Below are 144179 nucleotides of genomic sequence, written 5' to 3' on the forward strand. Positions count from 1 at the left end.
TGATCTCCACCTATGTGCTGTATCCTCTTTACCTCACACTAAACTGAAACAAATACAACATCACAATTTGTGAACTTAAATTACATCATATCCTTTATAACATTATTAACTCTCATCTGTCTCCCTCTCTCTTTCTCACTGTCCCACCATAACATTCTTTTGCTACATTGGGTGGTAGGTACTTTATAAAGTTGCCAAGGTAGAGACTACATCCTTATTCTGTTTCTAAAAAGTGACTGAAAGGGAATTTGTATGTAAAGTTTGAGTGTTCTATGAATATTAAGGAAAAATATTCAAAACTGTGAACCAGATTTTCAGAGTCAGTGCATCTTCAAGTAATCCCTTCTATCTAAAACCCACCTGGTCTTAAATGGAAAAACTTATACCGAATATTCTTGTCCTCTTTTGCACAAAAGGCCTAATAATTTGAGGTTCTGAGAACCCCACAGGGGTGCTAATTATTATTATTGGCATGAGGAATTTTATAAAAATTTGGGTGGAGTCAGCTCAATCAGGCAACTGGTGATAGTCCTCTAGAGCTTCTCTGCAATGGACAAAGAGTACTTTTAAATCTGAAATTACATTTTGTTCTGTTATATTTGAAACCAACGAGGGTACACATATACATAAATTTTGCTACCAAAATCAATCTTTCAAAAAACAAACTAATATCCATTAAGTCTGAATAGCTAGAAGTTGAAGCTCAGCAGTCAAATTAAGAATAAGGTACAATTTTTAACAACATAGGCAATTAATCATTAGAACAACTTAATATGAGATATAATGGATTTACTTGAAATCAACACAGAATGTCTTTTTAAAAGATGTGTTCCTGTTTAACCACACACTACTGGGCTTGCTACAATGGTGATTCTGTAGGCTATATTATGCAGGAAGTTCGATTTAATTTATCATAGTGGTCCAATCTTAAAATCTTTGAACAACAAAAACAAATTCTATATTTTTTACCATTTTCACAGAAAAAGGAAATTAATGAAACTCATTCAATGCCTCAAAAATTGCCTGTTTATCCAAATTCATCATCTTGATATTAGAGATAGACACTTTTATACTAGCTCTGTGTTAGACCTGGGCCACCGTCCCTGTAATATTCCCCCCTCCTCTGCCAACCTTCCAGCAGCTGTCTTGATCTGAAGTATGATCTTGCCCAAATTACACCTAATTTTTGAAAGCATTTTAAACTTCCCTTCCTACCCAAGTCACAGACCGTTATTATGGGTTTAGATTCTATTATTGCATAACGAAAGGAATTATTGAATATATATATATATATATATATATATAGGCAACAGCCCAGAGCTAAAGGTGCTGTGGCAACAGCAATGGAATGGAGGACTTTGTCATATCTCTATGTCCCATACCACATGTGATGCGTCGTATGGTCAGGAAGGTTAAAGTTAAAATATAAACTGAGAACTTCCTGATTATGGAATACTGAAAATTCCCAATTATACTATTTTAGAACTATTTCTGACTCTGCCCTCTTTTTTAATTTAAATGAATAATATAATAGAAGAATTATAATGTAATGTTAGTGAATAGTTTCATTCCCCTTGTGCTTCTTGCAGTGCCTTTATTATAGTTGATATATCTCATTAATGATGGTCACAGCTGAATCCATTAGGATTCAGTATATAGAACTGTTTATCTTTGTTGTTGTTGTTGTTGCACCTTATTGAATGAAACAGGAACTATTTTGTACCTTTGAATTCAAGCCATCTTATCAGGCACATTTCCTAAAGCAGTATCAGAGCTCAATGGACTACAATCTGGCAATCACAATTCAGAATGTTTTTTGCATTTATTCATTTGTTTTAAACTGTTGTAATGGATTAGTGTTTGCACATCCAATCTAAAATATGTGTACTCCCTGCAGCTTTGCAATTTCGTGGAGCAGACTCATACTATCATCCATGAAGTTTACTGTGTGCGCCTCACAGGCAAGAGTTGAAAAATTGAGATGTCTGCTCTGCAGTAACAGTTAGATCAATGTCCTATTTTGGAGAAGCAGGACTTTGCCACAGCATATTTGGCTAAAATTTTGCTCCTCTTTATCTTATAATGTGCATTCTGGAAGAATGTACACGAATTAGGAGTCAAGAAGCTCTATGTTTTAATTCCTCTTTGCCATTGACTTGCTCTGGGGCCTTACCTAGGTCATGTTACTTTTCTGTCTCAATTTCCTTATCTGTACTTTGCAGGAGTGTGCTGAGTAATATTTCTACATGATGCTGTACAGATATGAAGTTATATATACTATGCACCAATTGGCTTGTATCCACTTTCTAGCAGCTGAAAGAAAGCATAAAAAATGGCTTCGCCTGTTTGTTAGAATTCAGGCACTATCCATGCCAGAGCTTACGTTAGCACAATTTACCTTACTCAAGGGTGTGGCTTTTCCAAGCCACTGACTAACTCAAGGTACACCCAGGTGAGTCGTGATGTATACCAGTCTTAAGCCTGACAAGAATTTTTTTTTCTATACGGATAAAAACATCTGCAAGTGAAAGGTGCATGGTACTACTGAAGAGGTGCTGGTGGAAGCAAGGAAGTGGTTTAGCTCTCTAGGTATCTGCTCTGTAAAATCTTTTCTTTTTCTTTCTCTGTTGCCTGTGGATCTTTTGACTAGTTTTGTATAAAAGCTTTAGATGATTAAAGACGATATATACCAATGGAAACAGAGAAGTAGGTGTGTTAGTCTGTACTCCAATGAAACAAAACAGCAGAAATATAGCACTTTAAAGACTAACAATGATTTATTTGGTGATGAGCTTTTGTGGGACAGTCCCACTTCATCAGATCAATCTCATTTCCAGTACAGACTGACATTTATAAGTAGAGAGGACCAAAAAAAAAAAATTACAATAAAAACTGACAAATCAAGTACATACCTAGGGAGCGAAATCTCTCTCATAGAACTGGAAGAGACCATGAGAGGTCATTTGAGTCCCATCCCCTACACTCACAGCAGGACCTGTCACCAGCCCTGACAGATTTGTTTTAAATCTATTTGCCCCAGATCCCAAAATGGTCCCCTCAAGGACTGACCTCACAACCCTGACTTTAGCAGGCCATTGCTCAGTATGTGTGCAATAGTGTGGCAGTATTCCACTGATTTTAGCTCTGCTGGTGATGGAAGGCTTTGGGCCTAATGTGTCTCTGAGGCTCACAGATGGGTCAAGTTGCTACTTGTAAGCTGGCTGAACCCGAACAGTAGCCTAAGTTTTTCAATCCCCAATGGATAATATGGGAGTCAGAGATCAGCCCTGTAGAAAGGGCTGCCCGCTCCCAGCCCCATGCTACAGCTGCAGAGTCTGCTCAAGCAAGCAGCCCTCGTTCTGCCTCCCCCCATGCCACATTGCTTGCTCAGGGCACTTGCGGGGTTAGGCACGCCCCTCCTGTCCCCCCCAGCCGCATGGGTAGGAGGATGCTCCCCGTTTGGGGCTGAGGCCCATGACCTCTGGAGCACCGGTCGAGGCAGCGGGACGTGGGGAGCCACCGCCCCCAAGCCTCGCTCGCGGCCACAGAGCTGGATGTGTTCAGGCTCCGGAAATGATGAAAAAAGAAGCGGGGAGGGGACGAAAAAGTCCCCGCTTTGGTGCGCGCTGGCTGGAGAGGGCGAGAGCCCGCGCAACGGCGGGGCGGGGTGCCAGGTGCTGCAGCTGCAGGAGCCCGGGGCCGCGCGGGAGGGAGGCGGCGGCGGCGGCGGCGGCAGCGGCAGGCGCAGCTGGAGAGAGGAGGCGGAGAGGCGGCCGCACGGGCAGGGGAGATGCCGCTGCTGCGTGGGGAGTCTCAGTAAGTTTTCCGCGCCGGGCGAGGGGCGGCTCCCTGCCGCAGGACGCGAGCGTGCGGGGGCCGAGCAGCCCAGGCCGGGCGGTGGTTTGGCTGGGGGAGGGTGCAGCGCCCCCCGAGCCCTGGGGACCCTCGCCCCAGCTCAGGAGCCCCGAGGCTCTGGGCGCGCCTGCTCTGCAGCGGCAAAGTTGTAGTGGCTTCTGCCAGTCCGGCCGGCCCCTCCCCAAGCCCTGGCCCCGGGGCGCTCCTAAGGCCTCTCGTTTGTTTGTTCCCGCAGGGCGGCGTGTTAGGCCGGTCGGGGTGGGAGCTCCTAGGACGAGGGGAGAGAGCTGGCAGATGTCCCGAGCGAGAGAGCCTCTTCCTCCGGGGCCTGAAGGGCCGGCGCCTGCCTCCCCCACCGAGCGCAGCCTTCTGAACTCCTTCCTTCGAGGTGAGTTGCGAAAGTTTCTCGCCAGTTGCTGCGCCTCTTAGTGCACTTGTGTGTGTTTGGCCCTGGTCTTTGGTGTTCCCCTCGCCTTGTTACTGTAAATGTGTCTCTGTGCAGCGAGCCGGGGAGAAAGAGTAGGTGGGTCTCACCAGGCAAGTTCCCTCTTACTGAAACAGCGTGTTCGGAGAGACACATGCTACACCACGTTAAACGCGCCCTTCCTTCCTTCCTTTCCTTCCCAGCTTGGTGTTTGTAAGCACTTCTCTGCAGTGCCTCTCAGATTCCCAACGTGTCCCCCCAGCAGGCTGAGGAAGGCAGCAGGTCTGTGACCATGACTTGTTCAGGTTGGGGGTCACTTGGTTTTCCTGTTTGGGCTACGCTGACATACTGCTGATAAACCCACTTGGCGCTTTATTAACTCATTTTTAACCCAGGGATGTCTATACTTTGTTTTCACGTTCACAGGACCCTGTCATAATAAAATGTGATTTTATTTTTTGTTTGTCACCCAAAGGAGTTGATTCCTTGAAACTTCAAGCTAATTTACATGAATGTTATCTTCTGAAGATAACATATAGGATGCGGTCATTTACTGTACATACTTAAGGTCTGTGGTAATCAGGCTTTATCTTTTTCATTTACAGCTGCCAATTTTGATTTGAAAATTCTGATAGTGATATAAAGTAAATCTCTGAGGAATAGAAAGGAAGAAGCTAATTTAAAATTGCTTCTGTTCCCAGCTACGTATAAAGTTACAGAGCATGGTAACACAGTGGTACAACTGTATGATACAGCCACATTCTCTTCTTAGGTAACATCTTTAAATCAATAGCTACATGAAATCAAAGTTCAAAACTCAGTTGAGAAATCAGAAAGTATCCGTAGCTAAATAAAAATGTTCTGGCTCAGAGAAATGTTAAATTGGCTTATACTGATTATATTGTTTTCTTGTCCTAGAGATGACTCATAACTTCTAAACAGCAAAAGTTTAAAAAAAATTACAGATCAGCCACACAGAACAGAACTGTTAGAGTCATGTTTTTCTTTACATGTAGGCCATATATAGAAATCACTGAGGTTTGGTCATTGAAATAATTGATTTAGGAAAATGACTGTTTCTGGGATATGTGGTTTTGAATTAGGTTTTTGTATTTTAATATGAAATAAAATCATTTAGCTTCCAAAATATTAAGCTTTTTATTTCATGACCTCGGACACAATGGCACTGGTTTGGCCTTGGGAAAACTGTGTAAGAATAAATCTGAAGGACATCTGTTATATGTAGCTGTCATTTTATAGGATTAGGTGATCATATTCTGAAGAGCTAACAGATCACAAGTGTAAGTACTTTCATTTAAATTTGTTCACTAGTTGGGGCTTGTCACACTGTCTGAAGTGGTTGACAACTGTAAGTGCAAGCCTCAGGCCACACACCTGTAACTGATTTTATGTTCTGTAATCAGATTTTACCAACCCAGTAACAAAGGTGAACTCCTGAAGCATTATACCAGTGTAACCAAGTAAAGTCAGTCCCTTTGGGCACTCCATTCTGTCTTGCTACCTAGGCAAGCTGGATTTAGTGATAAATGGTCACTTATCCAAATATCACAAAATATTCAAGTTGTTCCCAGCCTCAAAACCCATAGTCCCATCACTTCTCACAACTCAATTTGTGCCTTAGACCTCACATCAAAGATAAACAGTCCTACAGTAAACTAATACAGCCTATGTTAACAACAAAAAGAAATAAGAGTTCTTTAGAGGTTTTAAAGCAAGCAAACATATACACATAAATGAAGCCATGATTCTAAAAAATGAAAGGGCTATAGCAATCTATCAATTCAAAATCTCTTTCAGGGTTGTGGGAGTGGCTTGCAAAGGCGCGGCATCCTCAGTCCGCTATGGCCTGGGTCAGGGCATCAAGATTCACTGCAACCCGGTCCCAGGCCTGCTGCACCATGCTGAGCCACTCCCGCAGTATGCCGATAAGGTCCCGCAGGGCTGCGGTGTGTGCGATGTTCCCTGCCTCCTCCTCCTCACCCTGCTGGCACTGGTGGATAGCCCAGCAGTAGCCCTGCAAAGTTCTTGCTTGAGGTCCGGGCTGCACACCCTCGCCCTCGGTGGTAGGGCTGGTCTGGCTGCTGGCTGCAGAAGCTGTGGAGACAGAAGGGGAGAGGGGAATGGGTCATTTAGTCCCAGATGTAGGACCATGTTTCCCCACCCATCCTGGGGGCCCTGCGATGCCCATGTCCTGGGGTTCCCTGCGGCCCCCGGTCCTTCTACGGTCAGCTGGCCCATGGTGCTGTCCCAGCTACATGGTGCTGAATGCTGTTCATCGGCATCTTGGGGTCTGGGGAGCGTAGCCATCTGGGGTCCACATGCACTGGGGCTGGTGGCCGTGTGCGAGGCCTGTGGCCACCCTGGGGAGGACCTGGCGCACCCTTTCTGGTGCTGATGGCATGGACGCCACCTACCTGTGGGTCCCTCCAGGAAGTTAGGCGAGGCATGGGAGGATGGGGCCTGGCTGTCTGATGATGAGCCCTCATCATCGCTGGTGGGGTCAAGTTGCCATGCTGTCCATGGGCACCTGGTGCTGGCTGCCTGTCCCGGGTGCTCCTCGCCCCCTGTCGCTGTCTTCAGCTCGGTGTCAGCCACGGCTGTGTCCAGCACGATGACCGGGGGTCTGGCCTCCTTCAGCTGCAGGAGGAGCTCCTTATAGTAGGGGCAGCTTGTGGGATCTGCCCCGACTGCCCAGCCGCATTCTGGGCCTTACAATACCCCTGCCAGATTTCTTTTACTTTTGACTGGACCTGGTCCGTGGTGTGGGTGGGGTTGCCCTGGCCGGTCAGGCCCTTTGACAGTTGCTCAAATGCTATGGCGTTGCAGCACTGGACCCCGGTGTAGTGGAGGACCTCCTCATCCTCCCATAGGAAGAGGAGGTCCTGGAGCTTGGTCTCCAACTCGGAGGGGGCCCAGTGCTTTGGGGCCTGGCTGACCTCCTGGGAGGACTCCCTGCTGTCCTTGGGAGGCTCTCGGGGTGGGAGGGGTTCTGGGTGGCTGGCCATGGGACCAGGGAGGGTGAAGGGGCTGGATGGGGCTTTAAAGGAGCCAGTGAGCTGGAGAGGCAGTGTGGGCTCCCTGCTGCCTGCACACTCTCAGCTTCCTGTCTGAGGCTTATGGGAGCCTGAGTCTTTAAACACAGCTGGACTTTGGAGCCATAGAGCTCTGCTTATGGTGACAGTAGCACCACCGCCTGCCTGCTACTCACCGCCATGGAGGACTCCCTCTTTCAGAATAGCCATCTGCAGAGCGTCTACATTTGCTCTCTTTCAAAATAATCTTTCAATGTGGTCCACTCTTCCCACTGTGGGAACGGAAGACCAACTTAAACGGACTCCCCCATTCTTTCGATATTCCTTTTGAAAGATCACGGTGTGTGTGTGTAGATGCTCTGCTGATTATTTCGAAAGAAAACTGTCTTCTGACCTCAATTTCAAATGTACTTATTTGTGTAGACACGGCCTCAGTGAGCTAGTCTGGTTTTCAGTTATGAATTAGTTCTCAGCTTATGACTCAGCCCTGTCAAGAGCTGGCAGTGGGTTTGTCAGTGGTACAGCCCCTACAAACTCTTAAACACATGCTCAGTTTTAAGCATGTAAATAATTCCTTTGATATCATTTACCACATTAAAATGTGATGCATTTTTGTTTCAGCTGAACCTAAGCTTGAGGAGTATTTTTGAATGTTTATTACTTTCTTTTAGCCTAAATCTGTTTTGGAGGGGAGGGGAAAAGGATAAAGGTAAGAATATATCATTGCTACTCATTATTCTGGCACTTTGATCAGTTTTGCAGTATATGGTTACAAAGCCAGCAGAGTCTAGGAACTGCAGAACTGAAGGCTTAGGAAAAAATATTTAGGATTTGATTCTTTCACCCTTTATGTGTTAATCTCCTGTTGCTTACTAATTTATTACTCCAATGTTTGGGTGAAAGAACTGAGTTCGTAGTTTTCAATGAGAGGCTTTCAGCATGTGCTCCACGGACCCCTGCCCGTTGACAAACTATGACTAAATTTCCAGCAGTGCCTGCACCTCCATTCAAAATTTTTACTGGTCTGCAAATTAAAAAAAAAAAAAAAAGGTTGAAAAGCAGTGTTTTAGTTTAATAAAATTGTTTTTGTTTTGCCTTTTATAGACGTGATCCCAGTAGAGTATGTGCTATAATAAATAATTAAAACTGAAGGAAAGAAGAGATCACTGGCAGTGAAAGTATACCTCATAAATTCAATTAAAAATGCTTAGTTCTGTGATGTCTGAAGGTACGTTGTATATAACCTAAGGAAAACAAAGTTCACCTAACCTTCAGTTACGACTCTTGTGAAATATTTACAGCATTTGTTTTAAATAAGGGAAGTTGCACATTTTAGAATAAAACATTATTTAAGAAGAAATACCTCTAACACGCTTTTTGCTTTGTTAGGAAACTGACAGAGGAATGAATGGAAGAGAAATACTATTTTTTTTCAAATAATTCTAAAAATATTAACAAATCAATTTTCATGAATTGTATTTTGAGAGGCAAGACTTGTGGAGAAATAGCAACGAAGATGTTCCATATTCTATTTGGAATTTCATTGTGGCCTGTCCCTGCGAGGTGTTGCTGCTAAGCACCTGTGATTCCACTGACTTCACTGGAGTGTGTTCTTAAAATTTTTTTTTTAGTGTATTCAAAGGCCAGAATGTTTTGGGGTAGTTCAAGGGCTTGTGGAAGTAACTGGACTTATTAATTACACAGTTGTTGCTATCGTTTTCTGGAAATCTTCATTTTAAATTAGGACTCCATAAATTTGTAGTGAAGAATGTCTTAACTGACTCTGCCTGGGAATACTGACCAGTTTTTGTCAATTAGATATAACTGGCTTCTTGTGTGCAACAGAAATGTTAAGTGCACTTCAGTCAGACTACAATACAACCTTCTAAAGACTTTTCAGTATTTGTCCAACTGTTTGCAAAGATTCAGTTCTTGAGGACATCTGTTTCTTCTGTTCAGTAATGCTACAATTTGTGGCAAGGAAAACAGAGTCTCCAGTGGTGTGCTCCTTGTTTAACTACTTATACTTTCAGTTCCACTGTCTGATAGCTAGCTGAAGCCTAGTGCGACCTTCCTCTTAAAATAAAACCTTTTCTAGGGAAGAAATAGCTGAGGTTTAAAAGTCTGAAAAATGCCACTACTATGCGAAGTAGAAGGAAATAGCTTCAACAGCTAGCAAGGGACACCCATGGAGATTGTGGGGAAAGAGAGATGATGGCAGAAAACATAAAGTGCATATCAAGTTGTTTTTTTTTTACCCACGTGCTTACCATTGTGGCACACAAGTATCTCTCCAATCTTTCTTTTTAGATCCTTTTAAAACTGGTAACTATTTGTCTAAGTAAGGTGATTGAAATTTGACTCTTCATGTTGCTGGGCTACCATAGGTAGAAAATGAATTAGCCGAGTTGTCACATTTGAAATGGAACCATTTTAATGCTCAGTTTTGAATTCTGAGAGCTTTTTCTTCTTGGCGGTCACTCTGTGATGAATAGGACATCTTCATGACACCCTTCTATTTGTGAGATCTTTAATGGCTGCTCAGCCCAATTCTGGAGCCACAGATTTTATGACAGAAGAGGCAAGTGTTAGTAGTTGTTGGAGGGGCATGAAGCAGTTTTTGATTCTCTGTCCTCTGCCTCTCCTCATCAGCACAGCCGCAGCACTGCTCAAATTGTGCCATCCCCTCATGGATTATCTTTCTCCACTATGGACGGTCTTTAGTAAGGTTCTCCCAAGTGTTGACACCGATGCTGTACTTTTTCATGTGTGCCTTCTGCATGTCCTTATATTGTTTCTGCTGGCTTCCAGTGTTCCTCTGTCCTTCCATCAACTCAGAAAACAAAATCTGTTTTGAGAAGCACTGATCAGACATCCAAACCACGTGGCCAGTCCAACGAAGTTATTGAGTGATAATGGCTTCAATGCTGGTCATGTTTGCTTCTCCCAGGATGCTTGTTGTTTGTGCGCCTATCCTGCCAAGTGAAGTTTAGGATTCTCCTGAGGCTGCGTTGATGCTATTTTTTGAGTGCTGTCAAATGACGCTGGTACGTTGACCATCTTTCACATGTGTACAGTATCATTGGAATAACCACTGCACAGTATGCAAGGAGCTTTGTCTTGGGATAGGTGTCCTGGTTCTCGAAAACCCTTTGTCTCAGGCAAGCCAAAGCACAGTTTGCACAGTTCAGACAGTGCTGGATTTCTGCATCAATGTTCACTTTAGCAGAAAGATAATTTCCAAGGTATGGGAAGAGCTCCACTTCTTCCTGCAGTTCTCCATTGACTTCAATAGAAGGTACATGAGACTGTTCTGTTGGTGAGGGTTGGTGGAGCACTTTCTTCTTTTTGATGTTCAATGTGAGGCCAAGATTCAGTCTCCTGATACTGAAAAGCTTCCCGTTCATTCTTTTGACAGTCTTCACACCATCTGAGAGCTTGTATCAATGAGGTGAAGGGTCTTGGTGATGAAGATGCAGAACAGTGATGGGGCAATGAAGCAACCTTGTCTTATGTATCAATGAGGTGCTGGGGAGAGTCCAAAGGGCTGGTACTCAAGGGTAAAAAGTCAAGCGAAGATATGCAACTCCAGGTACGAGAATAGTGTAGCTGGAGTTGACATACCTTAGTTCAACTTTCTGCACTGTCCCCACAGTGGGGAGTTGACAGGAGAAGCTCTCTTTGATTTTCCTTACTCACAACTGCAAGGAGTATTGGAGTTGAGGAGAGAGCGCCCTCAATATTTATTTAGCGTGTCTTTAACAGATGTGCTAAATCCAACTCCAGAAGATTAACCTCCAGAGTGTCACTCTTCCTGTAAGTATAGATGTGCACTAAGAGTACACGTTTGAAATACGTTTTAAAGGGGCGTGTCCATTTCCTCCTCCTCCAAGAGGGATTAGAGCTGCTTGTGTGGAGCATTTTACTGTTTGGACAAGCTCCTGTTAGTTGTAGTGCCAGCGGTATCAGGACCTCTCATCTCCTGTTCTCCCTGGCTCCTTGTCCATCCCCAATACTAGTGTTCTGCATTAAGTAACTAAGAGTGTGAAGGGCTCCCATGCCCCCATGTGTTCATGCTGGAACAATCATAATTTGTTATTTATGCAAATGTTTTCAAACTTGTGTTCATAAAACTAACACCTAAAACTGCATTAATGCACCTGAATAAGAAACCTGACTCAGCATTTCTGAGCACGAGTATCTGCCATTGAAGTAAAATGGCAAAACTGTTAGCACTGAGCTGGTGCTGTTTACCCCGTATACTGATGAATAAACTTTTTATATTAAATCACATGTATTTAAATAAACTATGCAATACTAAGAATTTGATCCTGCACAGAACTCTTCTGGAGTATCATCTAAGAGTATTGAGCAGACTTTCACCTTGACCTGTTATTAATGGAAAATAATCTAGAATAACAATTAGTGAACATTGCCTAAGTGTTTGTAAAATAGAAAACAAGCATCAACAAGTATAGAAAAAAGAAGAATAATTGCACTTTGGAGAGTAACAGATATCTAAAGATTTAGAGTATTGAAACTAACTCAAACATTGGTTGAAAACAATAGAAGAAATAAACAAATTCTGAAACTATCATTCAGCATCTTCCTCTTTGTAAAATATACTTCCATCCAAATGTAAAATATGAGATTAATTTAGTGTATGAAGAAAGTAGAATTAATGTTCAGTGCCTCAGGAAAACACTAAAGTGCATCAACTTCAAGCATGGGTTCAAAGTCCCACTGACTTTGCAAGCTTTAGTTCTTATGTGAATTGGGATGCTTTCCTGAATCCTAGGGCTGTAAGAGAACATTGCATCTGGGTTGGACTTGGACTTGGTTAAGTAAACGTGCTGCAGTGAGACTCAGAAATTCTTAACGTTACAGCCAGCTACTCCAATTACCTTAATAGTCACACTTTAATACCAGTTTCTGAGTATTATGAGTAATGGGTTTTGTTTTTTTTTCCAGCTATTGGGCAGTTTCAGTATTTTTTTTCAAACTTGTTTAGAATTTACTTTCTGTGTTTCCAAATATAAAGTTATCTGAGGTATTATTTTTGTGAAATTGATTTACTTCATAGCCGTCAGTGCTGATTCTAAAATGGAACCAAATGAAAAGCAGAAACTGTCATAAATGTCTGCCTTTTCCTGTAAGCCTACTTCTGCTTTCAGTTTTCATATGCATAGTTCCAGTGAAATGATTCATGTGCACAGGGCTGTGATTCATCTGTAAAACTCTTCAGATGGTACCATGCTGGGATGGGTTTAAGAGGACAGGATTAAAATTGAGGATGATCTGAACAAACTGGAAAAACGGTCGGAAGTAAATAGGATGAAATTCAAGATGGACAAATTCCAAGTACTTCGATTTGGAAAGAATACTCAATTGCACACGTACAAAGTGACGGATGACTGCCTAGAAAGGCGTACTGTAGAAGGGGACCTAGAGGTCATAGTGGATCGATCACAAGCCAAATATGTGTGAAATTTATGACACAGTTGCAAAAAACTAAACATCATTCTTAGATGTGTTAGCCATCGGGTTGTAAACAAGACATGAAAAGTAATTCTTCTGCTTTACTCTATGCTGATTTAGGCCTCAACTGGAGTATTATGTCCAGTTCTGGGCTCCACATTTCAGGAAAGCTTCAGACAAATTGGAAGAAGTCTGGAGAAGAGCAGCAATTATTCAAGGTCTAGAAAACATGACCTATGAGTGAAAATTGTGGTTTCTTAATCTTGAAAAGAGAAGACTGAGAAACATTTTTCAAGTATGTAAGTAGTGTTACAAAGAAGAGGGAGAAAAATTGTTCTCCTTGTCTTTTGTGGATAGGACAAGAATCTTACATTGCTGCAAGGGTGGTTTAGGTTGGAAAATTTGAGAAAATTCCTGTCGGGAAGAAATTGCCTAGAGAAGTTGTGGAATCCTCCATCACTGGATTTTTAAGAGCTAGTTAGAAAAAAACATTTGTCGGGAATGTCTAGATAATACTAGGTCCTGCTGTGAGTACGGGGGTCTGCACCAGATGACCTCTCAAAGTCGCTTCTAGTCCTATGATTCTATCAGGGCCTTAGATTGCATGAATTAGATACCTAACTGCCTATTTTGTTGCCTACATTCAGGGATTCTACTGGGAAGCAGGTCAGCTGAAATTGAGGTGCTACAATCCATAAGTACCTTTGTGGATTGAGCCCAGAGCTGTTTGGGGTAGAGTCTTTCCATTTTGTTTTGTTTGGTGGGTTTTTAAAGCAGCACTTCTTAGCCAAAGAAGGACTTGATCCTGAATTAGCACTCTAATACAAATAACTAATGGTAAAGTAATATCCAGGGTAATGATATGATGCTTTTATAGTATCATCTGGAAAAAAACTTACAATGTTTTGAAGAGAGACTTGGTTTCTGGATGAATGCATTTTAATGATTAACAAACAAAATATCTAGGATGTTAGAGTTTGGAAATATGCTGAATTGAATAAATTGTTATTTATTTATGCAGTGTTAAACATTTCTTCTTGAGATTTTAACACCTTAATGTAGAGCATAGTGATTTTTTCCATATCAAACTGCTGTGAATACAATGTCTTGTCCTACTGGCTGTCAGTTTTGAAGGTTAATTGCATACAGGCTGAAAAATGTAAAGGAGAAGAGGGAGGCTAGCATACAGAGAGAGAAATCTCAAGCTCAAACTTGTTTCAAGCAGAAACATGTTATAAATTACTATGGAAAACCTGTGAAAAAGGAATGCACCTGTTTACAACCTGATCTTGCCATTGCTACTCATATCAGGTTTAGTTCTTGTTGGTAATACTTTCTGAGCAGGCGTGATGCATCAACAAATGTTCAAGTATGTGCTTGGATTGTTAGTAATAGCCATTGTAAGGCTTTAGTTTATTGGCCTCACTTTCATGCTTCATTCATAACAAATCACAAAAATAAAGTAAAACAACAAAATACCTACAAATGCACTTTTTTAACTTTGATGAATGTTTGTCTTCATGTGTGCTTGGATAGTGACCAGCTCTTTGTATCAGCACTTCTGTAATCAAGGTAACAATACAGTAAACCCTCAATATAATGGACTAATGTGGGGAGGGGTGTTTGTTAAACCCAAAAGTCCAAATAATTGGAAGGTTTACTGCCCAACTCCCCCACCAGTCCCTCACTCCACCCCACCCCAAAAAAATGCCCGTGACTCATGCTGTGGGGAGCTGGAACTTCTGCCGCCGGCAGGGCCCTGCTTGTGGTTGGGGGGGTCTGCTGACATGGCCGGAGACTCCATCAGGGCTTGGAGGAGTTGCCTCCACCACCGGATCCACCACATGCTCATCCCACCAGGCGTGGGACACATACATGAGTGCCATCTGCCTGTGTATGTACCCCACACCTGGTGGGAGGAGTATGTGGCAGCTCCAGCAGTGGCTCCTCCAGGCCGTACTGGCTGGAAGCAAAGGCTCCTCCAACCACATCAGTGATAAGTCACCTAACATACATTTTTGGGAGCAGGGGAGGGTGTTTAGGATTTATGGGCCTGGTTAAGTGGATTTCAGGAACAGCGGGAGGGGGCTGGTGGATGTCCATTGTTTCAGAAGTCTGCTAAATCAGAGTCCATAAAATTGAGGGTTTACTGTATAAATCAAGAAGTATTTCCATTATTTGAAGCATAATCATGCAATCTTAGGAGCCTGAGGTCTCAGTTATGGGACAAATTCCCAGTTATAAATATTAAAATTTAGATATTTTGTTGGAGAGAAAAAGGAGGGAAATTAGAAGTTGATTCAATAGTTAATACTTCCCTTCTGAAATTTTGAAAAAAAAGGTTGGGATAGATTTAATCTGTGGGCATTTGTGGTGGAGGTGGAGGGCTGATCCTCACTTGCTGAAGTTGCTGAATTACTATGTTTGCTTTATTAATCCCCCCCATTCAACAAGGGATAGTTAACTTTATTCAAAAATAGCTTAAAGTAGCACACTTTATAATCCATTCCAAAATTATTATGCACTTTGAAAAATTATTATAACTTGAAATCTAAAAGTTGCAGCATTTTATGAGCCATTTAAACATAGAATATAGATTTTTAACTTGTGGTTTTTCAGTGAATTATGAATAAAATAATTGCCTATGGAAAATATTTATGAAACTTTCGTTTATTTTGATGAGCGAAAATATGGTGCAGTGCTTATCATCAGGAAGAAAGTGCATATTGAAAACAATATGTGAACATTGAATTTGAATTCCATAGTACTTGTAAGGAAAGCTTTAAAGTCTCATTGGCCAACATTGTGAATCAATCTTTCTTATGTTTGGAACATACTTATTACAAAAAGAAAAAGAAATGTAAATTTCGGTTAGAAATTCATTTTAATTCAGCAAAGACTTTGCATCTATTAAACAAACAAACAAACAAAACCACGAAACTTCTGTTATCATATGATCTTCAGCTTCATCTGCTTTGGCTGTTAGTCAATGTAGGTCCTTAGTCATGTGTTGAATCTCAGACCTTTAGCACAGGTCTTTCATCTCTCTTGGGAATTTGTACATGTAGTTTGTACATGAGATGCACATCTGCATGGCTAGAAATACTGGAATTTGCATCATTTAGAGTTTTTATCTGAAAATTCTGTTTTGGGAGGTAGATAAGCTTTGCTAAGCTCCAAACAGAGTTTGCCATTAAACTGTCTTTTAAAGGTGTTTTTGAATTTGAAAATATCAGAAGCAAGCTCACTGAAAGACTTTCATTAAAGAACTATTCTGATTAGATGAGCAAAAATGGCGGGAAAACTGGTTGAAAACTAACTTAATTGTGCATTATTTAAAATGGAAACAATAGTTACTGCTGTGTTGTAAACTTACATTCATTTATTTTAAACTTCCGAATAAAAGTTTACTTAAAAAAAGAGGTATGTTGTAAAATTTGTTCATAGATGAGTGATTTGAAATGAATACCTGTTTTTCCTTTTATTTAGAAAAATGTGATGAAGAGAATACAGCTGCAGGAGAGACAGACATAACACCACCTTCCAATAACCAAAGTATACAGCCAGAGATACAAGACCAGTCTGTCTGGGAAAATCGCACTGATGATGACCTCATCAGAAGTAAGTATTTCCGGAACAAATTGCTGTTTGTTTAGGCTTGCTTTACTAGTATAATGGAACACTGGCTGTTGACTCAGTTAAATGTGTGTCAGATCAGTTGTGTTGCAACCATAATGTATGTCAGCATATCTTTTTCACTGGAATGATTCCTTTCAGCATTATCAGCAAGAGACTGAAACCCAGATACCATAGAATTCTAGGGCTGGAAGGGACCTTATGAGGTCATCTAGTCCAGCCTACTACCTCAGGTAGGATCAACACTAACTGAATCATCCCAGACAGGACTTTGTCAAGTCAGGACTTAAAACCCTCTAAGGATGGAGATTCCACCACTTCTCTAAGATAGCACATTCCAGTGCTTCACCACCCTCCTGGTGAAATAGTTTTCCTAATATTCAACCTACTCCTCTCCTTCTGTAACTTCAGACCATTCTGCCATCCATTGCTACTGAGAACAGCCTCTCTCCAATGAGATGCAGACATTTGCTACAGTGGTGGAAGAGTTGTTTCCATTGCTCTAGGATATCCCCCTTGCCAGAGGCAGTAGCTAGGTCAGTGGAAGAAGTCATCTATTCTCCAAGCCATCTGTCTAACTAGTTCACTGCACCTCTGTGTGCTTGAACTCCTACACTTTCCTCTGTTGCACCTCCCTCCCCCTCCTCCAAAAATTCCCAAGCCCAAATCTCAGAAGCTGGTAATGAACATTGTCACACTACCCCTGACAAGTGGTGTGCCTTCAATATGCATCTTTCTTTCAGTTGATGAGCTTTCAGGCCTACTGTAGGTGTATTTATAAGGTGGGGGACAGTATTCTGGAAAGTATCACAGAATGCCAGGGCTGGAAGGGATCTCAGGGGGTCATCTAGTCCAGCCCTGACTTTCTTAAAAAGAACTTGGGTGTCATGATGGATAATCAGATGAATATGATTTCCCACTGCATTGCTGAGGTTAAAAGGGCTAATGCAGTCCTTGGATTAATGCATATGCGAATGTTGGGTAGGAGTTGACAGATTATATTACATCTCTGTTTGTCACACGTGGATTCTAATTGTGTACTCCAAATGTGAGGAAGCGGGTCTTACCCATGAAAGCTCATTACCTAATAAAATAAATGTGTTTGTCTTTAAGGTGCTACAGGACTGCTTGTTATATATAAACAAGATATTTTGGTGATTTCAGTGTCTTTGCATAACAGTATGTTAAGGAACTCCAGTACAGTTTACCTTTTTAAGACATAGTATTATATGATAGGATGTACTTTTCCTGTAAGTTCATGACAGGAGGAGTTAGCAGGCAAACTAGTGGCACTGTGCAACTTTACTGGGTAATATCACCTCAAGTTTATCAAGTTGCATGTTTAAGTGACAGGGTAAATGAGGCTCAGCAGCTTTCTGTAAAGCTAGAGTTTCTATTCAGAAGCACTGAGTGGCATCATTCCATAAGTTTAAGTCCTAAAGTAGCACCCTTGCAGAAGGGTCTGGCATAACAAATATAGCTTTGACAGACACAGGACTAAAAGAAAATTGTAATGCACAACATGCCTTAAAGCATTACTGGTAAGAGATTAAATTAATTTTGGGTAGCTTTTACAAGCTGCACCCCAATCTTTAATTTATTTTTAATAACATAAGGCTAGTGCCATCTTCTCCTTTCAATGATAATACACTGCCCAATGTATCATCAGCAGTTGCTGTTAACTGCCCCACTAATACTGTTTACTTCAACATTCTGTGAACTTTTGAAAGTCAAGGGAGTGGTATCATGATATCAATTTATGACTGCACCTCATCTTATTAAGAGGTGGAGTCATAAAGTGAATAATATAGATGTAAAATGCTGCTGGAAATTTCAACATGAGCACTGTGAACTAACCCGCCTCTTAAGGGTCAGAGCTGTATCATGCACTGCATGTATTGTGGTATCTTCAGGTGAGTTTCACTCAGATAAACTTGTTGAACTTCAGTCTTCAGAACTTTTGACACTTGTGTTGTCCCATCTTCTGTCCTCTCTGTGAGGAGCAGAATAAAAGTCTCTCTTGAAATCTCAGCTTCTCCTTTTTAAAAATAACTCTCTCCTGAAAGTATTTTGTCATATCTTGGATGTATTGTACTACTGGCTAGGTGCTTTTTAGGAAAGCTTAAATTTACCTAAAGTAAATCTGCACATTTTTCGTAGTTGGGGTAGTGGTTGTGTATGTGTGGTGACATAAATGTGTATAAAACAGTATGGTAAAACAGGTGTGCAACACAATCATTCAAACTATGGTGCATCGTATTAACATATGTCTGCACTACAAACTGCACAGAGGCACACCTTCAGCTAGACACCTATCATGCAGACATTTGCTATAGTGGTGGAAGAGGTGTTTCCATTGCTCGAGGATATCCTCCTCACCAGAGGCAGTAGCTAGGTCAATGGAAGAAGACATTTGTGGATTTAGTGATGTCTGTATTGGGGTTTAAGTCATCATAACAACCTCTTTCAAGGTGTGAGTTTTTTGCACACTTGAGTGATGTAGCTGAGTCACCAGAGTTTAGGTGTATGCCAGGCATTAGGAAAAGCAGAGAAGCTGGTAGCCATAACTTGAAAAAACAAATGAACAAAAAAAGCACTTGGGGAAAAATGGACATTAACTGTTGTTGGAAAGGGAAAATGTAGTATTCTAAAGGTAATGATGACTGACAAGAACATGCAGAGTGTAAAAAGATCAAAGACAGAGATGGGTGTAGTGGAGGAGGTGAGGGTAGAGTTTGGATTTTATGTGGTATTAGAAATGAGGCTGTGGTGGAGGACTTTCATTTCTGGGAAAGTAAAGTCATTTGGTAGCAATATTTTAGATGGACTGAACTGCAGTGGAGAGAGAAAGGTATAGCCAAGAGTGCCAAGCGAGTCAATTGTCATCGATATGCTAGGCTGGAGCTCAGCCCTGTCCCTCCTTCCCCATGCAGCTGGGAGCTTGTTTAAAGTCATGCAGCCTGTGGATTAACAAAAGACCAGCTAATGCTACTAACTAGCACCTAATTGGTAAAGCTCTGCATCTTCATTTATTAGTGCAGCTTTAAGTAGGACTATTAGTGACTTTAAAAAGTTTCACCAGCACTGGACTGTACATGGAGGTCAAAAGGTCAAATTTTGTGACCCTGCCTTGGAAATATTGCTGACCCTGGTAAAACAGGAAGTTGCAGTAGTCCAGGTATGAAAAATGGTGCATGGACTCTTAGTTAGAGTCAGATATTTTTTTTTCTAGATATGCTATTGGAAAAAGCAGCAGGAATTGGCAAAAAATTGGTAAAATGACACCATGGTTGAAGGCTTGAGTAATGGGAGCTATCATCTCATCGTTAATAAGAATGGAGTAGGGAAAAGATCTAATAAATATTTTGGTGGAATTTTCAGATGAGGTTGGCAGTGGTCTATTTTTCCCCATTGAAATCAGCATCAGTTTTATCACTGACTTCATTGAGAGCAGTGTCAGGTCGGTGCTGAGTACCTATAAAGCTCCCATTCTTTATAGCTGTGCCTTGTACAGCAGTAAAGCCCTACCTTATGATACAGTACTTGTGAATAAGTGCTGAGAGATACCACCATTATTTTTATTTAATTTTCTTCACGTGGAGCAAAGTGATCCTCCAAGTGGTAAAAATGGTGATACTAAGGACAATTTTCTCACTGTGAGTTGTGGATATGAGGAGAAGCATAGCTTTTAACATCGTATTAAGAGTACTTGACTCAGTTACACACTGTAAGGGATATCTGTAGAAGTTTTTTGCATTGGAATTCTTGATAAATGAAGCTTATACAACAGAACAAGTGCAAAAAAGAGATCCTTGTGTTTAAAACATTGTTTATCATCTTAATAATTACCTCAGTTCAGCGTGACAATGATTCAGCCAAGTATGTTATTCAAGTAAATTCAAGGAATATTGCATTTAAAAACTGCTTTGAGATATACAGATATATTTTAGGAATGAAAATGTATATACCAATGCCCAGTCAAATAATTAGTTTTTTGTGTTTAATTTTAAGTAAAGGACACATTGTAACTTTTGACCAAAAGTCTTGCCATCTGTTTACCACTGTCCTAATGATTCAGTTTCTCTTTTTTCCCATATGGATTGAGTTGTCCACCCACACAGTTGATACATGCCTCTTTTTGTAATAAGAACCATTTAGATTTCATATAATAAATGTTTCCATTCTGTTAATTTTCCAGGTTTTTCTTTTTTACAGATGTTTATTATCCTTCAGTGCATATTACTAAATTTGTAAGACAGTTTTACTGATCCACATACAATACAATACAATACAATACAATAAGAATTTTAGGGACTCTTGTGTAACAAGATTATTATTTTTATCATTGCACTTACACATTTGTAAATTCAGTTCACCAGTCAGAATTAATAAACTGAAATATTTCATCCACCAATTCCCTCAGACAAATTCCTTCCCTCTACTCCTTAGCTTGTAGCCTGTTTCCCCAAACCATACACCTAACCATTTTGTTGCACCTCTGTGTGCTTGAATTTTTACACTTTCCTTTGTTATACCTCCCTCCCCCTACCCCAAAAATCCCCTAGCCCAAATCTCAGAAACTAGTAATGAACATCATTACACTACCCCTGACAAGTGGTGTGCCGTCAATATGCATTTTTCTTTCAGTTAGTTGATGAGCTTTCAGGCCCTACTATAGGTGTGCTTACAAAGTGGGGGACTGTATTCTGGAAGGCAGTGACTCTCTTAAAAAGAACTTGGACATCATGATGGATAATCAGATGCACATGAGTTCCCACTGCACTGCTTAGGCCAAAAGGCCTAATGCAGTCCTTGGATTAATGAATAAGCAAATATTGGGTAGGAGTTGACAGATTATATTACATCTGTATTTGTCACACCTGGATTCTGATTGTGTACTCCACATCTGAAGAAGTGGGTCTTAATCATGAAAGCTCATTATCTAATCAAATAAATGTGTTAGTCTTTAAGGTGCTACAGGACTGCTTGTTATTGGGTATACTGTGTTCAGTTTGAATGTCCACACAAGAAGAATATGTTAATAAATCAGACAGGGTTCAGAACAGTGCTATGAGAGATTTTAAGGATTGGAAAATATGGCTTATAGTGAGGAACTCCTGGGACTCAATCTGTTTATATTAACAAAGAGAATTTTAAGGGTGGCATGACTGCAGTTTCTAAATACGTATGTGGGAAATAGGAATTTGATAATAGAGGAGTCTTCAAGCTAGCAGATGAAGGTATAAGAAGATCTACTGGTGGAACATTGCGACTACACAATGCACACTAGAAGAACAGCATACATTTTTAACAGAGTAATTAACTTCAGGAACAACATACTAAAAGTTGCAGTGGAGTTTATCACTGAAAATGTTTAAATCCTGCTTTTCTAGAAGATATGTAGTAGTTCAAAAAGGAGTTAAAGTCAGCAAACTTTTATGACCTGTGTTAAACGGAAGGTCAGACTGGATGGTCACAGTGATCCCTTCTGGCTGTATAGCCTATGAACACTTATCTATGCAGTTAGCAATCTAACAACAGAATGCTATAAAATGAATGTTGTGATATACTTTTGCATTTTTTCTTTAGTTTCTTCAGTTTCGCTCTCATTGGAAATGAATAATATCACTTAATTTAACTGGTAATCATTGGAGCCAGTGAGTGATGGTGTGAATTCATTAGTTACTAAAAGGAAGGAAGGACCCTAAACTTGTGTACTTTGCGTTCCATACTTCCAACAGTGTGAAGTCCTGTGGCACCTTATAGACTAACAGATGACCTCATTGGACTCAGAGTATTTCTCTGTGTTTTTGCGGATACAGATTAACACGGCTGCTTCTCTGATACTTGCCAACAGTGTTGTAGGCATGATCCGTGTATGAGGAGTTGCAGAATATCCGCTCCAAAGAGCATGCATTCTATGAAGACAAAGGGGAAGGAAAGTGTCCAAGCATGAATGGTCCAGAAGCAAGTGTCAGCCCACCGTTTATGTTATAAGTGCATTTTTTGCCCTCCCATGTTGTGCATTCTCTCAAGTGAATTGTGTGTGTATGGTGCTAATTAGGTAGTCACTCAATTGTTAGTATTTGCATCAGCAACACAGAGCAGTGCTAAAAATAGGCTCATAGTAGTGGAAACTACTTATAGAAGGGAAGCTGGATGTCTGATAACCTGGCCCATCAGTTACAAAGAAAAGCATTGGGTTACTTGAATCACTTAAGGTCAGTCTATACAGAAATACAAGCCCTGCAGCTGACCTGGGTTGGCTGTCTCCGGTTGACAGATTTGGGGCTCAAAAATCAAGCTTGAACCTAAACATCTACACAGTGAGGATTTTTTTTTAAATCATGTCAGCCCAACCCATTTGACCCAGCCCCAGTTACAGCTATGCAGACATACCCCCAAGATCCCTGAGTGATGAGGCTTTCAGAAACAGAAATTGCGTGTGACTTCCCACAATTGGTATTTGCAAGTTTCACCTGCTTTCCTAACTGTTGCCTTTCTTTTTTATATTTTTGGAACATTTTTGTTAGTTTGTCGGCAGGTTTTAGTAATGCAGTTACTATAGATTTCATATCTGATTTAATGTACAGCTTAATTCTTGCAAAGTAGACTTTTTTTTAATCCTGTGAATAACGTTGATTAAGTGCTGGAACTATGGCAATATTCAGCATTCAACAAAATGGGTCTAAACATCTTAAATGAAGAGAGAGGCCATGGATGAAGTTTGATCAAATTTTGGTCACGTTTTTTTTTTTTTTGCAGTGAAGTCCACTGAATAAGGTTTCATGAGCTGTAAATCACCATAATGTAGCCCTTCAAAATATAGCTCTTCTAGGATACGTCTACACTAGCCAAAAAATTGAAATGGCCATGCAAGTGGCCATTTCGAAGTTTACTAATGAAACGCCGAAATACATATTCAGCGCCTCATTAGCATGCGGGCAGCCGCGGCACTTCGAAAATGACGCGGCTCACCGCCGCGCGGCTCGTCCAGACAGGGCTGCTTTTCGAAAGGACCCCATCGACTTTGAAGTCCCCTTATTCCTATGAGCAAATAGGAATAAGGGGACTTTGAAGTAGCCGGGGTCCTTTCGAAAAGGAGCCCCGTCTGGACGAGCCGCACGGCGGCGAGCCGCGTCAATTTCGAAGTGCCACGGCTGCCCGCATGCTAATGAGGCGCTGAATATGTATTTTGCCACTTCATTAGTAAACCATTTCGAAGTTTTTGGCTAGTGTAGACACGGCCCTAGTGTAATTAGCTAGGCAAGTAGCAGAATGCTTGAACCTAGCCTCAGAACTTGATTGAACCGTGTTCTTGTTCTAAGGCAAGTCAAGGACTTTTGCAGCATGGAAACCCTCCTACACCAAATGCTCAATTTTGAGGCTCTTGTCTGCACTTCATCCTTCAGACAGTGATCCCATGTAATCATCTACTCCAGCGCTGATTTTTGGTAGCTCTGTGGTTCCTTTTGTAAGAGAGTTCCTCTGCACACCAGCAGTGCCTTAAGCTTTCGATCTGCCAGGATTTTATGGACTTAAAAAATCCCAGAAACTATTGTAAACCTTTTTCCTTCCTCAGAGAATAACCCTCTGCCTTCTTATTTCAGAATTCTATAGATATTCAGGATACTGTTCCTTTTAATAAAGCTGTCCTAAAACCAGCCTCTTATCAGGTTTGCCTTCATTCTTAGTTGTGTGTTTAAATACCAGCTAATAGCTTCCCCGCCGCCCCTGCACTGGAGTGCAGTCATATATCCTTTGTGGAGATCCTGCTTCTGCTGCAATCTGTTCTTGATACAAGGAGGAGGGGTACCTGATGGAGAGCTACGGAAACAAGAAATTCCGCCACCTAGACATACAGAAGAAAGGTTGTGTCAGCCAGGGGAAAAAAAAAAACCCAAACATTCCTAACTACTCATACACCCATTCATGTGCAACCCATAACTGTATAACTTACCCCATTAGTCCTGTCCTGTCCTGTCATTGCCTGTTGTGGTGCACTCACATCTTTGAGAGGCTCTGCCTGTTTTTTTCCGTTAAGTCCAAAATAAAGAAATGTGAATAAGTTTAACAATATTTGTGTTAACTAGTAATTAGGGCACTAGAAGTTCACTTTCCATTTTGGTCAATTTTAGTCATAGGATTTCAAAAATCATACATTTCATTACTTCAGCTGTAGAAATCTGAAAGGTCAGGGTGCTGTAATTTTAGGGGTCGTGTGTGTGTGTGGGGGGGGGGGCGCGGGGAGGTGATGGTTGTTGCTGTATTGCTACCCTTACTCTGCTGCTGGCAGTGATGATCCCTTCAGAACTAGGCAGCTGGAGAGTGGTGCCTCTTGGCTAGGAGTCCATCCCTGAAGGCAGAGCCATGGCAAGCATTAGCCCTGAAGTAAGAATGGCACATCTGGGCCCTTAGCTCTGAAGGCAGCATTCTTCTTCGAGTGTCCCCGTGGGTGCTCCACATTAGGTGTCGGGCTCGCCCGGCGCCGCAGATCGGATCTTCCAAGCAGTTTCTGCCGGACCGCGCATGCGCCGGTGTGCGCCGCTCCCCCGCGTGCTCCCGGCCATGTGCGCGATCCGGTCCCCGCCAGTTCCTCTTAACCGCCGTCGGCTGCAGACGGAATCCAACTAGGCTAAGGCCAAGTAGCGTATTCAACGACTTTATCTGTTTTTCTTTAAAGTTTTTTTCAGGCACTTAGGCTACTATAAGCTAGCCGGTTGTTATTTTGTAAAAAAAACAAAAAAAAAACAACAACGAACAAGCTACGAGAGGGACAGCTCAGCCAGTCCCAGTAACAAGCGCCGGAGGCCAGGAGCTAGGGCCATCAGCCCTCCTGCTAAGGCAGGCCATCGGATGGGGAAAACGGCACAAAGAAGGTGCTAAGTACCCACTTAAAAACTCAAAGACTCACCAACAATGTCCTCTTCAGGCTTTAAAAAAACGTGAGTCCTGCCGAGAGGCGATGCCAGTGTCCGATGGGCACAGTCTATGCATAAGGTGCCTGGGGGAGTCCCATGTGGCACAGAAATGCGCCTTCTGCGCTAAATTAACAACCAGAGCACGGAGGGACAGGGAGATGAGGATAAAAATGCTGCTTCTTGATAAGGCCCTCCAGCCAGAAGCGCCGGAGCGGCCGCAGCAGGAGGGACCCTCCGGGGCCCTTAAAAGGAAAGCTGCCTCCCTCACTCCATCAGCGCAGAAATGGAGGAAAGTATCTCCAGCCCGATCCCTGCCAGCAGCAACAGCGAGCAGGACGGGAGGAGCAAGCAGCCCCCAGCCGCAGCAACAGCTGATCGGCGGCGGCACGGAGAGCCACGTGGAAACGGCTCAGCCTCCGATACTCAGCCAGCCACCCCGCACCGCAGGCAGGGCGGCGGCTAAACAAGCGCCGGTACCGGCGGCACCGCAGGCAGCGGCACCGACCCCCGGGGAACCGGCGGTGCAGAGAGCGCAGGCATGCAGCCTGCCGGCACCGAAGGACACCGCACATGCGGCACCGCCCTCGAGCGTGCCGAGCTCGGTGCGGACAGGGCCGGAATCCCCTGTATGCTCCCCAGCCCGATCCCTGCCGGCAGCAACAGCGAGCGGGACGGGAGGAGCCAGCAGCCCCCAGCCGCAGCAACAGCTGATCGGCGGCGGCACGGAGAGCCATGTGGAAGCGGCTCAGTCTCCGATAATCAGCCAGCCGCCCCACACCGCAGGCAGGGCGGCGGCTAAACAAGCGCCGGTACCGGCGGCACCGCGGGCAGCGGCACCGACCCCCGGGGAACCGGCAGTGCAGAGCGCGCAGGCACGCAGCCTGCCGGCACTGGAGGACACCGCACGTGCGGCACCGCCCTTGAGCGTGCCGAGCTCGGTGCGGACGCCGGAATCCCCTGTATGCCCCCCAGCCCGATCCCTGCCGGCAGCAACAGCGAGTGGGACGGGAGGAGCGAGCAGCCCCCAGCCGCAGCAACAGCTGATCGGCGGCGGCACGGAGAGCCACGTGCAAGCAGCTCAGCCTCTGATAATCAGCCAGCCGCCCCGCACCGCAGGCAGGGCGGCGGCTAAACAAGCGCCGGTACCACCGACCCCCGGAAAACCGACGGTGCAGAGCGCGCAGGCACGCAGCCTGCCGGCACCGAAGGACACTGCACGTGCGGCACCGCCTTCGAGTGTGCCGAGCTCGGTGCGGACGGGGCCGGGATCCCCTGTATGTCAGGGGCGGAGTTACCTCCTCAAGGGAGGGGGAAGACTGCACACAAGAGGGGGCATTGCAGCCCCTCTCCGCACAGGGCTGTGGAGTTGCTTTCTCACAGCCCTCCGCTATGTTGCAGACTCCAACTAGAAGGCAGGGGTGTCCCCCCAGCCTACCCGCAGCCCCCTTCTCCATTTCTGCAACCAGCCTCACCCTGGCTGGGACCATGCAGGACATAGACACCATCGGCAATCTACTAGGGAAAAATCCCTACAAAAGATCTCGTACCCCCGAGGGCAATTGCGACCGGGAACAGAGACTTAAGCATCTCAGGGGGGACTGGTTATGGAACCCCGAGATTTTTCCTCGCAAACCTCTAGTGAGAGGGTGTACCATCATCAGCAGGAACCGGAAGGGTCCAGAGAGACGTACCCCAGCGGTTCCTCGCTCTCCTCCCCGGATGAGGCTACGGCCCTGGGGGATGTCCATCCTCCGGACGATCTCAAACAGTTCCAAGAGCTGTTTTACGAGGGTCGCCTTCACGCAAGGCATCCAGACAGCAAAGGTGCAAGAGCAACACCATAAGCTCCTCAAAAATCTGAGACCTCCGGCCTCCTCCAAAATAGCAATACCGCTGATGACGCAATCTTGGAGTCTACCACTATGATATGGCAGACTCCTGCGACTATTCCGCCTGTCCACAAGAGAGCAAAAAAAAAAAAAAAAATACTTCGTGCCGACGAAGGGTATGGAGTTCCTGTTCAGCCACCCACAACCAAATTCTTTGGTGGTGGAGTCGTCGCAACGTGGGGGAACAGACAAACATGCCAAAAAGCTAGAGCGGTTGGGCAGAAAGGTCTACTCCTCCTCCACGCTACTCTTGCCAATGGCAAATTACGCAGCGCATCTAGCGAACCATAATTTCGACAACCACATTAGGTTAACCTCCCTCATGGACTCGCTTCCAGAGGGCACGAAACCAGTGCTCAAGGCCATCATCCGACCATTTTATAACCAGTGGCAAAGGATCACCACAGACAAATGGGTGCTGGAGATCATAGCCACGGGGTGCGCCATCCCCTCCCAGTTGCTCCCACCGCCATGACCTCCACCCGGGGCCCCACCTCCAGGAGGCCTCCCATGTAGCGAGGCTCAAGCAGGAGGTAGACCATCTCATGCTTGTAGGGGCAGTGGAAAGAGGGCCGGAGCAACTGCAAGGGAGAGGGTTCTACTCGAGGTACTTCCTCATGGGGAGGTCCATCTTAGATTTTCGAGGCCTCACCGGTACCTGCGCACGCAACGCTTTTGGATGATCACAAACGCCTCCATCCTTACGGCACTAGACGATGGAGATTGGTTCGCAGCCCTCGACTTACAAGGTCCTACCGTTTGGGCTCTCCTCAGCCCCCAGAGTCTTCACCAAGACCTTGGCAGTGGTGTCAGCCTACCTGCACAGACAGGGGGTATTTATATTCCAGTATCTGGATGACTGTCTACTCAAAGGGGCCTCGAAGGAGGAGGTACTACGCATAATATGTGTCACAGCAGGCACGTTCTCTTCGCTCGGCCTGCTTATCAATCTGACAAAATCAAAGATAGACCCCACACAGGACATAGAGTTCGTAGGGGCACGCATAAATTCTATTACAGCGAGGGCGTATCTACCAGAGACTCGCTTTTGGGCCATCGGCTCCCTCGCGCAAGGCTTCACCTTCAGCCCTATGGTGCCGGTTCTGACGTGCTTACAGCCGCTGGGCCACATGGCAGCAGCGACGTTTCGTAGAACAGAACGCCAGGTTACACATGCGCAGCATGCAGCATTGGCTGGCGAGCGTATACAAACCGGCAGCACACACTGTTCACAGGATGGCGTCGCCCACAACAGAGGTGCGCAAATCCCTGCAATGGTGGGTAAACCCCGGGAACCTGCTAACAAGGGTACCCTTCCACCACCACACGTATTGGTTTTTCTTACTACAGATGCCTCCCTCATAGGGTGGGGAGCACACATGGGCGAAGAGGTGACGCAAGGGCTGTGGTCCTCCATGGAGCAGTCACTGCACACAAATATACTGGAGCTCAGAGCAGTGTTCAACGCCTGCAGACACTTTCGAGACCAAATGAAAGGCAAGGTAGTCGGGATCAGTACAGACGATACCTCCACCATGTTTTATATAAATCGGCAAGGAGGAGCTCGGTCCCGTGCCTTGTGTGTAGAAGCAGTCCGGTTGTGGAACTGCTGCATCGCCAACAATATAACCTTGAAAGCCTCGTACTTACCAGGCGCTCACAATGTGAAGGCAGACCAGCTGAGCAGGCGTTTCGTACTCACGCACGATTGGCAGATCCGTCCCGATCTGCTGCAACCGATTTTTCCACGCATGGGGTTTTCCCCAGATAGACCTGTTTTGCTACTCAGCACAACAAGAAGTGCCCACGATTCTGCTCCAGGGCAGGACTGGGACGGGGGTCCCTGAGGGACGCCTTCGCGATCTCATGGAGGGGCCCCCTGCTTTACGCTTTCCCTCCCACAGTGCTCATCCACAAAGTGTTGCAGAAAGCCAGGAGGGAAGGAACCTGAATGATCCCGATAGTCCCAATGTGGGATCGACAGCAATGGTTCCCCCTACTCCTGCGCATGTCGGACCGGCCACCGATGTCCCCTCCGGTGGCGCTGGATCTGCTCACGCAAGCCCAGGGGTCCATAGTGCATCCGCACCCCCAAGGCCTGCGACTACAAACGTGGTTAATCCATGGCTCAGCTCCCTAGAGAGCACATGTACGGAGGAAGTGCAGCAAGTCCTAGAAAGTAGCAGGAGGACTTCCACCAGGAAGACCTACAAGCAGAAATGGACTCGCTTTACGGCATGGTGTTCTACCAAACAGCTAGCCCCCTTTCGGTGCCTATGGCTGTGATATTAGAGTATTTACTGGACCTCAAGAGAGGAGGACTCTCGCTATCCTCGTTTCAGGTCCACCTGGCCGCCATTTTGGCGTTCAGACACGAAGAGGAAGGGCACACAGTGTTCGCCCATCCCATGGTTTCCAGGTTCTTCAAAGGGCTGGTAAGCCTATACCCCCCTCAGAAACCGCTTCCACCTCTGTGGAATTTGGACCTGGTGCTTAATGCGAAAAGGGGACCACCGTTGGAGCCTTTGGCCACGGTTTCCCTCTGCCTCCTTATGATGAAGACGACCTTTCTTCTCGCAATCACGTCAGCTCGCAGGGTGAGCGAGCTTGAGGCAGTTATGGCAACGCCACCCTGCACTGTTTTTCCAAGGAGGCGGTAACCATACGGCTGCATCCAGCCCTTGTTCCTAAAGTTTCTTTCAGAGTTTCATACTAACGAACCTATTGTTTACCCTTGTTTATCCAAAGCCTCATAACTCTAACAAGGAGGCGCGCCTACACCTCCTGGATGTGAGGAGGCGCTAGCTTTCTATATGGACAGGACCAAGTCCTTCCGGAGAACGGATAGGCTCCTAGTCTCTATCGCTCCCAAATCAAAAGGAGAATGTCTCTCTTCGCAGAGAATCTCTAAGCACATCGTATCTTGCATAAAAATGTGCTACAAACTCGAAAAGACTCCTTTACTGGCCACGCCCAGGGCTCATTCCACTAGGGCGGTGGCAGCATCAACAGCCTTTTTTCAAGGGCGTTGCGCTAAAAGACATTTGCAGAGTGGCGACCTGGTCATCCTGTGACACCTTCGCCAAACATTACGCCCTTCACAGGGTATTCCAAGAGGATACCCGTCTCTCGGCAGCGGTCCTCTCGGGGACGAGCTGCACATAATCCGATTACCCACCTCCTATCTTGGGTTACTGCTGGGTAGTCACCTAATGTGGAGCACCCACGGGGACACTCGAAGAAGAAAGAAAGGTTACTCACCGTAGTAACGGTGGTTCTTCGAGATTTGTCCCCGTGGGTGCTCCACTACCCGCCCATCCTCCCCGCTCCGGATCTCTGTTTAGTGTTTTGCAGGAGCATCCGAGGCGGTTGGTCAAGGAACTGGCGGGGACCGGATCGCGCACATGGCCGGGAGCGCGCGGGGGAGCAGCGCGCACCGGCGCATGCGCGGTCCGGCAGAAACTGCTTGGAAGATCCGATCTGCGGCTCCGGGCGAGCCCGACACCTAATGTGGAGCACCCACGGGGACACATCTCGAAGAACCACCGTTACTACGGTGAGTAACCTTTCTTTACAGACCTATGGGTGGCATGGTATTACCTTTGTTTCTGCAGTGCTGGCAGGGTGCTGCCTCCAGACCTGAATGTCTAGCTCTCCAACTGCCCAGAGTTGAAGGCAGTGCAGAAGTAAGTGTCGCAATACTGCAACACCCCCCAGTCTGCCCTCAACAACTGCCTTTTGGGTTGGGACCCCCAGTTTGAGAAATGCAGTTTTCTCCCCTTTGAAATCTGTAGAGTAAAAGGTAAAAGAACAAGAGACCCGATTTCATGGTCTATGCCATGTTTTTTACTACCACGAATTTCAGTAACGTCTGAGTGATAATGCAGCAGCACTGCTTGTTGCAGTGCTTCTCTTCCCCAATTGAAGATGGGGTATTCTATGTATTCTATGTATTCTTTTGCCAATCCCAAACAGCTCAAATATTCAAACTGTACTGGTGCAGAAAACATCTTGGATACAGTAAAAACAACATTCAAAATGGTTAAGTTGGTAGATTTTAGACACAAGTCTTACAGAAAGACATTGATGTATGTTTTATGTTGGAAAAATGCTGTGGGGGGGCAGTGGGGAGAGTTTCAGTGACTTAATTGTTATTTATTTGTGAGGATTTAATCTCCTTTCTGGTTCTCAAGAAGGACCTTAGCTTTGTGATATTTGAGAAAACAAAAAACATCTCCCATATATTCAAATTTTCATGAATAATTGATTAATAATAATCTGATTCTCAAAATTAAATAGCCTAAAATATGCCCATGTTTTACAGATAGAAAGGTCATTGCTATCCATCATTTCTCTGCTTCAATTGCCTCTTTCTCCTCTACTAAACAGCCACCCACGTAAGGGTTCTTCTCTTGGGAAAGGGATATTTCATCCATCTTTGTGGGGATAAACTATTATGTATGTTGTGGTGCCCAGTATCTTACTTAAAGAAAAGGAAGTAAGGAAGGTATATGACTCTGTTACGCTAGGAGATTTAGTATCTTCTCTATTACTCAAATTTACACAGATATTTTATCTTCTACAGTTAATTAATTAATTAAAACAAGTGCTATTGAAAAGGTCTTTTTTAGTATCTGTAATGCAGATTTTTTTTTGATCGCTTATATTGTACAATTTAAAATTAGGACCTTTTTAACTGACAGTGTAGTGTCTGATTGTAAAATGATCCGTTCTCTTTGGTTTCAATATAAAGGTTATTTTTCATAGAAATTTTGCAGTGCATTAAACAGTTTTGAAATTATGAGAATGAAAAAGGTTTTTCTGTTTAAAAAAAAAGTTTTAGTCCATGGAGTAATTCAGATGGCTGTTTTCAAACTTCAGTTCTGATAAGTCTTCTATAAATGCTACGTCTAAAATGCTTTATGTCTAAAATGCTTTGAATTAGAAGTGAATGAAAATAACATACTGACCCTAAATAGTAGTACTTCATCCTTAAAGATGTAATTGCACAGTGTTCCAAATGGGAATAGATAAAGTGAATGAGCAAACATGATCAGAAACATGTCTAAATTAACAGCCTTGGCTTTTTTATGTCTGTGCTCAGACATTCAAGTAATAGCTTGTTGAATGATTTTGAATATATGATCCCCTTTGAGCTGTTTAACACATTTTTCACATGAAGTGTGTCCAGACAATAGATACGGTAGTTGTGCCTAGAAGTATCTTTATATGTAACCACTTCTTGGGACATCTAAGCAATTTCTCATTTAACCAGATCACCCTAACCTCTCACCCATTACCCAGAGTCCTTCTTTACTAACTTTTACTTTTCCCTTTAATGTGCTGCTTCTTTTTCAACTCTCAGATCTCCAGAGTATACTGACTGGCCTAATGCCATGTGCATTTTAACTTGTTCTTTCCAACCAGCTGTTTAATTCCTTGTCTGAAAATAAATCTATTATACATGGTATTTATTCAAGTGAACTAGTACAGTGAAGCGGAGAAAAGGGTTGGCACCCAGAAGACTGATAACCTAACAAATATTAAGATTGCTTACAGAGTGCATACTTTTGAAATTGCTGTATTTCAAAATGTTTAACGTAAGCTAATGCTTTCAGAGCTGAGCTCTGTTGTGACAGTTTGCAGCCAGTAAGTACCAAAACATTGATTTTAATTATTTAACTTATTTTAAAAAGACATCATAGGACAAGTTATGTCTTGTATTTTATACAGTTCTTTTGAAAAGTTTGAGCTTAGATTGTATACCAGTTGTGGAAATTCTGATCCTGAATAAGAAGTTCAAGGGCTTAGGGGGAGGTCATTGTATTATGTGCTTCTTGTATTCTGGAGTGGGCTCCTAATTGATCCTTGCTCTGGCACTTGAGTTTAGTCCTGATACAGGTGCATCAAGCCTAGAAGAGAATTTAGAAGATTTGAATAAAAGTACTGTTGCTGCAAACTGGTAAATGCAAGCACGAAATCTTAAGCCATTACCGGCACTATGTAAATAACAGTCTTGAATATTCCTAATACGCTCATAACAGTACTGAGGAATCCCAACCAACAGTCATATATATTTCTCCACAGTGGATGCTATTCACCACTACTCCCTGATGATTGATCTCTGATTATTTACATTCCTCCTCCCACCTCTTCTTATAATGAGAAATGTGGATGAGTTGTTCTTTGTTATGGTGAAGAAAGCTTTTGCAAAAGGGTAGGATTTACATTGATCCAAGTATGGACCCTTTCCATGGATTTTTTTTTTTTTTTTTGCTGTAAGATATTCCTGGGTCACTCAGCTGAACATGCTGTGGCACTTACTCTGGAGAATTTCACCCTGGTCTCTATCACCAGCAGTAGTACCTTTTAGTACAGTCATCTTGGATGGAAAGACAGTATCTCAGGTACCCACGTCCTTGTTGGTTAAAGCCCTTGAAGGTTAGAATCACGACTTTGAAGTAAATCGGATATTAAGAGAGAGTAGAAGTGCTTAAAATGGGGCTGCTGCACTCTATAATTTGATATATCTTCAACTGGTAGGTCTAACATCAGTACCGGGCAAATTAGTAGAAACAGTAGTAAAGAATAAAATTGTCAGACATGTAGAGGAACATGATTTGTTGAGCAAAAGTCAACATGGTTTCTGTAAAGGGAAGTTGTGTCTTACTAATCTATTAGAGTTTTTTGAAGGGTTTAACAAGCATGCAGACAGGAGGGATCCAGTAGATATAGTATACTTAGATTTCCAGAAAGCCTTTGACACGATCCCTCACCAAAGGCTCTTATGTAAATTAGGTGGTCATGGGATAGGAGGAAAGATCCTTTCATGGATTGGGAACTAGTTAAAAGACAAGAAACAAAGGGTAGAAATAAATTGTACATTTTCACAATGGAAGGGGGTAACTAGTGGCGTTCCGCAAGGGTCAGTCCTGGGACCAATCTTGTTCAACTTATTCGTCAATGATCTAGAGAAAGGGGTAAGCAGTGAGGTGGCAAAGTTTGCAGATGACACCAAACTGTTCAGGATAGTCAAAACCAAAGCAGACTGTGAAGAACTTCAGAAAGATCTCAGCAAACTGAGTGATTGGGCAGCAAAATGGCAAATGAAATTTAATGTGGGTAAGTGTAAGGTAATGCACATTGGGAAAAATAACCCTAATTATACATACAATATGATGGGGGCAAATTTAGCTACAACAGGTCAGGAAAGGGATCTTGGAATTATAGTGGGTAGTTCTCTGAAAACATCCACGCAGTGTGCAGTGGCAGTCATTAAAGCAAATAGGATGTTAGGAATAGTTAAAAAAGGGATAGAAAATAAGACGAAGAATATCTTACTTCCCCTATATAAAACTGTGGTATGCCCACATCTTGAGTACTGCGCGCAGATGTGGTCTCCTCACCTCAAAAAAGATATATTGGCATTAGAAAAGGTTCGGAAAAGGGCAACTAAAATGATTAAGGGTTTGGAATGGGTCCCGTATGAGGAGAGGCTAGAGAGACTGGGACTTTTCAGTCTAGAAAAGAGGAGACTGAGGGGCAATATGATAGAGGTATATAAAATCATGAATGGTGTGGAGAAAGTGACTACAGAGGAGTTATTTACTTGTTCCCATAATATAAGAACTAGAGGACACCAAATGAAATTAATGGGTAGCAGGTTCAAAACTAATAAAAGAAAGTTTTTCTTCACACAGCGCACAGTCAACCTTTGGAGGTCCGTACCAGAGGACGCTGTGAAGGCCAGGACTCTAACAGAGTTTAAAAAAGAGCTCGATAAATATTTGGAGGTTAGGTCCATAGATGGCTATTAGCAAGGGGTAAGGTATGGTGCCTAGCCTTTTGTCAAAGGTGGGAAATGAATGGCAGGAGACAAATCACTTGATCATTGTCTTCGGTTCACCTCCTATGGGGCACCAGGCATTGGTTACTGTCGGCAGACAGGATACTGGGCTGGATGGACCTTTGGTCTGACCCAGTATGGCCGTTCTTATGTATGTTTTTATGTTCAATCCAATTTGAGATATCTTCAGTCAACAACCCAAAATAGAATGAGTTGCAATGGATTAACAACCATGGCTAGTTTTTAATCTGAAAGGAATATGAGTCACAGTGTGGAAAAAGGTGTGTTTTTTGCTGTTGGCACTGCTTGTATATTTAGCAGCGGTTGTGACTCCAACAGAAACCTTAGACTGCACTGGGTGATTGGTTTTGATGCATATATGTGACATACACTAATGACCAAGATTATTTGAGGCCTTTCATTTTTGTATTACTGCATACCTTCCTCAACAGTACTGTGTCTAGTTGCTTGGATGACAGTAATGAATTCTGCATGTTGTTTGGGATTTCCAGATAAATTTAAAGATTACCAGGTTTGCTGTGTTTTGAATATCAAGTAAATTCTAGCTACATTTCAGAATAGTGTATTTTGTTGTTGGCATTGCAAGGTGAACTTAAGATAAAATGGTTACAGGATGAATCAAGTTTTAAAATAATTAACTATAATTTTTCTGAATTGGAAATATCATGTATATTTGTCTTGAGGCTTTATAGAGAAAGAGAAATAAAAGTATGACCAAATTGTGAAATATTATGGAGTCCCTGGGTAAATGTGGCTTCAGTCTGCTATTTTCAGTAATACTGGTTTCAATTAGCCATATTTAGCATTGCAAACAACAAATTACATACTGTACAAAAACATGGTCATGCATGGCTTGTACTTTTAGAATTTTTTTTCCCAGAAATGTCATGAATGTGAACCATTGCAGATATTGTTAGCCTTTTTCATTTTAATGTCTGTGGCTACGGTTACACTACAGTGATCTATCAACAGAAGTCACAGTTGGAAGAGATTTCCTGACAAAACTTCTGTCAACAGAGTATGGCCACACAAAAAAGCCAGTTGGAAGAGCGCTCCGCTTGGTCGATGCAGCTGAGCGGTTGCTTGGTCAACAGAGTGGCTGGACTGCCTGGCCACTCTCTTGACAAAACGGGCACCTGGAAGCACAACAGCCCATTGTTCTGGATGTCCTGTCTCTTGAGAGAAACTCCTCCACCACCTAATCCTGAGAGTGCCCACACAGCTTTTTTGTAGACAGAATCTCTTGACAGCAGCATTATGCCTCATGGCTGAGAGGCAGAACTCTGCCAGCAACAGTGCAGAGTTTTGTCGACAAAGTGTTGACAAAATGCATTTTGTGTGTGGACATTTCACCGGTTTTGCTGACATAACTGGTGTTCTTCTTCGAGTGTCCCTGTGGGTGCTCCACGTTAGGTGTCGGGCTCGCCCCGGCGCCGCAGATTGGATCTTCCAAGCAGTTTCTGCCGGACCGCGCATGCGCCGGTGCGCGCCGCTCCCTTGTGCGCTCCCGGCCACGTGCGTGATCCGGTCCCCGCCAGTTCCTCTTTAACCGCCATCGGCTGCAGATGGAATCCGCTCAGACTATGGCCAGAGTTAGCGTATTTAACATTTTTAATTGTTTTAAAGTTTCTTCAGTCTTAGATTAAGTTAGTCAGCTGTTGTTTTCAAAAAAAAAAAAAAAAAAAACAGAGAAAGGAAAGGAATTCAAAGCTTCCAATCCTAGTAACAAGTGGAGCACCGGAGGCCAGGAGCCAAGGGCCATTAGCCCTCCTGCCACGGCAGGCTTAATCTGAGAGGGGAACAAGCACAGAGAAGGTGCTAAGTACCCTATTAACAACTCAAAGACTCACCACAATGTCCTCTTCAGGATTCAAGAAGTGTGAGTCGTGCCGCGAGGCGATGCCAGCGTCTGATGGGCACAGTCAGTGCATAAAGTGCTTGGGGGAATCCCATGTCACTCAGAAATGTTCCTTCTGCGCCAAGTTAACAGCCAGAGCAAGGAAGGACAGGGAAATGTGGCTGAAAATGCTGCTGTTCAACAAGGCCCTCCAGCCAGACGTGCCGGAGCAGCCGCAGTAGGAGGGACCCTCCGGGGCCCATAAAAGGAAAGCCGCATCCCTAACCCCATCAGCGCAAAAACGGAGGAAAATCTCCCCAACCCCATCCTTGCTGGCAGCAACAGCGAGCGGGACGGGTGGAGCGCACAGCCCCCAGCCGCAGCTACAGCTGATCGGCGGCGGCGCGGAGACGCACGTGGCGGAGGTTCAGCCTCCGATGATCGAACAGCTGCCCTGCACCGCGGGCAGGGCGGTGGCCAAGCAAGCGCCGGAACCGGCGGCACTGCAAACAGCGGCACCGACCCCCGGGGAACTGGCGGCGCAGAGCGCACGGGCACGCGGCCTGCAGGCACCGGGGGAGACCGCCTGCATGGCACCGCTGAGGAGCGTGCCGAGCGCGGTGCAGACTACGGGGCCGAAATCCCTGATGTGTCAGGGGGCGGAGCCACCCCCACAGGGGAGGGGAAAGGCAGCACAGAAAACATGGCACCGCAGTCCCTCTCCATACAGGGCTGCAGAGCTGCTTTCTCTGAGCCCTCCGCTCGTGCTGCGGACTCCAACGAGAAGGCCGGGGTCACCCCTAGCCTATCCAGAGCCCCCATCTCCATTTCTACAGCCAGCCTCCCCATGGCTTGGACCACCTTCACCCTTCTTGGGCTTCGAGCCACTTGAGTACTATCACAAATCGGTCTCTCCAGTGTCCCAGGTCTCCAGAAGATCTTGCTCCCCCAGACGTAGGGGGTATGCACCAAGGGAGTGGTCCAGGTCACCATCCCAGGAGCAGTGCCCGTGTTGCCACGGTCGCCCCTATCATGCGGGGCACAGACACCATAGGCATACTACCAGGGACAGATCCCCACAGATGGTTCCGTATCCCCGAGGGCAATCGCGAACGGGGACAGAGACTCAGATATCTCAGGGGGAGTTGGTTCTGGAACCCTGGGATTTTCCCTCGCAAGCTTCTAGCGAGTGGATGTACCACCGTCAACAGGACCCGGAGGGGTCCAGAGAGGCGTACCCTAGCGGTTCCTCGTTGTCCTCCCCGGATGAGGCTACGGCCCCGGGGTATGTCCATCCTCCAGACGATCTCAAACAGTTCCAAGAGTTGTTTAAAAGGGTGGCCTTCACGCAAGGCATCCAGACAGCAGAGGTGCAAGAGAAGCACCATAAGCTCCTTAAAAATCTGAGACCTCCGGCCTCCTCTAAAGTAGCCATACCGCTTGACGAAGCAATCGTGGAGTCCGCCACCACGATATGGCAGACCCCTGCGACTATTCTGGCTGTCCACAAGAGAGCGGACAAGAAACACTTCGTGCCGGCGAAGGGCATGGAGTTCTTATTCAGCCACCCGCAACCAAATTCTCTGGTGGTAGAATCGTCTCAACAGAAATCAAAAACGTCTCAGTTCAAAACAGGGGGAACAGACAAAGACGCCAAGAAACTACAGCTGTTCGGCAGAAAGGTCTACTCCTCCTCCACCCTACTGTTGAGAATGGCGAATTACGCAGCGCATCTAGCGAACCACAATTTCGACAACTACTCTAGCTTAACCTCCCTCATGGACTCGCTTCCAGAGGACAAGAAGCCGGTGCTCAAGGCTATCGTGCAAGAAGGCTACGTGGCCTCGAGGACGGGAGTTCAGATCGCCCTAGTCGTAGCGGATACGGCAGCACGCTCAACAGCTACGGCAGTGGTCATGAGCAGGGAGTCCTGGCTCCAGACATCGGGTATCCCGAGGGATATGAAGGTGAAGATCGTTGATCTCCCCTTTGACACGCAGAAGCGGTTTGCAGTATCAACCACAGCGTCCCCAGTACCACAGGGGCTACAAGCAAGGGCGACATCAACAGCACCAACAGTACAGAACTCCCAGGCGACATTCTCAACAGAGCCGTGCGTCCTCGGGGCAGGGCCAAAGGCCACAAGTTTGACACACAGATCGAGGGCTGCACTATCGCTACCATCGCACAATGTCATCCGAAGCTACTGTTCCACCATCGCCTCCGACCATTCTACGACCAGTGGCAAAAGATCACCACAGACAAATGCGTACTGGAGATCATGACCACGGGTTACGCGATTCCCTTCCAGTTGCTCCCACCGCCACGACCTCCACCCAGACCACACCTAAAGGACGCCTCCCACGAAGCGAGACTCAAGCAGGAGGTAGGCCATCTTATGCTTATAGGGGCAGTGGAAAGAGTGCCAGAGCAACTCCGAGGGAAAGGGTTCTACTCAAGATACTTCCTCACAGAGAAAAAGACAGGAGGCTGGAGGCCCAGCCTAGATCTTCGAGGCCTCAACCGGTACTTGCGCAAGCAATGCTTTCGGATGATCACAGTCGCTTCTATACTTACGGCACTGGACAATAGAGATTGGTTCGCAGCCCTCGACTTACAAGACGCGTATTTCCACATAACTATTCACCCGGCTCACAGGCGTTTTCTCCGGGTTATGGTAGGCAAAGAACATTTTCAGTACAAGGTTCTGCCGTTCGGCCTCTCCTCGGCCCCCAGAGTCTTCACCAAGACCTTGGCAGTGGTGTCAGCCTACCTGCACAGACAGGGGGTGCTATATTCCCATATCTGAAAAAAAAAACAAAAAAACGACTGCCTACTGAAAGGGGCTTCAAAGGAGGAGGTACTTCGCATGATACGCGTCACAGCAGACACGTTCTCTTCGCTGGGCCTGGTCATCAATCTGGCAAAATCAAAGATAGACCCCACACAGGACATAGAGTTCATAGGGGCACGTATAAATTCCATCACAGCAAGGGTTTATCTGCCAGATGCCCGCTTTCGCGCCATTGGTTCCCTCGTGCAAGTCATCACCTTCAGCCCTACGGTGCCGGTTCTGACGTGCTTACAGCTGCTGGGCCACATGGCAGCAGCAATGTTTGTGGTACAGAACGCCCGATTGCAAATGCGCAGCATGCAGCACTGGCTGGCGAGCGTCTACAAACCGGCAGCACAAACCGTCCACAGGGTGGTGTCTCTCACGACAGAGGTGCGCAGATCTCTGCAATGGTGGGTGAACCCCAAGAACATGCTAACAGGGGTGCCCTTTCACCAACCACAAATATCTGTTTTTCTCACTACCAATGCCTCCCACATAGGGTGGGGAGCACACATGGGCGAAAAGGTGACGCAAAGACTGTGGTCCTCCACGGAACAGTAACTGCACATAAATATACTGGAGCTCAGAGCAGTGTTCAACGCCTGCAAACACTTTCAAGACCATATACAAGGCAAGTAGTTGGGATCAGTACAGACAATACCTCCACCATGTTTTATATAAATCGGCAAGGAGGAGCTCGGTCCCGTGCCTTATGTGTGGAAGCAGTCCGATTGTGGAACTGGTGCATCGCCAACAATATAACCTTGAAAGCCTTGTATTTACCAGGCGCTCACAATGTGAAGGCAGACCAGCTGAGCAGCTGCTTCACACTCACACACTAGTGGCAGATCCGTTCCGATCTGCTACGACCGACTTTTCACGCATGGCGTTTTCCCCAGGTAGACCTGTTTGCCACTCAACACAACAAGAAGTGCCCACAATACTGCTTCAGGGCAGGACTGGGACGGGGTCCCTGGGGGACGCATTCGCGATCTCGTGGAGGGGCGCCCTGCTCTACGCCTTTACTCCCACAGTGCTTATCCACAAAGTCTTGCAGAAAGCCAGGAGAGAGAGAGCCCGGATGATCCTAGTAGTCCCAACGTGGGATCAACAACAATGGTTCCCCTTAGTCCTGCGCATGTCAGACCGTCCACCGATGCACCTCCTGGTGGCGCCGGATCTGCTCACACAGCCCAGGGGTCCATAGTGCATCCACACCCCTGAGGCCTGCGACTGCAAGCATGGTTAATCCATGGCTCAGCTCCCTAGGGAGCACGCGTACTGAGGGAGTGCAACAAGTCCTAGAAAGTAGCAGGAAGACTTCCACCAGGAAGCCCTATAAGCAAAAATGGACTCGATTCACTGTATGGTGTTCTACCAAGCAATTAGCCCCCCTTGCTGCGCATATACCTGTAATACTAGAGTATTTACTGGACCTCAAGAGAGGCGGACTCTTCCTATCCTTCTTGAAGGGTCCACCTTGCCGCTATATCGGCTTTCAGACATGAAGAGGAAGGGCACATGGTGTTTGCCCATCCCAATGGTTACCAGGTTCCTCAAAGGGCTGGTAAACCTATACCCCCCTCGGAAACCGCTTCCACCTTCGTGGCGCTTGGACCTGGTGCTTAATGCGCTAACGGGACCACTGTTTGAACCCTTAGCCACGGTTTCCCTCTGTCTCCTTACGATAAAGACGATCTTCCTTCTTGCAATCACGTCAGCTCGCAGGGTGAGCGAGCTTGCGGCAGTCATGGCAACGCCACCCTGCACAGTAATTTCCAAGGAGGCGGTAACCTTATGGCTGCATCCAGCCTTTGTTCCCAAAGTTTTTTCCGAGTTTCATATTAACAAACCTATAGTTTTAGCCTCGTTATCCAAAGCTTCATAACTCCAACAAAGAGGCGCGCCTACACCTCCTGGACGTGAGGAGGGCGCTGGCTTTCTATATAGACATGACTAAGTCCTTCCGGAAAACGGATAGACTCCTAGTCTCTCTCGCTCCCAAATCAAAAGGAGAAGGTCTCTCTTCGCAGAGAATCTCGAAGCACATCGTCTCCTGCATAAAAATGTGCTACGAACTCAAAAAGACTCCTTTACTGGCCACGCCCAGGGCTCACTCCACTAGGGCAGTGGCGGCATTAACAGCCTTTTTCAAGGGCGTTGCGCTAAAAGACATTTGCAGAGCGGCGACCTGGTCATCCTATGACACCTTCGCCAAGCACTACGCCCTTCACAGGGTATTCCAAGAGGATACCCAGCTCTCGACAGCGGTCCTCTCAGGGACAAGCTGCACATGATCGATTACCCACCTCCTATTTTGGGTTACTGCTGGGTAGTCACCTAACGTGGAGCATCCACAGGGACACTCGAAGAAGAAAGAGAAGTTACTCACCATAGTAACGGTGGTTCTTTGAGATGTGTCCCCGTGGGTGCTCCACCACCCGCCCATCCTCCCTGCTTTGGATCCCTGTTTAGTGTTTTGCAGGAGCATCCGAGGTGGCTGGTCAAGGAACTGGCGGGGACCGGATCGCGCACGTGGCCAGGAGCGCGCAAGGGAGCGGCGTACACTGGTGCATGCGTGGTCCGGCAGAAACTGCTTGGAAGATCTGACCTGCGGCGCCGGGGCGAGCCCAACACCTAACGTGGAGCACCCACGGGGACACATCTCGAAGAACCACCGTTACTACGGTGAGTAACTTCTCTTTTTGTTGGCAAAAGTCACTCGTATAACTGTAGCCAGTGTGTTTGTGTTGTGTTTTATAGGCAAAACTTGGTGTGGGTTGTGTGGCTGAAGAATGTTAATGTATCTTCCATATATTAGGTGTATGTACATGCACATATAGAGAAAATTCACTGTGGTATGTAACCTATCACAAAAATAAGCCTCTACAGATGACTGAATGATAGCTAAATGTGATGCCACTGTTAAAAAGGATCCAAAGATGATCCTATCAATTGCTGGCAAATTGGGTTAAACTATAGTAAAGAACAAAATTATCAAACATGTAGGTGAACACGAACTGCTCAACAGGAGTCAACATGGCCTTTGTAACAGAGGAAATTATATTTTACTAATCTGTTAGAATTAGAAGGGAAACCTCAGCAAGTACTTGAACAATGGCGATCCAGTTGATCTTTCGGAAAGAAGTCACAGGTTGAGAGTGATCATGGATTAGTAAAGCTAGAACATTAAGGATAGAAATAAATGATCATTTGTTTGGAATGGAGAGAGGTAAATTGTGGTGTCCCCGGAGGACCTCTGTTATTATGAGTGCTGTGATGATCTGGAAAAGAGGGTAAATATTGAGGTGGGAGAGGATACGGACTGTGCAAAATTACTCATGGAATCCAAAGACAATTGCAAAGAATAACAAAAGGAGCTCAGAAAACTGGGTGACTGGGCAACAAAATGTCAGATGAAATTCAGTGTTGCTAAATGCAACATCATGCATGCTGAAAACACAATCCTAATTATTCATAATCCCATTTATACATAAAAATTGATGGGGTCTAAATTGGGAATATTAACCAGTTAACCAGTAGAGGTGGGAATACTCCCCCGACCATATGGGCAGGGGCATTCCAGAACATCTGTAGCAGCCCTAGCCTGAGATGGGCCTGGGTGTGCCCCAGGTAGGGGGTGAAGGAACTACCCCAGAGCAGCCCTACTCCATGGCAGCCCCATGAATGTTCCAGCCCATCTGGAGCAGCCACCATGCATGGTGGGCCCAGACCTACCACGTATGAGGGCTGCTCTGGGCACTTTAGAGGCCTTGGATTAGCTCTCTGCTTGTGGGGGATTCTCTGCCCAGTCCCCCTTCATTTAATCAGTTAACTGGTTGAACTAAATGTTTAACTGGTTTACTAATTAACTGGAATCTAATATCCCAAGTCTAAATAGCTGTTACCATTCAAAACAGAGATGTTGGAGTTCTTGTTGACAGTTCTCTGAAAATATAAGCTTTTTTAGCCTTGCTGCACATTAAGCAAACAGTGCTGGGAACCATTAGGAAAAAGAATATTTTCTTTATCCTTATGTGTCACTATGTAAATCCAAAGTTTGCCCATATCTTGAATACTGCATGCTGTTCTTGTTGCCCCATCTCCATAAAATATATATTTAAACTTGACAAGATACAGTGAAGGGCAAAAAATGAGGAGAGATTTAAAAGAGTGGGACTGTTCAGATCAGTTTAGATTGGTTCATAGTGGATAGGTCCCCCAAATGGCTATTTGTCAAATTGGTCAGAAACACAATCCTGTTCTCTGTTTCCTGGATGCCAGGACTGGATGGCAGGTCCTGGATTGTTCAATAATTGCTCTATTCATTTTCTCTGAAGCATCTGCTAATCTGCGTAGTGTGTTAAGTGGACCATTGGTCTGTCCCAGTATGCTATTCTTATGTACTTAATTCTTAAATGAGAGATCCAGAATAGTAGCTAACCTCCTAGTCTTTTGTTAACACTTTTGTGGTTGTGACCCACCCTGAGTGACAAGCTAGCAGTTGTCTAAGCCAGGTCTACACTAGATATTAAAGTCTATTGTAGATATGCAATTGTAGCTACAGCAGTTGTGTAGCTAGAATTCCTTAACTGTAGACAACTTACCTGGCCATCATCACAGAGGGAGGTTGAGGTCTCCCATCAAACACCTTGTGATATTGATGAGTTGTTTGCTGACCCCGGATAGTTTAATTTCATGAGTCCCTAGGAGGCTCATGGAAGTCGAACCCTTGAAGACCAGCCCTAACCAATCTTCTATGTAATGTAGACATTCCTTTAGGAAACTTAAATGCCTGTTTTCCACCGTAAGCTAATGATTGATTATCTGAATCTGAATTCCAGCTGACCAGAATATAGAAGGATCTCTGAACATTATTAATTTAGTTTGCATTCTGTTTGTCCCTGCAGCGTGTGAGGTGTGGCTGACTAATAATGTTGATCACCCTGATTTCTAGGGTGACACCAGCAATCAGAATTTGCACTAATGGGGCTTTGTATGGCTCAGTAGACCAATTTGGGAAGAACAGCATTTCCGTGACTGACCACGGAGCCATTTGCACCCGTGTTAATTGAATAGCAATAGAAATGTAGCTGTGATAGTCTGTATCCCAACAAAACAAAGAAAAAAAAAAGTCATGTAGCACTTTAAAGACTAACAAAATAGTTTATTAGGTGGTGAGCTTTTGTGGGAAAGATCTACTTTTCCAGATCTGGAAATAAAGTTGTACATTGTTTCCATAACTGGTTCTGTGCTTTTTAAGCATGCCTGTCTTGAGTTGTAGTCACACACACTTGCAACATAGTGCTATCTGATGTGGTCAGATGCCAGTTTATCAAAGGCAGAATCAGATATTCACCTTATGCAGATTTTGTTTGAGTATCTTTGAAATATTTCATCAGCTCTTCACAACTGCTAGATGATATTCAGGAATACCAAGTACATGTCCAGTTAGTCTTGGTTGCGAATCAGATAAGCCTCAATACCCTATCTTTTGTCAAGACTTCTAGGTTGAACATCTGGTCCTACCATTTGATGCCCAGCAGTCATTGTTGCAGATGGAAACTCTCAAGACTTTTAATGTGATATTAATAACAGATCCATGTTTCACACCACATAATGAGTAATTACTATAACAGCATTGTATACTTACATTTTTGTCTGTACACAGATTCCACATTACTTTGTCACTCACTGATAAAGGAAACTGTAAGGTGGCAGTGGCTTTTGTAATTTGCATATCCTCTTTGTGATTGATACTCATCATTGCTTAACGAGCTACTGTGATTACAGAACTGTCTGACTTGGAGCATGTTATCTTCGAGGCTTATCTGTGTATCCTGAAAAAGTTATTGAGGACCTTGCTAGTACATAGTTTTTATGTGAGTGATGGTAAGGCCAAAACAGTTAGTAATATCATGTGGTATGATTCAGAATGTTCCACAATGTCACAGTCATATGGGTACAGTAGTTCCTGGATTAATGCTTCAGTCATGTTGGTAATCACATATATCTGACAGAGATTTAAAGAGCTTGCCAGCATGAAAGTGTATAAAGCAAGGGTGGAGAACCTTTTTTGGGTTGGGGGCCACAAATCCACATAAAAGTCAGAGAGAAGCGAAAAAAAAACAAGGATGGGTGCTCATGGTGGCAGAGGGTGCAGGAGTGTACTGGGGGAATTGGGGCAGTGTTGGAGGGAAGGTGCAGGGATGCAGGGTGGAGATGAAGGATGTGGGTGGGAGGGGATGCAGGTGTTGAAGTGGAGTGGCAGGAAAAGGTCTGGGAGGGAGGTGTGCAGAAGCAGTCGTGGAGTGTGTGGTTTGGGCAATGGGGGTTGCCCACATGACTGGGTGAACAGCCAGTGGAGAAGCACTGCCTGGAGAGACCCCGCACTACTTTTATTGCCTGGAACTCCAGCTAATCAGACCTCTCTAGGCAGCGCTGTGCTGCTGGTCCCCCAGCTAGAGGAGGGCAAGAGGTAGGGGGATTTGCAATGCTTGGCACTGCTTTCTGCCCACACCATGCAGAGCCCTTGGGCCAGATCTGGCCCCAGCTTGCCTGACTGGCTCGTGAGGCTTGGGACTTCCCACCCTCTACCCTGATGAGTGCTGTTTGCTGTGGAGTGGAGTCACAAGCTTACGGAGCCAGATCCAGGCAAGCCACCGGTCAGATGTGGCCTGTGGGACAGGGATTCCCCATGCCGGTATAAAGACTGCTCTAGTTCAGTATCAGAGTGTTGAATAAACCAAAAAGGCTGGGAGCGAGGACACATCCTTTTCACTTCATTGGTGATTAGAAATGGGTTTGTTGTATTGGGGGGAGTACCACTTTTCATCCCTGCAGTTAGCAGGGTCCCCCAGCCTGTCTAATGTAATCCAAACTGACTGAAATTTCAGTTTTGTTTACGTGAAAAAACAAACAAACAAACAAAACCTTTTGGCACGTGTAAGAAAATAAGTCTGTAGAATTAAAAACTTTATTAACCAGTATGTAAATGTGAATACACATACTTAAAAACAGCAACATATTTCAACATTTTTAAAGAGATGGATGATCCTGAGACCCATCAGAAGGGTGGGTGCTGATTGTGCTGCACCCCACCCTTCTGAAATTTAATGTCTCCCCCCTCAGTTGAAGGGGCCCACTTCCTACTTTTTCACACCCTGGTGTTCGACCACCATCAAAGCTAATTCTTCTAAATATGACTTTGCCAAATAATGCTCATAAAATTTTATCTAGCAATCTAACTTCAGAGAGCAGCTTCCAGAGGGCAGTTTAGTTGACCATGTTGAAAGCTTTTGGTTAAATCAAGACACACAATGTGCAAGGGTTGATGCTGTTTGTGGATTTTTTCCTCTAACTGTTGGATTATGCAAATCATGTTAACAGTACTGAGCATGAACGCTGCACTGTGACTCAGAGGGCTTGTCTACACTTGTCCCCAACTGCGAAAGGGGCATGTTAATCAGGGCAATGGGGATTACTAATAAAGTGGTGTGGTGAATATGCAGCACTTCATTAGGCTAATTCTCCCTTGTGGCAAGTTTGAAGCATCAAACTTCGAAGTTCTGGCATGCGTGTAGCCGCAGGCACTTCAAAGTGTCCATGCTACTTCAAAGTGCCTTTATCCCCCAAAATTTGAGGAGTAAAGGCACTTCAAAGTAGTGTGGGTACTTCAAAGTGCCTGCGGCTACATGGCATGCCAGTACTTTGAAGTTAGACGCTTTGAAGTTAGACACTTTGAAGTTGCCCTGGGGGAGAATTAGCCTAATGAAGTGCTGAATATTCACTGCACCACTTCATTAGTAATTTCTTGTGGCCCTGATTAACGTGCCCTTTCGAAGTTGGGGGCAAATGTAGACAAGCCCTTAGAGTAGCAAAATATGAGGTGTAACACAGTGCGGATTTGCGTGGGTATATGCAGGCAAGTAAGAGCTGACATTTGTTGTATCTTCAGATGTCTGCAGGTCTTGAAAGCACAGGTTGCACCTCTCTAGGCTGACACTCTCTTGTCTGGCAAGATCCATAATTTGGTATGATTTTAGTTAGTTGGATGACCACTTATGGTTTTGGCCAAGTTTCCTGTGGTCCCATAAAGTTTGTTCGCAACCCCCAGTCCTAGCTCTGTGTTCTGTGCCGTTATTTAGCTGTAATTTACCCCTAAATATCTTCTAAGAGCACACTCAGCATTGGACATGTGGGTAGTGCTGCTAAACGATATTGACCTCCTGTAGTCTGGCAAATTCTCATTGGGCACCGTTCAGGTTCCGAGGGTGCCAGGCTAGAGAAGTTCAACACGTACAGTAAACGCTTTCATATCTGGCATTCTATCAGCTGGAACTCTCAAATAATCAGTATTTGAGCCATAAATAAATTTTAGTTATGTTTTCCATAAGGATACTATAGTGAAAGTAAATACAAATAAATAAAGCAAATACATTATAAGTTTACAGTGTACAATACTACTGTTGGGAAATAGAGTATGCATGTCATAATGTCTAATCTTGTTTTTCTTGAGTGTTATACATTGCTTGCTATGCCACTCTGTTATCCAGAATATTTGAGTATCCATCAACCTCATGGTCCTGGGACTGCTGGATGTGAAAGAGTATATTGTACTAGTCATCAGTGATTTGACTAGTAATCTGTTTGCTTGCAAAAGTATGACATGATCTGTGGTCATCTGTAGTGCAAGTAATACATTTACAAAAAAAAACACCAAAAAACGTGAGGTATAACGGCAGATCAAATTTAGCTCAGATTTAAGTCTGTATAAAAATAAACTTTTTTAAAGACCCTTCCCATAAAATGCTTTCATAAAACAATAAAATCTAGTGAATTAAAAAATAACCAGAACAAATGAAATTACCATTCCTCTCTGGTGTTTGCAACCCAAGCATTTTAGTGGTGTGCAAATATATGAGAAGTCAAATGTAAAATTGATTGGAAACAGCCCATAAACAAAAATATTCCATTTTAATTTTCTAAGGCAACTGAATTTCTAGAAGTATACAACATAAATTATTAAAAGTGAATTAGATATGAAAGGTTTTTTGGATTTAATAAGTAAATTTGTTTCAGAAAAAAATTGGTAGGAAATGTAATTTTAAAAAATAATTCTTAATATTTAACCTGATAACATATCTGTTTAAAATTAGTGTCAATTACTTTAGTATCAGTTACTTTAAAATAAGAAATCATTTTCTAATTCAGGACAATATAGTTTTAAAAGATTTTAAGACAATGATGAGATTTTTAAAAAATTAAAAAGCTATGGTATTTTGATAAGACTTGAACTCCAGCCTGCACTTGGATCATATTTAATGCAGAATGTGCTTTGCTACAACAGAAAAATGTGAGCTGCTCCCATGATTGATCAATCTTGTTCAATTTGCAAATATGTCATATGTGGCATTCTACATAAACTTCTGTATTCCTCACTGGGAGGGACTGTATGGCTATGTCTACACTAAAGATTTGTCAACAAAACTGGGTATTTGTCGACAAAACTCATGGAGTGTCCACTTTACAAATTTTTTCTGTTGACAGTAAATCAACACAATGTGGCACTTCTGTTGACAGCATTCTGCCATTCTCCCATGATGCAGAATGCCTCAGAATGTCTCTCTTGACAGATTCTGTTCGCAGAAAGCCAGTGTGGACACTCTGGGGGCAGGGAATGGGGGAGGGGATTCTGTTGACAGAAAAGCCCTCACAAGCAAGAGCAAGTTTGAAGGCGATGAATAAGATCTGGAAAAGCAGAGCAATTAGCTTAATAACGAAGCTGAGCGTCTTGAAAAGGTGTGTATTCAGCAGCATGTTGTACGGATGTGAGACATGGGTGATAACGAAAGATTCGAAAAGAAGAGTATTGGCATTCGAAAGGAGTTGTTATAGAAATATTGTGAGAATAGGATGGATGCAGAAGATCATCAGTCAGGAATTATACAGAGAAGGAGAACCTGCTGCAGAAGGTTATAAAATGGAAGCTAGAACTATTTGAGCATATTTGGAAAATGAACAACAAACGTAAAATCAAGAACCTGGTATTCAGCATAATGGACGGTTTGAATAACAGAGGCAGACCCTGCAGAGAATGGTTGGATGATATAGTAGATTGGTGTGGAGCAAGTGGACAGAAGCTAAGCCACTCTGCACTGGACAGGGAAAGATGGAAGGAAATAGTGAGAGATGCATCAGACACCAACGGACGCTGAGCCCACGGTTATTGATGATGATGATGATGATGATGATGATAGTAAAAAGTTACAAATTCACCACCCCCATGTCCCTCTTTATTGGGAAGGGGTGAGGGGGTGAAAGGAGGGATCATGGTGGGTACGGGGAATACTGCGGGCCCGAGGCACCCACTGGGGGTTCCACTGGGGAGGGTCATTGGGAGTGTGGGAAAAGGTCTCCCTTAAGGTCTCCTGGATCCACTGCCCATCACGATGGGCTTGATGGACTTGAGCTATGCCTGGCTGTTCATAGTCATGGCCGGCATCTGCCTCCAACCTCAGGAGGAATGCCTCCCCCTTTCTTTTCACAAGGTTGTGGAGGGGACACCATGCTGCCCTAACTTGGGGGGAGGTTGTGCTCCCCGCCTCCAGCCAGGTGAGGAGGCACCTAAAGTGTGCCTTCAGGTGGCCAAAGGTGCACTTAGCTTGCATCCTTTCCCAGTTGAGCCAGGCATAAACAGTTCCTGTCTCAGGTCCAGCTTCCTGGTGTAGGGCTTCATGAGCCAGGGCATGAGGGTATAGGCAGCGTCCCCCCACGATGCAGAATGGCATGTTCATATCCCTGATTGCTAGCTCTCGATGGGGGAATGAAGGTGCTCGCTTCCATTCTTCAGCATAGGCTGGAGTTGCAGAACACCCACACTTTGTGTGCCCAGCCCGTGCGCTCAATGTACACGTCGAGGAACTGTACCCAGTGGTTGATCAGGGCCTGCAGAGTGATGAAGTAATAACCCTTGCGGTCGATGAACTTGGCTGTGCTATAGTCTGAGGAATGGATGGGAATGTGGGTCCAGTCAATCACCCTGCAGCAATAGGGGAACCCCAGGGTGATGAATCTGGCCACAGTGGTATACACGTCTGTGAGATGGATGGTCCTCTGCACCGGAAGCATGTCGATGGCTGTCACAACACGCAAGGAGAGAAGACAAAACACACATATCAGGGGCTGAGGAAAGGAGCCCCTGGGCCCAGGGAACTCCCCATCGGCTCTCCTCCCCTCCCCTCCCCTTCTCCCTGAGGTCTCCGGGAGCTCCATGTGTGAGGCTGCACCCCAACAGCAGAGCTATGTGAGGGTTGGATGGCATGGTCCTTTGGGGACAGGGCTTCATCACTCGCATCCCTGACCCCACTTCCTAAGGGTCCCCCTTGAGTGCGATACCCCATCCTCCTCCATGCAGGGCCTGCAGCCCGAGAGCACCTTACCTGTATAAGCACAGCCCTGACAATGGACTTCTCCATGCCAAACTGCTTCCCGATGGAATGATAGCTGTTGGGGGTGGCAAGCTTCCAGAGGGTGATGGCAATCCGCTTCTCCAGGAGGATGGCAGACCACAGCTGGGTATCCTGTCTCTAGAGGGCAGAGCAAGCCAGGTGCAGTGCTTCACGAAGGTGTTCTGCATTTCTAAGCAGAAGGAACTAGAAGTGCTAATAAATAAGTACAACTATGACATGTTGGCATCACAGAAACTTGGTGGGATAATACACGATTGGAATGTTAGTATGGAACGGTACAGCTTGCTCAGGAAGGATAGACGAGAAAAAGGGAGGAGGGTTGCCTTGTGTGCTAAAAATGTACACACTTGGACTGAGGTGGAGATGGACATAGGAAATGGATGTGTGCCTCTGGATTAAGCTAAAAGGGGTAAAAAACAAGGGTGATGTCCTGTTAGGAGTCTACTACAGGCCACCTACCCAGATGGAAGGGGTGGATGAGGCTTTTTTTTTTTTTTTTTTTAAACTAACAAAATCATCCAGGGTCCAGGATTTGGTGGTGATGGGGGACTTCAGCTATCCACATGTATGTTGGGAAACTAACACAGCGACACACAGACTATCCAGTAAGTTCTTGGACTGCATTGGAGACAACTTTTTATTTCAGAAGGTTGAAAAACTTACCAGGGGAAAGCTGTCCAAGATTTGATTTTAACAAATAGGGAAGAACTGACTGAAAGTGGAAGGCAGCTTGGGTGAAAGTGATCATGAAATCATAGAGTTCACAATTTTAAGGAAGGGTAGAAGGGAGAACAGCAAAATAGAGACAGTGGATTTCAGGAAGGTGGATTTTGGTAAACTCAGAGAGCTGGCAGGTAGGGTTCCATGGGAAGCAAGACTGAGGGGAAAAAACAACGGAGGAGAGTTAGCAGTTTTCCAAAGGGACATTTAAGGGTCCAAAAGCAAGCTATTGCTCTGTGTAAGAAAGATAGAAAATATGTCAAAAGACCGCTGTGGCTTAACCAGATGTTGCGTGAGCTCAAAATAAAAAAGGAATCATATAAAAATGGAAATTACGAAGGATGAATATAGGCAAACATTGCAGGAATGCAGGGGCAAGATTAGAAAGGTAAAGGCACAAAATGAGCTCCAATTAGCTATGGGCATAAAGGGAAAGAAGAAGACTTTTTATAAATACATTAAAAGCAAGAGGAAGACCAAGGATAGGGTAGGCCCATTGCTCAGTGAGGAGGGAGAAACAGTAATGGGAAACTTGGAAATGGCAGAGATGCTTAATGACTTCTTTGTTCTGGTCTTCACTGAGAAGTCTGAAGAAGGAATGCCTAACATAGTGAATGCTAGTGGGAAAGGGGAAGGTTTACAAGATAAGAAAAAAAAAACAAGTTAAAAATCACTTAGGAAAGATAGATGTCTGCAAGTCCCCAGGCCCTGATGAAATGCATCCTAGAATACTCAGGGAGCTGATGGAGGAGGTATCTGAGCCATTAACTATCATCTTTGAAAAATCATGGGAGACAGGAGAGATTCCAGAAGACTGGGAAAAGGCAAATATAGTGCCCATCTATAAAAAGGGGAATAAGAACAATGCAGGAAACTACAGACCAGTCAGTTTAACTTCTGTGCCAGGAAAGATAATGGAACAAGTAATTAATGAAATCATCTGCAAACACTTGGAAGGTGGTAAGCTGCTAGGGAACAGCCAGCATGGATTTGCAAAGAACAAATCATGTCAAACCAATCTGATAGCTTTCTTTGTTAGGTTAACGAGCCATGTGGAAAAGGAAGAAGCAGTGGATGTATTATGTGGTATACCTAGATTTTAGTAAGGCAGTAAACTAGGCAAATACAACTTAGATGAGGCTACGATAAGGTGAGTGGAAAACTGGCTGGATAACCATACTCAGAAAGTAGTTATTAATGGTTCTCAATCCTGCTGGAAAGGTATAACAAGTGGGGTTCTGCAGAGGTCTGTATTGGGACTGGTTCCATTCCATATCTTCATCAACTATTTAGATATTGGCATGGACAGTACGCCTATTAAGTTTGCAGGTGATACCAAGCTAGGAGGGGTTGCAGCTGCTTTGGAGGATAGGGCCAAAGTTCAAAATGATTTGGACAAATTGGAGAAATGGTCTGAAGTAAACAGGATGAAATTTAATAAAGACAAATGCAAAGTGCTCCACTTAGGAATGAACAATGAGTTGCACACTTACAGAATGGGAAGTGACTGTATAGGAAGGAGTATGGCAGAAAGGGATCTAGGGGTTCTTGTGGACCACAAGTTAAATCTGAGTCAACAGTGTGATGCTGTTGCAAAAAAAGCAACCATAATTCTGGGATACATTAACAGGTGTGTTGTGAACAAGACATGAGAAGTCATTCTTCCGCTCTACTCTGCACTGGTTACGCCTCAGTTGGAGTATTGTGTCCAGTTCTGGGTGCCGCATTTCAAGAAAGATGTGGAGAAATTGGAAATGGTCCAGAAAAGAACAATGAGAATGATCAAAGGTCTAGAGAACATGACATATGAAGAAAGGCTGAAAGAATTGGGCTTGTTTAGTTTGGAAAAAGAGAAGATTAAAGGGAGATATGACAGCAGTTTTCAGGTATCTAAAAGGGTGTCATAAGGAGGAGGGAGAAAACTTGTTCTTCTTGGCCTCTGGGAATAGAACAAGGAGCAATGGGCTTAAACTGCAGGAAGGGAGGTTTAGATAGGACATTAGGAAAAAGTTCCTGACTGTCAGGGTAGTCAGACACTGAAATAAATTGCCTGTGGCAGTTGTGGAATCTCCATCTCTGGAGATGTTTAAGAACAGGTTAGATAAGTCTATCAGGGGTGGTCTAGACAGTACTTGGTCCTGCCATGAGGGCAGGGGGCTGGACTCAATGACCTCTCAAGGTCCCTTCCAGTCCTAGCATTCTATGATTTCAAAGTTCTGGAGCCACTGATGGTCATCCCACTGGTGGTCATCCCACTGCCCCATGGCCATCCCATCCCACCAGTTGCTGTGCCTCCAGACCCACCTGGTCGCCCCAGAGGGTGAGTACAGGTGGGCCCATGTGGCAGCATGGGCATGCTCCTTGAGGGTGGTATCTAGGTTGTCCTCACTGGGGAACATGGGGAGGATGGCCGTGAGGAGATTAAGCAGAAACTGAAGCACCTCTGTGTCAGGCCAGTGCAAGCCTCAGGGTACTCTGGCACCACGGCTAGCTAGACAGCACTGTGACTCTCTTAGGAAGTGTGTGAGCCCTGCTGAAGCAGCTGAGCTGTCCCTCGTGGAGGTAGGCAAGCCCCAGCTTGGGCATGGACCAGGCATGGGAGGGGAGAAGCTTTAAGTCTGTGCCTCGCCAGCTTGCCAGCACTCCCGGAACTTCTTGCCATCCATGCGACCCTGTCTGACAGGGTTCTGAGGGCTGTTCTGTTGAGAGAGCAACTGGGCAGTCTGGCCGCTCTCTGTCGACAGAGTGGATCACTCTTTCAATACACTTTCTTGTCTAGCTGCAATCTGTCAGAAGTTTTATATGAAGAAATCTTCCATCAATAATTTCTGTCGACAGATTGCTTTAGTGTAGACGTAGGGTATGTGTCTGTATTCAGTTGCTTGTTGATAGTGGGCAGTACAGGTCAGGTTTGAAAACAGCCTGACAGTATTTCCTTGTTATATGTTAATAGTCTCCATTTGATCTTAAAATTTTCCAAGCTTGGTTCCTGTGGAAGGGTGTGTTTGCATGTGGGGAGTCTCTTGAGTGGTTGTGTGTGTAAATTTTTCAGGACATTAGAGTGAAATCTTTCAAATGATATCTGAATTATTTAAGGCTAACAAAATGCTCCCAATTTTTAAAATACATTTTCTCTTTTTCACAAAATTTACTCAAATTGGCTGACCTGTGAAACTTTGTATGGAAAGACTAAGCTGAACAATTGGGTTTGATAAGTGATTGTAAAATCACTTCTCAGTCTTTGTTAACATCATAAAGTACTTCAGATACGGAAGATATATCTAATTTTTTCCAGAACCTAATGATCCTTACCCAATTTGTATCATACAGTGTATATTTTCTCTCCTCAGGATTTGCTGGAATAAGCTTAATAAAATAGTTTTAAATATGTCTCTAAAAAATCCTGGACATAACGCATTAAAATTCCTCTTTCCCCGTTTTATTGGGAACAAGTGAAAATTATGTGTGAGGAAAAAAATTACAGATCCTACCAACATTTTTACTACATTCTGTCATCTGTAAATTCTGATCAGTTAAATCCATATCTTAGCTGTTGAACTGTATATAAAATAGCCTTAGATTAAACAAGAATTGTCATTACATAAATTTAAAACCGAGAATGTGGTTTGTGAAAATATTGTAAATCTATGTAATTTAGAATACAGCATATTAATGGACACAGTGATTTTGCTTGAATTCCAAAGGAAGTTTTCAGTCATGTTAGAGAATTTAGGGCTGGTCTGCCATGGATTGAGGATCTGAAGAGGAACACTGAAATTCCCGTGTAAGTTTCATTATCTATTAGCAATATTGGATGGTGATGACTGGGGTTCAGATTAAAGGCTTTATTAGTGAGTCTAAAGTAGATTTGCATATTTCCAGTTTTGTATAATTTAACTATTTATCATATCTTCTCTTTTGGTATGTAATTAGAGTTGTCTTATGAAATAACTTTTGCCCCTCCCTAAAAATTAATAATACAGTGATAAATACTGATTCTTCATGCATGAGGGGTGGAGGGGAGAGAGAATTCTCTCCATAATCAAAATCCTTCCACTTCCTTCTAGTTGCCACAGCTTAGTATATTTGGGTCCTCCAGTATTTTGAAACTGAAATACCGTAATGCTTTACAATAACCACATTGCTTTACAATTGTTTAAGCAGATTTATTTTGTTTTTGGTAATATTTTTGCATTTAAACATCAATCACAGGCAAGTGTCCTATGAAGCAACGGTATAGAAGCCATGCTACCAAAGAGCTGATGATTTGTAAATGCACAGAACACGCTGCTTGTGTTTAATCCTTAAGTATTCTTCTTGCTCTTCTTAGACAGAATCCTTTTATTTGACACTCAGAATCCTTGCATGTTTACATGTGCATATACATACATAATATATAAAAGTCACACACAATCCTTTCCCATCTTTCTTAGTAGTATTTAGCATATCTTAATACAGTAAACCCTTGATTTTATGGACCCTGATAGAGCGGACTTCAGGAATAACAGACACATAAAATCTTAAATACGCACCCACCTCCCTCCTGTGCCCCCAATGGACTTAACATTGCAGAGCCAGAGCTGCCATGCGCTCCTCCCACCAGGGGTGGTGCGCGTATATGGGCGGATGGCACTTGTATGTGCCCCACTGCTAGTGGGAAGTGTGTGTGGCAGCTCCAGTGGTGGCGGCAGTTCTTCCAAGTCTCAGTGGTGACAGTTCTTGCTGCCACATGTGGCGGAGCTGCCAGCCGCAGTGTGGCTTTTGCTGCTGCACACATTGGAGCCGCCAGCCATGGCGGGAGCCTTGCTGCCACGTGCAACGGAGCCCTCAGCCATAGCAGGACTCCCAGATGTGGTGTGGCTTTTGCTGCGGCATGCAGCAGTGCTTTTGCTGCTGTGTACCATGGACCCTTGCTTCTGTGCATGGCAGGACCCTCAGTCATGGCGTGGCTTTTGCTGCCGCATGTGGTGGGGCCACCAGACATGGTGGGATTCTCGCTCCTGGGCATGGTGGGACCCTTGCGGCCACGCGCAGAAGGGCACCCAGCCACAGTGGACTATGGCGGCTTGTCCTGTGGCAGTGAATAGCGGGCATTTTGGGGTTGGTGGTGGAGGGGCTGGTGGAGCCTGGTGGGGGGGGGTCATAGTAAACCCTCTGATTTAATGGACATCCGGGTTTAATGGACACGTCCTCCCACTTGTCTGTTAAATTGAGGGTTTACTGTATTTCCTTTATAAAATCACAGTTCCAGCATTCTTATTACTATATCCACTCTGTCTTCTTTTCCCTCATTTGTTAGGGTTTTTTTTTTTCTCTCCACTTATTTTGGACACTTTTTTGCTTTCTCCCTAGTATTTCCCACTACTTGGCCTCCCTTGCTTACTGGAAACATTTTATACCTCTTTATCTTCCTCTCCTCTACTTTTGAGAGTTTGTAAGGCTTTTTTGTTTCACTTTTTTCACTGCAAAGATAAATTGTGATGGGCCAGGGGGTAGAGAAAGAATGACTGGCTTTTTTTTCTTTTTAAACAAAAGCTGCAATGTAAAGATTGTATTGATCCAGTTTAGCCTTTATGGTATTTGGAACAAAATCTAGCTTGAAAATCTTGTTGCTGCTCAGAGCTTTTATTATAACTGTTTAGACTACTGGGGATTAGAGAACAGTGTATTAACAATTTTATGAAAAAAGTTGCTGTGCATTCACAGACTACTGTGGCAGTTCTTGTTTTCTGGCTATTGCAGTTTTTAAAGTTAGTGTTGTCAAGTTTCTAGCCACAGAAAACTGAGCACCTATGCCCTGCCCTTGGCCTGCCCCTTTTCTGAGGCCTGTTCCCAATCAGTTTGTTGTTCTCCCCACAGTTGCTCATTTTGCCAGGCTGGGTCAGGGAGTTGTAGTACAGGAAAGGACTGAGGACTCTGGCTGGAGATGCAGGCGTGGGGATGAAGTGCAGGAAGAGGTTGGGCCTTAGGGCCAAAGAGTTTGGGGGGTGCTCAGGACTGGGAGAAAGGGGGTTAGGTTGTGAGACCAGGTTCAGGGTACAGGTTCTTGGCAGCTCTTAGAAAGCGGCAACAAATACTTGTATTGCTTAGGCAGAGGGGCAGCCAGGGCTTTGTGCACCGCCCTTGCCTGTAGCTGCCACCACGGCAGCTCCCTTTGGCTGTGGTTCTCAGCCACCAGTCCTCAGCCTAATAGCCTCCTAGCTGGGGGCTTTCTGGTCCAGTAACATCCATGGTCTTGCTGGACTACAGATGTTGCTGGATCTGGGAATCCCAGTTTTGGGAGGTGCAACCTGTTTTGGAAAATTTAATGCAGTGGGAGCAGAATGCAAGAGTTGAAGAGCTTGGAGGCAAAAGATTTTTGATAATTATTTCTAGGGAGATTGTTCTACTACAGTTGAAACTCCTTCATCTGGGTGTCTGTAATCCAGGAGTACCTATGATTTGGACCCTGGTATGGTTAGAGCACTTTAATGAAAATAAAAACAAATATAAGTTTGTATACAGTGCAACAAAAAAGTATACATACGTGTATGTACTGTACTGTTTAGGACAAATTTAACTTGTAAGCATGAGAAATGGCAGAGTCCTGTACTGTACAAATAGTGTTTTTCTGCTTAGTTACCTACATATGATAATAAAAACAAAATAACGGTTTAAACACGGTGCATTAAGGATTCTTTTTATGACATATTATATATGTACATTGCTCTGTAATGGTTTGTATGTATAAAAGCTTTAGTAATAGACTTTGTTTACCCTTCATAAAGTTTTATACCCGTGGTCCAGAAAATTCCAGAATCTGGCATAACCTGTTTTCCAAGGTCATTACATTAAAGAGAGCTCAAGTGTACTAAGATAATTCAGTCTGTTCATAATTAGGGCCTTGTGCGTTACACAGAATAGTGGGGCCAAATATTGTGGCAACAGCCTTGAAATTCTGCAACAGCATCACTTCATTCTTTTGCTGTAAAATGTCTTTCATTCCCATTCTCTGTCTGCCATGAAAACATGCCCAGTGATAGCTCATAATTCGAAATATTGGTTGATGTAAATTCTTTTTACGAAAGTGATTATCTAGAATGGACAATTTATTATGGTCTTCAAGCTATTGGTTCACTTCCCCGGGGATTGGCTCGTATTGTCCAGGCAGCCTGGTTTAGTGGCCTCATGTACGCCCCCATGTTTAATTCCCTAACACTGGGGCCTCAGCTACTGCACTGCTCTTCTAAGTTGCCAGCCACCATTTAAGTCTCCCTCTCCCTGGCAGATGGCTGGAGTCCATTTGTTGCTCCCCATGTCTCTTCTGCATACTTCTTTGGTTCAAGCAGGGAGCAAGCATTCTGATCCTGTTACCTTTTGAGGAGAAATCTGTAAAGCAAGAGGCGGCTTAGGTAGTTTACGTCATAAGAGAGAGGCAGAAAACTAAATGTCAGGTGTCTGACTTCAGTAAAATTAATTTTGTGTCTTCCTGGAAAAATACCAAATTATACCCCTGCAGAATTGTGGAATACATGAGGCTCTGAGTGAGGTGAAGGTGGCAAATCACATTTTTGATAGCTGTAAATTCAGACTCTGCAGAATCAGATGGTGACATTGCATCTGTTTACACTTGATTCATATTTGTGAGGTTTTTTTCCTCAGTGTTTTTGTTTAAAAAAACCCAACACCAATGCAAAAGCTCAAATTATGCAATAGAATTCTCTGGCAGTTTTCATGATCACAAGATATATGTAGCCCTCAATGTAGGAGACTAGACAGGTAGGCAAGGAGGGAGGATTTTTAGGTTTGAAGATACTGGAGAGCATGTTTCAAAGTTTAGTCAGTGGGGCCAAGGAAAAGAGAGTGGTGGGGACACAAACATAGCACTGAGTTGGAGGAAAAGGTTGAAGGACTAGAAGTTTAAGGTAGGATGTACCTTAGCTTATTAGTAGAGGCATATAAAAACCAAAGGCTGGTAATATGGCAGGATTCCAGTGGCAAAGGAAGATGAGATGGGACAGAATGGTAAACTTAAAGGATTGGCATTAGTAGTTTACTGGAAAATAAGGAGAGCTTAAATTAATTAGAACTTGCTTGCCAAGGCAGAAGTGTAAATGAAATGGCAAATTATATGAACCTTGAGTACTAAAAATGAGAAGTGGGAAGAAGCTGTAAATGCTTTTCCCTGGAGCTCTGTCCCTTTGGCACTGGTTGCAGTGCAGGGCGGAGGACTTTTATAATTAGGGCCAAGAAGTGCAAGGAGGGAGGCTGGGATGTATTGTGCAGCTGCTTAGTCCTTTGGAGACAAAGGGAAGAAGCCAGATTGTGCAACTGTTAATGGTGAGGACGAAACTCTATTTGTGGAGATTATGGGGTTTGTATAACCTGTGCAGGGAGGAAGGTTACTTTCTCTGCTGTGGGCAGAGGGTGTACTTTGGGGCGTGGGGGCAGTGTTTTTAACTGCCATTTTTAGCTCTGCCTGAACTGGACAAGTACAGAAAAAAGGAGTTTGACTAAAAAGTTAAGCACTTCAACTGAAAACAGTGTTTTTTGGCTGTGTGATCTTACAGATCAGTTATAAAGCCCTGTAGAGAATGGTTTTGTAATGGAAATTCTGACACTCTTACTATACTATCACAAATAGTGCTGCTATAATAAAGGCTTCACTAATGTGTCTGCACTTTTTGTTAAGAGAGTAATCATTGTTAAAGAGCAGAAAACCAGATGCTTTTTAAAAATGGGAACGAGTTCATACAAGTCTTACAGCATCTGCCTTCTAAACACACTCCTGCAAGGGAGTTTTCAGAAAGAGCTCTATGGTATAAGAAGCCCTTGAATGAGAATCATTGAAAAGCTGACTATTAGCAGATTCCAAACATTAGTTAGGAATATTTTTAAACATGATGGCCACTAAGTAAGCTGCAACAGAGCCATATTACAGTTGTAGAAATTAAAGGAAACATCTTCAGTTTATAATGAAAACTCTCATTTTTATTGCTGAAAGGTTTTTATAACAAGACTACTTTAGTACTTTAGTATGTTATAGATAAAAAAACAGTATTCTGCTGCCATTCTGTAAATTCTACAGGATAAGGACTTGTGAGTGTCACTGGCCTCAACTGTATTGAAATTGTGTGAGAATAATGATTTCATAGAGATTTATGTCTTGTTCCATGAACTGCAAGGAGGATCAGAATTTTAACTCACTGGAAAAGAAAGTAGTATGGGCAATTTCATCCCATTGTGGCTGTCTGCCCTAACTCTTCGGTGAATGTTCTATTACTCATCTTGCCCTGTGAATTTATATTTTTGTTTCTCCACGGTTTTTGTCCCTTGCTGCCCCTGCACGTCACATATGACATCTAACTGGTCCTATAACACTGTTGTCAGTTATTTGCCAATTATAGTCAAATAACAGTGCAGCTTCCCAAATTATTTGGCACTGGTTTTGAGCATCTTGTGCTTTACTTCCTCTCAGGAAACGGATTGGGTCACTTTTACAGGAAGTTCAGTCTTTGTAGGACATGATTAGTCATCCCACTTTCTACAATCTTGAATAAGGCAGATTATAACTGATACACACAAAACTACTGATAACTTACTAATAAATCTGTTTTTGTCAATCATTTTTTTGCAGTGACTCTCAGGTATAAAAGGATTGCCAGGATGGTTGAACACTGTAATAGTGCAGTCAATTAAGAATTCTTTCTAGAGCATTATATTTTGTCTGGTACTGTAGAGTAAATCATGGGTAAGAAAACCGATGAGTGTGCTATTCAGTATAGCTGAAAACAAATCAAAATTTCACCTGCAGTTAAGTGCTCAATTAATGAATATTCATAGACATTTCAGATAATTTATTTTTCACATTTCTTTTCAGTGCTGAAATATAACATTGTAAGCATCTGAAACATATCATGAAACAAGAGTTTATCTACATGCATTATTTGTACTCACTTAAGTGTATCAGTACAAAACCTGTGTGGATACCAGCTCTAAAAAACCTCCCCATCACTTACCTTTCCAGCTCTCAAAATTGCCACTAGTCCTCTAGGAGAGGAAGACTAAATGTTAAAACATCATGAAGTGCACCTTGTATCCCCCTCTCTTCCTTTCTCTACCTTAGCCCCAGGACCTCCGTTTTGCATTTCCATACTTGAATGCTCTATGACTGACTGCCAGCCTGACAATTTGGAATCAGATTCTGGTCCTGAAAGAGGGAAGCTTTGCACTGTTACCAGATCACTTTGCTGTTTCAAGTGTAAAGTATTTGGCATCACCTGGACTTATTGCATTGTTAAGCTGACTGCTGACTTAGCTTTCCTATTTACACTGCCACTATTCCCTCACGTTATTTTGCCTCCACAACATGGATATTATGTTTGCATTATGAAAAGCATCAAGTGTCTTTGTGCTCCTTTTGGTTCCTACCCTCTATGCTTTTTCCTTATTTCATTTTCCTTTCTACTCTGCTTTAGCTCTTTTTTCTCTGTCCTGTGATATTTCGTTTTAGTTGACGCATACCATCAATCATAAGAGAGAAAGAAAAGAGGAAGAAAATAGTTGCAGCAATGGTGTCAGAAGCACAGATCCATTTCTTTCTTTTAATTTGCAGTGATCTAGTTCTGATCCACCTGCTCTTTGAGGATATTTCTTTTTCTTTGTGTCTGCTTCTTCTGTTTTCACTGTTTATCTCTTTCTGAGTCTTATTGTTAGGTCTTAGTCATTTAGGCTCTGTCTACACTAGAGGGTTATGTCGACAAAAGTGGCATTATGCTGACAGAACCCAGGGAGCATCCAGATTACCGAGTGTGTTCTGTGGACAGAATGCAGCACTTTTGTCAACAGCCATACCCCGCTCCCCACGAGGAAGAACATATATGTCGACAAAAGGCAGGTCTGGTCATTCTGGGGAGCCTTTTGTGGACAGAAAAGGCCCCTGGGGCACCGCGCAAGTGCCCCGGGGATACCCTGTCCACAGCAGTCAGTGCTCTATAGTTCCTGCTGCCGGCCCGTCTTAAAGCTACAGAAAGCCTGGGAAACTTTGGCAGGAAGCTAACAGCGTGAAAGCAGCAGAGCTACAGGCTACAGTCCCCTAAGCCCTCACAGGCACACTGTATCTAGGAGCCTCACAGATGGCTGAGCAGCATGTACTCCCTGACCACCCTAGCCCCTCGAGAGACTAGCCAGAGGGGTCCTGGGAGCCAGCCCTGGGCAGCAAGAGGTGGGCCCTCTCCTGGACCGGGGCCAAGGTCCAGGCTGTCTTGGACCTGTGGGGCGAGGAGGAGATACTGAAAGACCCCAAGGCAAAGCTCTGCAGCACCCCCATCTATACCTGGATGGCAACCACCCTGGTAGAACAGAGCCACACACCCCCATCCATGGAGCAGGTATGGGAGAAGGTGAGGGAGCTTTGCCAGGGCCTGGGATGCTGCCAAACACTCCAGGGCAGGACCTGCCACCCATCCTTGTTACGGGGAGCTCCATGACATCCTGGAGGTGGGGTGGGGGGGCACATCACCTCCAACTGGCAGGAGGAGCAGGCCTCCAATCCCCAACCTCCACTGGGGTTGGAGGCAGACACAGCTGAGGATGCCAGCAGCACCCTGGACATCACCCCAGGTCATGGGCCATGGGTGCAGACAGTGAGTCCACATCTCCCATACAGATGAACCTCTGCAGCAGTATCGTGCTGATGACCATCATGACCTGCAGAGGCCGAACACACATGTCAGGGACTGAGGGAGGGAGTCCCTGGTCCTGGCGGGGTGCGTGTCTTGGTCCCCTTCTGTCCTCCTCCAAGTTCACCAAGAGCCCCCTCATGAGGCCACCCCCCATGGCAGCAGGGCTGTGTGAGGGTGTGATGGCAAAGTCTCCTGGAGATGAGGCTTCCCCCTCTGCCCCAGTCTTACTCTTTGTACCACTGACCCCACTTTCCAAGGGTACCCCTGGGGTGGGACTCCCCTCCCACCCACTCCCCATGCAGGGATTGCAGCTCAAGAGTGCCTTACCTCCATAAGGAGGGCCCCAACAGTGGATTTCCCAACACCAAACTGGTTTCCCACTGAGCGGTAGCTGTCGGGGGTGGCAAGCTTCCACAGGGCAACTGCAACCTGCTTCTCCACGGGAATGGTTGGCTGCAACTGGGTGTCCTGGTTCCAGAGGGCAGGAGTGAGCCAGGCTAGAACTCCAGAACTGCAGAAGTTCTGGAGCCACTGATGGTCATCCTACTGCACCATCACCAGCCAGTGCCCCCAGTGGGAACTGGTGTGGTGCCTCCAAATCCACCTGTGCTGTGGGGCTGGGGGCGGGTGATGGTGCAGGTGTGACCATCCAGCAGCAACAGCAAGCTCTTCAAAGGTTGGGAAGAGGAGGATGGCTGTCAGGATGTGCAGCAGGTGCTGAAGCACCTCTGTGTGGGGTAATCACAAGGTTGGGGGCTGCTCTGGCACCATGGCTCTCTGGAAGGAGCTGTGTCTCCCAGAAAGCATTGAAGCCCTGCCCTAGCAGTTGTGCTGTCCCTCATGGAGGTAGGCGTGCCTTAGCATGAGCAGGGAACAGGTGTCTGTGTGTTTGGAGGGGGGGTCCCTTTAAGGGTGTGTCTCGCTGGGGCTCCTGGAAGGAAATACTAACCTGTGACCCTGTCTGCGGTGGTTCCAGGTAGCCGTTTTGTCAAAAGAGCAGCTGTGCAGTGTGACTGCTCTCTGTCAACAGAGTGGATCAAAAAGAGCGATCTACTCTGCGGTCTAGACATGTTCTGTTGACAGAAGTTTTGTTGGAATATATAGTATGTTTTTTAGTGAAATAGTTGATCATATTAGTTTAGTCAGATCTTGTATGAAGTTTAAATTCTTGAATTTTCCTATATATTTTTGGTGGAAAGTATTTTCATCTATCACACATAAACTCCCAATACTTGACTTAGAGACTTTTCAGTAGTGCAAATATTCACAAAAGAGTTAAATATCTATGATCTCTGGTACGTTATTTTGGTCTATCATTTGTATACTCACAAGTCTATGTAAATGAAAACCAAACTTAAAGTCAACCAAATAAAACAACATGTCCTATTAACTACAAAGAAATCTTCACTGAAATTATAACAAAAATAACTCCTTTTTCCCCACCTCAAACTTTTTGAAAATTGAGATGTCAGAATACAGCTTGAAAAGTTATAACACTAATTGAGCACAATAATGATGAAAATATTAGAATAAGGACATAAATTAAGGTTCCATTTCAGATATCTGTAAAACGATTATCACTTTTGTAATTGGTCCTGTTATATGTGGTTTCAGTTAAAAACAATAACTACTTGCCAGACAGGGAAATGGAATACTTCAGCTATGGCTACACTAGTGAGTTTTGCTGACAAAACCGGGGAACGTCCACACACAAAATGTGTTTTGTTCATGGTATGTTTACAAAAGTTGGCATTTCTGCTGGCAGCCTGCCTCTCCCAGGTGAGAAAGAGTGCCTGTTGTCGAAAAGTTCTGGAGACAGAAAAGGAGTGTGGATGCTCATGCGGGAGCTTTCTTTAGACAGACAGGGCATCCAGGACAATGGGTAGCCCTGTATGCTGTATTTCCAGGTGTCTGTTTTGTCAAGAGCGTGGCCAGACAGCCCAGCTGCTCTGTCAATAGAGGGGAGCGCTCTTCGGATTGGCTTTTGTGTGTGGCCACACTCTGTCAACAGATGTTTTATTGGAAAAATCTCTTCTGACGGAAATGTCTGTCAACAAATGCTTCTAGTGTAGCCATAGCCTTTCATTCTTTTCCCATGCCCTTGCAGAGCGACTTCAAAAGTGTACATAGAGGCTGTGTCTACACTGAAGCAAAACTTTGAAATGGCCATGCAAATGGCCATTTTGAAGATTACTAATGAGGCGCTGAAATGCATATTCAGCACCTCATTAGCACGCTGCCGACCGCAGCTCTTCCAAATTGCTGTGTTTCACGTCTGTGCAACTCGTCCAGATGAGGGTCCTTTTCTAAAGGACCCTGCCAACTTCGAAATTCCCTTATTCCTATATGCTGATAGGAATAAGGGGCTTTCGAAGTTCATGGGGTCCTTCAGAAAAGGACCCCCTGTCTGGATGAGCCACGTGGCAGCAAAATGAGGCAATTTTGAAGAGCCGTGGCTGCCGGCGTGCTAATGAGGCACTGAATATGCATTTTAGCACCTCATTAGTAATCTTTGAAATGGCCATTTGCATGGTCATTTTGAAGTTTTTTTTCCATGTAGATGTAGCCAGAAAGAGAGAACCTACCCAGGAGAAAAAATATACAAGATTTAATGACTTGTGGGAAATAGAAAGCTAGTATAAATATTTTTTTTTTAATTCAGTAAGAGGCTGGATCGACACAAGTCCCTTCCTTTCGAAAGGGGCATGTTAATGAGCGGGTTTGAAAGATGTTAATGAGGCACTTCAGTGAATATGCAGCACCTCATTAGCATAACGATGGCCGCAGCAATTCAAAAGTGCGGCTTTTCGAATCACGCACTGCCCGTGTAGACCTTCCAAAAGGACCCCCCCTCCCTTCTTCCTATCTGGTGTTAGGAAGAAGGGCTTTTGAAAACTGGGGGGGGTCCTTTTGGAAGGTCCCGTCTCCACAGGCGGTACATGATTCGAAAAGCCACACTTTCGAACCGCCATGGCTGCCATTATGCTGATGAGGCGCTGCATATTCATTGCAGCGCCTCATTAGCATCTTTCGAACCTGCTCATTAACATGCCCCTGTCAAAAGGAAGGGGCTCTTGTAGACACAGGGAAAGTGTTTTTATTATGCACAGCCTCTTACTTCACTTTTTTTCTAGTGCATGCAGATTCCAGAGGTGAGCATATATCTACCTAGAAAGTTCTGTCTCTTGCATTCCTGAGAAATAATTGTATTGTGGATTAGAGAAGGAAAGCCAGCTTCTTACTTTAACTTGAAGCCTGGTCATTTAGGGCTTTGGAGCAATCTTTTGTGTGGTGCATGTGTGTGCTTACAAATGGATTGATAATTGCTGCTGCTGTGCAAGCTAAAGGTCTACTATGTATACAGCGGTCTTCCCTGCTTTCGGTGTTGCTAGCTTCTTTGGGCTCTTTTGAGAGCTTCCAAGTTGTCTTTTGTTCCAGGTACCAGCATAGTACAGTTTAGCTAAATCTCACACACATGTGTATGATGATGGCACCATTAGAATTTGAGATGGAGCAAAAAGCCTCTTGGCCAGTTGAAGATAATGAAAAGGCAGGCAAATATTTTAATATTAGAATATTAATACATGGACAGTTGTTTTAAAAAACGTTGAATGGAATAATTCTGCAGAACTCATCAGTTGCTTTTTTTTAGAATGAAAAAAAAAAAGGATAGGCTTTTCTTAGATGGTGATGCCAGCATTTGAAACACCACTCGAAGAAGGAGGATTCTGAGTTGCATGATCATGTAGTTCTTGACATTTTTCATGCAGTGTTACAGCTATTTCCTTTTGGACATATCAAAGAATTTTTAAGCAACTTCCTCCTTCCCTTCAAAGGAAGTGCAGTCCTCCAATACTCTGAGACCCAGTGCTGCAGGTATACATACGCATATTTGAGAATACCTCTGCCACCTGAAGAACTGATTGTAAGCAGCTGAGGAAATGAAGTGCCACGAAATTTAAAACCGTGTTTGATATTTATCCAACCTGCTCTTAAATATCTCCAGTAATGGAGATTCTACAGCCACCTTAGGCAGTTTATTGCAGCACTAAACCACCCTGACAGGACATTTTTTCTAACATCCACCTTAAACCTCCCTTGCTGCAATTTAAGCCCATTGCCTCTATCTTGTCATTAGAGGCTGAGAAGAATAATTTTTCTCCCTTCTCCTTGTAACAGCCTTAAGTAATTGAAAGCTGCTATCATGAACCATTGCGGCCTTCTCTTTTCCAAACTCAGCAAACCCAGTTCTTTCAGTCTTCTCTCATAGGTCCTATTTTCTAGAACTTGAATCAATCTAGTTTCTCTTTTCTGGACCCCCTCCAGTTTTTCCACATCTTTCCTGAAATGTGCTGCCCAGAAGTGGACACAATACTCCAACTGAGGCTTTATCACCACAGAGTAGAGCAGAATTACTTCTCGTTCATGTCTTGCTCACAACACTTTTCTGTTAAGGTATTCCAGAATCAAGTTTAGTGCTTTTTTTTGGCAACAGTATCACAGTTGACTCATACTCAGCTTGTGGTATACTATGACCCCTAGATCCCTTTCTGCAGTACTGCACCCTTGAGTGTCACTTCCCATTTTGCATGTGTGAAACTGATTTGTTTCTCCCTAAGTGGAGTACTTCACATTTGTGTCTATTGAACTTCATCCTATTTTCCTCAGATCATTTTGAATTCTGACCCTATCCTCCAAAGCACTTGCAATCTCCCAGCTTGCTATCAATAACTACTCTCTGTGAATGGTTACCCAACCAGTTATACATCCAGCTGATAGTAACCCCATCTAGCTTGCATTTCCATAGTTTACTGATAAGCAGGTCATGTGAAACTGTATCAAATGGTTTGTTAAAGTCTAGGTATACCATGTTCACTGCTTTCTGTTTATCCACAAGGCTTGTTATCCTACCAAAAAAAGCTGTCAGGTTGGTTTGATGGGGTTTGCCCATGACGAATCCATGCTGATGCTTGCTTATCACTTGCAAGTGTTTGTAGGTAGAATCCTTAATTTTTTGCTCCATTATCTTTCCTAGCAGTGAAGTTAAGCTGACTGCTTTGTAATTTCCTGGGTTGTCCTTATTTCCCTTTTGGTAGTTGGGCACGATATTTGCCCTTTTCCAGTTTTCTGGAGTCTCTCCCAATTTCAGTGACTTTTCAAAGATAAGTTAGTGGCTCATATGCCTCCTCATCTGCTCCTTGAGTATTCTAGGATGCAGTTCATCAGGCTCTGGTAACTTGAAGGCATCTAATTTTTCTGAGAATTTTTTAACTATTTCCTGCCTATTTTCACTCTTGCCCTACCACATTCCCACTAGCATTCACTGTGTTGGACATCCATTCTCCATCAGCCTTCTTGGTGAAAACTGAAACCATTAAGTACTTCTGCCACTTGAAAGTAAGGATGCAGCCCCACAGCATGTGTGCAGGAGAGGAAGGTAGCTTTGCGTCTCCAGGGTCTCGAACCCCAGGCTCGCAGATTAGAAGGCGGGGGGTTTCCTGACTAAGCTGGTTGGGTTTCTGGAAGTCATTCCCTGACCAGGAATGAAACCTAGTCTGTGTTGGTGAGAGTATAAAATTCTAACCACTAGCTCACCTGGGAAATCAAGTTCTTCTAGGCTGTGTCTATACTGAGCCCTAGTGCTGACAGTTTTAGGCAAATAAGCAGTCCCAAAAATGCAAATTAGCAACTTATTTGCATATTTATGTGGCTAGTGTGCATATTCATGAGACTAATTTCCATATTTACAGCAGAAATCTGGCTGTGTAGATGTGATTCCGCCAGTAAAGTTCCCCTTTGTCAGCAGCCCCCTTACGCATGATGTTTTCCAGGCTGTGAACATGCAAAATATGCTTATGAATATGCATTAGTCACATAACTATGCAAACAGGTTGCTATTTTGCATTTTTGGGACTGCTTATTTGCATCAACTGTCGGCACTAAGCGTCAGTGTAGACGCAGCCCGAGAGTTTAGAACTAGTAGATCTCATCCTCTCATGTGGTTTTTATTCACAGATTGGAAGAGGAAAACAAACTTTTCCTGCTTTTTATAGTTGAACTCTGTTGGTTTCCAAACTTAGAATCAACTAGCCATTGAACTGAACTAGCTGAATAAACTGAATTGCAGATAATATTCATGTTGTACCCACAAAAGGGAGTGCTCCTGTTAAAAGGTGGTTTAGAACTTCAACAGACTGATTCCGGATGTTTAGCCGGTGAATTCCATGAGTGGTTTCACTGTTTTTAAAATTTCCATATGTACTGCTTGATACTGTTTTTTATATTCAATTTAATTTATTTTAAATTATCTTACATCTTAACATAGGTTCTCAGTTTCAAATTTTATTATAATCATGTTTATGTTTTTAAAAAATGTATTTAATTTAAATGTAAAAAAAATCTTTAAAAATATTTCTTAAAATCTTTTCTCCAGCCTAATGGGAAAAGGTTTGTGACACCTTTTTCACTTCTCAAACCTGCACGCAATTGCCAAAGGTCATCTCCATCTCTTTAGATTGAAAACTGTTATAAAATATATTTTCCTCTACCTACTATGTTTGGTGTTCTGTAGATGTGTTTTTGACATGTTCTAACAAACTGTTCTCAGTGTGGGTCTTGTAAAACTTGAACTAGCAATTTCACTAAAGGATTTGCTTCACAAAGAAAACCTGTTTCTTACTAATATATTGTATTCATTTTGAAGGTGCCACTTGTAAAACATAAAGACATTTCTAAAAAAAATGATTGATGCTGTTAGTTGGTACGTTGTTTCCCTTGTAAAGTCAGCATGGTATAAAAAATTCAGTGTGAAGAATTGATTTTAAAAGATAGATTGTACCTTGATGGTACCTTGTTATTTAGTTAATGTATGCTTTGTGTGATACAGAAGGTGCAGTGTATGCTATTTGTTTCCTAGAAAATATTCAAAATAATTGCTGACAAAAGCCACTTCACAGGTTGACTCAAAGGGTACATCTTGTAATCTGAATGTTAATATTCTAGATTGCTATGCAGAGCTACCTATTGAAGTAGTTTGAAAATTCATGTATAGGCTAGTAAGGATTTTAGTTTGAAAAGTTGGGGGCGAGGAGGGGAGGGAGAAGCAGGGGAAAGGGGAAACTACTGAGGTCTTGGAGTCCTACAAGCTTTACTAAAATTATATGCTTGTTTGTCATTTCTAAAACACAGACTTCTGTCTAACAGTCATTTTGAAATGTTGCCTTTTCCATCAGGATTTTCTTTTCTAGAAGCAACCGTATAGTCATCTTAATTTTACTTTAAATAGAGACAGTTATTGTTGTGGGATTTCTTTTTAATAACTCATGGTAGTTTATTGCAATGTGTTTTTACTCAAGACCAGGTTTGTGTCATGAAGATGAGCTGGCTAGAAATCAGGGGTCTGACTTTTCAGCCTGTGCTGAGAGCGCTTGTGAACAGTAATCATTCTGATGGAGCGCACAAAATACAAAGCATGGAGGGCAAATCCTTTGGTGTTTACTGGACCAAAGCAGGGCCTTCCTGACATCAGAAAGATGATCACTTGGTGTATTTAAAGTGTTTTGGAACAAAACAAGTTGCAAGTACATGTTTAAATTTCAGCAGTACTTCATACACCTGAATACCCTCAGAAGACACCATTTTTTCATTATTAAAAAAAAATGCAGAAAATCAGATCTCTTATTGTATCTAAGTTGCTTGTTGTTTTTTTTTAACATTATTCCAAAAATGTTGCTGTAATGAGTATTGTGATGTTATGTCCTGAACCACCCTATAGTGTTTGATCTTCTGTCTAGATGTCAATCTGATGAGAGGTAATAAACAGGAGGACATTTTTCCTTTGGTGGGCTGATTGGTAAACTCCACATTCAGTTGTGTTGCCAGCCTTCTGAGTTGCTTTTGAAATGTAATCCAGTTTGCTAATTAGCTGTCTCAGTTTTTTTTCCCTTCATGTTGATGTTACCATTTGACAGACTACAGTTCTAAGGAACTTTTTGTACTTTACATACATAATAAAGTATGAGTAAAATCCTAAATGTCTTTACACAGATCTTTTTATGTTAAAAAGCGAGTTTCCTGTGCTTGCATATATTTTCTCTTCAAGTGAACAATGTTTAGTCACAGATACAAAAAATGGGTATTATAGTTTTCTAAATATTTGCAAATCACTGCAAAAATCAAATTTTTTATACAGTTGACATTTATGTAGGGCTATGTGTTTTATATTTATATACAAGTAAGCCTTTTTTGTAAACTTGACAACTGGCTTGCATTCAAACTCTGAATAAGAATGAAATAATCACTTCAAAATTATCAAATTGTGGACTAAAATGTTAAAATGCTGCACTCTTTTATTACAGTGTACTCACCTGATAATTAAAATATTGTATAATGTTGGTTAAGTAACTGGGGTTACTGTATTAAGGCCCACTTTGTAAGGAAATGAGACAGCCATGAAACACACTAATAGATTATATGTTATAGCAATATATTGTCTTTTTATTGCTTTTCCACAGGCAGCAGATTCATGTATAGTTATTACTAGCTATATTATCTGCAAGTTTTCTATCAAGAGATTCACTCTATTGAATCATTAATCCAATATTTATCATTCTTATTGAAAATTCACTAGTCTTAGCGCTGTATAAAATATTGACCTAAATTCACTGGTTTTGCTACTCATTGAAAACATTTTAACTTAAAAAGCATAGTATTTCGTAGGACATTTGAAGCTATTCATTGTAGGTGTTTAAAACTACAATATTTCTGTGTTGTGAAAGTAAAGTTTTTTTTTTACGTGTCTTTAACATATATTAGGTGACCAGTGCCTTTCTCGTTTTAAGATGCTGAATGTTCATACACTTGGTATTTGAAATTTTGATGTATGTTACATTAGTTACTGAATATCAAGAATAGAATTTTTGCTCATACATAGAGTGTAAAATGAGGTCTTTTGTAGCAGCACATGGCCTGTTTAGAATGATATAACAGACTCTGAATGTTCACATATCAAACAAAATGCCATCTTTCTGTAGAAAAGAGGTGTCAGAAAGTTTCTTTGTACCTTTAACGCATGTGATTATGTAGTACAAAATGCAGAGTTTGTAAAATTTCTTGAATATACAGGCAAAAAATGAATAATTCAAAACAACTCATAAGTTCTACATTCTATTGTATCTTTTATAACGCAGGCAGAAGATAGCATTGTGTTCCCAGTAGAGCTGAATTTGCACAAGTTACACCTCTGAAAATGCCAGATGGTCTATGGTCTACTTTTGAGAGCTGTCACATATGTAAAGATTTTAAAAAAGAAAGACAGCTGAATGAGAGCAGTGGATCATTAAAGGGAGAGTGAGGGTCCCTGGGTATCACTGTGTTTTAAGAAGCATTGTGTCATTTCCCATATTACTCTTAAAAAAAAAAGATATACACAACCTTTAAAAAATAAGGTAAAAATATTTCTGTTTTAAACCAAATGGTTGTGACTTAATCTTAGAACTGTCAAGTGCTTTTGTTCTTTATGCTAGAATGCAGTCATATGGTTCCTAATTGGTTTCAAGTGTATTTTAACCGTAAGATTCAAGTCTCCCTGGTGAAAAATTATCAATAAAGTTAAAATAAATTTAAATTGAGATAACTAATACATTTGGGGGTTTTATTCAGATTTGACCTACATATCATATGTGAATACTGTAAAGCCAGTCAGCTAAAAAATTGTATGTTAATACTAAAAGGCTGAAGTAAGAGTACTTTGGGAACAGAATTATTAAAAAAAAATCTTTACTAAAAACAATAAAATGAATTTAAAATAAATAACTCAGTATAGCTTAGTTTCCCCGAGACTTCCTATTCACCCACAAATTGACAGAAGCAGACATAATTTTGAAGATTGAAGATTGGATAATTTGTCAAGTTATTGTATTGTAATAAAGCTCCAAACATGCACAAACAGTTGTAAGCCACCACCACCAATTTAGCTGGCTTGGAAAAGGTCATAACTGTCAATTTTAGTAATTCTGTGTCTAGACACACAGAATTCGTGCCATTTCTTCTTGTTTTCATCTATTGAGGAAGGTTATCCACTCTCTCAGCAACCTCATGCTGTTGGTGCTGCTGTAACACTTGGTAGCATTGCATCCTAAGCTGAATATTTTCCAGCAGAAATTTGAGTGGGCAAAGCAAGTTTAGTTTCCTCTGAGATCTGGAAAATAACACTTAACTTTTCCTAATTATATACATTGGGGTTGTAAAAGAACCATTGTGATGTAATGGTTAAAGCTGCTAAAATGTGCCTCAATTCCCCCATTTGCAAAAAGGGAGGTAAATGTCACTGGAAAGTGGCTTGAGACCATTGTATGAACTTAGCCATATAGGTGTACAGTTTTATTATTATGTAAATGTCATGTACATAGATTGTTCACTACAGTATGTTTGCAGTGCCTTATCTAGTAGTATTTCCAAGTTTTCTTTTTCCCAGAATTGTTTCTAGACCTTTTATGTTTCTGAAGACAAGTTTCCAATGTTAACAGAATATATAACAATACTGCCAGAAGTCTGTAGAGAAGGCAGCCTAAGTGCTTCTGCTGTTGTTCCTAGGTGTGCCAGGCTTCAAAACATGCGTCAATTTTGGTATTTCTATTCCACATCTGCAGGCAACAGTGAAATAGTGAGGAATTAGGTCAAATTCAAGCTGCTGCACTTGGCAAAGCTGTTAGGGAAAGTAGCCAATAAACAAAGGCAGGGAGATGAATAATAGAGCCCTAATTTCCCCCACCCCCACATCCTCTCCATTGCTGCACAAACTGGGAGGATGGCAACCCCTCCATGAAGACCTGGCACATTCACTATCAAGCAGATTCTGGAGGTGATGGGGGGGAAAAAGAGAGAAACTTCCTCTGTGTTTTATCTGAAGAAAGGCTGTGTGTAAGCACAAAAGCTTTTCCTTTATATATAACTTTTAAACAATAGATACATACACAAATATTTCTTCATGTTTTAAGATATTGTAGGTCAAGTTTTAGACCAGAGATAATTTTTATTCAGTGGTAAGACAACCCTATTAATAGAAATTTATAACAGAAGTATTTGTGTAATTGTAACAAGAGCATTGTGAACTAGTGTTAATACTTCCTGGAAACAGTTTAGGCAACTGTTCTTTTGACCCTTTAATTTTATTGTGGTTATAATTTGAATTAATCTATTATAAACATTTCTAAATTGTGACTTTGAATTGGGAGGATCTCATATTTTGCTTGCATTGCTGGTTGCCATACAAATCAGTTAGTACATTGCTTTTGAAAACGTATCTGTTGGTTGAGCCAACTGTCACAGTCTGCAAAGCCTGTATCTTAGTCCTTCCTAAGAAATACTGACCTTCACAAGTTCAAGCTCAGAATCTTGCTACTTACTTAGCCCAGTAGTAAGGTTCTCCTTGTTTTCTTGGAAGGCTGGGGGTATGGTCTTTGCTGGCCTTCTGGCCTCCTGTTCCTCATCGCATGGGGTATTTTCACCAACCCAACTGTGCTCTTTCTCCTATTTCACTTTTGTACTGTCATGCATTGGTAGGCTCATTTCCTGCTCTCCTGCCCTCCCTGTTTTGTTTCATTTCCCCTATTACCTTCCCATATTCTTTTTTTACTGTTACCACATTCTAACTCCTTGTCTTCCTGTTTTTGAATCTTCCTTCTCTTTCTGCCTCTTCCTTCTCTTCCTCTCCCTGTAGGTCTTCTCTGCTTTCCTGCCCTCTTTCTCTAGATGAATTATAAATTGTACAGGGCAAGAACTATGTCTTATTCTGACTTTGTGTCAGATTTATGGCATTATATGAATTTAAATTCCACTGATTTCCACAATTTTTAGTTTAGAGATTTTTTTTTTAATTAACTTACACTCTTCCACTTTCTTTCTGGTGACTGAATAAAGGCAATGAAAAGGTATGTCACCTGTCAGGTTCAGTCTGCTTGGATGCCAGTTGTGCTAACTCTTTCTCTGTTTCATTTTAGCACAACCTCAGCGCTTGCCTGAGCCAAATACTTCAGTATTGGAAAAGAGCGAGGAAGAAACTGGCAAGATACAGAACGGTCATGCAGGTCTGAGTAATGGAAATGGAATTCACAACGGGGTCAAACATGTAACAACGGAGAATAGAAAATGTTCAGCTCCTGTTTCACAAAAAATGCACAGAAAAATTCAGTCCAGCTTGTCTGTCAACAGTGATAGCAGCAAGAAGAGTAAAATAAGCTCTGCATATTCTCAAAAAACAGGTTCTTCTCCTGAAGGTAAGATGAGATTGTTATAAAAACAAACAAAAAACCAAAACCCCTCTCATCAAAACAAATATAGACCAGCTAAACCCATTTTCTGTCATGATTACACAATGAACTAAATATAATTGAAGAGTATCGCTCATGCTCCAGCAAATAAAAATCATTAGGATAAAACATGTTACTTCCCCAAAAGAAAAATGTTAAGTATTTGAAGGAATAGAGAATTTCCTGCATTCAAACATTTCTCTACCAGAGTTGGAAAATATTTTCAGACTGAATAGTTGCAATTCTAAATTGACAACATCCTCAAAAATACCCCATAAATAGTGTAAAAGCACTGGTTTCAGAGATGGCAAACATTTAATTCTTGTAATGGTTGAATTCTCCCAGGGCAAGATTTGTTGCTCAAAATGTGCTGTTATCAGATTTCCTGAGATCCCATGTGGTCTGAACATCAGAAGTTAAAATTGGACTGGTTGTTTATTTTTATTATTATTATTTTATTAGTCTGTAAATAATTTTTGTGGAACACTTGCTTCTTGTTTTCTCTTCCTCATACATAACTTAGATGAATAAAGTAAAAAATTTCCTTCTGTTTAGCTGTTTTTTCACTGCTCGCAATTGCACTAATGGCCCCAGAGCTCCTGAGCCCATTTTCAGTCCACTACCTTTCCATTAGTATTAATATACTCAGAAAGATTTGCTTCTGCCTGTTACAACAGTAGCAACACTTAAATCTCTCTTTGTTTTATTGACGCTGAGGTAGTCTTTCAAGCGCTGTTTTGAGGAGGAAGGTAGAACTGGTTTAAGCAGTCAGGGAACACAGGTAAAAAAACAGAATATTAGGGGACGGGGAATGGGAAATAATTTGTTCAGGGACTTGGTGGAAACTCTCAATCTGAATGGGAGGAGAGGAGAAGGGATTGGAGGATATGTACATTATTATGCCTGAACCAAAGCTTGTTACATCATTGGATTCCCATTAACTTGTATGGCCATTCCTTTTGAGTGGCGGTATCAGGACTACTAACTGGAAAGAGCACCTTGTGGCTCATTCTGGTTTCTTTGGTTTTATTTTCATGTTATTTTCAACTACCTGCTATTATCCTTTGGTTACCCTTTCATTTGTTTCAAAGTTACAAATGCACCGTCTTATGCGTTAGTACTTCACCTCTGTGTCCAATATTTTCCTCATAATCTTTCTTTATATTGCCTCTTCATGCAGCATAAAAATTGCAAGAGTTAATCTATTCATGTGGCTCGTGTGGACTGAACCATCGCTGAGTTGAAAAAAAATCCAGCCTCTTAAAAAGACATTTTAATATTCCTAAAAACTGGAGCTACTGTCAGAGGGTAGGGAAAAAGTGTTCAGTGTGAATTTGTAAGACTGTAACTGCTAATAAAGAAAATCACATTACAGGCAAAAAATTAATCATGACTGGTATTCAGGGGAAGCCTAGTTGCTAAGAAATACCTGCAGGTGTAGCTATAAATTCCAATTTAAGATTTAATGTCTATCTAAAAGTCATACTGGCATGATAACCAGTACCCTTATTGACAACCTCAGCAAAGACTGAGTGATATTAGATATTGAGTTATTCTCTTATCCTTGATGGTCATCCTTAGGTCTAGGCTGAGGCACAGTCACAGTGCTCTGTGAAGAAGTTTGCTGTACGACTGCCTGTGCTGTGTAATTCCAGAATTACTTTTGTTTGAAATTCAGTTTAGTGATCCAAGATTTGCATGAGTGTCACTGAAGAATCTGGTCCAGAGAAGAATCTATCTCACCACTTGTAAACAGAGGATGTCAATTTTTGGTTGTTCAGCGTGCTGCGTCCAGGTTTGGTTTTCAGAGATGCTAACCACGTGAGAGTCTGCTGACCTGCTTGAGATTATCAATGCATTTATTGCTTTTGAAGACCTCATTTAATGTGTCTCAAGTTTGGCCCTCAGAATTAATGGATATTAGCACACATTCCTCCCCCCATCGCCTTTCCACAAAACAAAAAAAAAACAAAGAACAAAAAAAGAAAAGGAGAAAAATTGGATTAAATTTAATCCAGGTTTTCAGCAAGTCAGTGGCATAGTTGGGAGCATAACCAGGAACCTTTTCCTCTCAGTTCTGTTTTCAGTAACTAATTGTAAAATTGGCACAAGTATCGCTTTTTTTGTATTTAACACTAAACAAAAGCAATCCAGTCCATGAAGTCTTTTATGAAGTACTGTCATTGTAACAAGAGTCCTATATACAGACACAGCCTTTCAGTAACTTAATTCTATTTTCAAAATCATTTGCAGAGCAAAATAAACCCTTTAGATGTGTGTTTAAATTCAGTCCTGTTTTCTCTCCAATCGTTATGATTCCATTTCTTGGCCTTCATTAAACTCCAGGGAGTTCCTTGTGGATTTGTTGCATTGTAGTTAAACATAAACTTTCAATATGCTGTAAACACATGCAGTATGGCAAGTTTCAATACACAGATTATGCTATGTGTCCTTAAAAATTACACTTTATAGCCAGAACTGGATTGTGACGTTTGCACAAAGGCTTGTCTAGGGGTGGCACAGAGCAACTAGGGAGACCTTGCCTCAGTAATGAACAGTCGTCTCTGGGAAAATCAGGAGTAAAGTAAACTCTGTCTCCTTTTTGTTTCCTATATTGCCAAAGTCCACTAAACATGTCAAATAAGAGGGACCTACTGCTTGCTCCTGAGTTCCTCTATTGTGTATTCTCCAGGGTGGAGAAGACTCTTCTGTGTGATATGTTCAGTGGACTTTGGATGTTACTTAAAAAAGTGAAAAACAAACAAATAAAAAAAAACGATAGTCAGGGCTTACTTTACTTCTCTTGTTTGTGTAAATCTCCTGAGTTACTTTGGGCTCAGACAAATGAGCTAAGCCCTCTCTAACAAGCTTGAAGGATAAAAACAAAAAGCAGTCAAGTAGCACTTTAAAGACTAGCAAAATGGTTTATTAGGTGAGCTTTCGTGGGACAGACCCACTTCTTCAGACCATAGCCAGACCAGAACAGACTCAATATTTAAGGCACAGAGAACCAAAAACAGTAAGCAAGGAGGACAAATCAGAAAAAGATAATCAAGGTGAGCAAATCAGAGAGTGGAGGGTGGGGGGGGAAGGTCAAGAATTAGACTGAGCCAAGTATGCAGACAAGCCCCTATAGTGACTCAGAAAGTTCCCATCACGATTTAAACCATGTGTTTGTGTGCCGAATTTGAATATAAAATCCAGCTCAGATGTTTCTCTTTCCAAAACGGTGCGATAGTTCCTTTTCAGTAACACACATACCTTTAGGTCATTGACAGAATGCCCCATTCCATTAAAATGTTGACTAAGTGGTTTGTGGATCTGGAGTGTTTTGATGTCTGTTTTGTGCCCATTGACCCTTTGTCTAAGGGAGTTAGAAGTCTGTCCAATATACAAAGCATCTGGGCATTGTTGGCACATGATGGCATATATGATGATAGTAGAGGAGCATGAGAAAGTGCCTGTGATTCTGTGTTCTGGTCTGGCTATGGTCTGAAGAAGTGGGTCTGTCCCACGAAAGCTCACCTAATAAACCATTTTGTTAGTCTTTAAAGTGCTACTTGACTGCTTTTTGTTTTGATAGAGTATAGACTAGCACGGCTTACTCTGTTACTACTTAAAGGATAAAGTGATAGATGCACGTTTTCACATGTGAATAATATGATACAATAAAAATGCTAGTATGAAACTGTAGGAGATACGTAGTGTTTTCATCATTTGAGTGATTCTGCGGGATACAGTTGTTGCTTCACTTTGGCAACATCCACGAGACGCCTCTGTTGACGGAAATTACTGTCAGAAGTATTTCCTGGCAAAACTTCTCTTGATGGATCGCATCTACACATAAAAGCAGATTGAAGGAGAAATCTGCTCTGTCAACAGAGAGCAGCCAGACTGCCCAGCCCTCTGTTGGTAGACCAGCTGACCAGAACTCTGCAAACAGGGCTGCCTGGTGAACTGGAAGCCCTGTCTGTCGACAAAAGGGTCCCGGAGCATCTACATGGTTTTGTTGACAGAACACTATCAAGAGAGTCATTATACCTGAATGGGGAGAGGTATAATGCTGCCAGAGGATGTTTCGGGTTTTGCTGACAAACTTGTTGACAAGGCACATTTGCCGTGTAGATGCTCCATGTTTTTTTTTCAGCAAAAGGCCGGTTTTGCTGGGAAAAGCCACTCGTGTAGACATGGCGTTCCTATCACCATTCAGAAGTTGAGGTAATTTCTTACTCATGTCCTATAAATTAAAAATACAGTATACTCCCTGTTTAGTCATGTAAAGTACACTGGCATATGTAATCTCTAGATCCAGAATAATCCAGCAGCTAAATTTAGGCATGTTTAATTTGGTGCTTAATGTTATGGTTTTTGGAGGTGGGAAAATTTATATTGGCTCTGAATAGTATGATCTAAGACAGCTGCTGAAATTGTTACTCAGTTTCAACTGTTTTCAATTTGACTCAACCTAGCCTTATTGTGTTGTAATTAAATTATATGGATGTATGAGGTGGTGAATATACTTCTGTGAAAAATATTATTTTTCTCTTCTGTAACTTGGTTTATTCTGCATTGTTGGTCCTATGGCAGACACTTCTGCATCTGCATCTAAACCTGTTGGCAACTTTTTGGCTGGGTCTACACGTTCCCCTTCCTTTCGAAAGGGGCATGTTAATGAGCAGGTTTAAAATATGCTAATGAGGTGCTGCAGTGAATATGCAGTAACTCATTAGCATAAAGGCAGCCGCGGCGAATGGAGAGTGTGGCTTTTCAAATCGCACGCTGCCCATGGAGACGAGACCTTCCAAAAGGACCCCGCCAGTTTTTGAAAGCCCTTCTTCCTCTCTGGTGATCGGAAGAAGGGCTTTCGAAAACTGGGGGGGGGGGTCCTTTCGGAAGGTCCCGTCTCCACGGGCAGTGTGCGATTTGAAAAGCCGCACTTTCCATTTGCTGCGTCCGCCGTTATGCTAATGAGGCGCTGCATATTCATTGCAGCGCCTCATTAGCATATTTCGAACCTGCTTATTAACATGCCCCTTTCGAAAGGAATGGGAATGTGTAGACCCAGCCTTTCAGTGCTTGAATAGTTTTTACTGCTGGAGATGGAGCTAGTGTTCTGGAGATTGTTGGTGATGTTTGTATTAAGTCCTTATTATACAGGAAATACTCATCTTGCTTTTTCATCACTTTTTTATTGATTAAACATGGAAGAGGATACACTGTTACTGGTCGTTACACCTAAATGAAATAATGCACAGGGAATGAATCCAACATTGAGGAAAGAACTTTTATCAATTTGTCAGTTTTGTCTGATTGTACCCCCCTTCTTTGTGTCTGCTTTTGCCGCACAAGTACGTATATGGCCATCCAGCTCTGAAGTCAGACTGGAAAATGGTGGCTGCTGGCCAGGTGCCCAACTCTGAAAGCCACACCATCGCCAGCATCATCGGAGAAGTAAGGGTGGCAATACTACACCATACTTACTTCTGCATCACTGCTAGTAGTGGCCCTGCCTTTGGAGCTGGTTGCAGGTCAACAGCCTCAGCCATGCTTTCAGAGTTTGGTGCCCAACCAGCAGCCTCTGGTCTCTGATGATCTAGCTTTGAAGGCAGCACCGCCACCAGCCGCTGCAACTAAGTAAGAGTGACAAAACCATAATTGCCCTTTGGTTCTGCACTGCAGTTGACAGTGGCACTGCCTTCAGAACTGGGTGTCTGTCCAGCAGCTGCTACTTGCCAGCAGCCCAGCTCTGAAAGCAATGATGAAAATGTTACCCTTTTGTAACTTCTTGTAGAAGACTAATTTGCTAATGATTTATCAAATGCATATTCAGCTTATTTAAACTGTATTAAATCAACACATGCCACAAAACATAACAAAAAACATAGGTTCACTCTCCTCAGTGCTGCAATTAATGCTATGCATTTATACACCCATTGATGAATTGCACGTATTTTGAGCATAGTTTCTAAAACCTTTTAGTACTATGAATCTTATCTTTCCTATAAAAGAATTTCTCCTGTGGACTGCACCCCTCTTCCTTTGTGATCAATTGATGGTCACATCATGATGACAGCAATTGCTTACATAGAACAGTAATATTAGGAAATGTTTGTCAAGTCAGGCATGTAAGGCCGTGTTGCTGGTATCACGTATCCAGAGCAACTTGCTATGCTTTTGAGAGCTTGGCGATTGGTGGGAGGTATGCCAGCTATCTATTGGAATGAAAATGTCCAGAAAGGAGTAACTTCATTTGGTGCTGCTGTTTTGCAGCTAGTTCATGGTTAAAGGCTAGGAAACAAAACCCTGAACCAAATCCCCTGTGAAGAAAACAGGCTGTGCTGCTTGTCAAACATATTGGGCTGAGTTGGTGCTGTTGAGAGGAGGGCTCTGGTTCAAAGGCAAGTTTTAGTCTTCACTTTTTATTATGTCTATCTAAGGATACACCCTGAAGGTTCAGGTACAGTGGTTGTCTTCCTGAAACTTGTTTGTAGGAACTGAGGAAAAAGTGTACTACCATATCAGACAATAGAAGAGGTCACTGACCCTAGAAAATTGTACTGTCATTGACAGGGAGCTGGAGAAGCACTCTCTCTCATGCTGTCTCTGCAGGGCGCATGACATCTTTTTCTTGCATGGAAAAATAAGTAAGACTGCTGTGAACATGGAGTGGGTGTTGCGGTCAAGCACTCATTAGAACCCACGGTCTAATGTGCCCTTGCAGCATGAGAAGTGTCTGCCAGAAGAGTGTGGAGAGCCATGTTAGCCACCCATCCAGCACAAGGTCCTGCTGGAAGGAAGCAGCATGCACTACCTCATATCTGCAGACGTCATTATGTGAACTAGAAAGCAGAAGCCAACACCTTTCCTCACCTGCCTCCAACCAGCAGACCACATATTCTCATGTAGACACTGCTGCTTTCTGAAGTGCTAGATAGAGATCCTGCCCTGCTGCCATAAACAGGAAAACATTTAATAGGGTTTCACTAACCATTTCACCTCTGAACACACTGACACTGCAGTAGACCAGAATCTGGCCTATGACTTCAGAAGTTGCTCTTCAGCCTGTTCAGTGCAGTGTATCCATGCAGTTCAGTAATAACTAGTAATACACGTATGAGTGTTCTACCAAGCCATCCCAACACTTCAAAAATATGCTGTTTAGAAACTCTTTCACGTCCAGACTTAGAAGGTCAAAAATGTACTCACTATTCCTGTACTTACTTTGCATCCATTATTAATCCCTACTGTCCCTGAAGAAATCTTGCTTTACTCCACACCGTTCGCTGCAAACAGACTCTGAAAGGGTAACACAGTACTTCACCTCTCTTGAAATAATAATTTTTGATTTACAGGTCAGAGCTGAAACTTCTTCATTGGAAATATAGTAACTTTCTTAGCTGAAGAAGATAGATGATTAAGTAGTATAGTAACGTCTTTCATATCCAGCAGGAACAGGAGGTTGCTAGATATTCAAATATTCTGGATAGTAGAGAGGTATATTTAGTAATGCATAACACTAAAGAAAAACAAGATTAGATATAAATAAACAAATTAAAAAAAGTATGCAGAGTACTTTATCAATAACAGTAGTATTGTACACTGTAAATGCATACTGTATTGCTGTATTTATTTGCATTTACTTTAACTATACTGTACATACGGAAAACATAACTAACATTTACTTATGGTTAAAATACCAGGTATTTGAGAGTTCTGGATAATAGAAACATGGATACGAAACAGTTTACTGTATGTCACAGTGATTACCATTGCATGCTGGGCTGACTCATTTTTTTTTCCCCCAAATACATTAATATACATTTACTTTTACTAACTGAAGTTGACACTGGAATTAAAAACGTTAACTTTTCAATTACATTTTTCTAGGTTGATTAAAAAATAGTATTTTTATGCAGATTGTTGACATCATTGTATTTCTTCTTATTTTGTGGCATCTCTATTATTGGAGGTTTGCAACCAACACAAATCCAGTACTTGGACTGATAAATTGCTGGAGTGGTTGGGGCAGCCTCGTATATATAGAACCACTCTTGGTCTGACTAAGGGATACTGGCAGATCCTCCTCATCTCTGAAACACTGGGGAAGTCTGCTTTCTATATACCCATGGGCTTATTCCAATTTAATAGCAGTGCCCTTTGGTTTGCATACGACACTGCCGCATTACTGATATGAATGAACAAACTGCTATGACTGCACATTTTGGTACACCACCATGTATGTTGATGGCATTTATACTGAGACTTGGAATGACTGCAGAAAATATTTCATACTAGTTCTACATGCATTTGAGGAAGCTAGATTGACAGCCACCTCCACTAAATGTCAGTTGGCTAACCAGGAAGTAAACTACATGGGATATATTGTGAGCAGAAAGTGGTTAGTCCCATTGGTGAGAATGTTGAGGACCTTGGCAGAATAATCAATTCCTTTTACACAGAAACATGTATGTCGTTTTTTAGAGCTAAAGCTATCTTTAACTTTGCTTTAGTTTCTTCCCTTTTAACAGAGCTCCACAGAAAATTGCCTCAATAATCAATGTGCTGGATTTGAAGCAAATTGGCAAAGCCTTCCAGATATAAAATGCCTGCGTAAGGAACCTATTTGGTTTCACTCTTAAGTTCTCAAAACCTTGTATTTTTCAAATGCCTATGATGTTGCCCTGGGAGTTGCATTGCCATAAGAAATGGATAAAGATGTGGACTATTCTATCACTTATCTTATCAGGAAGTTGACAGCAAAATTGAATGGGAAATAGAAATTAAAAAAAGAACATAGACTCAATAGATTTTCTATCAGTATAACGTTCCTAAACATTCACATTCAAATGTGCAGTTTAAATACAGACTCAGTGCAGTTTGGAAAAAATAATATCTCAATGAAGATGTGTACAAACAAAGCAGCTTTGATCGATACCACCACTGTGTGTGTGTGTGTGTGTGTGTGTGTGTGTGTGTGTGTGTGTGTGTGTGTTGCATACAAAGCAACTTTGATAAATACCACCACAGTGTGTGTGTGTGCGTGTGTGTGTGTATGAAGAAGTAATATCAATGTTATTTACATGTGTTCTCCCTCCACACACTATAAGTGGTTGTTGAAGGGGAGAGTTAGTTTACTTTTTCTCAGCTAGTTTCTCTTTAACTTCTGTCTTGTTTGTGTCACACTGCTGTGCAGCTTTGGTTATGGCCTGTTTCTTCTGATAGTGCTCCGTGTTCATCCTGGGCTTTCTCTAGGTCTGCTCCTCCTATTTGCATGAGACCTGTAACACCTGCTGAGACTTCTGTTCATCTCTCTGTATGGGCCGTGAGGAAACCCCTGCGGAGGACCTCAACTGCCACTTTGATTGTGGTTTTGCCCTCTTTGATTCTTGCTGAGAGACAGCAGAGTGCCTGAAGATTTGTTTTGAGTTGTCTGCACACTGAATATAGTTAGTTAAAAAGCTGACCAAGGTCAGCATTGTGTAAGTGAGCTTATTTAACATTACAGACATGAAAATCTTTTATCATATATGACCTGCCTGCTTGGTAGGAAAGCATATTGGGTCATTTTGTGACAGGTTAGTGTCAAGTATTACAAAAGAAGCAAAGATCGGCCTGCATGTGTCTTTTTCTTAACATGCTGCAAAGTAACTTTGGCTGATCTTGTTCAGTGCAGATGGTCATGTAATGAATTTGTTAGAATCTGTTTATGAAAGAGCTACCCAATTTAAATAAAATAAGTGAGTGCAGACAATTAGAGGGGAGTCTACCTGGAAAAAAAGAGTTTTTGTTTCAATCTTTAATACAAAACTTGGATACTGAGAAATTGCTAATGTGTATTCTGAAGATGAAAAATACTCTGCCAATACTTCTCTTCATAATTATTATTGTGACCTTTAAGAACAAAATTACATTAAAATATATAACTACAAACAAGGAATGATTTCACAAATTTTGGTTAAGGAAAGTTAAGTTTAGGCTGCTAGATTTTACCCTAACTGAGATTTGTGCTGTTTGTATGGAGCTCAAATGACTTTTTTTAACAAGTTATCATCCAGTTGCAGTAGTGTGTTGCATGTATGTAACCTCTAAGATACTGAAATATTGATAAAGAAAGGGATGGTTTGGTCTTTGTTTTCAGAAAGCATATTTCAAATGGAGAAAGAGGAGGTGTTAAACCAAAGTTTGCTGTTCAGTACAATTTTGGCAGGTGTTCTGGGAGAGTTATTGTTCATTTTGGGTTTTGTTTTTGGTTCCGAAATTGTGAAATGTGAGCCATAGTTCCATCTAACCTGCCTGGTGGCACAGCTCACCATTAAGCCCCACCACACAGGAAGTAAGGCCCCCACTCACTACTGTAGCAGGGAGAGAGATCTCTCCCCAAGTCGTGAAGCTGCTGATGCTGTCGGGGGGGATCCCCTCCCCACTGGCCCCAGCACTGAGCTACTGCAGCTGGGAGAGGGGAGCTGCTCCCCACTGGCTCCAGCATAGAGCCACACAGGTAAGCCCAAGTCCCAAACCCCTGCTCCACCTTGAGCACCCCCACCCCAGCCCTTAGCATGTTCTTGCACCCCAAGAACATCATTTCCAGCTTTATCCTAAAGTCCATCTCCCCAGGCCAGAGCCTGTACCCCTTCCTACATTTCAACCCACGAACCTGGAGCTCCCCTTCTTCACCCCAAATACTTCTTGCTCAGCCCCATTCCAGACTTCAGCCCCAGCTAGAGTCCTTGCACCCTACCCCTCCATCCCAGCCCTGAGTGCCTCAATCGCAGCCACACCCTGCAGCCTGAACCCCTAGCGAGAGCCCTTGCACTCTGAACCTCAATCCTCTTTCCTAGGCCTCAGTCCCCTCCAATGTTCCCTCTGACTTTTTCCATCCATGAGTGGAATAAATTTTGTTATGTGCACCAAGGGATGTATGGATTTTCACCACCAGCAGAAGCACAGGCTGCCCTCTGTGGGTGCTCTGCTAATCAGCTGGGCAGGACCTGAATCTCTCCTGGGTGGCTGCCTCAGCTCACAGGGAACACTGGTGCCCATCCACACTCAGGATGTCTTGGTCCCACCCCCACAACATGAATTTGTTTTGTATAGCAGTACTGTATAAAGGTGATGAGCACACATCACCTCCACATGGGTGCACATAAGAAATTTCATTGCACTCAAGGGTGGAAAAAATTAGAGGGAACACCAGTGTCAGTCTCTCATTTGTCAAAAATAAATAGTAATAAGTTAAGCATGCCAGGTCCAAACCTAGCTTGGATCTGTCCCATTCAGCAACACACACTTCTAATCAAGAGGTGTTGATGAGCTGTGAAGTATATCTTCTACATTCTTGAAGAACGGTAGAAGTTTGTGAATAATTTCCCATGAATAATAGTTACTACAGATTAGGAGTTTCTTTTGCTTATAGAAGTTGTGTAAGGAGATCATTGTTTCCTCAAGTGTATTCATCATTCAGAAGTTTTCAGCAGTATTTTCCCATTTTTTAACACTATGGATTGCTTTAGAACAGTTTGCCATGAAAATTTTACTCTACAAAAATCAAGCTGTCAGTTGTTGTTTCTGATCCCAGACTAAATGAGCAATAATATTGCAATTGGGTGGGAGGAAGGAAAATGCCACTTGGGCCTTGAATCTCTCAAGGAAACAGCTGTTTAACAGATTATACTGCTTACAACCTGCATAAGCTTTGCCTGAGGTATCATAAGCAAATTAAGCTAATGCAAAATATGTATTGATTTGGTACAAAGTTTAAATGTTAACCTTCTTTTGCCAAATCTACTGAAAGTACCTTTGTGTGTGTGTGCTCTCTCAGCTGCTGAACCTTGACTAGCTTGTATTGCCTATTTATTGTGATATTGACAAGGAGTTTTTAGAACCCTGTCCAAGATATCTTAAAATACCAAGGGGTGGTCCAGAGGACAGGGAAAAGCGTTACTACAAGTTGAAACTCATTAGTCTGGCACTCTCTGGTCCAGCAACATCTGTGATCTGGGCATGATTTTAGTTAGCCAGATGTCCGTTTTTCATAGTTGCGGCCAAGTTTCCTTTGGTCTCATTAAGTTTGTTTATAGCCACCAGTCCTGCCTCTCAGTGTTCTGTGCTGTTATTTAGCTTTAATTTACCCCTAAATGTCTTCTAAGAGCCTGGTAAGCAGTGAAAGTGTTGATAGCGCTTCTAGACAGTGTTGACTCCTGTGCTTCAGCAAATTCTATTTTTCAGAACTAGTCAGGGCCCGAGGGAGCTAGGTTAGAGAGGTTCAACCTGTAGTGTGGTAATAAAAGCTGAGTGAATGTAAAAATGGCAATACTGAGTCAGACCTAAGTTCCAGCTGGCCCAGAATCCTCTCTTCCAACAGAAGCCAGAGCCGCAGAGGGGTTGAACAGAACAGGTAATCGTCAAGGCAATGGCCACATAATCAAGTTATTTCAAGATAACAGCTGTTACTGCAAAATAACTTTGCTGTTGTCTACGTTACGCACACGTTATTTCAAAATAAATTTGCAATAGCAAGTACTTTATTTTGAAATTACTGAACCTCATTGCAGGAGGAATGATGCCTGTTTCAAAATAGCTGTTTTGAAGCAGGTGCTGTTAAGATGCAGGATAGCTATTTTGAAATAGGCACTATTCCCTGTCTTAATAGCACCTATCTTGAAATGGTTATTTTGAAATACTTTTTTGTGTGCTGCAGCCCTGTTTCGAAATATTTATTTCGGAATAAGGCTGATGGGTAGATGTAGCCCAAGTGAACCTGTTTCCAGCTTCTGGCAAACACCTAAAAAAGAATGGCTCATGTTTAGGAATTTCCCTCACATCCTCAGCCATCAAGATAGATGCAAAGAATGAATTTAGTTTTTCCATAATAGTCATATCCTTTATTGGTCCTTTAGCATGTCAGTTGTCCAGAGCCCTATTGGTTATTTAGCAGCCTTTCTATTTCAGATGTACCTTATTTATTTATTTTGCTATTACTTTTTGAGCTTTGACTAGTATTTCTTTAAAAAAATTTTTTTAGGCCTCCCTAACTGTATTTTTACATTTCATTTGCCAAAGTTTATATTTGATGACCTGGATAATGTCAGTCAGTTTAGTCTAATATGGATCCCAGGCAAAATCATGGAAAAGGTTGATACGGGATGTAATTAGTAAAGAATTAAAGAATGGTATCAACATTAATGCTAGTTGATGCGGCTTTAAGGAAAATAGGTCTGGTCAAACTTGATATTGTGTCTTGATAAGACTGTAACTTTGGTTTATAAATGTAACCATGAGATTTTTAGAAATGTGGAAGATTTAATACTGCACAATATTCCGATTTAAAAAAAAACACAGTTGAAAATTGTTCTAGTATATACTGAATGGATTAACTGACTGAGTGACATAGGTCAAAAAGTAACAGTAAATGAGCAACAGTTATTTAATGGAAGTGTTTGCAGTGCTAGCCCCTTGCTCTTAGATATTCTTTTTAATGATATGGAGGAAAACACAAAATCATTGCTAGTTTGCAGGAAATAACGTAAGTGATGAAAGAGTAAATAATTATAAGGACAGTGTTGGACAGACTACTCCAATAGACTAATCAGGATCACTTAATGAACTGGACTGATTTAACCAATACAAGTTTTAATGCAGCCAAATGCAAGTTCATGGACTTAGGAGCAATGAAGGTAGGCCAGACTAACAGGATAGAGACAATATCTTGGGAAACAATAATTTTGAAAAGAGTGCAAAGGGACCTAGTGAACAATGAAAAGAAGGTTCGAGCCCCCTCCCCCCCCCGCTCCCCCAGTGCAGTGACAAAGGGAGCAAATGCAATCCTTGGAGAAATAATCAAGGGAATATTGAGCAAGAAAGGGTGTTACTTCTGTATATTGCTTTAATTAGACCATGACTTAAATGCTTTGCCAGGTCAGGTTGTGCCATTTTAAAAAAAGAATGTTGAGAAATTGGAAATTGTTTTAGATATGTGGAGAGGAGAGTGAAAGAAAAGGAGTTTATGTGAAAGGCAGTGTTCTGTCCATGGGCAGAATGAATGTTACGTGCATCTGTTACATGTGCAGATGTGCACTACCATAAAAGCATATGCTGCCAGCTACGGACAGCTGTGTGTGCTCTGCTAATCAGCTGGGCAGCACCTGAATCTCTTTCTGGTGGTGGCCCAAGTGCTCAGTTTACAGAGAGCACCGGGCTCTCTCTCCACTGCTGTCTTCCTCTGTGCACCCAGAGCCCTTGGAGACTCTCTGCTAGTAAACAACAAACACAGTATTTACAGTATTCCCCCTCCCGTCTACAAAGTTGTGCAGCACGTTGTATGGAATAGTATATCATTCCTCAGCCCTTCAGCCCAAGAAGAGGAGAGGGAGATCTCTCCCTTTGAGATCTGTCTTGGCTTTGTCCCTCAATGCCTGCCTGTCCAGACCTCCCTTCCTCTTTCTAAATCTTTTCTGTGTCTCCTTCTACCCTGTTGAGTTAGTGGGCAAATAATGGGCATTTTAACTCCCCTCAGATCATTCCAATCTGTCAGCGAGGCACAGCTTTACCTGCCCAGCTTATTATGGGCAGCTTAATTGGTGATACAGTGATCGGAGTGCTGCTACAGTTGCTGTTGCCCTGCAATCTGACATTGTCTGTCAGTGCAAGTTTCATACCTGATCAGAAATGCCAAAGGTGTGCGTCAGAAGCACTGCACCATTAACTTGCAGTCAAAAATAGCTTGGTTTATGTGGCAGAGGCACTGACATATGGGAAGAGAAACTGGGAGATGAAAGTTGTGATAGGTCAGGACATAGTTTTTGCCAGTCTGTGTTGGGAAACGTTCAGTTTTTAAAAATGGACGAATGACAGGAGAGTTTATTCCATCACAAAGAAATAGATGTTTGAAGATAGAATATTACTGAGGTGGACAGCGGCTTAAATTCAAACCTTCAGCTGGTATGGTTTATCAGGAGACAGTTTTAGGAACAGCAGCACTACTCCATTACAGTATAAAAGGGAAGATTGTCTCTGCAACTGAGAGGAATGGATACTTCAGAAGTTGCAACAAGACACCCTCTCCTCCCAGGTTGCTGACTTTATTCTTTTTCCATAATCTTTGCTCATCTTTGGGAATGAAAAATGAAACTCATGTTCCAGATAGTTGGGTTAATGTGTTCCACTTCTGACTCATCTGCAGCACCTGCTATGGTTTGAAATGTAAGTGGAAATAAACTCCATTGGAAACAATCTTTCATACAAACACTATCATCAAGAATATTTGTGCTTATCCAAGATGTTCTAGTTAAGTAATCTATAAGGATTTGAATTGGGAACTTGGAAAAAAGTATTTCAAAATCTTATGAAAGGAATTGGAACAGAACTACCTGAAAATGGGTATTGAAATATGTGAAATTATCTTTAATTGAATCCTGTTTAATATACTAGAGGTGTGTGTTGTGTTACATTTAAGTGACTGGCTTGCAAAGATGATCAGCAACAGCCCCTTTCTCTGTCCTCTCCCTCCCCGACAGACAAATCTAGCTGAAATGGCAGAGACCCTGCTAGTGTTAGAGATTAAAAAAAATAGGATACATTTGTTCGTGTGATAGATGGGAATGTTGGTGGTTTCTGAGGCACAGTGGTCTGTTGCATATGCTCATGTCTTCAGCACTTCTTACTGGTATTAGAAAATCCACCATGAAGTGTCTCTTCTGTTTCTCAATGGCCATCATTCTCCATTTTAAAGACATTAAGAAATAATCTCTTTACGACATCCTTAGCTGGGATATTGTGATAATTGTATCTAAAAACTTACCCCAGTTATGAGCTCAACTGTAAGATGTGAATGCAAGTTTATAAGATGTCACAGTACCCTATAACAACAAACCTGATGGAAAAAGGCACAAAAGAGAGAGAGACTGAATTAGTCCCAAAAAATGTCCTGCTGATATAACAGAAAGACTGTGTTAAGATCATGCCTCAAGAACAGTGTGAGAGTGGAAATTAGTGAACCAAAATTGGTGTGGCAGAAGCTAGGTCTAATTGGTGGACAAAACAATGAGGGGAATCCATAATTCTGCTCATAGCTTCCTTCGTGGATCCTTAAAGGAAGAGTCTGTAGGAAAAACTGGCTACTAGAATGAGCTTCACCACCATCTGTGACCCCAAACCTTTATTGTCCTGATCATAAAAATTGACCTGATGAGCCTGGGTCAGAGAGTAGGGAGTCAGGTGACATCCCTGTCCTTAGTAACTTTTGACTAAATTCCGAATATCTCTTGAGATGCGAGACATGTCCCTTTTGCATGCGTTTATCTGATGTTGTCTTCTACAAAACAGATCAAACTTTAACAGCAGTAGTTCAGACTGTCCATACAAACTTCTCTTTTCCCCAGAAGGACTGTTATCTTTAACGCCAACTAAGCAGCTGTAAAGAGGATTCCATATAGCAAATCCTGAGCCTTATTTAAGTTGTTTAATGTTGGATAGTGACTTAATTGTGTTAATACCTTTGGCCCATATATTTCATCTAAAGTACTACAGCGGGGACCCCCACTCTACAAGTACATTCTGCTCAACATAGCCTTCAGGTCTGTAGTAACTTTGGCTATAATACCTGAGATACCAGCCGAAATATAGAGATTTTGGAGACACTTTTGGTAGCCACAAAAAGGCTGAGGTTAGGTGGATGGTGGTGATAACAGCTTGCCCATCACATGTTGTGTAATCACATAGTCCAGCAGCTATTCAGGGTCCAGATTTAAACAGTAGCGTTCGGGGGAGGGGAGTTTGATTAATTTTTCAACTTTGTCCTTGAAAGGTGGCCCAAATTTTCCATTCATCATGCAGTTGAGTCACTGGTCACTGAAAGGATTAAGAAAGTAACACAGATGTTAATGTCTTTTTTCTTTTCACTCTCTGCAACCTGTTTGGGCTAAGTAAACCTGATAGGAAACACAAATCATATGCAAGTCTTTTCTGAGTGGAGAATGTATGAGTTTGCTATCAGGGCAGCTTACATCATAATAAATGTCACAGCTACATCTACACTAGCAGTCCTCTTTCAAAAGAGAGAGACAAATGTGGGAAATTGAAAATGCAAAGGAGGCACAGATTTACATATCTGGCACCTCATTTGCATATCCTTTCAAAAGAAGGAAAGCAACGTAGACACCACTGTTTTGGAAAAAAACCCATTTTCGAAGGAACCCTTATTGCTATTTTTGGGGTTTTTTTAGAAATAAGGGTTCTTTTAAAAATGGGGTTTATTTTTGAAAGAGCCGCATCCACACTGCTTTTTTTCTTTTGAAAGAAAAATATGCAAATGAGGTGCCAGATACGTAAATCTGGCACCTCGTTTACATTTTTGATTTCCCTGATTTGCATGCCTCTTTTGAAAGGCAAATGCTAGTGTAGATGGAGCCATGTGCATAAGTTTATGCTTCCTCCCTTAAAGAAGAGATGAAAGAAAAAAGCATCTCCAATGATACCCACAATCGATCAGCCAAAATTAATAGTGGGTCGTTTATTTTTGTAATTAAGCATACCTGGATAGCTTTGGCCATTGATAATTACCCAAGAGTGGAGCAGCTTTATTTATACCAGTAGTCTGTCTGTTTCAGTAAATATCTAGATAAAGGAAAACTTTGCTGGTTCCATGACATATTTTACTACATTAAGACCTGAAAAATAGCCTCCGTACATCGGCTTTATAACTACTTCATATCTGCAGGTATCTGCATACGTAGGTGTCAGTATGGGTATCTGCAGCTCACTTTAGCAGAGATGGAAGCCAATGCAGATACAAATTTTGTATCTAGACCCCTGCAAAAATTTGCAGACATTTGCGGCTCATTTTTATAGATACAGATGTGGATACAAATTTTGTATCTGTGCTGGGCTGTACTGAAAAGTAGACTCTGGTGAAATTAGCCCCATGCTTTAAAAGCCAGTACATCAATGCAGTGCTTATATCTACTGTGTATCTGTGCATTTCTGTCTCTGATTTACACATGGCTGGACAAGGAGGCAACCATGAAACTAAATGGCTACGTCTACATGAGCCCCAAACTTCGAAATGGCCACGCAAATGGCCATTTCGAAGTTTACTAATGAAGCGCTGAAATGCATGTTCAGCGCTTCATTAGCATGCGGGCGGCCGCGGCACATCGAAATTGACGCGGCTTGCCGCCGCGCGTCTCGTCCAGACGGGGCTCCTTTTCGAAAGGACCCCACCTACTTCGAAGTCCCTTATTCCCGTGAGCTGATGGGAATAAGGGGACTTCGAAGTAGGCGGGGTCCTTTCGCAAAGGAGCCCCGTCTGGACGAGACGCGCGGCGGCAAGCCGCATCAATTTCGAAGTGCCGCGGCCGCCCTCATGCTAATGAAGCTCTGAATATGCATTTCAGCGCTTCATTGGTAAACTTCGAAATGGCCATTTGCGTGGCCATTTTGAAGTTTGGGGCTCGTGTAGACACGGCCAATGTCTGCATTTCTGTATTTTATTTCTCTGTGCAACTGTTGTGAAATGTCCTGCAGTCTGCTCTAAAATCAAAAAAGATCTTGATTTTGTTGATGCTTTCTTAACAAATTCCGTGTTTTTATGCACCTGTTTTCTTTCATTCTTATCCTCTGTCTGACTGTCTTCAGGGCAGACTTGTGACTGTTGTACCCTGTACATCAAAAATCAGAGAGGAAATTATACCTGGACAAATCTAATCCACCCTCAAGACAAAAAAGTAATTAATCACAGTAAATGTAGCTTTGGTCATCTTCACTGAACCAATATTTCCCAGCTTCATTTCACATCAGCTGAATTTTGAATCATTTGGACCAAGGCCTTTCATAAAAGGTTAGGTTTTTTTTCCATATAAAGAACCCATTTTAACAGACTCAGTACACCTTTTTTTAAACAGCTGAAGCTTATCAGCATTTGCCGCTCACAGTTCTCCTTCCCACACAATGGCTGTGTCTACACGTGCCCCAAACTTCGAAATGGCCACGCAAATGGCCATTTTGAAGTTTACTAATGAAGCGCTGAAATGCATATTCAGCGCTTCATTAGCATGCGGGCGGCAGCCGCGCTTCGAAATTGACGCTCCTTGCTTCGAAGTAGGCGGCATCCTTTCGAAAAGGAGTCCCGTCTGGACGCGCCGCGCGGCGGCAAGGAGCGTCAATTTCGAAGCGCGGCTGCCGCCCTCATGCTAATGAAGCGCTGAATATGCATTTCAGCGCTTCATTAGTAAACTTCGAAATGGCCATTTGCATGGCCATTTCGAAGTTTGGGGCACGTGTAGACACAGCCAATGCTACATAATTTTTAGGAGTTTTTCTGTTTTTCTTTTTCTCTCTTTCTGGCTTTAATACATCTTGAAGGTTTTTTCTGTACCACCTCTATTCATTATTTATATAAATTCATTTGTTGGTTTAAGTACTGCACATAACTTGAGATAGTTATGTATGCAGATGACAATGTTCTTACCTACTGCTCCTCATGATCCTCTTGTCAACACTTTCTTGTATCAACTGGCTCAAGGAAAATCACCTCATTCATTTATATTTTTACACATGCGAACTGCAACTTTGCTGTTTCCTACCAAAAATTGTAATTGGCAATTAATCTTAAAATACATGTTTATAATGTTAATTTCTCAGCAACTAAATTTATGTAAAAAACTGTAAGTCTTGCTTCACCGCAGTCACTCAGGGTGTATCTGTGCCACTTATGAAGGTGTCATTGTCAGTATGGGCTTTGGTATGAATTAGTTGCCCAAGTGTAAGCCCACCTGGGATCTGGGTATATACTTGCAGAGGCAGATCTGAGGTTTGTGGGGCCAGAGGCCAAAGCAAGTTAGCCTTTCCCCTTGGTATTCTTGGCAGAAGAATGAAGTGGGGGCACAGGGGTTTCTCTTCCCTGCCTGATGCTTTTGCCTGGCAGTGGGAAATGACCCTGTGCACCAGCCCTGCTCTGCGGCCGGAGCACCCTTTTTTTCAGGGTCCCCCCACTCGGTTGTTGGCCTAGTGGTTAATATGCCATGGTGAATTTAGGTTGCTGAGTGGTGCTAAATAAAGTCAATATGGATGGGTTTACAATCACACCTTTATTTACAATGCAACATATGCTTGGCACATACACCAACTCATAAAAGATTTCTTCTAAATTCAGTGCATCAGTTTGGACGCTGCATTTTACAAATAAGTTAGAAAGCTTATTTATTATACTACATCTGGACTTCACAGATACACTATGATCAAGTTTTTCCACAAAGCTTTTCAAAACATGGTATGGTCTATAAGCAAACACCTAAAATTGTTACAGTATTCTTAAACATAATGTTAAGTTATCAGTATTGCCTCTGGTTACATTTACAGGTTAGCATGAAAGACACCTTGCTATAACTGCTTCTTAATAGCTAAACAGTTTGGCATCAAATGTTTTGGAAGGATGAACTAAAGTACAGCTGCACCCGTAGAATACGCTAGTAGTGTATTGTTTTCATTGAGCTATAAATATTGTTAATCTGATTTAGGTTTTATTCTGTCTAATTTTCAATATTGATTACCCATTCTGATGAATTCTTTTTTTATGCCCAAGTGAACCATGCATTTCTTACAACATATATGCCAAAGCTTTGAAGATGTCACCCTATAACAGCGGTTACTAACCAGTTAGAGAAGAAGAGCCAAAATAGCACTGGATAGAGTGCAAAGAGCCACATTTTATATATTGTAACTGGGTCAGGCCAGCAGCCCCCCACTGGAAGGGTGAAAGGCAGCTCAGGACTCAGCCTGGGCTAGGGTCAGAACAGAAAGAGCCAGTTAAGCTCTCAGGTGGAGGCAATAGGGAGTGGCGGCAAGTAATCAAAGAGAGCCAGCTGACCTCACTGCAGGAGTGCTGGCAGAGCTTAAAAAAGCCATCCCTGTCAGGGGAGGGGAAGAGAATAAAAAAGGAGGTGAACAAGGAAGGGATGTGAAGATAAGAGAGAAGACAGATAAGGAGAACAAGTAACATCTATAAGAGACAGCAGGGGAAAAGAGGGAGTAACCCAGCGGGAGACTACCTGCGCTCCCTTTCCCCGTTGAGACTGAAGCCCTGACTGTGGACAAGGGGGAAAGGATTGACCAGTTGGCCCATATGGGCAGTGGTGGGTGCAGCCTAATCCCTCCAGCTGAAGAGAAAGGCTTGGGTTCCTGGCAAGACCCAGGATACCCTGCAACAATATTTATTTATATTTATATTTTATATATCTATATAGAGAAAGATAGATATCTATTATCTGTAAAAATAAATACAGGTCATATATAGATATATAACAATAAATATATAATATGTGGCTCAATGCCCTCTCTGTCTCCCAGAGCCAGACACTCCCAGCCCTGCTCCCTCCCCACTCTAAATAAGGGCCAGCAACTCACTGTAACTGCTGCTGCTGCCTTGCGCTTTTCTCACCAAGCAGTGGGGCGTGTACGTGGAGCAAGCAGGTGGCACTCCCAATGTGGGGGTCTGAAGAGGAGCTGCCAGGCGGCTGCTGCTGCTGCTGCTGCTTCTGCTTCTGCCATGACACGCTTCACCCACCAAGCAGTGGGGTGTGGATCAGGTGTGGCACTCCTGGTACATGGCTCTGAAGAGTCAGATTTAAAGGCTCAAAGAACTGTGGCTTGGCTACCCCCATTCTACCGTGTCTTTTTGCTTCAAAAAGTCTTACATCTTTAAAATTTTCATTTGTGTTCTAAATATTCCTTTGTCTCTTGCAAAATAAGTATATTCCTCCTCAAATAGTATGCATTGCTGAATGATGAATACAAAATCAAACTCGTGTATAATGTAAATAGCTATATATGTAGGGCTTTTTCCTGCTGTGCGTTAAAGAACATACTGTATGTAACTTTTTCATTTGTGTTTGTTTTTGAACTGATTTGGATGAAAATCTGATAAATGTATGCCTTGATACTATTATTTTCTTCATATTACTCAGTTTTGTTATTCTTTCAGTCTTTGGCCATGTCTTCACAGGCAACCTCTGTTGACAAAACTGGGCTTTTGTCAACAAAACTCACTGAGCATCTACACGGTGAAAGCGCTCTGTCAAGAGTCTGTTGACAAAACTCAGCTGTTCAGTGAGCAGTGTTATACCTCTTCCCGATCAGGTATAACGCCTGTGTCAACAGTGTTCTGTCAATAGAGTGCCTATGTTGACACTTCTGACAACAGTCCCAGGCAGCCCTGTTTGCAGTTTCCAGAAAGCTGTTCTGTCCAGAGAGGGCAGGGCAGTCTGGCTGCTCTCTGTCGACAGAATGGCTTGCTCTTTCGATCTGCTTTTGGATGTAGATGCTGTCTGTTTCTCTGTTGACGGGGTCCTCTGTTGATGGCTGCCCCTGTAGGTGTGGCCTTTTTGTGTTTCCCTATCCTTTAGCATAGAATTAGAGCTAAATATCAATGACCATTATTTGAAGTATTTGCATGTATTATTTGTTTGGATACCATGCCTCCAGCTGAAAGGGCACTTGAGTGGTACTCTACACGTTGAGTCATAACCATTTGTGATTTGCCACTTCTTATGACAGACAGCTCAGTGCTTCCATTCAGGCCTATTTCTAAATTCCAGATAGTTTTAAAAATTAATTAAATCTAAAGCTAGTAAAATAATTGTGTAGAGGAATGATTTAAAGTGGTATCAGAATAGATCTCTTTCTTTAATTTTGAAAATGAAGATATACATATGGCATGATGATATGGCTGGTTCTGAGATTAACCTGATGTTATAGAGAAAACATAATGCATGTGCTATGGTGGCATCTTCCTTGCTGTAACTATAAACATCAATGTGATAAGAATGCATGTAATTTATGCATAAATTTCAAGCAATTGTGACCAAATTTTACTTAATTCATAAAGTCTCAGTGTTCCCATTTTTTTCTTTTCTTCTTTAGAGATTTTGTTTCCCCTTTTATGAGTTATGTCTCATGAAAGTCACACTCAAAATAGTTGGATCTGATTTGTGATTTCACCTCACTTGAAATGTGAGTTGAGGTATGATTCTTAATTGCATTCCTTCCTCCAGCACCAGTTCTCCTGTCCTTAGTCACACAACTATACAATTAAGATGATCAGAGGTCCCCAGCATAGTATGAACGGTAAAAGTAAATAGTACAGAAGTTGCATTGTATCTCTGCCACACTGACTGATACTGCAACAAGAAATTGACATACTCATATGCCAGTTCTGTGTTTGGTACCTAACAGTACACAGATATAAAATATGAGGAATTTACATGCTAAAAATATAGATGAAATGGTAGACCAAAAGGAGGTAGTCACAACTTGATATTTCTTTTATTATCTGGTAATTCATGAGCCTCATGAAAGAAGTGAGTGTAAAGACCAATTTGAATTAGGAGATTATAGAAAATTCTTTTCCATTTGACTTAGAAGGTGTTCAGTTCATAACACATGCAAGGGGTAAGGTGAAAACAAGGGTAGAAAAAGGACATGAAGTCTGGCATCTAGGCAAGCATAACTGACTAATGGATGGGGACATACAAGATGTGATCCAGGATTTAAGATGGGCTGTGTCGTGACCTTGAAGAAGAGGACACAAAATTTGAACTTCATGCTGCTGGGGAGAGGAACTATTGGTGACTATAAAGCAGTTCCAGTAATTATTATGTGGCATACTTGCACATAAAATGTAGTACTGATTTGTTCTTCTTTTTTTCTTTTTTTATATGTTGCACACTACAAAACTGGTACCCATCAAGATTGCTGTGTTCACTGTATCCTGGCTTGTTTGTTTTGCGAGTTTCTCACCCTCTGTAATATTGTTCTGGCACAAGCTTCCTGTGGCATCTGTACATCAGAGGCCTGCTGTTGTTGCTGTGGGGATGAAATGGGGGATGACTGTAACTGCCCATGTGACATGGACTGCGGCATAATGGACGCTTGTTGTGAATCATCGGACTGCTTGGAAATCTGTATGGAATGCTGTGGGATTTGTTTCCCATCATGAAATCTTTGCATCTCTCTTTTTTTATTCTGTTAAAAACTGGAGAAGTTTTTAAAATACTTTGGAAGCAAAATAAGGTAAGAATCTCACACAGCAATCTAGTATTTGCACTGTTAACTAGCTATGTTTAAACAATCTTCAGAGAAAACAAACCTGTACTCTAAGGAATGTTTTATGGTTTAGTATGTGAAGTTCTAGTTAATTTCCATCCCACCCTTCAGCTTTGCAAATGGTATAGTTGGCTGCAATCAACTTAAAGGCCTAATACAATAGGTCTTTTGTTGCCATTTAAATTAAGTTTTTAGCTATAGATAAAACTGCAACATAGTGCCTTAAATATTACCACCCCACCCACTTACTTTAATGCTTAAATGCTTGAATAGCCTTCCATACCTAACACACTTCTGCAGTTCTTGAAAGCCAAATGTCTTTATTTTAACTGTTTATGGTTTGAAAGTAACCTTTTCCTATTATATTTTAAAGTGAGTTTAAAACTATGCAGTAGGAATATACAGTTGATCTCACTGAAGTCATTCTTTGATTTTGAGAGAAATTCCCTGTGTTTATCATGGTGAATACTGGTAATAGGTGAAAGGCCAAGATTGCACCTGTCTTCCAAACCAGAAGAAACTTTTTATGTAGGACCTGTATTTCCCTTCTGTGTTAATGTTACTTGAAATGATCAATTTTAGAACAAGATTTAGAAAGCCCAGGTAAACATGAAACATATTGTTTCTCAGCTGGACTAGATAATCAAAATCACTTGATATTTAAAGGATTATCATCAAAAATTAACTTAATTCTATACCTACTATTTTTGTCGCTTTAAAGACACATGTACTAATTAGGTGAAACAGCCTAGTTAGGAAGTCCTACCAGGTGCAGAAATTAAATTTATGAAATATCTTATTCTCAAATGTAGGTTCTTTTAAATGTTATAATAGCATGTAAAGAATTTTCAAATAGTTACTTTTCAGCTGATTGTGTCTCTTTAAAACTGAAGGAACTATAGTATCGGATTCAATGGGCCAATATTTTTTCTTAATTACACCATGTAAATATAGATTTTTCTCAGTAAATTTAAATTTTTTCAGTGTAATTGAGAACAGATTCTGGTCCAGTTAGCTGTTGTTATACAGTTTCCAGATGTTGGGAAATAATGGTGCCTGCTAGTTTCCTTGCTCCATACCCTATGGCTCATTAGTTCTGTTGTGTAAACTTCCTGTATGTCTTGATCTCACACATTTAACTTTTTTATCTAGACTTCAGCTTCCTGTGTGTAGCTTGTTGATCCTCATTAATTTAGGTGTCACTACAGCAGTCCTTGATGGATAATATCACATTTCCTTGAAGTGAATTGACCATAAAATAATTCTTCCACTGAAAAGAATTCAGTTTATGCATATGCAACAAACTGAAAGAGCATGGGAATGTGAAATTCACTGTCAACACATTGTTCTTACCTTGGGCTGGTCCTGCAAACACTGACTAGTAGTGCTTACTACTGTGAGTTCTCTCTGAAAATGATAATCTAAAATAGCTGTACCTTCCCTTTACAATTCTGTTGAACGAGGGAGGTGTTTCCTTCTGTCTTGATTGCTCCAGGATTGTGGTTTATTCCTCTTCAATGAAGATTTTTTCAGTGGGTATCCCTATCCATATTTGACAGATATTCCCATCTGGTTTGCTGATGGGTCCAGATTCTGATCTCACATTAAGGTGACCCAGGTGTTCCTCTACTGTCACCATTTTCCAAAGTTGTAAGGAAGTGTTAAGGGACCCAATAATTAAAACAACAGCAACAACCAACTGCGGAGGTAAATTGGTAAAACTACGGAGCTCAGCATCAGGCCGTTGTGGCTCATTTATGGTTCCTTTGCATGTGAGGCTCTGTGTACATAGAAGTTGACTGCTGATAGGAATTTTAGCTACACCAGTTAGCTGAAATCAATTTATCCACAGTCGACTTCCATGTCTGTCCACATGGCTGAAGATTGACCTTCCTTATTCCTCACCTCTCGCGAGGAGTACAGTGGTTGACATTGATCCCTGGGAGCATTATTTCACACGTGCGTGAAATGAAACCCCGAAAGATCAACCCTGAGCAGGTCACTCTTCTGCTGTAGTGTGTGTCTAGCCTGAACCACAGTGGGAAGGGGGAAGAGACACTCTGGTTGAGCACTGTAACTGAAGGCATTTTTTATGCTACAGTGCCTCTGGGGAAAATGGGGTCATCACAGTAAGTAGTGGGACTTGATGCTCTTGGGAGAGTGTAGACAGTGCTTTCCCCAGCACAGCTTTGGTGGATGTCACCACAGTAGGGAAATGCTCTCTTGGATCAGGTAGTTGTGCTAGCACTTATATCTCTATGTTACTTAGCACAGCCAAATAAACTATAGTTGTCCTTGTTTTTATGAGTCAAGGGAGAAGGGCTTCTTCTGTTTTCTTGTAGTGTTCCTGTGCCAGAGAAGTCACATTTTGGATTAATAGGTTTGTGCAAAACTGAACAACTGTGTTATTAAGCTTTTAGTAAATATTAAATGTAACGAGTTGTTCAGTATTGCTGTTGAAAATAATTTACCACAGGCTGCTATAGATGGGCAATTATGGTCTATGTAAACTACTTTTTCATGGTTTAAGATTTGGGGTTTTTTTTCATGTAGATTTTTATACATACAAATGTTTTTGCATGTAGGATAATTTACAAATGGAAATACTTTGAGTTCAAAGTAGGAAAAGATGGAAGATGCATGTATTTCATTGTTTTCTACGGAGTGTATTTCCAAGATTGTTAAACCAAAACCAAGAATTGGAATCTGGATATTTATATAATCAGATTTTCTGTATTTATGGTTATGTAATTTTGATATTTCCCTTGTGCTCCCTTGATTTATGAAATATTAGGAAGTGAAATTACTGGCAGGTTATAGGACATAACAAAAGCATTCTAGTGCCTTAGAACTATCGTCAGATTATTGCAGATTTAATTCTGAAAATTCAAATTGTGTCATTTGTTTAACATTTAAATATATTCTGCTACTATTTGTCATAGAAATACTAGCACTCTTGTAATTTTATCTCTGCAGCAGAGAATATTAGTGAGTAGTTTAAAGAACTTTTTATATATTTATATTCTTAAAATTCTCTTTTTATGTCCACTCTGTAGACAATCTTATGAGCACCTTGTGTAATAAAAACAAGCAGAATTAAAAGTAGACAATGTGAAGGATTAGTTTAAATAAAAAAAAATCAGTACTCATCAAGTTTGTAGAATTTCTGGTGGACATTGACAATGTTTCAGTTTTTTAGTTTACACTTCTGTGAACTGGTCCTGTTTTTTACAAACTGGTAAGTTGCTATTTGTATTTTATATTAACTAGATCTGTGTAATTGTAAAACACTATTTTAAAATAAAAGAAATTTATTTTGAAGCTTTGGAATACTTTGTTATTATGTTACTTTATTATGGCTATTTTGCATTTTAACATCACGTGGAAGTCTCTGCATACAGATAATGTTTTATGTAAGCGTTCCTGCTACAACTTGTCATCTTGGCTGACTCTGAGTGACCCAGTATCGCAGTGTATAGTTTTGCACAGCATAGCAGACTTAGACCTTGAAATTTCTGAAGAAATAACTTGGGATTTTATAACATGGTATACATTTAAATCTCATTTTGTGTAAGTTAAGCTCTAGTGGGACAAATTTATTACTGGTGTAACTCCATTGGCAACAGTGGAATTACACTGAGGTGGTAAATTACTGTCTCTTAAATGTCCCTGAAATGTCCGTACACTAAACATGGAGTAGTCAGTTCACAATATTATGTGGCAAAAAGATGAATGGACTCCTGAGATTGCACAAATTTATCATTCATCTGTACAAGAGAGTAGTATTGCTTTAATTTAAGATATGATTAAAAATTTTAACTTAACCAGTTCAAAAAGCTATGTATCAATTACTGTGGTTTAATGCAAGTTTATTTCAGTTTGACTCCAGCTGAGTGGGAATAGGGTAAGCTGAAACCTAAATAGGCCCCTCACACTGAAAGCCCTGGGTGGGTGCTGCTGTCCCTGTAGGACTACTGGAGGAAGCTGGCCCTGGCCCTGTGGGGCTGCCGGGAAAAGCTGGTTTTGCCTTGGGAGGGGAGAGGGCTGCCCCCCCAGCCCTCTGAAGATGCCAGGAGATGCCAGCCCCAGCCTTTTGTGTCACTCTGCCCTCCCCCAGCTTGCTGGGGGGACGCAGGATTTGCTGCACCCTCCTGCCCTGCGCTCTGGTCCAGTGAGACCAGATGAGGGATATTGACAGACCAGAGAGTGCTGAATTTAGAAGTTCCAACCTACAGCTCATACTAAGAACTGTTAGTTAAACTCAGAGGGCACCACTATCTTTTAAGGAAAGAATAAATTTGTAAAGGGAAAAAGATTTTTCATTGTATGCCTAACTATTTTATTATATGGTGCCCAAATACTATTTATAATGAGAGAGAGAGAGAATATGGTTGCAGACCAATACTGTGATTACACTGCAATAAATACATTAGAAACCCTTCTCAGATACCCTACATCTTTCTGCAAAACTCTGCTAATCTGAAATGTCTCATTTCTCTCAGTCCCAAAGATGGAAAAGAGTTCTTTGTGGCTACGTCTACATGACATCCTGAACTCAAAATAAGCTACAAGTTTATGCTACACAAATTGCATAGCTTACTTCTAGTGTAATTCGAAATAGGCTATTTCAGCATTTGGCATTGTCTAAGCAATGCCAAATCGCAAAAGAAAGTGCTGTTTCAAAACACCCCGTACGTCTCCTGCAGTGAGGACTACACGAATGCTGAAACACCATGGCATTGTTTTGGAAAAATATTTCAAAATAACTAGAGGGTGTCAAAGAAGAGGATTAGCCATTTCAGGATATTGAGGTATCATGAAATTGCTCTGCCACGTAGACATAGCCTGCCTGTGCTTACAACCTTTTTAGATATGTTGGAAATTCTGTCATAAGTGTCACCTTTCGGAGGGGCTATGGTAAGGTGGCACTTTGGGATATGCTAATGAGGCGCTGGTATGAATGTACAGCACCTCATTAGCATAATGGTGGCTGCACGCGCTTCGAAACTGCTAGTTTCGAAACACCAGCCACCTGTGTAGTGGGGGGAGGGGGGCTTTGGAAATGGACCCCTGATTTCAAAAGCTCCTTATTCCCAAAACTAGAGGGGAAAGGAGGTGCTAGTGTTGCCACAGCTCTTGTGTTGTCATTAGAATTAAGAGAATTCTTTCTCTGTGCTAAGAGTGGTACAGCTATTTGGCATGTTCTTCAGAGCAACCTGAATTCAGGTTGGATCAAGAAAATAGCAGTGGCCTACATAAAAAAAAAAAAAAAAAAAAAAAAAAAGGAGGATTCACAATGTGGAGACTAATATCCCCTCCCTTGAGCCTAAACCTTCTGATACTTGTATGATACTTTCCAATTCAGAACATAGCAGGATGCTTTTGGTCCAATCTGGATGTTAGAAAATTGAAGTGTCCTTAAAGGCATCATAAAAGTTATTCCACACCCACTTCAACTTGTTCAGAGCACTCAGCTTTCCAGAGCTGTGGTTCCCAACCTTTTCAGTAACATGGCACGCTTCACTGACACAAACAATTCCACAACACACACACATTTTCTCTTGGAAAAAGCCCACTGTGATAGGAATGATGGCTGCAAATTTCAGTGGTTACTTGATTACTTGTGGGGGGAGGAGGCAGCTCCAGAGAGCAGGTTCCCCTCCCCGCCAGTTCCTTTAAGCTGTGGTTGGCCAATTTTTCCTTTCCCCACTCTTGGCACAGCCATGACAGGGAGGGAGAGGTTGGTGGACCCAGGGTTGGTCAGTTTCCCCTCCCCTCCCATTTGCAGAGTTGGTGTGTTGGGGGGGAGATTGACCACCCAGTGCCAGGTGGGGGCTGAAGCAGCAAGGTGGCCTGAGTCCCAGCTAGTGCAGGGTTGCCAATTTCTCTCCCACAGCCACTTTGCAAAGCCTCTGAATGGGGAAATTGACCACCCCTGTGCCAGTTGGGAATCAGGCAGCCTTGGTGCTTGAGCCTCCAGCTGATCCAGGGTTGGTCACTTTCTCCTCTCCTCAGCCCTTTGCAGAGCCCTGAGGGGTGGGAATTGATGACCCCATGCCAGCTGGGGGCTCAAACACTAAGGCTGCCTGATTACCAGCTGGTGCAGGGTTGGTCAGTTCCCCCTCACAGAGGCTTTGCAGAGTGGCCGTGGGAGGGAAATTGATGACCCCGCACCTGCTGGGACTCAGGTAGCCTTGCTGCTTGAGCCTCCAGCTGGCACAAAGTCATCTAAGTGCACCATGAAATTTCATCATTTACCCCCTTCCTTTGGCTCTGCAAAAAGGTGGGAGTGGGGGTGGGAAATTGATGAAATTTTCACAGCATACTTAGATAGTTCTCACTGCACAGCTGTGTGCCGTGGCACACTGGTTGAAAGCCACTCTTCTAGAAGATGACATTGGCTATCTCTACTGAGATCTACCCTTTGATCTAACAGTTTTGTCAGGAGCATTCACCACATGTTTTCCAGTGATTTTGGCAGTGACTAGATGTTGTTGCCATGATCAACTATTTCCAGCCCCATTTGAGAGGAGTATCATCTGCATGCTTCAAGATATAAGGGCAGATGTAGCTTTTGATTTGATTTTGATACAAGCTCAGGTCCTGTGTGTGGATTGACTTATAATATGAGGATTAACTTTGTTTTTAAACTGTCTGCAATTTAATTTTGCTTCCTGGTGCCTATGTATTAGAGTACTGTCTAAAATTGGTTAACATTTTATACAAAATACAAAATAGTTCACAATGTTTTCTATAACCTTCAGTATTTTTTCTGGAAAGCATACACTGATTTTATTGCTATAACAGTCCAGGATAATTTAGGCATCTTTTTTTATACTAGTGTGACAGGATGCACCAACCCTGCACTGAGCAGGGGGTTGAGAGTCAGGTCTATTGGACAGAAAAGGCCCTGCCCCCAAGGCCCTGCTGGGCATGCTCCAACTGTAGGCCAGATATAAAGGCTGGAGAAGCCTGGCAGTTGTGGCTGACCAGCAGGGGGGAAGGAGTTCCCATAGAAGCCTGGGAGTCATGGCCACCCGAGGAGCAGTCATGGCAACTCACTGGGGAGTGGCGGTGGCAGCAGTAGCAGCAACCACAACTGCCGCCACAGCTACCCGAGGTGCAGCAGCGATAGTGGTGGCAGCCCCCACCAGAGCAGCAGTCCATGGCGGGAGCAGCTGGAGGGGTGAGATCTGAGCAGGGGAGAGGGACTACACCAGGAATGGGATAGGATATAGCCCAGGGCAGGGGGAACTGAGAAGGTAACCCAGGTGCTCAGCATGTTGCGGTGAGGATCCCCGCTGAGCTGGTGGCTGGGGTCTCTCACCCACCACCAACAGAGCCTGGGATGGAGCTTGGTAGAGCAGGTGGGCCCAAGCTCCCCTACACCCTCCTCCCTGTGAGCCTAAGGCAGGGAAGACCTAGGATGCAGAGTCCTGACCGGGCCAGGAGCCCTGTGAACTGTGACTAGGCTGTAGAGGCCTGACTGGGCTGTTGAGCCCTGGAGGTGATTCTGGGACCATCAGGAGCAAGCCGGGGCGGGAGACCCCGCCACACTAGCCTCTATAGTACGTCATCAGCAGTCAACACTATTACAATTTTTTTTCCAACCAGTGATGCATCCTTCCCGAGCTACTTCATCCCTGAGTTGTACCTAACTACACAGCTACTTCATGTGCCCCAATGAAGCAATACACCTAAGTTACATACCTAACCTAGGGAAATTCACAGCTATGAAATACATGCCATAGACCATGAAATCTGGTCTTTCATCACGAAATCTGGTCTGTTGTGTGCTTTCACCCTGTACGATATAGATTTCACAGGAGACATCTCAAATTAGGGGCCTGACGCAAAAAGGAGTTTCAAGGGGATCTGAAGCTTATTTCATGGGATGGGGATCACAGTATTTCCCCTCTTACTTCTGCACAGCCTTTAGAGCTGGGTGGTCTGAGAATGGCAGCTGGTCACCAGGCACCCACCTTTGAAGGCAGCAGTGAAGAACTACGGGAGCAGTACCACACCACGCCATCCTTCTCTGTTGCTGCTGGTGATGGCTATGCCCTCAGAGTCGGGCTCCCAGCCCACAGCCACTGCCGTCCAGCTCCACAGGTAGTGCCGCTGCCAGTGGCAGCGCAGAAGTAAGGACAGTAATACCACAGTTTCCCCCTATAATAACCTTCCAAGCTTCCCACCACTCCTTCCTGGGTCAGGACCCCTTACAATTACCCCAATGTAAAATTCCATATTTAAATGGCTGAAATAATGAAAATTATTATTTACTGAAATGGACCAAAATGGACTATGAATTTGATAGGGCCTTGGACATGGCAGAAGATAGGTTAGTTACTATTCAGTGAATGTATGTCATCATCCAGCAGACTCTTCTTGGAATAGTGGCTGTAAATTGCTGTAGCACTTGAACCCTGACAGTTTATACAGCTGGGGCTTGCCCCTTGATATCAATGGAGTTGCATACATGCTTCAATGTTTGAGGAGATTGGGACTAAGATGACCTATATATACTAGCAAATATCACGATTTTTGTGAGTGTTGGGGGGAATTCAGTCTCTAGTATGCTGAATGAAAAATCAATGTAATGAACTGTTTCTCCAGCATGGGCACAATAAATTCTTAGGAAAAAAGTTCAGTATTGGAGAAATAGTGTGTGGTTGCATAATCAGACTATCTTTAAATGTAGAAAGAATCAAAGTTTTACTGGGCAGCCAAAGTTGGGCATTTTCTGACATTTCAGTGCTGAGCCATGCAACTTTATGATGCTTGGCCTCCCTCCTTATCCTCTTTTTTTCCAAAATGCCCTGCCCATGCCTCTTATTCCATCTTGATGAGCATCCTGTTGACCTTAGTAAAAACTTTTAGAGACCCTTTCCTACACCCCTTGAGATTGTATATAATTTCTGTGGAGTTCTTGCCTCGTTCGTTATGCACCTCCACTCAAGTTTTCATAGTGTAGCTAAATTAGCCATACCTTGTCAGCCATGCATTCATATGTATGGTCTTTTTAGTTGCAATGTGAGAGAAATTAAGGAATGGTCCAGTGATTCCTCTGGACTTCACTGAGTTCTGGATCAGGACCCAAATGAAAGACTGGGCAAAACATACTGATCTTACAGAGAGTGCAATTTTCCATAGCTACTAATTTGGAGAAATTAGTTAACCTGTTTCCCGCACAAAACTTGTTAATGAAGGACACATTTCAACTTTGTACCCTTGTATGTTTTGTTGTTAGAAATGGATTTTGTTCAAAAAATTAAGGAACTTGTGTGTACTCCAAAATGTCTGAACTTTCCAAATAAAGATTTAACTTTCCAAAGAAACTTATTTTGGACCGAGACCAAAGCCTGTAAAACTGTAGTCCAAATGGTCTAATTTCCAGAGTTAAATTATTAAAACCAGTGGATTAAAATGCAAATGCACATACAACTTTTGCTAAAGCAAAGCAACACAGCTTTAACTATAACAAAACAAAATCAAACTTAAATACATGGACAAAATATGTGCTAAGCATTTCAACTCATCTTAAGTTTTGATGCTTCCTATTCTTCATCTGTATGTATTCTATTTAAATAATAAATTCAGAACACAGTTGATGCTTTGGTTCTCTTTCAAGTATTTAGCAAAGTTTTGACACTGATTATTAAAACTGTATTTAAAAATGCTGGACTCAGCCATACACAGAACAAAAATAGCATGACATCCCACATCTATTTTAAATATCTGAATTCCAAGGAACAGAACAGGTAAGGACACATTCTTTCTTTGTAGATGTGTTGGAGCCTTTTGACATGGCAAGATGTTTGTCCCATTGTAGATTAAATTCTGATATTTTCCATGTTTGATACTACATCCAACTTCAAGAAAATACACTTCTGAAAGTCATATGTATTGAGATATCCAGCTATTACTAAATTACTTACTATGAGTTTCCTACAACTGTAACTCAGCTGTGTTTTACATGAAGAACATGTAAAGGAGAAATTTAGTAATAGATAAAGCTACCTCTGCATATGACCTTGAAAATATGTATACTTGAATAACTACATTCACTTGAATAGAATTGCAGTATTGGATCTGTAGTAGATTTCTTCTTTTTATGATCACAGTTGGACACCCTTACACCAGCTGAATAGTATCCCACTGCATGAATGTTCTCTTTGAAATTACAGTAAACTCTCTTTTTAACTACTATTCATTTAACTGGTACTCTCAGATAACCAGCACTGCCACCAGGTGCTATTCCCAGCACCTGGGTTTCCTCTTTTATGGGAGCTGTGCCACTGGGAGCTGTTTAACCATGGCAGAGACAGGTGGCCAGAGCACCCATCCGCCCATGCTCCCTGCCCCATGGCAACATGGAGCACCCGTCCAGTGCCCTGCCCCACACTCCCCTCTCTGGTATGGCAGCATGGGCTAGGGGACCCAGCAGCTTAAACCTGGCAGGGAAAGCTGGCTAGGGCATGGGAAGCCAGCCCCCTCCCTGTCCACATGGCAGCACGGTCTGGGGCCTGCTGCTGCAAGCAGCTTAACCCTGGCAGCTGGTAGGAAATGCAGCAGAATAGGTGGCCAGAGCATGAGGAGCACACACCTCCCCCAACTCAAGGCAGCACAGGTCAGGACCTGAGCTGCTGTGAGCAGGGAGCAGGCTGCACTGGTGGAGGCGATGCTCGGGGGTCAGGCTGCCCAGGGCTTCAGGGAGGGGGAGCACTGGTATAGTGCAGACCCCAGATGTCGAAGGGATCCTCTCTATTATCCAGAATATTTCAATATACAGCAGCCTCCTGGTCCTCAGGCTGCTGGATATGGAAGAGTTTACTGTACCGGGATTAGCCATGATAATGAACTACTGCTTCCTGAATCTGGGCCATAGTGATCACATTCAGGGGAAAAAATTACTTCATTTTAATTGGTTTCCACTGTGCTAGTGTATTTGAATTGAAAAATATGAAAATCCGTCATCACTGATATTTTTCATATGAAACTGCCTCAAACTGCCACATAAATAGTACTGTGTGACAATCTTGTTTAACCTCTGATCAATATGTGTCCACTTAAAGAACGAACAGATCCTCATAATTGGAGCCAAGCTGTGTATAATTTTTATATAATTTATAGTATAAAGTTTCAGAGGCACAGCTGTGTTAGTGTGTTTCAGCAAAAACAGTGGTGAGTTCTGTGGCACCTTAAAGACTAACAAAATTTGTTAGCCTCACATAATTTGTGAGTCTTTAGGTACCAAAGCAATTCTCATTGTTTTTAATATAAAGTTGACAATCTTGAAATGGTTATTTCTAGTGGATGGTCTGCACATTTTTCCTGATTTTGTAGATTATACTGTGGAAAGATGTAATCTAACTACTGAATTCTGTAACAATTACAGCTGTTAGAGACTTGTAAGTGGAAGACATGCAAGCAGAACTGAAAGAGGTGAGATATGATTGAATGACCAGATTTTGTTAGTCTGCCTTGAAAACATAACTCTCCATTTGTCTGTTTCTTGATGTGGTGGTAAGGCACCTTGATTACATAATTAATGAAGGCTTCAAGTCATGGCTCAGAATCCACAATAACTTCAAGGTTATCATGAATGCTGTCTGAAGGATAAAGAGAACCACCAAGCAAGGAAACCACCATAAATGACAACTAATATCTTTACATCAGTGATGACTTTTTAGCATCTACGCTTTGGTGAAGTTAAGATTGAGAAAAGAGACATCATTTATGGCTGAATTCTATATTCAGTCTTCTCACATCAGAGGAAATCATTAGAAATATTTACACAATTACATTTAGTAAACTATTATGCTAGCTTAACTGTAACACACATTCTGGTAAAAGTACATTAAACAGCAATCCAAAAGCAATTTAGCTCCTGAAGGCATTATTTTGTATCTAATTATTCACAAATTAATGAAGAAAATTAAATTCCAATCACTGAAAAAATGAAGCAATTGTCAGAATCTGAACTACAGATTAGTTAAAGCAAAGCTATGCAATGCATAACAGAATTAAAGCATTCTTTTATTCAAATTCAATGCTTAAAAAAGAACAAATCCATCATCTTGAAATTTGACTCGTAGCTTGACATTAAAAATAATATGAGTAGAATTTTCAGTGGGATAAGCACAAAACTAGTTCAAGTAGTGTCACTCTCAATTAATGTACTCAGGTGGTGTGCCCATTAAAATTCCCACTTGTGGGTTCAGCTCTCTATGCAAATGGGGTCATTACCTGGAGAATTTAATTGGGTATGACACTGGGAGTAGGAATTTTCCTTTCAAAATAAACCCACTTGCACACATTTCACTGGAAATTTGATTGTTACATATACTTCATATTTTTGACTCTATAAATATTTACCAAAATCTAGAAAGTCTTCACTTATTTATTTATTTATTTTACAGGTGATTCATAATGCATCAACATGCTTTTTCAATTGCAAGATACATTAGAAGAGACCTTGGGTGATGATGTATTTTTTGTTGTTTGTTGAAATAACGTTTTTATTGTATTGGCCTTTAATGCAACATCTACACTACAGAGATCTTTTGAAAGTATCCCTTCTGAAAGATCTCTTCTGAAAGAACTTTTTTTGAAAGAGTGCATCCAAACACGAACAAGTGGACCCAATGAATGATCTGCTCTTTCAAAAGAGAGTTGTCCACATAGCCCCGGCTCTTTCAGAAGAATGGGCCAGACATCGAAAAATCAGGTGCCATGAGGACTGCTCTTTTGAAAGAAGGGCCTGCGAAGCATCTACACATTTTCTTCCCAAAGAAACTTTCGAAAGAAGGCATTCTTCCTGAAATGGGAGGGGAAGAGTGCTTTCAAAAGGAGTACTGCGTTCTTTTGATTTACTTTTGAAAGAACGTTTTTTGTGTGGAGACGCCCCACGGGACCTTTCAAAAGAGCCCCTTCTTTCGAAAAATCTTTCTAAAGAACTTGCTAGTGTAGATGTAGCCTAAGAGGTTTGTTTGTTTTGTTTTGTTTTGGGTTTTTTTGTGTAAAACCAGCTCTATTAAGCTTCTAAAATATGAACATAAAAATGAACAAATTGTGCTATTGCCTATGTATCAACACAGTACACAGCTTGTTTAGTATGTGGTGAAACATGCTTTGTTTCTAAGTAGCATTAGTTATCGCTTTTATTACTGTATGGAGCAGAAGAGTAAGTTTAAAAAAATTGGAACAGAAAAGATTACATGTTAAAATATGGTATAAATAATATACAATTGCATGTAAATAAACATATACTGCAGATGGAATATACTGAGTCATAAATGTTTAACATTTTTAAGGATCAAAATTTGGTCTTGAAACTACATGGAAGTAAGCAGTCCTCTTGCAAGGGGCATGCTTGTTTCTATGCATTGGGGCTTTTGCACTTTAATGGAAGGGAGGTCAGGGCAAAAGCAAATTCACTACAGGCTTAGGAACTCTCACTGGAGAAACTGAATACATTGTTGTTGCAATGAAACTAAACTAGCAATTCTGCTTCGCTTTTACTTTGGAAGGGCTGGAAGTAGTACTTAGTCCCCACATTTTTCCTGATTTATGTATACAGCTTTCAAACACAAATCACACTGCAGGCTCATTGGGTCAGAGACCTCTAATATTATCTAAGTAGGGCCAGACAAAGTGTATGTAGCAGATATTTTTGTGCCCATCCCCATTTGTCACTTTTCTACTCTTGCCCAGCCCTTAAACTTCACATTGATTTTATCTCTTCTATATTTTCTTCCTTACCAACCAACCTTTACCTAGTCTCCAAATGTCTTTGCCCTATTTTTAAAAATTGCATTGCTTTCTACTGCCTTATTCACATTTGTGTAATAATGTGATTGTTAAGATTGTCAGTGTAATTTTCAATCTTATTTGAAACTTGATGCTAGCCTTATAATGCACTTGCAATAGTTTGGCCAATGTGATCATTAAATATAGGATTGTGAGATACATTTTTATTGTAGATGATCCTAATGTTCTAAAAGTGCCCCTATTGTGCCAATATTCAAAAAGGGCAAGTGGAATGCTGCTGGAGAGCCTGACATCTAATTGGGGCAAAATAATGGAAAAAATCATGGGCTCGATGAAATTAAAAGATAGGAGTATCATTAATTTAAAAAATCAATGTTTTTATAAAAAATAGATCTTGTCAAATAGGTCTTGCCGTACCATTCTATATTATATTTGACATATTTTGGATTTTAATCTATTTTAACCTCATTTAAACTTACTCTGTTGATCCGTTTAATAAGAAAATAAATAATTGATACTACTTCAAAATGTAGCGAGTTTCATCACGTTTTGCTACATACCCAATGGTATAATTTGTTCTTAATTTTGTTTTTAGAAACTGAGTAGTATTGTACAATAAAAATTTGATTCCATTATTTGACAAGACTATCTGTTCAGCTGATAAAGGTAGATGATATACTGTGAGGCATTTGACTTAGTACTGCATTGCTTTTTGATTAATAAATTAACACTATACAGTAGCACTAAGCACATCTTAAATTTATGATGATATTGGATAATTGACAGATTTCAAAATGTAACCATCAATAAAGAATCATCATGGAATGGAGTGTTTCTGGTGTGGTTCTGTAGGCATCAGTTGAGGATATAGGCTAGTGAATGTTTTCATCACAGACGTGGAAGCAAATATAAAGTCACTGCTGGTAAAATCTGTGGCTGACAAAAAATCTGGTGGAGTGATAGTTTATGATGAGGGAGGTCAAGTAACTTGGGCTCATTCAAGGACAGTGTGGTATGTTTTAGCCATACACAAGTTTTCCCTTTGTGAAACACAAGTTACTGGGCTGAATATAAGGATTCTGCAGACAATATCAAGGTGTGGAGATGGACTGTGTTTGAAATATGAATTTCTTCTTACCTGACTTACTCTAATGGTTTCTATTATGTGTTCGTGTTTCCATTATTACAGTAAATTATATGGGTACAGGAAATATGAATTTTGAAATGTTTAAAGTACACCTGGAATGGTGCTTACTCTAATGTAAGTCCAATAAATCACAGATCTGCGTCTTTAAGGTGGCTGTCTGGGAGAAGACAGAGGCAGATGTTTTCAGTACTAATATTAAAATAGGATGGGTGTAGGGTATAGTTCTGGACGAATAATACAAATAAATATTAATTTCTATTGCAAAAATGTAAAACACATAAACGTTAATTTCAAGAGCAATGCCAAATTAAAGTCCTTAAGAAAATATTCTAAATGAGATGAGCTACCTGTAAAACAAACATCATAGTTAACTGAGTTTACTTAATATATAAAAGTTAATAAAACAGGGTAACAGGAAAGAAGAGTGAATTGCCCATTAAGCTAAATAGTCCGCCCTTGGTGAAATAAAACATGAAAATTCATCCATCCTATAAGAGTTTACTGAAAGTTCACAAGATAAAATGCAGCCTGATTTATTAAACATAGAGTCACTGGGATTTCAGACTCAGGAGGCATCAGCATGGCTTCAATCACCACTGTTCCAAATATAATCAAAAATTGTAAAAACAACACTAGTAGCTGATCACTAGTTCTGTGTGCTTATGCAAATTAATTTAAGAAGCCAGCTTGTTCTCTTTTGTGAGCTACCTCAGAGTGTAGCACAAGATGGGAAGATTCAGGGAATGGGAGGGGGATGAGACATTCGGGGCTGGACAGTTACCCTTGAATGATGAAATAAAGAACCTATTTGGGAAAAATAACATACATTTAAAAATTGACAACCTTCTTATTTACAGAATCAACAGATATATCTAAAGGTTTCAAATGTAAGGACTCTTGAGCCACATCTACACTAGCAAGTACATTTGGAAAACCTGTCCCTCTTTCAAAAGAGCACATGGAGTGTCTACACACAAACCACACCCTTTGAAAAGAAATTGGTGGAACATGGGACAGCTTTCAAAAGTGCTCCTCTGGTCCTGTGTTAGGAAAAGTGCCCCCTTTCCAAACACTCTTTTGAAAGAAAATGTGTGTAGACACTTCATGGGCTGCTCTTTCAAAAGAGGAGTCCTCCCTGGTGCCGTCTAGCTGGGGTGTGGAGATGCCCTGGCTGGCAGCAGTGGGGATCTATGGTGTCTGCCTCCAGAAACCCCGTGGCAGGAAGCTGAGAGCGTGCTGGACCAAAGTCACAAGCCACATGCCTTCACAGCCACCCCTGGAACATCAAAAAACTGCCATGGCCAGCAGCCAGCCACACCAGGGGCACAGGTCCCCCCGACCTCAAGGGGTTTGCAGGACCCCGTCCAACCCCCCGACACCCCCAAATGGGCACATTCATGGTTAGAGCCAGTGCGACTTCCTGGGAGTGTGACAGAAGGAGGAGGTCCTGCAGGAGATGGGTAGCTAATGCTGTAATGTGTCTGCCTTTGCCCATCTGGACTAGATACTCAGGGACACCCTGCCTGAACCTCAGGCCAAGTGAGGAGCAAGGTGAAGGAACTCTGTCAGGGTTACACCTGGGCCTGGGACTCCACCGGCCACTCAGGGGCAGGTCCCACAACCTGCACCAACTACTGGGGGGCTCCAGAACCTTCTGGGGCCCTGGGACAGTTCCCCACCACCCGCTGTCCTTCACACGGTGGTGGACAAGCAGCTCCACAAGGCCACGGAGGAGCCAGGACCCCATGGCATCCCTAACCTGCCAGGCACTGAGCCAGAGCCACTATCCAGAGACTCGAATGATGGGGAGCTTGTGACTGAGCTGCTATTGTGGTCATCAAGCTAGGCAATGGCCAGCAGGACATTGCTGGACCACAGTGAGGGACTCTCAGGTAATTACTTGGCGGGGCGCACACTCCCATTTGTGGTGGTGGGGCATCACAGCTGCCAGTAGGCCACCCACATGCCCAGTAGACCCAGGCCAAACACATCCTGGATGGCTGTGGCTTCTGGCATGCCACAATGGCCACCGCCTATATTCAACACCTGCCCTCATGGGTACCGCCGCAAGCCCATTGCTGACGGGGGTTCATGGCTGGCTGCCTCCGGCCTGGACTGATGCCCCCCTTCTTCCTCCAGGTTAAGATCCCCCTCTAGGTTGAAATCTCTCCTCTTCCCTGCATCTGATGAAGTGGCTCTTTGCCCACGAAAGCTTATGCTCCAAAATCTCTGTTAGTCTATAAGGTGCCACAAGACTTCTTGTTGCCCTCTTCCCCAGTCACTCATGCACATAGTTTTCTCCCGTTCCCCACTGTAAACAATTGGTTCACTGTTTCTAAACATCATAGAATTAATAGTTTTTGTTAAACAGTTTATTTTTGCACAATCCCTGAGTCCCATGCTCTTGGTGGGGGATGATGAGGTGTGGATGTGTGTGTGTGAGGTTGGAGCAGTGGTGAGGGGTGTACGTACAGGGGGCCCTGCATGTGGTGGGGGTGTGGGGGGATCACTCGGGCCTGTGGGAAAAGTTCTCTGGGAGGGCCTCCCCCACCTCCAGCTGCCAAGGGTCCCCCTTGCCTGACAGCCCCTTCCCCTCTCCCTGTGGTGGATGCGTGACCCAAGCATGCCTTACCTCTATGAGGGGAGCCGCAACAGTGGCCTTGCCCACCCCAAACTGGTGCCCCACAGACCAATAGTTCTCCAAGGTGGCCAGCTTTCAGACGGCAATGGCAACCCTCTTTTTGAGGGGGAGGACAGACCACGTGTGGTGTCCTGGTGTCTCAGGGTGGGGTAAAGCCAGTGGCAGAGCTCCTGGAAAGTCTGCTTGCTCATCCTAAAGTTCTGGAGCCATCTGGCATCGTCCCAGTACTCCAGCACCAGCCGCTCCCACCAGTCAAAGTTGCTGGGATGGCTACAGATGACACTTGGGGGTGGTGCCAGCAGGATCCCAGGTGGAGGGGTCCAAGGGCCTGGTGGGGAGGCTTGCCGCCAGGAGGAGGTGGAGGGTGGCCACAACCACTTTGGCTGGGTGGCTGACCACAGCGCCCAGGGAGGCCAGCCCCAATACCAGGAGTTGCTGATCCAGATGCACTGGGCATTGCTGGCCATCAGGTCCATGCATGGGCTCTGTGATGCTTGTGGCAGCTCTGCAGGCCTCAACGTGTGCAAGGTGGGGTTGTTCGGGTGGGGCCCTTAAGGGAGTGAGTGGCTGTGGGCCCTGGAAGGGCTTGTCAGCCACGCAACCCTGTCTGTGGTGTTTCTTGCTCTGCACTTTCAAAAGGGGTGCCTGTGGGTATGTGGACGCTCCTTCGAAAAGACAGAGCAGTCTTTTCAAAAGAGTGGATCACAGGCTCAATCTGCTTTTTGTATGTGGACACACCCTTTTGAAAGATGGTCTTCCGGAAGATATCTTTCAGAAACTTGTCTTTCAAAGAGAGCTGGAGTGTAGATATAGCTTCAGTGTAGATCTCATTCATAGGCCTAGATGGTTACATTATGATTTGACCTTCTCAAGGGGCAGAACAGAGTTTTTCTATCTCACGATCAACATGGAAAACTTACTGTCATTGGTACAGTGTATGTTACCCACTGACTGGTGCTCCTGCTGTTGATTCAATGCAATGTACTTCCTCCCTGAAGTCCTGGGAGACAATACTCAGAACCTCTCAAAGTCACAATCTTTTTCCAAAACAGCTTCTGGATTCTGTCGTTCATCTATGTGTCCAGCTGCAACTGTGCATGTGAGAAGTAGAGAAATAGAAAGTTTAATAGGTAATTGGGAGAAACTCTTTTAAAATTTCTCAGGAATAATACATTTGCCCTCACTATTTACTTTTAAAATTGAACCTCTTTTGTTATGTGACATATGGATAAATACAAAAAGCACAGAAGTACTTTTTTGCCAAAAGAGATTGCCCAATAAAAATTCATCATATCATAATTACATTGAAAGTAAGCATTAATAAAGCATTATACTTGTAATTTTTGCAGCTAGAAGTAGCACTCTGGTTGTCACATATTATAGTACACACAGTTTGATTGTTGCGGAGTAGACATCTGCCAGAAACATTTCAGTTTAGCATGATGAATTTACCCTGCCTCTGTCAAGAATCACATTACAATGCCAGACTATTGCTTTGAATGTAGGTAAAAAAAACAGAAATAAATTTGTTGAGGTAGGGTTTCAAATTCCCTCAAAATCATGTCATTATTGGCATTGTGGTTAGGTATATATGAGCTCCTGTTGTTCCACTGGGGATTCCCCAATAGCAAATGTCACTCATTCAATCAGTATGGTGAAAGGAAAGATGTAGTTGACTGTGGGTAATACAACCAGGCTATCAGCACCACATCAAGGATTCTGGCACACAAAGGGCATTCCATTACATGAAAGCATAAGGACCTTTTAAAGTGCAATCCAAGGGTAATCCTTTTACAGAAATTAGCATATGAAGTGCACATCCTTATTTATCAGTGATCTTCCATGGTGACCTTCATACATAGAAACTTGCTGTAGTATTAATTATGTCTGAGGTGCCACAAGGCTGCACTGTTTGGGTTAATATGCTAGCTGGGCCCAGTCCTAAGCTCAGAAGAGCAAGAAGCATAATGAGTGTCTGAGGGGTACATTGCTGTGTACCCACTAAATTGTAATATTCTGGGACCTTGCAAGTTTTGAAAAGGCTGTTTAGAGAAAAAGTGTGTCAGGTAAGTTGTTCGTGTGTTCATTTTCAGCTAGAGTTACGAGTGTGCTAAGCATTTTCCAAATAGACAAGGAGAATTATGTGTGTGTGTCACATTTGTATTAATGTATATATTAATATCTTATGACATATTATTTATATAATGTACGCATATGTACTTAGCTGTATATTTAGGCGAAATATCTGCCTACCCATATACATGGTTACATGTCTTTCAGCTAAATCCTGAATACAAAGGCATCATGTGGATATTAAATTCTCCTTAGATTTTTCATCTTTTTTTAAATGTTGTGACAAATAAAAACAGTATAGTTAGTCATTTAAGTGTAATTAAAGAAAGATGTTTGTTCTGTTACAGCTATTCCTCTTTTGCTGAACTGGTTCTGAACATCACACATGGACACTGAACAAAGTGGCAATGGCTTGTTATATACCATACGATGGGAGTTTTCTGCATTTGGTGGTATTCAAATTGTATTGTTAGTGTCTTTCCACCACCTGGTCCTCCAGCTGCTAGCCAGTTTCATGCCTTCTTCCCCCCTAGGTCATATTATCAGGAAGAATCAATTCTGAAGCCATTTAGGTCTTGCTAACCTCTGCATGATGCTAACCAAGATTCTCAGAATTCTGAGGCCAGGTCGCTGTCTCTCAGTCTGGGATGGAATTTCTTAGCAGCTGGAAATGGTAGAAAACCTGACATGAGGAACATTATTTCTCATTTGTAATTTTAATATTTGTATCAGGGTTCACATAAGCCATTTTTGTAGGTCAAAATAAATATCCTTGCCTAAAGCATTCATAATTGACATCTTTTTCGCAGTGCTCTTGTGAATAGCCCAATATACATAGTGACTGACAAGAGAGACACCCTACTCTCCTAAAGCTGATTTAGAGCTGATACACGTTATGCAGTCTTCTGCCTGACACGTTGAATCAGCTATTCCAAATGCATGCTGCCGTATTCCAGAGCACTGGAAAACTCAAAGGACATTAAACTGAATTACACAGATAACAGTGTTCATTCCGTAGTTTTGTCAAACAAAGAAAATCCCATTCCACGTTAGAAAATTAGTGGAAGAAGACCTAACGCATCAAAGGAAGCACTGAACTGAACATCTCTCCTATTGTGGTAGCCAAAGCTTTGGGGAAAGAGCCAGATCCATGTGGTGTACAGCTCCCAAACAATGCAATAAAATGTAAACTACATCACCCATCCTATGGAAAATGTAACCAGACCTAAATTTAGCTCAGTTTCATTTTTCTAAAGCTAAATTTCACAGCGGCCGGGTCTACACTAGCCCAAAACTTTGAAATGGCCATGCAAATGGACATTTTGAAGTTTACTAATGAAGCACTGAAATACATATTCGGCGTCTCATTAGAATGCTGGCAGCCGCGGCACTCTGAAACTGATGCAGCTCGCCGCTGCGCGGCTCGTCCAGACAGGGGTCCTTTTTGAGAGGACCCCGCCAACTTCGAAATCCCCTTATTCCTATCTGCTGTTAGGAATAAGGGGATTTCAAAGATGCCGACGTCCTTTCAAAAAGAAGCCCCATCTGGACGAGCTGTGCGGCGGCAAGCCATGTCAATTTTGAAGTGCTGTGGCTGCTGGCATTCTAACGAGGCACTGAATATGTATTTCAGCGCTTCATTAGTAAACTTGGAAATGGCCATTTGTATGGCCATTTTGAAGTTTTGGGCTAACATAGACATAGCCAGCATGATACCACCAGCTATACTGCCACCTGGAGTCCAGACGTATAGTCTACATCTACACTAGCAAGTTCTTTCAAAAGGGGCTCTTTCAAAATATGCAGTGGATCATCTACACACACAAAGGCTGTGTCTACACTTGCATTCCTCTTTTGAAAGATGTATGCAAATGATGTCAATCAAAAATGCAAATGTGTGCAATTCTGCATATCTGACACCTCATTTGCATATTCTTATGTCAAAATAGCTTCTTTTGAAAGAAGTAAACCAGTGTTGATACTGCTCTTTGGAAAGTAAACCTCATCTTCGAAAGAATCCTTTTTCCCATAAAAAAAAGGGAAGGATTCTTTTGAAGATGGGGTTTACTTTTGAAAGAGCTCCCATCTACACTGTTTTTCCTCTTTCAAAAGAAGCTATTTTGATATAAGAATATGCAAATGAGGTATCAGATATGCAAATCTGCACCTTATTTGCATTTTTGATTTACCTCATTTGCATGCCTCTTTTGAAAGAGAAATGCAAGTGTAGACACAGTCAAAGAGGTCTTTCAAAATTAAATCAAAAGGACATAATGCTCCTTTTGAAAGCACTCAGCCACTCCCATTTCAGGAAGAACACCTTTCAAAAGCTTCTTTTTAAAGAAAATGTGTGTAGATGCTCCATGGCCCCTTTTTTTTTGAAAGAGCAGTCTTCATGGTGCCTGATTTTTCTATCCCTGACCCATTCTTTCAAAAGAGTGGGGGCTTCGTGGATGTTCTCGTTCTTGAGTGTTGACGCACTCTTTCCAAAGAAGTTCTTTCGGAACAAAACTTCCGGAGGGACTTCTTTTGAAAGATCTCCTTAGACATAGTCATAAAGAAAACGCCCATAGTCCTGCATCTTTTCATATTACCACATCACAGAATATTATCAGTCACAGAGATTACTACAGCTATCTGGACTTTGAATGCCATAGTCATCCATTACTGTTTGGCACAATAGCTGAATAACATCTGTTTTCACATTTTTCAAACTTTTCTCTTCAACCAAAGGGTCTACAACCCTTCTTTAAAAACAAACAAAATACCTCCCTGAGATTCTCCTGAGAGCTCTTGGATCCAGCATCTGGGTCTCGAAGGAAAGCATCAAGCTTTGATGCTTTTAATTTTATTTCAGCACTAGTTTTAGAAGCTGGTTCTGTCACCATTGAAGTCATTGGAGCAAATTCTGCACAAAACATAGCACATCAGCCCATCAATTTTGATTTATACCGGTATAACTGAGCTCACAATTTTGCACAATAAGCCCTATCTGGGTATTTCTGACTCTCATAGTTTTTTCACGGTTTTCAAACTCATTAAGACTGGTCCTCAATGTCTTCTTTTTTCTGTCCCTTTTCAGGTGCATTTCCCTGTTTGTCTTGCGATATTACTATTTTCTGCTACTTATTGTGAGTGTTACCTTAATTTTGCTCAGGTTAAATTTTCAGTTCTCTTGACTCACATATTAGATATTGTAACAGTTCATGTATTTTCTTGTGCTATTGTCGAGCCAGCTATGCAATACTGAAATAGTTCAAGTTCAGTATTTATTGTCCATACAGATGCTGAATGCTTTCAAACGAGATTGTTCTGTCTTGTCTCCTATTCTTTATCTTACCATTTATTTTCTTCATTTGTCTAAGTGTATGGGAGGCTTATTTTCATGTTTGTTTCTCAAGGAATTGATTTAACTTTTTTTGTATGTGCCTTGGAGCTGAACCACTCATAACAAATCTATTTTTGTTTAAGTCAAAATCTGTTTTATAGTCAGTGAATTCCATATACAGTGATAGATTTCCTGTGCATATTTAACAGCTTTGTTCATCATATATAGAGATGGTCTATTATAAAAAATGATTTAGGAACAGATTATTCTCTTGGACTTGAAATTTATTATTTCTGTTGTTTCATGTCAAAATGTCTTGATAAAATCTTTCCATACTATTTACAAGTAACTCTTAGGTCTGTGCTTTCTCAGGTCCCTTTTGACACCTTTTTTAGCTTTCTGGTTTTGAGAATGACAATAGAGTTTTTGAGTTTTCTGGGAATTTATGCATAACATTCATGCTGTGAACAGATTTTTCTAGTTCTGCTTCTGCATTTCCTCTGATCTTTATAATGTTCAGTGCTACGCTTTCTTCCCTGGGCACTATTCTGTTTTCTTAGCTTGTTCTATTCCAAGTACTGGGGGAATCTTATAGAGCTGTGCAAAAAACCATTCACATCACCAGCTAACTGGTTTGAAAAAACAAAACAAAACAAAACACATTTTTGAGCACTATGCAAAGGAGACATTTAAACAGTTTTTGTTTGTTATGCATTTTTGAGTAACTGCCTCTAAATAAATAAACATAGTCAAGTTTTGAAGGTCTAAAGGGTAATATTCTTTTTGAGAATGATGTTTAAAACTAGTGATATTCATGAACATTCATGCTTTCAATGACAAGCTTATCAAAGAAACAAAAATAAAAAAATTAAAAAGCTTGTTCACTTGCACAAAGAGTAAAATTTCACTGTTGACCAAATGTGTAAATTCCCTTGTTTCCCTTCCTTACATTTTTCATACCACATGTCATGCTGAAATTGACTGTCCCTGTGACGCGCGCTATTTCGACATTGTAACGGCTACTTCGAAGTAGCCGGCTAGTGTAGATGCACCCTATGTGTTTGCTGTTATCTTTCTTTAGTTTCTTGATGTACCTATGTATCGAGGGTCCTATTGAATGTCAATGGGAGGCAAGAATTAAGAGATGAACTATCAAACTGTTTGAAAAGCAGGATTTAGCAAATAATCACCTCGCTATCCAGAGCTAAACCTATTGTACTGCACGGAGAATGTGCTTGTAAATGTGCTGGACCTTCGAACTGAGCTATCCTTCTGCAAAGTTTTTGTAAGTATCTCTGCTCTTTGATGTCTTTTCTCAGTTCCTACAGAAAAGATTTGCTCTTCAGGATACTACGAATATTTCTCCTCTGGTGGGAATGCATAGCTGAACTCTGTCAGAAACAGGAGATCCTGCCAAACCTCCTTTCATTTTATGGACAATTTTAGCAAGGGCCCTAGGGAGCGAATTCTTCTTTGAGTGATTGCTCATGTTCATTCAACATAGATGTACATTTTTGCTGCTTGCACCAGTGCCGGAAGATTTTTCTGTCATCAGTATGCATAGGGGAATTTGTTTAGGCTCCTCCTAGAGTGGCATGTGAACCCTGTGCTATATAAGGCACCTCTGGTCTCTGTCCTCCTCAGATCCTTCTTGCCACCAGTGATGGTGCTTCAAACTGCGTGCTTACCTTAGGACTCTCTCAGTTTTTCTCTTGTAAATAGTTCTTTGTTTTCTTAAGTACCCATAAATGGTTAGATAGTTAGCTATAGATTAGTCACCCACCCCGTTTGGGACTTAGCCTGTGCGTCACAGGCCTATGCCCTCGAGTGAGCCTCACACTCCCTTTGCTGTCTGGGAGAAGGTCACATCTCAGATAAGTGCAGGATCTGCAGGTCCTTTCATCCCAGGACAATTAAAGACAGGATGATCCGTTTAACAGCCCTGCTCATGAAGTTTGCTATTGCATTGCAAGATCAACAGTCTGACTTGGTGTCAAGCACCAGTGCTTTGATGTGGAGCGATCCTCTGGTACCATCAGCTTGGTGCTGTATATTGCTGGCACTCAGAAGAGCGAAGGGCACAGGAAAGGGCAAGTCCCTGGTACCCAATAAAGTAAGAAGCAGAAAGAAGAAGGTGTCGGCTTTGACAGAGCATCATAGTCATGTATGGTCCCCAGCACCTTCTCCAATTGACAATGCCTCTTCCATGCCTGAGGACTTCAAGTGATGCAGGACATTATGGACATTGACACTGGCAGAACAGAGGACAGGTTTGTTGGTAGGACCTGGCAATCTTGGTCAAGGGCCCTAGGCATAGATGGAAGCTGCTATTCACCCCTTGGTCACCAAGTGCCCATCATTTTCATACTCCTGCAAGGACAGAGAGGAGAGCCACTGAGCCCCACACTGTCTCTAAGAGAGAGATTGGGACAGGACGCTGCTTTTCCAACTTTGCCAGATGTGGAGCCCAGACCTGTACAGGCATATGCCGCCTAGCACCAGTGGCGTGAGGTCTTTGGTTGTCCTTTGCCACCACATTGTTGTCTGAGGGATTGTTGCCTAAGAGCTCAGTGCCCCTGCTATTTACTGGCACTATCATATCAGTACCAATGAAGCATCTTCCAGGGATGGAGGTTGTCCTCCTCCTCCCAGCACTGGGCATCTCTCTCTCGGTGTTGTTCTCCACTGGATAGGAGCAGGTCCTGGGACCAGTGATGGTCTTCAGGCTGGTGATACAGAAGTCCAGACCAGTTGCTGACATTATCTGTGTCTGATTGCCTTTGGTACCAGAGGGCTTGGAGTGCTCCGTTTCCATTGTGCTCATCACAAAATCTCTGTCTGGTGAGTGTTGCCTTGGAGTCATCTTCCATTCCTCCAGTGCAGACCATGACAATGTCTCCTGGCCCCAGACTCAGTGGCCATCTCAATGGTGTCTTTGGATCCCGTGGGGCTTCCCCATGGAGCCACAAAAAAACCACTCAGTCACTGAAGCACCCTCAGTGACATGAAAAAGCTGCCCCCAGGATTGGAGGGGGCAAAGCCAATTACCCCTCCATCAAAGGAGGACATGGGTAATCCTCCACAGGGCTGGGAAGAAGGCCAGATGGCCCAGGCATCTTCCTCCTTCTCTTCTGGTGAAGCCATAGTGGTGCCCCCTCCTGTGCTTCCCCAGGATGATGCTCAGGCCCACAAGGACTTTTTAAAGAGGGTAGCCACAAATTTGGACCTCCCCACAGAGGTAGTAGAGGACCCCTCAGACTTTCTCCTCAGGGTCTTGGGTCACCACTGCATAAAGGGTTGGCCAAAATTGCCAGATCCTACTGGCAAACCTGTCCTCTATTCTGCCAATTTCAAAAGTGGCATGAATATCTACACACCCATCTGGCACCAAACTCCCTGGTAATATGCTAGTGTCAGTCTGCCCCACCCCTAAAAGTAAAGACTCAAAGTGCTTGGACTTGTTTGGTTGCCAACTTTATTCATGGGCCAGTTTGCGAGTGGCAACTGTAGGGGGCAAACCAACAGGAATTCATTGCCTGATATGACCTGAATACATGGCAGGCAATGTCTGTATTTTAGTCAACGCTTCTTGAAGGTTCCAAGCAAGAGTTCAAAAATCTTGCTCCTCAACAGCCAGGAAAAAAGCCTCTCCTGACAGAACTGCAAATCTTTTGTAGTCTGTTTCCCACAGTCTAGCACAGCCTGAGCGTGCAACATATTACTGTCTTGATGACTGGCTTGTCAAGGCTCTATCCTGGTCCAAGGTGCAGCAGGACATGGATCTCCTGCTTCATACATCTTGCCTGGGGCTCCTACTAAATGACAAAAAGACAGTATTAGTCCCAGTTAAGAGATTCATCAATGTGATGTTAGATTTGCAGAAGGAAATAGTATGTCTCCCTCAGGAGAGGTTCAATGTCCTGCCCACACTGATGGGAGAGGTGTCTCTGACTTTAGTAACCACACTCAGGACATGCCTCTGCCTCCTGGGCCACATCTACACAGTGCTCTTTGTCAGGCCCCTACAGCTATGGCTGGTCTCTGTGTACTTGCTGGCCAGGCACTACCTGGATTGGTTGATCACCCTACCTCTGCAAGTGATCCAATTGCTACAGTGATGGACTTTGCTAGAAGATGCCATGGCAGGGATTCCCTTTCACAGGGCTCCACCATCAGTGGATCTAGAGTCTTATGCCTATGACCAAGGCTGGAGAGCCCATCTTGTAATGCTGCTAACACAAGGAGAGTGTTTATATGGAGATAAACATCTCATAGAGCTGGAAGGGACCTTGGGAGGTCATCAAGTCTACTCTCCTGCCTTCTTAGCAGGCCCAACCCCCATCCCTAACAGATTTTTTCCCCCAAAACTGATTTGCTCCAGACCCTGAAATGGCCCCTTCAAGGGCTGAGCTCACAACCCAGGGTTTAGCAGGCCAATGCTCAAACCACTGAGCTATCCCTTCCCTTGGGCAGAAAAAGATGCACTACATACAAACGTGCAGGAATGCAGGGCAGTTCACAAAGCATGTGAGGTGTTCCTGCCTTGCCTGTCAGACAGAATGGTCCAGGTCTTTACAAACAATGCATTCACCATGCTCTATATCAACAGGGAGGGGAAGAGTTCCACCCTATATCTCTGGTCCAGGATCTGACTCTGGAACTTATATGCCAGTCACAACATCTCCTGGGAGCCTTGGTTCATCCTGGAAACCAGCTATGCTGTTGCAGATCACTTGAGCAGAGAATGCACATCTCACCACAACTGAGCAGTCCATCTGGAGGTGGCCTCCAAGCTTTTCTGAGTTTGGGGCTCTCCCTAGTTGGACCTCTTTGCCACTAAGCAGAACATGAAATGTTGGCAGTTCTGTTCCAGGTAGGGGAGGGATGTTTTCTTCTTTTATGGGTGCGAGACCTCCTCTATTCATTTCCCATATTTCCCCTGATCAACAACGTCCTGCGACAGATCAAACAAGACAAAACATGGGTGATTCTCACTGTGCTGGTGTGGCCATGCCAACACTGGTTTGGCACCTTACTAAGACTCACTGTCCAGCCAACCCACCTTCTCTCCCTGCTTATGGACCTTCTGTCGCAAGACCAGGGAGGTCTTCTTCATCCAGAACCTTGGCCACTCCATCTCATGGCACAGCTGCCTCATGGATGAACCAGATGAGAAAGCATGTCTGGAGGTCCAGTGGGAGCTTCATGAAAGCAGAACACCCTGCAGTTGGTCCACTTACAGCAACAAATGGAAGCATTTTTCTCCTCTGGGCCTCCCAGAGGACTTAAACCCAATTGTGGCCCCCCACCTTCCATTTTGGATTATCTGTTGCATCTCAAGCATGAGGTCTTGGCATTAACCTCTATTCAAGTACACTTGGCTGCCATTTCCATGTTTCATCCACTCCCCCAGTGCAAGGCTACTCCATCTTCTCCCAGGAGGTCACATCACAGGAGGAGGAAAGGGGCCAGAGCTGCCCTATATAGTGAGGCATTCATGCTTCATTCCAGAGGGCACCTAGGCAGGGTCCCCTACGGGTACTGCTGAGGGAAAAATTTTCCAGCAGTGGTGCATGAGCAAACACACACACACCTATGTTGAATGCACATGTGTAACACAGTTCAGAGAACACCAGTTACACAAACAGGTCTTTTTCATATAGTTTAGATAAATTACATATATAATTATCTGCTGTACCTCAGAAGTGCCAGTGATCCATGCCAAACAAGAAGCAATGAGCATTCCAACAAAGGGTTTGTAATGTTACTGTTCTTGTTCTTTCCCCAGTGGCTGTTTGGTTGTCCAGTTATCTTACTTGTATTGTTAATCATTAATTGCTCTCTTCGCCCCATTTTCCAAACATTTTGGCTGCTGCACGATTGCCTAATGTCTATTTTGCAGAATTGCTGCCTCTATTCGAGGAACAGTATGCAGGCCAGGTAGATAACTGGTCTTGGCTTCTGTTTCCAGCAGCAGTAGACTAAAGCAGTTCCTCCTGTGTCCAGTGTCTGGCAAAGAATAAATGACTTCTTACAGCTAGCTTTAAAACAAATAAAAATACAGGGCTTTCTGCAGATGGAAACTTAATGTTACATGAGGTTTCCTGCAGCCAGTCTTACAGTGTGTATTTAGTGCTGCAGCTTGTGTTTCTGTGAAAAACACTTACCTTTGGGATACTGACGCTCCATTTCCAGTTAAACTGAGTAATGACTCCTTAGCCCAGACCAACCAAGAGCCCCTACTTTTTTTTTTTTTTTTTGCGGCTTCCCTCTTTCTGGAGGGCTGGTGGGGAAATCAGAAAAGCCCCATCTTATTATTTCGCAGCAGGGTTTCTCTGCAATTCATGCAGTGAGGGCAGACACTTACTCTAACTCGTCCTTTAACTGCATTGCTCTTTCTAGCTTTGCATTTAATTAGATGCTACATCACTGAATTCTGTGGTACCCTTCCTTTCTGACACTGTCTGAATTTCACAGTATTGGAATAATTTAGTTTGTGAAAAGTATACTAATCTTGTTTTAAAAGCTGGGCATTTCAAGTTCACTTCCTAGGCTGCTCATGTGGAAAGCACCACAATCTTCAGTCCTTATCTGAAAACTCTGTGAGCCTGTCATTTCTTTCACTCTTGACTTGCAAATCAAAGAGCTCTGTTTCTTTCTACCATCCTGTCTGCCTTCCCATTATATTTTTACATTATGATATTGAAGATGTCTTTGATCGTTTTGTAGTTTTCTGAGGTCCTTGTATAATATGTTCGTTCCCTTGTCTGGTAGCATGTTCTTGCTTGTGTAGAACCCTGCATGTCAGAGAGACAATCTGCACAAGCTTAATCTGATCTGTCTTGGGTTTTGATTAGCTGGCATATTTTGTCTGATCCATTACATAAGTTGTCTTAGCATTTTGGCTGAGCACTTGTTAATTAATATATTTTCTCCAGGGAGGTTAATGAATATATTTCCTCCAGTATTTTATTCCCTCTTTCTGCAATAGTAGAAAATAAAAGCCTCTATAATTTTTGAAGAGCCTTTGGTTCCCCCTCCCCCCACCAACACGTTACTAAAATGGCTCCACAACATCAGTAATTCACTTAGGGTCTGTTATATCACTAATAATAAGAAAATCAGTTTACTGATATCAGTAATGTTCAGTCCTCCTCAGTACTTGCATTACATTACAGAGTTAGTGGGCAATGGCTGCTAGTTGTTCTTATCGGTCTTTGCAAATTGAGAAGGCTCCTATTATATTTGCAAAGGTCAGTTTCTCAAAGGCAAATTGTTCAAATTGCGGGCCAGAATCTGCAACCATTATTCACAGTGGCTATGTCTACATGGGCAGCCTCTGTCGCCTGAGGTCACTGTCAACAGAGAAGCCTCAACAGTAGCTCTGTCAGTACATTGCATCTACACATAAATGCGGCATGAAAGAGCAAGGCACTTTGTCGACAGAGAGCAGTTGGACTGGTGTGCCCTCTCTTGACAGAATGGCTGACTGGAAGCTCTGCACACAGGGCTTCCTGAAGAACCAAAAGCCCTCTCTGTCACCAAAAATGTCTACGCAGGCACTCTATCAACAGAGGTGTTATACCCGACTGGACAGAGGTAGAAGGCTGCCGGCTGAACAACTCAGTTTTGTTGACAAACTCTCAACAGCCCTTTAACTGTTTAGACGCTCAGCGAGTTTTGTTGACAAAAGCCCAGTTTTATTGACAGAGGCTGCCTGTATAAACATAGCCAATGTGTAGTAGCTGTACTTCTTAAGTAGCTCCATTCATTTCATGTTAGATTGCCATTCTGGAAAGAGATGGTGCTTTAGTTTGGAGGCACTTTTTACTATTCAAATTGATTGAGTTGTTCTGATTTATCTTTTTTCTTCCGTGTACAAGATGAATATCCTCCACTTTATGTGCATTTTCAGTGGATTTAATAGGAAACACAACACAAGATATATTGCAAACTCCTCGGGGAAGAGGATGTCTTTTTGTTCTGAGTTTGTACAGCACCTAACACAACGGGCTTCTGGTCTATGATCAGGATACCTAGGTGCTATTGCAATGCAAATAATACAGTACAATAATCCCTCAATTTACATGAAGGTTGTGTTCTGGGTAACTGTGTAAATTGGGAGGAGGGTTGGGGGAGAGGGCAGCCACGCAGCCCCTGGCTTCTCCCAGCTGGGGGCCACTCAGCTGCTAGCTCAATGGTTTCTGAGAAACCACGCCACGAGCAGCTGTGTGCCCACCAGGCTCCCCAGCTGGCAAGCCCAGGGCACAGACAGCTGCTTGCAGTGCCGGTTCTCCCAGCTGGGAAAACTAGCACTGCAAGCAGGTATCTGTCAAGGATGGCAGCCGGACTTGCGGCTGTCACCCCTTACAGAAAACCACTTTCAGGGGCAACACGAGTCAGGCTGCTGCCCCTGACAGGCGTGGTTTTCCCACTACCATCAAGGGTGGCAGTCGCAGAAATCCAAGACGTGCAATTTGATTGCACATATCTCAAGGGTTTACTGTAATGTGGATAACAAATAGGTCAGCTGAACAAACCTTTATTAATTAGCAACCAAACAAATGAGAGAGTCTGAATAAAACCAGAGGCCAGCTGGTCAACACTCTCTCTTTGTTGGACATAGAGTGTAGGGGAAGTAATTTCCAAAGTTAAGATTTGTCTTCTGTTAGCCCTTGAGGGGTACCCACTGAAGCACTCTCAGGACAATAGACTCTCTCTGTGTACTGTAGTGTGTGCCATCATCCAGGGCAACCTTCAGTGATCAAGTCTTGAGAATGATATAAGACAGAGACCCACACCTGGTATCATTTAAACAGATTATAATCTCCTGGCCAGATGCAGGTTAAAGAAAACACACCCCCAGAGGCCCCCTGTACCATCAGGCCGTCTGCATAATGCCATGGATTTTAATCCTTACTTTCTCTGGAGTTGCCTAATGTAGTGTGAGACAATCCAAGGTGGTTTCTGCATTCTGTGACTTTGGTGAACAAGGCCATTGACCTGAAATGAAACGTCACTGGGGTCAGCTATCATATCTATATCCAACGAGACCACCACACATCAAGGAAAAAAAACTTTGTGGATGCCTCCCACTTCCTGAGGGTTGGATGCAGCTGCTTTTCAATGTGTTCTTTCCTCTCTTCTCACTCCTTTTTAATTATAAGCTAATGAGAATTATGTCGAGATTCCATTCAGAAGACTGAGAAGGACCAACATCTTGTTTTGTTGCCCAGTGTTCTGGAGTATATATAATAAAAATGTGCATCACAGTAGGAGGAAACTGCTGAAAAATAATTGCAATGAGATATTTCACTGACGGATTACATACAGATCCTGCTGGGAATTCTTCATGCACAGTTATTTTTAATAAGAATATGTACTGTAATAAACACTGCAGATCTCTATTTTAGTTTAATCTAAAGATTTAAGTCAAAATTATGAATTATATTACTCAGGTGTGTCTCTTGAATTATCTTAACCGTATGGGGCTGCCTTTAAAATTAAGCAATTATTTTCTAAAGAGCAGCTTGGGAATCATTTAATACATATAAGTGAAAGTGATGTAATTACAAACAGAGGGACAGAAGTCATGTTATGCAGTCATCATTTATAAATTGAACCTTGAATATCTTAATAAGCATCTCCATAAATTATTAGATTTGGATTGGCTCTGCGCTTGTCTCAATGCAATACTATTGTGATTACATTTATATTCCACCTGTTAATAACCAGTTAACTGCATCAGCAGCTATTTATATTTTTCTTGCAACTTTGGTATTTTTTTACAGCTTGTTTACAATACATAGGCTACGTCTACACTAGCCAAAAACTTCAAAATGGCCATGCAAATGGCCATTTTGAAGTTTACTAATGAAGCACTGAAATACATATTCAGTGCCTCATTAGCATGCGGGTGGCCACGGCACTTCGAAATTGACGCGGCTCACTGCTGCGCGGATCATCCAGACGGGGCTCCTTTTCAAAAGGACCCCGCCTACTTCGAAGACCCCTTATTCCTATGAGCAGATGGGAACAAGGGGACTTCGAAGTAGCCGGGGTCCTTTCGAAAAGGAGCCCCGTCTGGACGAGCCGTGCGGCAGCAAGCCGTGTCAATTTCAAAGTGCTGCGGCCACCCGCATGCTAATGAGGCCCTGAATATGTATTTCAGAGCTTCATTAGTAAACTTCGAAATGGCCATTTGCATGGCCATTTTGAAGTTTTTGGCTAGTGTAGACACGGCCATAGTGTTTGTTTCCACAATCAAATAACATCAGGCCAAGTCTCCAGATAGGAAGAGTATTTTTGGAAAGGATCTTGACTAAGTTATTCACTGTGGAAAAAAAATCTGTTACCAGTATACTATTGCTTTTAATTTCTACTTCATGGATCATCACCTTATAGTGGTTGAGAAGCTTGTGCATTTCAATGACCTCAAGAGTGATGCTGCCTAGCATCATGTACTCCCTTAGGGATACCTGTGGCAGAATGGTCAAGGATGAGGTTCTGGACAAAGTGAGCCAAGTCCTCCATGCAAAAGCAGATGGAGGATAACTGCACAACGGAGGCAAAATTGTTGTGTTATGTTATAATGGCTATGAAGGCAGATAAGGCTGCAGCTGACAGAGCATTTCCAATTGTCATAGTGTCAATGCCAGTGGTCTCATGCCATCTATCTGTCAAGGATGGTGTGGTGACTGCTCTGCACCACTTTCTTCACTTTAAAAGAAGTTCCACACAGACATCTACTAGTTTGGGGGAAGCAACATTTGCACAAGTCAGAAATCCAGTAGCAATCAGCGAGTGGCAATGGGCACAGGACAGTGAGATCCAGAAGTTCTTAATCACAGACTGACACACCCGTGGTGAGTGTGTGATTCAATCTTCTTGCTTGAGAACCGTAGAAGGTTGAGCATTTTGGCAGCTGCACCCATGACTCAACAGTCCTTTTTAAGACCCACTCTGCTAATGCCACATGGAGTGGCTTTGAAACCTGGAAACCATCACTTAAAAGTCCTGAAGAGGCATCACTAAGAGGCTGCCTCTGCAAGATCTTGAAGATCAAATGGGAAGACAGATTCATCAACTTCAGTGTTCTGGAAGAGGCAAAGATCTCAGTTTCAAGGGAATGATTATTCATCTGCAACTCCTCTGGACTGGTCACATTGTCCAGATGCCAGACCATCACCTCCTGAAACACATCCTGTTCTCTCAGTTATCAGAAGGGTACCTTAACACAGTAGGACAACAGAAGCATTCTAAGGACTTGCTGAAGTATAACTTAAAGAAGTGCAATACTGACAATGACACTTGGGAGACACTCACCCAGATTCAGTCAAAATGTAGAAGGCACTAAACAATGGCATTTTGAACTTGCCGGAAGACAAGCTGAGGAGGATAAGAGGTGCAGGAAGAAGGAGAGACTGGCTTTCAGCCGTGGTCAGTAACCTCCTGCTGTATCAGCAAACACCTCTCCTCACTGTAATAGAACTTGTAGTTCAAGGATAGGCCCTATCAGCTATCTGAGGAGCCATAACTCCTGGGAAGATGATCATATTTGGCAATGAGTGATCACCATTGCTCACTTTTATTTATTTATGTTTTAGTTGTGTGTGTACATCTACGTGAAACTATGAATCTGTACTGGTAAGAGCAAGGGTGAATTTAGTACTAAAAGTTTATCTGTGTTTCTGTTGAGTTCCCTTTTTTCAATAACATATGAACTTTAACCTTTTTTTTTTTTTGCTTCTACCTACCAATCTAAAGGTATATCTACACTACCAAGTTTTGTTGACAAAACCTATGTTGACACTCAAAAATCAACAAAACAAAAATAGGCAGACAGTGTTCATACTTGCTTCTTCTGTCAACAGCTCATGTTCACGTTGGGAGCACCATCATCGACAGTATGAGCAACGCACTGTGGGTATGTATCCCTCAGTGCAGTGTAGTGAGAAAGCAGAGATGATCCCTGTGCACCTTGGGATTCCCTCTGAATTCTCTGGGAGCAGCATCATCGTTCCGTGAGCTCTCTATGCTTAGTAATGTCAGAGCAGCACAGCCAGAGTCTTCCTGCCATCTGCAGCAGCTGTCTGCCTGGGCAGAGGAGCATTCCAATGGTTTGTTCTTTGTTTATTCCCCAAACAGAGAAGCTCACTCAGGTGTCAGGTCAGATAGTTCCCCAAGCATTGAAAGGGAAGGGGCCTGTGCCTACAGCGCAGCAGAGATCAAAGTACTGAGCAAAGCCATCAGACCAGGCATTGTGGGATACTGGTAGGAGCCAGTTGTGCTGACAAAACAAAGAGCAGTGTTTGCTCTTTGTGGACAGTAAAAGGAGGGGGAAAAGAAAAAAATCTGTCATAAGCATGGAAGTTTTGTGTTGCCAAAAATTTGTGCTTCTCCAGATGAAAGTCACACTGAAGTGTGAACTGTTCCATTGACAAAAGGCCAGTTTTTGGCACAAAACTTGGTAGTGTAGACATACCCTAAGTAGCTGAAACAAATTTTGACTATAGATCATGGCATGTTAATTTTCAAAAAGTATTTTTCTGTCACAAGCCTATTTTGCACTTAGTTGCTTCTACTGAGCTATCACTCAGATTTAGTAAACTGAGAAGTAAATATGGACCAAGAAAGTTTAGATACACAGCCTCATTGCACTAAGTGAAAATCATGTCTTATTAGCATGCCTTAATGTTCTTACATGTTTTGAGATAACTATGCATTTTCTGTACTTTTACCTCATAGTTAGGAAGAAAGGAGCCCAAACACACAAGCGTGCACGTGCATGCGCGCACGCACACACACACACACACCGTGCAGGAATGAATTTAATTCAGTTTGCCCCTGGAATGCCAAACTTGTGTCTCACCTATTTCCTCTCTTTCATTATTCCATTTGTTTTTGAGGACTAGTCACAAGTGTCTTCAGACTACCTACCTCAAAAAATGACATACAGATGGATGAGACCTGGTAATTACTGTCCCTTACTGTTTCTGCAAATGCTCTATGTAGGAGGTATTACTACTGGATTTGCAAATGTATATGAGTACAGTCTAGCTGGGAGAGTTTTCCAGCATTGGTGTGAAAAAAATGACTATTGGCTATTTTGTCCTTCTTTCTGGATTGTTTAGAGGAGCTCTGTGCTACTTCCTTAAAGGCCTTCAGCCACATGCTACGTAAGTGCCGAGTACACTGCTCTTCTATTGTAAGACTATAAAGTATGATTCCTCTGGTGTCTGAAGGGGTTAAAATTATAGCAAAGGATGCCTTTTTATGGTAGGTGACAAAGGTTTTAAAAAGCAAGGGTCATAGCTGTAGAGCTCAAGGATTTATTCACATTTCTTAGCAGAGATAATTCTGTACCAGTCTCATGAATGTTGCTCTTTTGCATTATTCAGGGTAGCTCAGAATAAGGTGCTTTGAACTGATTTCCCCCCCCCCACTTTATTAAAAAATACTGAATTCTCGTTTTCCTTATTTTTTGAATGTTATACATTTTATAGTGCTTTCTTATTAATGCCTTTGTTTTAAAAATGGGGCATAGAGACTCCTGATCTCAGCAAATATCTTAGCGAGTATACTTTTGCTTTGGGGCAAGCACAACTTAATATTCATAAATCTTTGAATGCAGAGGCAGAACGTGAAGGGAATCAATGTGGATTCTCAAGCATTAGGTATCGGGGCTAAATATCTGATGTGAACAACTTATCAGAGGATTGGCAACATTATTAAAGTATCATGTAAGAACCAAGATATCTCTAAGTTTCAAAAATCCATGGAAAGAAGAACTCTGGTACTAGTTGACATTTCAATAAAATATGGCTAAGAAGAAAAGACCATGTATAAAGAGATCTCAGTAGACTAGCATTGAATGAAACAATAAAGTGGAAGCCAAAGCAATAAAATAAAAATAGCTCCTCATATATGAAGCTTGAAATATGAAAATCAGTTAAAGCCAGTGTTTAAAACAAAATGCAAGAAGGAGATTTTATAAGAGGCACAACAAATTGTATCTGATTGTGTGGGTGTCTTTTTAAAAAATATAACTTATTTATTTTTTGATTGCTGGAAGTCTCCATAGGTGCTCACCTCCATAGCTGCTCTGGGTGCTTTTTAGATAAATTAGCATTAACAATATAAGTCATGCAATTTATGCCAAGAATTGCTTCTCTCACTTCAAAGAACAGATAAACATCCACCAACAACTATAGTAAATATAAAATAAAACAGCCAGTAGCAAACTTAATAAATCCATCTAAGCAAAGCCCAACTCTTTACAAAAACCTGGGAAAAATTATGAGCTTTGAAACATAACCAGAAAGTTAACACAGCCAGACTGTGGGAGAAAAAGGGGCAAGTTCTAAATTGGAAGGGTCTCTTAAGGAAAATGCCCTGCCGGAAACAACCACCATTTTGTAGTGACGGACCTCTATATCAAACATTTTAATAGAACTGAACTGTGGCACATCAGATGGGGAGAGAAGCAAATTCCCAGGCAGCCAGACCCTATCTAAGAATCTGTGGGTTAAAGTGTCGTAAGGAATCTACAGTTCCACTGGAATTTTAATGGGGTCCAGCATAGATTTCTGGTGAGGCAGGTCTGTCTGAGGTAAGGTTGAAGCCTTAGCAATATGGTTGACCTGGCAGTCAACATTAACTGAGAAAATAGATTGGGCCAGACTGGTACAAACCAGGTTTACTCAAGAACCTATTCTAAACCCCGAGGATATCCTGATTCTGCTCTACTTTCCCTCAAGGACTGCCCTGGTATGACTGCATGCCCAAGCCCTGTTCTAGTGGGCTGACATCATTCTTGCTACTTTGCACCACTCAGGATTCTGGCTGGAGACAGGCAATGAGACTTCCCAGCACAATACCACTGCAATTAGTTTGCATATATAAACTGCAGTTCAGTATGTCATTCAATGGTTTCATTCTGTGCCTGTTCCACAATGGCTATGGGTTTGCTACAAGAAAGGAAGAATCCACAACCCTGCAAACAAATAAACCTGATTCAGTCCTGGAGGAATTCTGTAATTTTATTGTGACTTCAAATGCAACAATTGCACAATTCCCTCAGGACTAATTGATTGAAAGCCTTAGCCCTTTAGCTCAAGCTCATCCTATTCTGAGTTCAGTCTTCCCTGACTGATTGAACTTCTGGGTTCAATCTTCCCTGACTATCGAGATGATAATGGTAGTATACATGCATAGGTGATTGTCATTTTAAAGAATTCTGTTGATCGAAGAGGAATAGAACCCACTTCTCTCTAGGTGCATTCATTCTGCAACTCTAACTGCCTAAAAAAGCAGTACAGCATTTTTGTCACTAAAGTCAGCAGGCACACCTCTGAACGGGAACAGCTCCAGGTGCTGTTCGTACATATTTGTGGCCACTGTTTGTAGTAGAAAGAAAGTTTAAGAAGCACCAGATTTAGACTGTGTCTGCTCTTTTGGCCTGCATTGACTATCTGCTTTGTGATATCTGACTTTAGCTGCTTGTATTTGTGTCTAGATTGGTTTTGGTATGTGCTTTATAAAGGCACATTTAAATAAATATACATCAAATAATTGATTTTCCATGCCACCTGCTTCACAGATGTTGGAATTATTAAGGTGATAAACTGTAATTACCCTCTGAAGGCAATATCTGGAAGTAAGTAGGTGAAACATGCACATAACTGTGTGCACAGAGCCGTTTTACAGTCCTGGTAAAGATTCTACTATATTTGATTCAAAATAAGGAAGGTAAAACCTACCCCACCTTCATCTTTTAAATAAGTGACACTTATCTATAGAACAGTGCCCCAGAGAAGCAAAACACTGTGGATCTCATCTTCCTCTCTTAATTGTGACACTGAGTTTTTGTTTAAAATTGTAACTTTTTCTTGGGTGACTACAACACCATTGTGAAACTTTGAAAGAAAGCCCCAGACTATGTAAGAGACCTTGGTTGACTATAGCTGCTTCAAATTATGCGCAAGTAGACATTTTGGATGAGATGTTGTGAGGTATGCCCAGAAGCACAAAACTCTTATCCCAGCATGAAGGGAAGCTCAGCTAATCTGATTCTACGCCATCGTCAATGTTGATGTAACCCTCAAAGTGACTTTGAGTACCTGCAACCTGTCTCCCAGCTGACTATGGAATCTCTGGTGTGCTGCAGCCTTTGCCCATTCTAATGCATCCCCAGGCCAATTTGGTGTGCCAGAATCTGCAATACAAGCCCTGAGAGCCATACAAGCTGTCTTGGATAAAGCAGGAAGTACTTCAGGAAGGTCAGCATCACTGACAACTGCTGTGGGCCCTGCGGGGTTGGGGGGAGGGGGCTAGGGCCCTGCGGGGGGCGGGGCTGGGACCCTGCCCATAGAGGCGGGGCTTAGGGCAGTCACCTCTGGCCCCTCTCACACACCGCATGCAGCGCAGATGCACAGCACTGTGCCCTTTTTGAAAGGGGCCTGAAGCTCTGGCTGCTGGAGCTCTGGGGCCTTTGAAATGTTCCCTTTCAGCAGGCCTGAGGAAGGTCCCCATGGTTAAATCCAGAGTGCTACGAGCTCTTTTATGCTCTCACTGTACCATTAAAATGCCATAGTGGCAGTGCAAGGGATAATCTTATCCTTTGTGTGTATATTCTGTATACCAGGGACCGCCATTAAGAGAATCAAAATATGGTGGCAAAATTCTGCTGTAAGTTTCTTGCGCAAAGCTCCTTGCAGAGTCAGTGAAGAGTTGTGTGCATGTTTCAAAAGGAATCACTTGCTCCCTTGTGAGACAAAGAGATCTGCAGAATATACAGTATGCATGTTGTTTTAAAATAAATGTGCACATTTAGTAGACTTGAATGTACAGAAATTATGATTTAAGAGCTTTCAAACTCATGTTTGTGTGCTGAGGAACTAAGAATGTCTGTAGGAGGGGAACAACTTATCAAAATCTTTGCATAAAATATGTCACCTACCATAAAAAGAATTAAATATCATATGCTAGAGACATAAGATGGGTAAATGTCTAACAGATTACTATGCTTTCTGTGTTGCATTACATCTTCCCTATTATGTTTTAGGTTTCTTCTAAATTAAAAATAAAAAGTGCAGCAATTTGTTTCTTTGAGGAGCCAATATTATGTTGTTGTGATGCCAAAGTTGTAAAATACATAAATAGGATTGCTCACCACAAAGTTGCATCAGCTTACTAGTTCTGAACGATATCATGCTATTTACTTGTCATTATTCTTTTTGGCATCATATCGATAGTTCATTAAATTAATTTCAGTGCTTTGTCTTAAATTAGTGTTTAATAGTCCTCCTAAGCAATTTAGGAGCATATATCTCATCTTCAAAGTTGACTTTAGTCTACTGCTTTAAATCCCCATGGTCTTAAGAACCGAAGTGCCTAAGTCGTCTTTGAAAATGAGCCTTCAATTATATAGGCCAGGTCTTCACTATAAATTTATATTGTGTGACTGTATTGTTTGGGTGTGGATTATTTTTACAATAATGCACTGCAGCTATATTGACATAATTTCCAGTACAGACCGCACTATGCGCGTGGGAGGGCTACTCACATCGACATAGCTAATGCCTCTTGTGGAAGCGAATTAACTATGCTGACAGGAGCAGCTTCTTCCACCTGCAGAGCAGAGTCTTCACAGAGGTGCTGCACTGGTGGATCTGCACTAGAACAACATTTGAATCAGAGACCTGCTCTGAGTGGCTTGAGATTTGGAAACGGTTACCCCATATGTACAAAGAGTAAACATATTCTGTTTTCTGTTGTGAGAATTAGCCACAAAAACAGTGCATTTTCCCATAGTTATTTATTAATTTTCAAAAGACAGACATGAAGTGGAGAAAAATGTCATGATTATGGGCAATAGATTTCCTGTTTTAGTGCATCTGTCTTCCAAATTTGCTTAAAATGTGTTTTGGTGGACAGACTTGACTGTAGCAGTGGCTGACTAAGCTCTGCAACCCCAAAATAATTCTAAGTATTCTCAATAGAGTTGATTAAAATATTTTGACTCTTTTTATAAAAGGGAATTTTTTTTTAGGAAATATTCCCATTTTTACCAGTTGTCATTCTCTGTGAAATCTGTACAATTCTTATCATGTGTACTAACCCACATGTGAAATTCACTGGTAATTGTTTAAAAATTCAATATAATTTACAGAATCTATGCAAACAATGAAATCTTATGAGTCTCATAAAGAGACTGAGGCTGTGTCTACGGTATGAAATAAATTCAAATTTAAGGCGGTTAGCACAATATTACCACGTGACGGTCTCCACAGTAAATATTATTAGCTCGATTTAAAAAAAAAAAGAATGGGCAGCACTAATATTGATATTACAATATCGTTGGTACCTGATGGGTATAGCATCATGCTCAAATTCAAAAGTTCGATAAAAGGCCAGTGTGGAAGCACCATGTCTTATAATTGAATTTATTAGCCTCCAGAGATGTAACACACAATGCCTCTCAGTGCTCCTCTCTGGCTGCTGCTTTCCAGGTGCACAGGAATTATGTAACAGGAAGACCGTGAATTTCAAATTAGCAGCAGGAAGGCTGCGGCTGCAGGCTCATGTTTGCATGAGAGCCTGAGAAATGTTTTTCTTTTTTCTGTTATTAGCACTCTGAGTGCATTTGCCCATTACAAATAGCCCCAGTACAGAGTTGGTGGTTGTGTCTCCACACTTATTATATTTTTCTGCACTGCCTGGTGCCAGCCACTGCCCTACGGCACCACTTGGAAACAAGGCTGTTGTGGGGGTCATGCTTGCAGAAGAGGCCAAGAAACTTCTTCTCAGTGGTTTACATTTGTGTGCAAACCCCCTTCATTCCTGCACAGGCACCACACAGATAGAGTCTTTCCCATGCTCAGCCATGTCATGTGGGTAGTCCCCGACCCAATAAAAGGACGTGCTGGCTGTTCAGGGCTGACCATGCTGCTAGGCAGCACCATGTTGTGGCTGGCATGCCATTAGGGCTCCAAGGGTGGGAAAGACTTTTGGTGACTTGCTGCTACCGAGGGGAAGTCTCCCCATTAAGATATTCAGAGGGGGGACTAATTCAACTAGCCCCCCACTGAAACACCCTTAGCAAGGGACCCATTGGGCTTGCTGCAGCTGGGGGGGAAGTTTCCTGCTGGTGCTAAGCCAACATTTCAATTGGCTCTGCAGCCACATACCACCACAGTTGCTCCCCCTTTGCTCCACTAAAAATATTTTCGGGGCTTGCTGTCCATTGCAGAGGCCTGCTGCTTTGATATTTCTGTTATAAAATCTTTTCCCTAACATTTCCTATCTTTATGCTTTGACCCCTCCTCCAAGAAAAAAAAAACTGGGTGGAGGGCCAGGTGAGATTTCTGTTTCGGTTAAAATTTTAATGTATGAGATTTCACTGCCATCCTCTGTGTTGACAATGCCTGTGTAGTGAAGGGGGAAGACAAAGATCTTTCTTCCGAGACTTTTATATCCTCTTTTTCTAACTTTGCACCCCTTCAAGCAGGGAAGAGGAAGGAAGGGCCAGCTGAGAATACAGACTGTCCCTGAGTTATTGTCAGGGACTGGATGCACTGATAGGAGGGGAGACACTCAGTGGATGGCCAGTTGAGAACACAGCCTGTGCACAGAAGCCTTATAGTGCACTGGAAGGCCCGAGACCTTCCTCTCAGCAACTCTTTTCTTTTCCCCAAAAACTTTACTATCATCTTTTTCTTCAAGCTTTTCAGGATCCCTGTATTATTTTCAGGGATTGGATGGAATCATGGGAGGGGGACATTCCATGGATAGACAGTTGAGAATTAAGTTATAGCAGAAAGAGATTTTTGTTCATTTTTGCCCCATTTTTCCTGCTTTCTGACGTGAAAAATGAATGTTTGCTTAACACAGGAAGGGAATGTGGAAAATGCAATGTAGGAAGACAATGTCAAAGACCAGCGAGCATACCCAGAATGCTACAGGGATGAGGGAACTGTGGGATAGGTTCCCACAATGCACCGCTGCAACAGTCAATGTTTGCCAAATGAGTGTGGCAGCAATTAGACTACTTTGTGAGGAGCATGTGGGGAGGTGAGAAGAGTCAAAATCAAATTTATAAATTCCAGAGTTACAACAATCTTCTTGAGAAAATACAACACATTTCCTTAATAGAAATGTAAAGGTGAGTAAAACTGACACCATGCAATCCAAATATAATGGGCTAATATAAAAAAGCACAGCTTCATTGAAATCAATGGAGCGATGTTAATTTGCACCCCCAGAGGATTTGGCCCACCAATTAGTGTTTAGAATCAGGCAAATAAGTCAAAATTAATATTGTATATCATTATGAATGATTCTTTTAAGGAACTTGAAACTAAGCAAGTGTAGGGTATGATTCTGAACATACAAGAAATTAATCAAGAGCAGTTTCTTAATTTGAAAACATTCTTCCTATAATGTTAAAAATGCAAGACATATGCATGCAAACGTAAGTTGCAGGTATGATAAAAGAGAATAATTTTTGAAACGTAACCCAAAATGTTAAAACTACAAAGTAACTCTAGAATAATCCTATGTTAAGAAAAGATGTCAAACTTCCCCGTTCATAGAAATTTCAGTGTTGGGTTCCTTGGTCCTACAGTTGTAAGTCATTAATTAAGTGGGACAAATCATTTATTTTCTTTTAGTCAATTCTATACAGCAAAACCAAAGTAACACAATTAGGAAAAGTTTCTTAAGAGATGGCCTTTTATAGCTGCTTCTTATGTCATTCCCTTTTTGCTTCCTAGTACTCACTTTTTGATCTGCTTTGAGCCACCCCTTTTGTTAGTCTTATACTATTGAAGTATCTGAGCTAATCCAATTTTCAAAATCATCTTTAATGTATTTCTACCTATGACTTTTATGCATTATTTACATTTTCTCCAGTACGCTGGGTTCATCCCATATAAGGACACATCTTTTCTCAGGAACGTGTTCTATAACATTCCACTGACTCTACATCACCTGGGAATTCTTTTTACATAAGGCGTGCCAATTAAGCCCACTCTCTGATGCCAAAGCAGAGCAGAAAACCAGGCCTAGGGAGTTTAAGTAACTTACAAAACTGTACCTATTAAGTTTTTGTACTTCAGCCTCTTCTCTACTAGGTCACAGCGCATCTCAGACAAATTGATTCTAA

At 42.4% G+C, this 144179-nt stretch overlaps 1 protein-coding gene across 2 annotated transcripts; it reads left to right on the forward strand.

Annotated features, from left to right (window-relative positions):
• The first annotated feature begins 3354 nt into the window (after positions 1-3354).
• Positions 3355-103371, forward strand: MDFIC (MyoD family inhibitor domain containing). Of its 2 annotated transcripts, none has more exons than XM_075014785.1 (5): positions 3355-3816; positions 4091-4243; positions 16300-16431; positions 75650-75925; positions 76304-78850. In XM_075014785.1, the coding sequence occupies exons 1-5, from the start codon at positions 3372-3374 to the stop codon at positions 76345-76347; spliced, it is 1050 nt and encodes a 349-aa protein (XP_074870886.1). In that variant the 5' UTR covers positions 3355-3371; the 3' UTR covers positions 76348-78850. The 2 variants fall into 2 exon arrangements, with proteins under 2 accessions (XP_074870886.1, XP_074870879.1); XM_075014778.1 differs by lacking the exon at positions 76304-78850 and adding an exon at positions 99697-103371 and having other exon boundaries at positions 3358-3816.
• The last annotated feature ends 40808 nt before the right edge of the window (positions 103372-144179 follow it).

Source organism: Carettochelys insculpta, chromosome 1 (assembly GCF_033958435.1).
Source record: "Carettochelys insculpta isolate YL-2023 chromosome 1, ASM3395843v1, whole genome shotgun sequence".
Lineage (NCBI taxonomy): Eukaryota > Metazoa > Chordata > Testudines > Carettochelyidae > Carettochelys > Carettochelys insculpta.

Excerpts from the sequence above, each read along its gene's own strand:
- MDFIC (XM_075014778.1), top strand. The coding sequence starts at position 3,372 with ATGCCACATTGCTTGCTCAGGGCACTTGCGGGGTTAGGCACGCCCCTC. Across the intron at positions 4,244-16,299 it reads TCTGAACTCCTTCCTTCGAG|AAAAATGTGATGAAGAGAAT; the intron begins GTGAGTTGCGAA and ends CCTTTTATTTAG. Across the intron at positions 16,432-75,649 it reads TGATGATGACCTCATCAGAA|CACAACCTCAGCGCTTGCCT; the intron begins GTAAGTATTTCC and ends GTTTCATTTTAG.